This window comes from Oncorhynchus nerka, linkage group LG9b (assembly GCF_034236695.1).
Source record: "Oncorhynchus nerka isolate Pitt River linkage group LG9b, Oner_Uvic_2.0, whole genome shotgun sequence".
NCBI lineage: Eukaryota > Metazoa > Chordata > Actinopteri > Salmoniformes > Salmonidae > Oncorhynchus > Oncorhynchus nerka.
In genome coordinates, this window is record NC_088424.1 from 19,351,669 (window position 1) to 19,495,765 (window position 144,097).

Below are 144,097 nucleotides of genomic sequence, written 5' to 3' on the forward strand. Positions count from 1 at the left end.
ACACTAAGAGATCCCACCATGTCGAACGAACAAATTATCGGTCACCATTTATAAAATTGTACCGACACTTCGTGTTTCCATCACACTTGCCACATTTTTTTATGCTGCATGACTTTATTCGCATAAAAACTGTGGATGGAAACGTGGTTAGCGATTGACATAATAGAAAAACTGATGATGCACAACTAAATTTCGAAATTGCACCTTGTGTATTCTTCTATTCTAACGCTCAACAGTGTGCTTGTTTTTGTTCAAGGGCCCCTTAGAGGCGCGGGGCCGTAAGCGGTAGTGGCTAAGGCCAGCCCGGGTGATCAGTTGTATTTGTTTTAGTTTTTGTTCAGGTTCATACCTAGTTTGAATCAATGTGGTATCCCAAAAGACACACTGAAATACCCCTCAGCAAAAACTCTTCAATCATTTGAGATATTAACAGGTGACTTGCGCATGTGGAAAGCTAGGGTTTCCTGTGTGTGTGTGTGTGTGGTGGGGAGGGAGGGTGACAAGTCTTGTGTGAAAATGTAAAGTTCTTGCTCAGTTCTTCTTGATAGCAATAAGCCCACATAAGTCAAAATTATCCATTGTATGGATAGTTAATTTTAGTTACTTTCTATACAAATTATAAACCAGTACAGCATGAATGGAGACCATACACACATGTATTGTACATGCTTTTGTCCTGAATAGCGAGAGGTGGGGAAAGTAAACATGGTGCACAAAATACTTTGAGAAACCATACATACAGTATATGATAGTCAGGTCATTCCATATGATTTTTGGAACTGAATGCAAAAACATTCAGAAGCTAGAGGTGCTCAACTTGACCCATTTGAAAGTTTACAAAACAGGGTTGTCAAACTGTTTAATGATTTATTGAAAAAAAAAGTTTAATAAAAATTGCAATTTTCTTTTTGTTTTAATATCAATTATCTAAATACACTTCAACTCAGATTTGTCAAACATGTTGTAGCTTAGACCCTATTTTACATCATCTGAAATGTTTGTTGTGCCCACCATCGGTTGAGACATGGGCGTCATTTCAATCATAGATATAGAATTCATAGAACGTTTTCAAATAATTGACCCCTGCAATTTAGCTGGTACACCATAGACATTCAAATTACATTTAACCTCCAATTACTACCAGAAAGCTGGCCGAAAGCTGTCGAAGGTCAACTTGAATGGGAATGTATATTCTCCCTCACGACGCCAGGACAGCGGAGTCAATCACCACCTTCCGGAGACACCTGAAACCCCACCTCTTTAAGGAATACCTAGGATAGGATAAAGTAATCCCTCTCACCTCCCCCCCTTAAAATATTTAGATGCACTACTGTTCCACTGGATGTCATAAGGTGAATGCACCAATTTGTAAGTCGCTCTGGATAAGAGCGTCTGCTAAATGACTTAAATGTAAATGTAAATATTCTATTATCAATATTTCTATGTTTTCTATGGAGGATTGACAGAATAATTTATAACAATGGATATTCCCAATCAAATCTTAAAGTTTTAATTTCAACTTGATTCACATTTTAGTACATTTACAATGCATTCAGAAAGCAATCAGACCCCTTGACTTTTTCCACATTGTCACGTTACAGCCTTATTCTACACACAATAACCCATAATGAAAAAGCGAAAACAGGTTTAGAAATTTTAGCGGATTTATAAAAAATTAAAAACAGAAATGCCTTATTTACATAAGTATTCAGATACTTTGCTATGAGACTCGAAATTGAGCTCAGGTACATCCTCTTTCCACTGACCATCCTTGAGATGTCTCTACAACTTGATTGGAGTCCACCTGTGGTAAATTCAATTGACTGGACATGATTTGGAAAGGCACACACCTGTCTATACAAGGTCCCACAGTTGACAGTGCATGTCAGAGCAAAAAACCAAGCCATGAGGTCGAAGGAATTGTTAGAGACAGGATTGTGTTGAGGCACAAATCTGGGGAAGGGTAACAAAAAATGTCTGCAGCATTGAAAGTCCCCAAGAACAGAGTGGCTTCAGTCATTCGTAAATGGAAGAAGTTTGGGAACCCCAAGACTCAGCCTAGAGCTGTCCGCCCAGCCAAACTGAGCAACCGGGGGTGAAGGGCCCTGGTCAGGGAGGTGACCAAGAACCCAATGATCACTCTGACAGTGTGGAATGGTACTGCTCGACCTACAGAAGGCCTTTGATACAGTTAACCACTGTCTTCTAATCTCCAAACTGGAGGCACTGGAGTTAAGCAGTATCCCTCTAGGCTGGGTAAAGTCCTATTTAATCAGGAAGGGAGCAAGTAGTAGAGGTTAATGGTTCACTGTCTCAAGCAAAACCAATGAGTTCCGCAGGGGAGCGTGCTTGGGACTCTGCTGTTTTTATTGTATATTAACGATATGAAAGATGCGTGTTCTTGCAGTCTTTTCTTTATGGGGATGACTCTACACTTCTGGTGTCTCACAAAAGTAAAACTGTGTTGGAGAGCATACTTAGCACAGAGCTTACTAACATTAGCAAATGGCTTGGAGATAAGCTATATCTGCACTGAAGCAATTATTTTTGGATCCAGACCTAAATTGTGTAGGTCGTCTGAAATCAGAGGAGTTAGGGGGTGAGGTGCTGACTACTAAAACCTCTGTTAGCTACTTGGGATGTATCCTTGGAAGCTTGGGAGGTGTGAGCATGGCCAATAAGGTACTAGGGAAGGTTAATGCCAAGACTAACTTTTTTGGAAAATCCAAGCTGCTTGATAAGGACTCCATGAAAGTGCTAGCTACAGCCCTCATTCAATGCCATTTTGACTATGCTAGTACTTCCTGGTTTGGGGGCTTATCTAAATGTATGAAGGGGAAGCTCCAGATGTCCCAGAATAAGCTGATCAGGGTAGTATTGAAGGTGAGTCCACGTACTCACATAGGCAGGAGCTGCTTTCAGGAACTATACTGGCTGCCTGTTGAGGCTAGTGTGTCCCAGATTAGACTAGGTTTGGTTTACAGGAGTATTTATGGTCATGCGCACAGATATCTAAGTGATTACTTTCCTCGTGTTAGGGATGCACACAATCACAGCACCAGATCAGGTGTTGCTAATTTGTGCTTATACAGGTTCCGGAGTAATGCTGGGAAAGGTACTTCTTTGAATACCGGAGCCTCAGAAAGGAGTGAGTTGCCTCTGCCTATAAAAACAATGTCCTCTCTGGACAGCTTTAAAAATATGTTTGATGTCTTCTGTGCCCATATGAATAACCCCTATGACGAGATAGATGTTCTTCTATGTTTTTGTTTTATTATTTCACTGCCATGCTGTGTTTGATCTTGTCAAGCCATCTCGTCTCAAGAGGACCACAATGGAAATTAGTCTCAGACTCTGTTATCCTCAATGATTTTATACATGTGCATGTATGGCTTTTAAGTTTTATGTGTGCTTGTTTTTTTTAAATGGTTGAATTAATAAACTAAATGAGCCCCAGAGTTCCTCTGTGGAGATGGGAGAACCTTGCAGAAGGACAAACATCTCTGCAGCACTCCACCAATCAGGCCTCTATGTCAGAGTGGCCAGATGGAAGCCACTCACTCCTCAGTAAAAGACATATGACAGCCTGCTTGGAGTTCACCAAAAGTCACCTAAAGAACTCAGACCATGAAACAAGATTCTCCGGTCTGATGAAATCAAGATTTAACTCTTTGGCATGAATGCCAATTATCACACCTGAAGGAAACTTGACACCCTCCCTACGGTGAAGCATGGTGGAGGTAGCATCATGCAGCAGGAATGTTTTTCTGCGGCAAGGACTGGGAGACTAGTCAGGATCGAGGGAAAGATGAGAGTTGAGAGATCCTTGATGAAAACCTTCTCAAAACCAGTTTTTGCTTTGTCATTATGGGGAATTGAGTGTAGGGGAAATTGAGGGGAAACAACTATTTAAAATCAATTTTTAGAACAAGACTAACATAAAATGTAGAAAAAGTGAAGGGTTCTAAATACTTCCCGAATGCACTGTAGATAGTGTGGTCTCAATCAAATGGTCCATAGCCTAAATAGCCTATAGGCGCACTTGATATTGCGCTCCCAGCGGAGAATCAGAGATGAAGGTTAACTCATTCTAAAACTGAGAAATATAATTAATTTCCTCAATTACAAAGGACATGACCCTCCATGGACTACATTTAAAAAAAAAAAATACTAAAGCCTCCCTTGACTGATACCCATGATGTCAATGTCGACCCATGCCTAATGTTGGAAGATTAGTGTTTATAGAACTATAGGGAGAATAGTGTACAATAGTAGGCTATATACCTTCATACAATTGAAGTCGGAAGTTTACATAAATGAGTTTAAATGACTCCAACCTAAGTGTTTCAACCACTCCACACATTTCTTGTTAATTAACAAACTGTAGTTTTGGCAGGTCAGTTAGGACATTACTTGCAATGTTAACAGACAGATTATTTCATTTAAATCACAATTACAGTCGGTCAGAAGATTACATACACTAAGTTGACTGTGCCTTTAAACAGCTTGGAAAATTCCAGAAAATGTAATGGCTTTAGAAGCTTCTGATAGGCTAATTTACATAATTTGAGTGAATTGGAGGTGTACCTGTGGATGTATTTCAAGGCCTACCTCCAAACTCAGTGCCTCTCTGCTTGAGATCAGGGCAAAAATCAAAAGAAATCAACCAAGACCTCAGAAAAGAAATTGTAGACCTCCATAAGTCTGGCTCATCCTTGGGAGCAATTTCCAAACGCCTGAAGGTACCATGTTCATCTGTACAAACAATGGTACGCAAGTATGAACACCATGGGACCACGCAGCAGTCATACCGCTCACAAGGACCTTGTGAAGATGCTGGAGGAAACCGGTACTACAGTATCTATATCCCACAGTAAAACAAGCCCTATATCAACATAACCTGAAAGGCCGCTCAGCAAGGAAGAAGCCACTGCTCCAAAATTGCCATAAAAAAGCCAGACGACAGTTTGCAACTGCACATGGACAAAAGATCATACCTTTTGGAAAGATGGTCTGATGAAAAAAAATATAGAACCGTTTGGCCATAATGACCATTGTTATGTTTGGTGGAAAAAGGTGGAAGCTTGCAAGCCAAGAACACCATCCCAACCGTGAATCACAGGGGTAGCAGCATCACGTTGTGGGGGTGCTTTCCTGCAGGAGGGACTGGTGCACTTCACAAAATAGATGGCATCATGAGGGAGGAAAATGTGGATATATTGAAGAAACATCAAGAAATCAGGAAGTTAAAGCTTGGTCACAAATGGGTCTTCCAAATGGACAATGACCCCAAGCATACTTCCAATGTTTTGGCAAAATGGCGTAAGGACAACAAAGCCAAGGTATTGGAGTGGCCGTCAAAGCCCTGACCTCAATCCCATAGAAAATTTGTGGGCAGAATTGAAAAAGCACGTGCGAGCAAGGAGGCCTACAAACCTGACTCAGTTACACCAGCTCTGTCAGGAGAATTGGTCCAAAATTCACCCAACTTAGTGGGAAGCTTGTGGAAGGCTACCCGAAACGTTTGACCCAAGATAAAGAATTTAAAGGCAATTCTACCAAATACTAATTGAGTGTATGTTAACTTCTGACCCACTGGGAATGTGATGAAAGAAATCAAATCTGAAATAAATTCTCTACTATTATTCTGACATTTCACATTCTTAAAATAAAGTGGTGATCCTAACTGACCTAAGACAGGGAATTTTTACTAGGATTAAACGTCAGGAATTGGGGAAAACTGAGTTTAAATGTATTTGGCTAAGGTGTATGTAAACTTCCGACTTCAACTGTATATCGCTTGCACTAACTATGGAACTGTGCAATGACATGGCTAAGTACTGCATCATGCATTGGGTTCAAACTAACGGCTTGTTCTGCGCTGTACAATTTAAATTATGCATAATGGCACAGCATTTCATTACATTTACGGTGGGAACATTGTCCATTTGCTTCGGTTTGCTGCCATACTGTATGACTGGTTTCACGTCTCCAATGATAAGGTAAAATAAGTGTCATTTATATTGACTATTTCCTTATCCAAAATCATTACTCATTTACCTAGCTCTTATCAAGTTGTAATTTACAGCACAGAAAAAAAACAAGTAGATATCGGTTCCAAGTGGAAATTGCATGTTCGCTTCATCTTATTCACAGTTTCCACCAAGTAAAGGGATGCGGGATTACCTCAGGTGAATAGCATGCTATTCATGCTTGAATACATGTGCATGTGGCTAGGACCAGCCCAACTGACCAGTTGTATTGGTTTTTGTTCAGGAACATAACTAGTTTGAATCAATGTGGTCGTCCACACACTGAAATACCCCTCAGCAAAAACTCTTCAATCATTTGTTGTATTGATGAGAGAGACTAACAGGTGACTTGTGCATGTGGCAAGCTAACCTGAAACCACTGGGGTTTCCTGAGAGTGGTGGGGAGGGAGACAGAACCTTTTCACACAGGCTCTCTCAGATCCTCTTGATAGCATTGACAAAAATGATACAAAACACCAGTGATATTTGCCATTTAAATCTCTCAATGCTATACTATGTGCGGAATTGCGAGCTGTAGGAAAAATGGTACACAAAATATCATAATACTTTGAGAAACCATACTTTGAGTAGGCCTACGATAGTCAACAACAAAAAATACAGTTCAGTGAATAGATAGGGAGAACATGGTTTACTTTATTTCAAGACATAGCTGCTTCTACCGTTTCTGAATGTCTACAGAAAGACAAAAGACCTAGAACACAAGCCTATTTCTGAATGAACCCCCCTTCCCTCCCCATAACAAGTGAAGCATTCTGAATTCCAAATCCTCATGCAGTATCAGTGATTCTCTCCTAGGCAATGAACTTAAACTGGGACACAGTGCTTAATGTTGTTGGTTGGTCATTTTTCAGTGCCTGTAATGTCCCACAGGACTGTTGTAGTATGGAATGTTACACCTGCCCAAAGTGCAGGGTTCTCTTCCACACATCTTGCTGCGGTGAAACCAATGTATTAAGGATGGGGCAGAGATGAGTCCACATTAACAATGTAGTAAATGGCAGAATGCCCAGAGCAGGGCTTTTCCAACATTCTACCCGTTACTCCCTCTACCGCCCATCTAGACAGCAAGAACTGGTTAAGCTCAACACCACTGACAAACACCATTCATGATGATCCAACCACACATTTCAAATCAGAACCCCTTAGAATGAGCAGATAGAGGAGAGAAAACAGGGCCACAGTTCCACTCTTGGTTTGATGTGCTAAATAAGTTTTTTTTGTTTGTAAGCATTTCAGGACAAATTTGTCCCAAGGTTCAGTCTAGTTTAAATACAATTTTAATGCAACAGGAAAAGCACAGAAAATAGACACATTTAAAGTTGGCTTTAATAAAATGTTCTCTACGTGAAAATAAAAACACCCCCCCTCCCCATAAAAGATTCAGTCTTCGTATACCTTTTAAATACAAAATGCTTTATGCTGCCTAAACCATAAAGAGGGAACCACTGCATATAGTCATCAAATTTCTAATCTTATCCAACAGTGACCCCTAGACTCAACTGACAATTTAGAGCTATGCCTCAAAGACTGGCCCCTGCAGAACCTCTTGAGTCTGCTGATTGTCGCCCAGTGCTTCAGGGATTCCATTATTTGGGAGGAAACAGTCATTATCTGGCTACGGCGTTTGTCATGACATCAGAGGAACTTAGCCAATAACAGATTCACACTGGCGTACCCCCAAGTGACAGGAACTTAATACCCAAACAACTAGTTCAGTTAGTTACACAATAGCTATGTAAAAAGCTGACCTACGACTTTAGACAAGAAAACCATGCGAGCCAGTCTCCGGGGTATAATATGACGATTACCACTATCCTAGAGGATGAAGAAATTACTTTTGTGATAATAGTAGTGGTTGCAAAGAGGTTACCATAAATCAATCTTTCTCCCCTATTCTGAGCCATGTAGGGGAGTCAGGGACTTCTTCACCTGTCCTGCCCTCTGTCCCCCAGCCTTAGCCCAGCCCACTCTCTGTCCACCTGGCTCGGCTTGTGCCCCATATTGCTGAACCAGCAGCTTTGCTGGACCCGTTTGCTTGTTTCAATTACAATACAGTGCCAACCATGATAGTAATAAGAGTAAAAAAAAAACTTATCAGGCACAATGAGAGCCAATAAAGATGCTTAAAACTATTAAAAAGGCAGAACATGAACAAACAAAAACAACTACGCAGGTAAGCTAGAGTTACATAACACCTCAAAGAAAGTTGAGTGAAGGGAAAGAAGCAAGGGGAACGAGGAACATATAAATATAGACTTCCCCCATAAGCAGTAAACTATTGGACAGTTACCCAATATTTCATAAAGCTAAAACTGTTACGAACAAATCACAAAATACAGTATTTCTAATAATTGCAATCTATTAGAGCTAATAATACTATCCCTACATCTATGTTCTCATCCCTTTCTCCGTTTGTTGTTGAGCTAACATTGTGGTGAGCTTTTAAAGCATTCCCATCATCCTCAACTGACCTGGAGATGCACCTCCCTCCTTAGAAAACATTTACAGAAAGCAACAATCTGCAGTCCAATTAGCAAACTGGAAAATTCGCATCTACAGCATAACCTGCTTCGGTATTTTCAAACGATTCTGTGCAGAAAGACAGGCACGCTTTTACCCCCACATCTTACCATCTGCGGCAATATAGCTAGAACAACTCCATTCATTCATTCCCCAGCTACATAGTCCATCTTCATCCTGTTTCTTAGTCCAAGAAATACAATTTAGTCAAGAATTCAGTAAGATTTCAGTCTTTTTTCCCCACCACGTCTACCGTTTTAGGCCCACCTTGCCTTCCCAAAAACACCCTGCACCACCTTCATTCTCCTCTCTTGTACAGTAGGTAAGTCAAGACAGAGTAGTAGTAAATCCACACCAAAAGCAGCACAAGGAGCTTTCAGAGGAGACCAGATGCATGGAATCCAAGAGAAATGGACTGAAGGATGGTCATTTATTCCCACACTCTCCAGAGGAATTCAGGTGTTGAGCATGGTGACTGGCTGTCAGAGGTTCAGTTTCCCCCAACGTAAGAATCCTACAAATTGGACCCCGCAGTAGCTTCGTGCTCAGCAGCGAGGTGGAGTAGGTGGTGCTTGCACGCCCTCGTTGCCATGCGAGGCACAGAGAGAGCGCGAGAGAAGACTTGTACCGTTCCTCCTCGTCAGCCGAGGGGTGTTTTGAGCCTGTTGGGAAATCCTTTCACCTTCCCCAGCCTCCATATGCCGGTAATTCCGATTTGGAGCGTGTTTTTATTTTTTTACTTCATCACACAAGTGCTTCTGACTGCAGGCCCTTCAGTGTGGAGGGTTCATGGTGCCGTGGCCCCTCTGCTGCTTCTGCTTCTGCTGCATGAGGAGCTGCTCCAGAGCCGACGGCCCCGGCTGCATCATTGAGCTGGACCAGATGGACTGGGGAGAACAGCGATAGAAGAATATCGTATGACACATTATTCAACTAGTCTAGAGTAACTAACAGTAGCTAAACCTTACACATCTAAACTAGTACCAACTAGCTACAACAGTATTGTAATATTAGTGGCAATCAAAAGGGACATTGCATGCCATTCTGTTTGCGTGTATCGTATGGTACCTTCAGACTGTCAAGGAGCACAGTGGAGGAGTCTTCCATGGGCGACTCCTGGGCCGCCCAGGAGCTGCTGGGGGCGTTTCCCTGGTGCCAGCTGTTCTCGGGGGCTCGGTGATCTGTAGAGGATGACACAGCAGGTAGGTAGTCCAAACCAAACCCACTCACAGCTCCTGGACAAAAACAGAGGTTTTGATTATATAAAATACCATGACTCAACAATTACTTCAAAAAGTGTAGAAAAGTCCGTCATTATACAAAAGTGAAAATAAATCAATGCTAACATTAAAAATGACATTTAAATACTTCAGTGGGTGTAAGTGATTGAGGGGAGGGCTAGATATATATATATATATAAATAAGTTGACTGACCAGTCTTTTCCAACTTCCAGCGGTCGACCATCCTCCTGTCTCGGCTGTCGGGCGTTCCTATGGGGCCGAAGTTAGAGAAGGGGATGGAGCCGTGGTTGTGTGTGGGTGGGGAAGATGGTAAACTGCTTGGGTTGGAAGAGTGAGGAGACTGGCTTGCTGGTGTAGAGTGATCTGTTATGGAAATGGAAAAATATCAATACATATAAATTATTAAATGCTTTTCAATAGGATTATATTGAAATAGCGACGCTTTCAGATGCTAAGCGTGTGATTTAACATTAACAGGGGGGCTGTTGTGATGTTTATGGAGGCAAGTACCTGAGCTGGCGGGAAGGGACGGGGACCATGGAGTTCCTTCAAACAGGGAGTACAGAGAAGGTTCCTGGTGCAGCATGGGAGCATCAGGCTTGGGGTTGGGAGACATGTTTTTCCCATACGCCTGGCTGAAAATGCTGTTTTGATAGGAACTCTCCTAAACAAAAAAACATAGCTTTCAGTCATACCAAATGTCAGTCACTCGCCTTCGGTTTACAACATTAAAAATGTGGTATTTCAAACGCAACTGGGATTTAAGAGCAAACATCATTACAGAAGCTCTGTGAGACCTTAATCAAACCACTGCCTGCGAGATGCAGTCTACATTCTTTCCTGCACAAAGCAGTCAAAATAAGTCTGGCGGCAGGCCTTTGAAGAGCAGAGATTCTCCCATGCATGCATACTGACCTGAATTGGAAACCCAGATAAGGGCATGAGAGAAGACGACTGGCCCATCACCTCAGCACCACTCTCCATTCTGGACTAATTTGACAAATACAGGAGAAGATTGGGAAAACGTTATCAGATAGAATGTTGTGTTTAGTAATCGCCTTCTGATAAATGTCATTTATTCCATCAGCATATTTTCCTAGTCGACTCCTCGGGTGTTTGTATGTTTGCTATGAATACTGATAGGGATGGAATGTACGCAATATGTTGGATAATGTCTCATTTAATCCCAGTTACAGTATATGTTCAACCTGATCATGTACAACAACGTATCTTAGTGTACATTGTAGGCTTAGCCTACAACATTTTACAGGAGTCATGCAACAAACATTTAGCCTCATCTTCCAAAAGCACAATGACTGTTCTGACAAGTCAAACAAATATTGGGTTGACTTCTGTTAACATAGAAGAGGGAACAAAACCAACCAATTATATCAACACTAGCCTGGAAACCATATTTACATATAGTGCCCTCTTATACAAAGTATGAGCCTTATCTCCCTGCAACACAATTATTCTACTCACATCACATACTTTGTGAAGGTGAATCAGGGCCTGCATTCAGAAAGTGTCTCAGAGTAGGACGGCTGATCTAGGATCAGGTCCACCCCTGTCCATGTAATCTTACTCATAACTGATCAGCACACTTTCTGAATACGGTCCCTGATGTTTAAGGATTACGTTAAGCGAAGTAGACTACATACAAATAGGTTTCTTCCTGGAGCAGTGCTAAGAGGACTCGCCAAGGCCTGGTAGAAACCATGAGGCTTAGTAAAGACCAGCTCTTCCTCCTCAAAATTTGATAGACTTTTTAAAAGGTCTGGAGGCAGAAGAGGGGAGCTCTTGTTGTCCTAGTGAGAGAATGAAGCAAAAAGGAGGGGGGGAAAGAAACATAGGTAAGCCAGTAAGAAATAAGTTGGCAAAGGGATACTTTTTTCAAAGATAAAGCTCAAAGGTGGCAAAGAGGAGCCAGTAAAGGTAGTAAAAAGATAGGCCTAGCTTTCCAAAGATAGACAACGTTAAACCAAGCTCTGTCCTCAAGCTAGGTTACCAAAGGAATGATTGTGCCATATAAGCCCATACATTCCAATTTGAGTTGTTACAATCATAACAATATTTGAAACTAATATAGCAGTCTGGTGACTGATCATACAACCATATATTATTTCAACATTCAAATTCCTTCCTATACAATCAATCACCATGAAAATGAGCAAATGAGGCCAAAACAGAAGGTGGGAGGAGCATGCTCTAGTACCAAAATCAATGTGATGGCAGAGCATTATGTATTGCATAACATGGCTCCCAATTGGCTACTCTAACAACTAGTCTGCTCAGTCCAATAACAGATCATATAATCCTACATAGTGAACCTCCTCTATCATGGGTTCCAGACAGGAATGGTAGAATCTTAGACTTACAGCTGGACTTTCCATAGCCTACATACCGTTAGACTGACAGTATCTGCCACAAACCCCAGGACTTCAAACCACATTTTTATCCGTTTCTCTGAGGGAGGAAGCCACAGACCCAACGGACTCCCATCCAATTGGTTTGCTTAAATTTAGAGTTAAGTTACCTACACAAACATTCCAATAACATGTGACAATTAAATACCATCCATATCCAAACACGCTAAAGAAGTGTTAGGAAGAACAAGATAGAGAAAGAGTCCTAACTCCCCAATTCACATTGTTAGTTCTAGGTGGTTAATGACAGATAATATCAGCCTAGTATATAATCTATCTTGTGTTCTAGATCTATGGTTGAGGAGTTCAACCACTCACCTCAAAGGGAGGTCCTCTGGGTGCGTTGTCCTGGTCTGGGTGGAAGACCCCTGGGGGCAGCCGCTTGCCCATCCTCTCCCCCACCGTCTGTCTGTTATCCCCCATGCGGTAGGGAAGCTCCCAGTAAAAATCCTGCATTTTCACATCCGGGTACTTCATCTTCTTGTCCATGCTGTTCTGCTGCTGTGGCTGCATGGGCATTTGCCCAGCAGTTTGCACAGGGTGTTGCTCGAAAAGCTTCAGGGAGTCCTGGGGCGGCATGCCATAGTAGGGCTGCTTGACAGGCACCTGCATGGCCTGCATCTTCTGCATGGTGGGCTGCCCCCACATCTGGCCAGCCTGGTCAACCTGCATGTACTGCTGGTTAGGAGGAAAACAGGACATCTCTATAATAGACAAGCTCGTGCATTTCTTTGAAGTGCATTTATAAAATCACAACACACTTTACAGTAGAACAATAGCACTCCTGTAAATATCACATTTTCCTGAATGACACTATCTTTCCAGTCCAGAACTACTGTGATTTATAATTTACCTGATGCATCCCTGGATGGTGAGGTGGGCTTTTGCCCAGCTGTACTGGCTGCACAGGCTTAGTGGGTGACTGCTGCTGTTGTTGTTGTTGGGCCAGAGCCTGAAGCTGCACCGACTGCTGCATGGACTGCTGGGCCTGGGAGGGCTGCTGCTGGGGAGGACCCTGTTGGCCCTGGGGGGGCCCCTGGTTCATGGCCCCCGGCCCTGCTGGCCTCTGCTGGCTGTATGGAATGTGCGACGGTTTCCCAGCCTGGACCTGGTAGGTCCCATAAAAATAAAAAAAAGTTGTCATTCATTTTTTTGTGTGATTGTTTTTTTGGTTCCAAGCACTTTCATTTGCTTACATAAGAGGATATAGGACTGGTTTCCCAGACAAATTCAGCCTACAGATTCTCCAATGAAAATGCTTTTGAGTCCAGGATTAGGATTAATCTGTGCCTGGGAATCTTGCCCTTAGAATTGAGCAGAATCTCTCCCTTTACCTGCTGGGCGCAAGGCTGCTGAGGGTGGGAGACCGGCTGTAGGAATGGCCCGGAGACAGACATGCCTGTAGAGAAGGTGAAGCCAGGGTTCATGGAGAACGCCACAGGAGGAGGGATCACATAAGACGGAGAAGGGAAACCTGAAAAGTTCAACATCAAGTTAGTTTAATGAATTTAAATGGCAGAATACAATTGAACTGCAAACAGTTTACACATAAAATAGAGAGGGTTATTCGCTACTCTTAGATCTAAAAATCTTTTAAGTGTAAAACTGTTTAATCTAGGTATGTGATCACTGTGAAAGGTGGTGCTGGTACCTGGTCGGCTGGGCAGGGGAGGGAAGGCTCCCGGGTGGTGGATGGGGATGAACTGGGAGGAGCAGGTAGTCTGGGTCTGAGTGACTGGAGTCTTCCGGGCCTCAGACACGGGTGTCCTCATCTCCGGCTGGGCTTTCACCTGCACCGAGACACACAAACTATGGGTCAGTAGGTAGTAAAAACTCCAGTAAACATGTCTGCGTCCTAAATAGATCCCATAGGGCTCTGGTCAAAAGTAAAGCACGATATAGGGAATAGGGTGTCATTTGGGATGCATACATACAATCACAGAATAAATCCCACCTTTAGAAAGAAAAACAATTCATTCGTTCTACCTGTTTCCCTGCATCTGCAGCCTTCTCATGGCTGTTCTTCTTCACCTCACTCTTCCTCTTGCCATCCCTCTTCTGCTCTCCTTTTCCCAGCGCTCCGTTACCTTTGCCGAAGTCCCTCCGTTCCTTCCCTGCATCCTTATGGTGCTGGTTGCGGCTGGGCTCCCTGCTCTGCTCCTGGGGCTTGATGTTCTCCTTGAAAGTCACTACGGGTCTCTCGCCGATCTCCAACACACTGTTCTGGGTCTTGCCCATGGATAGGACTGACTTCAGACCCATGTTGCCCTCGTTGGGAGTCTGCTCTCCATTGGAGGACTCCTGGAGCACAGGGGCATCCTTCTCCTGGGGCTCTTCAATTGTCAGCTCCTCAATGTCAGTGATGAACAACAGCAGACTGTCGCTGAACTTGTACTGAATCAGCCTAGAATACACAGCCACAGGCATTGTCACATACTGTTGCATCTTGTAGGCTATTCAAGTAAGATGGAAACTACTGACATATTGGTGCATGTGGTAGTTTAGTTCATAATAGGTCTTTTCACACTGCATTGTTCTTAGTTTTGGGCTATCTTAGACCCAGGCTAAGACTGTCCCTGGCTAGCTTAACCTGTGTTTACACAAGCATTTGTTAAGAGGTGGGGAGTCGACTCCAAAATAATCAATTCCTTGCCCGTCGACTCCCATTTCTGGTTGTCAAGCGTCAAGCCACTAGGAATCGCCTCTTAAGATTCTGTATTATCTTCAATGGAGGAAACTAGTTGTCATAGTCTACTTCGAGAACAAACTCTCGCATCTTTCACAGAAAAGAAAGGGCGAGCGAGGGAGAGAGAGAAATGGGAGGGGCACAGCCAGGCCACCATGCAGACAGAACTGTGCATCGATAATCAAAAGATGTAGGCAATGTCTCGGGAAAGTTAACTAAAGTAGGCTGAGCTATTCTACACGCAACAGACCGAACACACACTAGCGTTTTGCATAGCAAGGAGAAAGAGCAGGCGAGCCAGCGAGGGAGAGAGGATCGGGGCAGGTAGACAGAGACGAAACCGTGCGTATATCTTGGTTATCTGCATCTCGCAATGTCTTGCCTAGCAAAGCATTGTAAATTAACCAAAAGTATATTAAAGTATACCAATTCCTACACATCACCTATATTCAAACAAAGTTGGCCTTTTATAGGCTAAGTTGATGAGCAATAGGGCAAGATCATACTCATGGCAGTCCTCTAGAACGCAAATGTGTTCTTCCTAGTAGGACTCCGCAATTTTATTTACTTTCTTATTTAACTAGGCAAGTCAGTTAAGAACACATTCTTATTTTCAATGACGGCCTAGGACCAGTGGGTTAACTGCCTTGTTCAGCGGCATAACGACAGATTTTGTCCTTGTCAGCTCAGGGATTCGATCTTGCAACCTTCCGGTTACTAGTCCAACGCTCTAACCTCTAGGCTACCTCCAGGCTACCTTCCGGGAAGAATGAGGTGGTGAGTGCGCATGCGTTTTGGGAGTCGAGCAAGAGTTCACTCGGTCGACTAACCACAGGAGTCAGAATCGACTCCAAAAATCATGGAGTCGTGCACCACTATTATTAACCCTGGGCTAAGCGTCAGCCATGGGCTGAAGAGTCACACTTGTATTCCAAAGCCATGGGCTTACGGACAAACATGTGACCAATGTTAATAAGCTTTATTTATTAAACACATTACTTCCTCATTATTTTGCTTCTAGCCAATCATTTCATGATAATCTGCCTGTCCGACCTCGGGAAATAATCTGTCACTTTTGACATGCGATATCGCCCATGTACAGCGAATGCTGTGCATGGATGAGACATCAACTTTTCTTATCCAAATCAAATCATGCAACAATATTATCATCATGGATAACTATATCCAATTAAATGTCAATAGAAAAGTTAGAATAAGAGATGAAAAGAGTGTTTGCTTTGCTGCCCTTCCAGCTGTAGAGTTCGACTGCCTTCAGTTGGCTAGCTAAGTGTAGTGGTGGGGAGTTGACATTCAACCCATCAACTCCCGGCGTCGACTCCCATTTCTGGGTGTCAAGCATCGATTCTGCTAGGAATCGACTGCTCGTCTCCAAACATTTTGTATTTTTGCAACGGAGGAAATTTTCCGTAGTCGGTTTTAGATCACCGTTCTAGGCAATAGATCGCAAAGCAGGGAATCCCAGCTAAACTTCTTGGAAATGGCCAGTTTATTTTCTCATTCATAAACAGTCAAGTGCAAATATGATTCAGCAGGAAGGACATCTACCATGGATCCCTAAAATAATTATTAGGATCACACTTCATCAATTTAAATATTATGGGGACACCTTCGGCAGCCAAGCACAAGTTACCAGTGTAGCATATTATATAGTCTAGACATGACGTTGAAATATATTCACGGCAACAATAAAAAAGTAAATTAAAGGTGAATAAATTAAGAATTACAAGGAGCAGTTTGGAAAAACTGATCCTGTGTGATTACTCCTCTGGAACAACACACGTTTGGATAATAATGACAAAATATCACTTAAATATTCTAGTTCCTACACATCACCTATATTCAAACAAAATAGGCTTTTTATAGGCTAAGTTGCTGAGCAATAGGGCAAGATCATACTCATGTCAGTCCTCCTGAATGCAAATGTCTTCCTAGTAGGACTCAAATAACGAGGTGGTGTGTACGCAGCCGTTTCAGCATGTTTTGGGAGTCAAACCACAGGAGGCGAAGTAGACTCCAAAAATCCTGCAGTTAGCCAGCCTGCATAGCAACCATTTTTGTTAGCCATAGTAACCAATGTTCTTTCACAATTTTCTTTTTTTTTAATTGACAGGTTTTTATCCACATGAGGATGAAATAGTATACATGTACTTATTAAAATACTGTGCAGAACGCATCACAGGCATATGCAAATTATATGAAAGTGCAGCTTTTGTGATTGGACAGTGAAAATTCTATACGTTGTTCTTGACCCCGTTTCACACTGGCTATTTTGGCACCATGTTTCTGGGGCTAGCCCCAAAAAGTCAGTGCTCACCCTGCTCCAGAGCAGGGCCAGCTAGCCCTGGGCTAAGGTTGGTGCTAGCTCATTTTAGAATGAGCAAGTGTGGACACTCACTTGGACTTGGGGCTAAAATCTTCCTTAGCCCAGGGCTAAGGGGCAGTGTGAAAATGCCTAATAAGTCAGTAGTGCGAAGGTAAAGAGAGACTGTTGCATCTTTGAAAAGCAGGCCATTATTCAAAGATAAAAACATTTTAGATTGGCGGTATGGATGTGGTAGTTCGTAATAAGTCTTTAAAACGGTGAGAGTTGAAGACTCACCCTGGTTGGTTGTCTGCCACCCATTTCCCTAGACTGATGAGCCTCTGGTGACGGGCACGGACTGGCAGACCCTCCTTGTCCACAGCAACGCCTTGGTGGCCTTTAGTGAAGTCAAGGATCCTGGGAAAGGGGTATACCAAAACAGACCAGGGTTAATACAAGAGAACATGGAACATGCTATGCACACAACCACACAGTCTATATGGAGGACAGGCTGAGACAAAAGGGTAAGTAATGCAAGTACCGTAGAGCTGGCCGGAGAGCCAGAAACCCCTGTAGTTCAAACTCCTCTGGAAGTGGAGTCACTGGAAAACAGATAAGGGACATTAGAGACAATCAACTAAATTAGAACTCTAACCAAGAATGAGTATCAAAGCAGAGATTTAAAATGGGCATTACCTGATGCACAGGAAACATCATCTTCCTTCGGTTGGAAACTGTTCAGAATGGACACCAGCCAAGGCCAAACACTGAGGTGAAATAAGAGCAAAATCTTTTAACTAAAACGCAGCTAATACAAAAACACAAGTATTCCTGCTATTGCTAAGATCTAAAAGAAAGGGTCCAAAAATGAGTAAACAATAGAATACGCTACAACACCAGAGAAGCAGAACGTATCAAACTAAAATATGACACCTGGAGGGCAAATGTTGACATAGAAAGTGAAAAACATACTACTGTCGTTTGTTCACAGCACTGTCCTGAAAAACAGTGGATCGCAGTTTGAGCCAGTCCAGAGACACCTTGATGGCCGGCAGTGGACATTCGCCCATGATCTCCTCTCCTCGGTTCTTATTCAGTAATGCTTGGCTACACATGATACCCAGAAATGACACTGAAAGGAAGAGGGCAATAAAATACCACCACAAGTAAATCCAATTCTGTCATTCTAATTCGACAAAGAGTGGTGACATCTGATAGACTATGAGGTTGAGAAAAGCGTTTGTGACAATCTGCTAGCTGGGCCTTGCAGTTAATACAATTACATCTAAGATGCAAGTTATCAAATCCATTGTCAGTACTTCCAGATTTTTAAACATAGAAACAAACTAAAAACTGCATAACCACGAACAGGCATGTCAACCACAAGGTGAATCGTCTCATGCATATTGAGAAACAATTTGAGTTGGGGACATACTGAAGAGGCCGAGAAGTTGGAACCAGCCGATTTGCTCATCGGAGCTGAAGCTCTGGTCATCTGCTTCGTTGCCAAAGTCCCTCAGATGGTGCAGCTCAAACAGGTTGATAATCGTGATGTGGACCAGCTGCTGGGAGCTGAAGGCTTTCTGTCGAATCAGCCTCTGCAAAAAAATAAAATAAACCATGTTTAAGCTATTTTAAATATATGGAATTGGGGTAGCTTCAGACACAGATTAAGCCAAGTCCTGGACTAAAAAGCTATTTCAGTGGAGAATCTCCATTGAGAAAGCTTTTCAGTCCAGTACAGGCTTAATCAGTGTCTGGGAAACCAGCCCATAGCTTGTTAAGTGCAGTAATGCAAAGACTTTCATAGATAAGTACATATCCAAGATGGCTCTATCCTTAGTTCACCGTCAAAGGATTTAAACTTTACTTTTAAGTTGAAATCTTTACCTGAAACTGCTCTTCCAGCTTCTCCCTCAGGTTGTTGAGCTTCTCCAAACTCTTGCTCAGGTAAACGTGACCGTGGAACTTGATGAAGGCCTTGATGAAATCTGACATACTCCACTTTGTTTTGACCTCATCGTGGCTGAAGATAAGACTGGGATTAAGCATGTATACAACAAGTTCAACTCCTCTCTCAAGTCCACACACTGTAAACTAGGGATGGACTTGAGTAATCGAGTATTTGAACGGACGTCAAAACTCGGTCTTTAACCAGAGAAAAAAAATACAAAACTATTTGGAATGTGCTGTGGCTGCCCAAATGTCTTGAAGACCACGTTAATTAGCTTTGACTTTAGTGTTACATTTGTGCATGTGCATTTGCGTGGCACAACAAAAACAAAGCACCACTCTCGCTAAATGCCCTTTTCCTCTCCATGTCTCTCACTCAATAGCGTTCCGACCGCTCCCTCTACACACGTGTGCAAAGTCCACGCACAAGCTCCAGTTAGTCCTACAGTAATAAATGCCTAAGAAAACGTCACGCACAAGCTAGATCTCTTGCCAAATGACAGTTTCAGAAATTCTAAATGGACTTGTTGATTAAAGTAGGGAAATATGTTCCAACAAGATGCAGTTTTGGAATAATTGTTCTGTCTGTTTTCTGCTTAGGCTACTTTGCTAACTGGCAGCGCCATTTAGAATTGGTTAGCCGAGGCTTTGTATATCAATGGAGTATATCAACTCCATTTCAAATGATGACTCTTAAGAAGTGTTCCAGACACGAGATGCGCATCACTACGCACTGGCAACTTTTTTCACTTGGAAAAATATTCTGTTATATTACATATGTATTTTTACTATAACAGGTGTGTCTTGACTGTGATAAGGGCTAAGAGCGTCTTGTCTGCTAAATTAACACAACAAGGTTATGCCATTCCACAGCCATCAGCTTCTACAAGCAAGCCACTAAGGTTAATGCAGCCATCAGCTCATCTTAGGTTTCATTACATACAGAGAAGAACTACTGAAATAAGATCAGCGCCAACTCACCATCAGTACGCGAATATGTGTTCTACAAGGGAAGCACACAGCATTCTTCTTGCCAATGTCCAGAGGTTGACGAAATCCGAGCAAGAGTAGCATTCCAGAGGGACATCAGAGACTGCAGCCAGAAACATGGCTTACTGGGAAGACGCTATCCGAGCTGCCAGCTCTTTCTCCACAAATCGCGCCCAGAAACAAACATCTTTCTGGTAAGAAGAGTGGCGGGAGCTGTAGGCCTTGTATGACTAACGAGACAATGGAGGAACTCAAATCCTTGTTTCACCTGATTTAAATTCCTCAAATCAAATGTAGACCGCATTATCTTCCAAGAGAATTCTCCTGGATATAATCACAGCCGTATATCCCCCCGAGACACATCGATGGCTCTGAACGAACTTTATTTAACTCTTTGCAAACTGGAAACCATTTATCTGGGAGGCTGCATAGCATTGTTGCGCAGTGTTTTTAACAAAGACTTTCTAGAAAACATAGATCCAAATTTTACCAGCATATTGCATCAACTACAGTTTATTGGAACTTGCGTCGAAGATGTAAACTGGCATTGCTTACTCTAACTTCCGTTAAGGCCCTTTTCTGAAACTTGAAAAAACGCCATTCCCAAACCAGAAACCGTGGATTGATGGCAGCATTGATGAAACTGAAACTCCACTGCTTTTAATCAGGGCAAGGTGTCTGGTAATATGTCCGAATTTTTGTGTGGCATATATTAATCAACCAGCTGGCCGGTGTGTTTACGGACATATTCAAAATCCCTTACCAGTCTGCTGTTCCCACATGCTTCAAGAACCATTGTTCCTGGTGTGTCTGTGACTGCCCAGAATGTCTCATGAAGAGTTAATTAGCTTTGACCCATTAAGTGGTCACAGACGATGCAATCTTGCACACTGCCCTAACCCACCTGGACATACTGGAATGCAAGCTCGGCATTCAATAAAGTACAAAGCATCCATTTAACCCTTCTCCAACCCCCAATAGCGTTCTGAGTACCACACGTGTGCACTCCAATTTGCTTACCGCCCAAATAGGTCCACAGACGATGCAATCTCAACCACACTGCACACTGCCCTAACCCACCTGGACAAGAGGAATACAGCTGTTCATCGACTCTCCATTCAATACCATAGTACCTCCCTGTCAAACTCGAGACCCTGGGTCTCGACCCCTGTGCAACTGGGTACTGGACTTCCCTGGCCACAGGTGGTGAGGGGTAGGCACAACATCTCCTCCCCGCTGATCCTCAACACGGGGCCCCACAAGGGTCAATCATCAAGTCCAACTCAATCATCAAGTTTGCGGACGACACAACAGTGGTAGGCTTGATTACCAACAACGACGAGACGGCCTACAGGGAGGAGGTGAGGGCTCCAGTGTAGGAAAATAACCTACACTCAATGTCAACAAAACTTTGTGGACCTACACCCCCTATCCACATCATCATAACATCACAGACAAACTGAATTGGTCCACTCACACTGACAAAGAAGGGCAATAGTTTCAACCTCAGGAGGCTTGAAGAATTGTTCTGCTGCACTTTGCAAACTTCTACAGATGCCATTCGAGAGCATCCTGGCGGGCTGTAATATATCAACTGCTCCGCCCTCAACCGTAAGGCTCTCCAGAAGTGTCTGCACATTACCTGCCCTCCAGGACACCTTCCTGATCATCATTACATCATAAACCACTGCCTGTTCACTTCATCCAGAAGGCGAGGTCAGTAAGGTGCCAAAGCTGGGACCGAGAGACTCAACACTGAAAAAAAAACAGTTGCCATTCAGCCATCAGACTTTAAACAGCAATCACTAACATTGAGGTTAATGCCACTTTACTAATGATTGTGTTCCATGATATAATATAACCAGTTGGTTTCAATGAACTAATCTTAAAAGGGTATGTTTTGCATGTCCCCAATCACATCTTCAAGATATGCTACTTCCTGCATTTGGAAAGTTACATATATTGAAAATGTGACTGACATCCAAAACATTTTGGGATTATTTCAACAATGGAATAATAAAACAAATACCAAATATTGTTTGTGGGTGGAGTTTCTTTAAAATGGCAATAGTTTTTTATTAAATATATATGGAAATGTAGCTATTAGGATTTATTTTCTGTAATGTTATGATAAATTAGGCATTGTTACACACTGTTGGAATATAGATAACTGCACCGAATATTTTCCAGTGCAGGCCTTGTATTCTAAAAATAGACTTATTTTCATTCGAGTGCTAGGAAAAACATTCTGTGAATACTCAAAACAGTCCCAATGCCCATCCCTACTGTAAACCAGCTGGCTGATAAACACCTGTTAAGGACATCACACTCATTAGTCCCTTCCCAAATGATGGTTGATAAAGGTGGGAAAATAAACACAGCTAAGCATAACACCTTTTGAAAAGAGTGGTTGAAATGAGGCTACAATAGAAACACTCAATGATACCTTTCAATGGCTTTAGTGAGAGCTTTCTGCAGGTTGGTGGAGGCGGCAGGGAAAGGGAACTTGACGGCGATGCTCCTGCAGTAGTAGAATATCGTTGTGAGGTGGTCCCCTTTAGAGGAGGCCAGGATGGCCAGCTGATTGTAAGGCTGACCTGTTGGAGGAGAAAGACATTGGAACATCAGTGAAATGATCAGGTTAACAAAAGATTTCATATGCTGAAATTATTTTCTTATCAGGTGAAATTTTGGAAGTTGCAAAGAAGTACATTGATGCTCTATGTACCAGTAAACAAATACTGTACATTAAAACCTTTAAGTACTTACCATTTGAGGGGACAAGTTGAGCTGCATGTCTGTAATAGGACTCTGCCTGGCTGGTTTGGTTGCGATATCGTGCTTGAAGGGGGGGAAAGGAGATAAGCAAAACTGCTCAAAGCACTGATTGGGAGCCTGATAAAATATTGACCTCAAAATGATCTGCCCAGTGAAATTATTTTGTAGTGTGAAAACTCACCAATGTCGCCAAGGTGGACAAGACAATGCTGGCAGATATAAGAGCAAGAGCTAGGTTGGGGTTTTACAATGGTGCTGGGGTTGGTCTGTTTATTGCTGATAATTCCAAGCTGAGATGATTTCACACGACACGGCAAATCCACGTTGAACACGGTACACAGCTCCTGTAGTAACTGTTAGAGGAAAGGGTCAAGTTACTAAGAGTTGACGGGTTTTGCTTCTGTCATTTCGACATTGAGATTAAAAAATGTCCAGCATCATTTGTATTCTGATTAACATACTTATGTCAATATGATGAACTGCTTACTTAATAAATTCTAGACATACAGTTGAAGTTGGAAGATTACATGCACCTAAGCGAAATACATTTAAACTCCGTTTTACAATTCATAACATTTAATCCTAGTAAAAATTCCCTGTTTTAGGTCAGTTAGGATCACCATTTTATTTTAAGAATGTGAAATGTCAGAATAATAGTAGAGAGAATTTATTTCAGATTTTATTTCTTTCATCACATTCCCAGTGGGTCAGAAGTTTACATACACTCAATTAGTATTTGGTAGCATTGCCTTTAAATTGTTTAACTTGAGTCAAACGTTGCGTGTAGCCTTCCACAAGCTTCCCACAATAAGTTGTGAATTTTGGCCCATTCCTCCCGACAGAGCTGGTGTAACTGAGTCAGGTTTGTAGGCCTCCTTGCTCGCACACGCTTTTTCAGTTCTACCCACACATTTTCTATGAGATTGAGGTCAGGGTTTGTGATGGCCACTCCAATACCTTGACATTGTTGTCCTTAAGCCATTTTGCCACAACTTTGGAAGTATGATTGGGGTCATTGTCCATTTGGAAGACCCATTTGCGACCAAGCTTTAACTTCCTGACTGATGTCTTGAGATGTTGCTCTAATATATCCACAATTTTCCTACCTCATGATGCTATCTATTTTGTGAAGTGCACCAGTCACTCCTGCAGCAAAGCACCCCCACAACATGACGCTAACATCCCAGTGTTTCACGGTTGGGATGGTGTTCTTCGGCTTGCAAGCCTCCCCCTTTTTCCTCCAAACATAACAATGGTCATTACGGCCAAACAGTTCTATTTTTGTTTCATCAGACTAGAGGACATTTCTCCATGTGCAGTTGCAAACCGTAGTCAGGCTTTTTAATGGAGGTTTTGGAGCAGTGGCTTCTTCCTTGCTGAGCGGCCTTTCAGGTTATTAGGACTCGTACTGTGGATATAGATACTTTTGTACCCGTTTCCACCAACATCTTCACAAGGTCCTTTGTTGTTGTTTTTGGGAATGATTTGCACTTTTCGCACCAAAGTACGTTCATCTCTAAGAGACAGAACGTGTCTCCTTCCTGAGCAGTATGATGGCTGCGTGGTCACATGGTGTTCATACTTGCATACTATTGTTTGTACAGATGAACGTGGTACCTTCAGGCGTTTGGAAATTTCTCCCAAGGATGAACCAGACTTGTGGAGGTCTACAAGTTCTTGGCTAATTTCTTTTGATTTTCTCATGATGTCAAGCAAAGAGGCACAGAGTTTGAAGGTAGGCCTTGAAATACATCCACAGGTACACTTCCTATTGACTCAAATTATGTCAATTAGCCTATCAGAAGCTTCTAAAACCATGACATCATTTTCTGGAATATTCCAAGCTGTTTAAAGGCACAGTCAACTTAGTATATGTAAACTTCTGACCCATTGGAATTGTGATACAGTGAGTTATGTGAAATAATCTCTGTAAACAATTGTTGGGAAAATGACTTGTGTCATGCACAAAGTAGATGTCCTAACAAACTATAGCTTTGGCAAGTCGGTTAACAAGAAGTGTGTGGTGTGGTTAAAAAAAAACAAGTTTTAAATGACTCCAACCTAAGTATGTAAACTTCCAACATCAACTGTATATCTGCAGAGCTGGCAAATAAGGTTCGGCCAAAAACCTAAGATTCTAGTTGCAACTTACTTGTGTGTAAAATCCACTAGCTGCCTCGAGAAACAAGGACAGATTGGCCTGCACCTCACTTCTATTGGGGTTGGCTCTGTTCTTGGCTTGACTCTGTAGTGTTGTTATTTGATTCTTAAAAGCATGATTCCAGCTGAAAAATGAGGTGAGAAAATCTAAGTAAACTTTCTTGTTTCAGAGTCAAACAGCTGATGATAATACATCTACTTCCAACAGTACAATAGTTGTATTGTGCTTAAGAAAAAATTGACTCACTTCACAGTTATTACCAGAGGTGGGACCAAGTCACTACTTTTCGAGTCACAAACAAGTCTTAAGTGGACCGGGTCAAGTCTCGAATCAAGTCCATGTCGAGCATTCTAACAGCAAGTCAAGTCACACGTTTTTTCAAGTCCTGTCAATAAAACAATCTTTGTCTACTGAGGCTACCAGACAGCCCTTTTCATAGTCTACAAAATATTTTGATCACGTAATAATTCATTTTAACAACAAATTCCAAATGGTTAAGTAAATAAGCAATTTCAAAACAAAAAGACCAGTACGCCTATGCTAGTAGTAATTGTTGCTCGATGACCCATTGCTGGAGAGCCTGCAAAGTAAACAGTTCACATTCTTGATTAACAAAACATTTTTGGAGCTGTATATTTGTGGCAATCTTCTCTCCCTACAATCTCATAATGCAGCTGCATCCAATGCTATAGCTGTACAGCAATCCAGTCGCTAGCTCCGTGATCCGCAAACTTTTTGACACCTCCCCCAGGTAGCCCCTATCATCATCATCAACAAGATCATAATTTCTCCAGAATGCAACATTCATCACATGATATTGAAGGCAGTGCAATGTTACAACTATCTTCAGACAGCCAGTAGCCACCAGGCTATAAGAAAATGATCAATGAAATTGGCAGGTAGCTTAGCGTCACTGTTCTGGCAAATAAGTGTCCGTAGTAGTTCTTATCTTTTACATAATGTTTATATAGATAATATACAACATAATCCTACTGGGTTTTATGGATTTGCGCTCACGCTGATGAATAGTCATTGGTCAACAAACCGACTTACAATTTTTGTTTCTGAAGATTGTATGTTTTTTTTAAACAATAATTTGTGCAATACTGTAGGCCTATGCTAGAAACCTGGTAAAAAAAAAAAAAAAAGGTATAAAATAAATAAAATGGTATGTACAGTGCATTTCGCAAAGTACTCAGACCCCGACTTTTTCCAAAGTTATGTTACAGCCTTCTTCTAAAAATGGATTAGATTTTTCCCCTTATCAATCTACACACAATACCCCATAATAACAAAGCAAAAACAAATTAATTAATTTTTGGAAATGTATAAATACGGAAATCACATTAATATAAGTATTCAAACCCTTTACTCAGTACTTCGTTGAAGCACCTTTGGCAGCGATTACAGCCTCGAGTCTTCTTGGGTTTGACACTACACGCTTGGCACACCTGCATTTGGGGAGTTACTCCCATTCTTCTCTGCAGATCCTCTCAAGCTCTGTCAAGTTGAATGGGGAGCGTTGCTGCACAGCTATTGTCAGGTCTCTCCAGAGATGTTTGATCGGGTTCAAGTCCGGGCTCTGGCTGGGCCACTCAAGGACATTCAGAGACTTGTCCTGAAGCCACTCCTGCAGTGTCTTGGCTGTGTGCTTAGGGTCGTAGTCTTGTTGGAAGTTGAACCGTTGCCCCCAGTCTGAGCGCTCTGGAGCAGGTTTTCGTGCTCTGTTCACCTTTCCCTCGATCCTGATGCTGCCACCACCATGCTTCACCGTAGGGGATGGTGCCAGGTTTCCTCCAGATGTGACGCTTGGCCTACTGCAGCTCTGATTGGTTATGGCGCACCGGTCTGCGTAGAGTACAGGCCCCGAGTCATGCCTGTCAAATCAATAGAATCCTTCTCCGATGTGTTCGGTCTACGACAAAATTGTCTTGCATAGTTATGCTTTGCATACTAAGTATTTCATAGTTTCTTTATGTTGCATTGAAAGTGGCTAATATTGCATTGATCCGATCACAATTCCAACAGTAAATGGAAATGCTGAGTGTTATCCGCAGGGGCTGATATTTCTTCTGCACAGCAGCCCCAGGTGAGCAGCGCGCAGTTTAGAGGGAACATTGGTCTCAAGTAAATGTTGTGTACCAAGTTATTTTATTTTCTATCAAATAGTCTCACGTCATTAGATTTGTGACTCGAGTCCAAGTCAAGTGACTTGAGTCCATACTTCTGGTTATTACTAAACTACTTTCTTTACAGTTGTCTTGCAATCTTACAAATGTAAAATCCAGTTAAGGTCATTCAACAACTTTCTTTTATTTAATTAGGCAAGTCAGGAAAAAATTCTTATTTACATTGATGGCCTACGCCAGCCAAACCCGGACAATGCCCTTTGGGACTCCAATCACAGCCGAATGTGATACAGCCTGGAATGTGATAACAACAACTAGAGTGATAACTATTGGACTAAAGAGTATGTTGATGTAAGGTAAATGACTCAATGAAACAGACGGCAAAACATTGTTTCCCATTATAAAATTAGGACCATCTTATTGTTACGAAGTGAGGCTAAGATCCCTAGACCTAGCAAGAGTAGCGATAGTAGTAGGCTGCCTAATAGGTTAAATTACATAACCAATTTATTAATGTAGACTGTGACTTACAGATCTTGCTCCACTTTCTTGTCCAAAGCATACTCCAGGTCAGTCACCAGCATCTTCTGGTACAAGTCCTGAAGAGCCTGCCTTGAAGTCCAGACCTCTGCTGCGCCAAGCTTAGAATCTAGTGGAAAGGAGGACATTATGGGCACTCCTCTCACTTATATTTTATACACTTCTGATGGATTAAATCACATTTTATTCATCACGTTCTTCATAAAAACAGGTGTGGACTAGTAGTGAAATGCTTATTTACACGTCCTTCCCAACAAGGCAGAGAAATAAAATAGAAAAGTAAAACACGTAACAATAGCTCCACAATGAATAACGCTAACTTGGCTATTTATTTAACCAGGTAGGCAAGTTGAGAACAAGTTCTCATTTACAATTGGGACCTGGCCAAGATAAAGCAAAGCAGTTCGACACATACAACGACACAGTTACACATGGAGAAAAACAAACATACAGTCAATAATACAGTAGAAACAAGTCTATATACAATGTGAGCAAATGAGGTGAGATAAGGGAGGTAAAAGGCAAAAAAAGGCCATGGTGACAAAGTAAATACAATATAGCAAGTAAAACACTGGAATGGATTTGCAGTGGAAGAATGTGCAAAGTAGAAATAAAAATAATGGGGTGCAAAGGAGCAAAATAAATAAATAAAATAAAAATACAGTAGGGAAAGAGGTAGTTGTTTGGGCTAAATTATAGGTGGGCTATGTACAGGTGCAGTAATCTGTGAGCTGCTCTGACAGCTGGTGCTTAAAGCTAGTGAGGGAGATAAGTGTTTCCAGTTTCAGAGATTTTTGTAGTCCGTTCTAGTCATTGGCAGCAGAGAACTGGAAGGAGAGGCGGCCAAAGGATAAATTGGTTTTGGGGGTGACTAGAGAGATATACCTGCTGGAGCGCGTGCTACAGGTGGGTGCTGCTATGGTGACCAGTGAGCGGACATAAGGGGGGACTTTACCTAGCATGGTCTTGTAGATGACATGGAGCCAGTGGGTTTGGTGACGAGTATGAAGCGAGGGCAAGTCAACGAGAGCATACAGGTCGCAACAGTGGGTAGTGCATGGGGCTTTGGTGACAAAACAGATGGCACTGTGATAGACTGCATCCAATTGATTGAGTAGGGTATTGGAGGATATTTTGTAAATGACATCGCCGAAGTCGAGGATCGGTAGGATGGTCAGTTTTACAAGGGTATGTTTGGCAGCATGAGTGAAGGATGCTTTGTTGCGAAATTGGAAGCCAATTCTAGATTTAACTTTGGATTGAAGATGTTTGATATGAGACTGGAAGGAGAGTTTACAGTCTAACCAGACACCTAGGTATTTGTAGTTGTCCACATATTCTAAGTCAGAAACGCCCAGAGTAGTGATGTTGGACGGGCGGGCAGGTAGCGATCGGTTGAAGAGCATGCATTTAGTTTTACTTGTATTTAAGAGCAATTGGAGGCCACGGAAAGAGAGTTGTATGGCATTGAAGCTCGTCTGGAGGGTTATTAACACAGTGTCCAAAGAAGGGCCAGAAGAATACAATGGTGGCTATGGCTATATAAAAGGGATACCAGTAAAAAGAACATGTGCAGGGGTACGAAGTATTTGAGGTAGACAGTATGTTCGCATAAATAGGAATAAAGTGACAGACAGTAAACAGTAGCAGCGCATGTGATGATTGAAAAAAAAAGTTAGCGCAAAAAGGGTCAATGCAGATAGTTAACTAAAAAGCTACCCCAACAAACTAAACTCAGCAAAAAAATAAACGTCCTCACAGTCAACTGCATTTATTTTCAGCAAACTTAACATGGTTAAATATTTCTATGAACATAAGATTCAACAACTGAGACAAACTGAACAAGTTACACAGACATGTGACTAACAGAAATGGAATAATGTGTCCCTGAACAAAAGGGGGGTCAAAATCAAAAGGTGTGGCCACCAGCTGCATTAAGTACTGCAGTGCATCTCCTCCTCATGGACTGCACCAGATTTGACAATTCTGGCTGTGAGATGTTACCCCATTCTTCCAAAGGCACCTGCAAGTTCCTGGACATTTCTGGGGGAGGGATGGCCCTAGCCCTCACCCTCTGATCCAACAGGTCCCAGACATGCTCAATGGGATTGAGATACGGGCTCTTCGCTGGCCATGGCAGAACACTGACATTCCTGTCTTGCAGGAAATCACACACAGAAAGAGCAGTATGGCTGGTGGCATTGTCATGCTGGAGGGTCTTGTCAGGATGAGCCTGCAGGAAGAGTACCACATGAGGGAGGAGGATGTCTTCCCTGTAGCACACAGCATTGAGATTGCCTGCAATGACAACAAGGTCAGTCCAATGATGTTGTGACACACCGCCCCAGACCATGACGGACCCACCACATCGATCCCACTCCAGAGTACAGGCCTCGGTGTAACACTCATTCCTTCGACGATATATGCAAATCCGACCATCACCCCTGGTGAGACAAAACCGCAACTCGTCAGTGAAGAGCACTTTTTGCCAGTCCTGTCTGGTCCAGCAACGGTGGGTTTGTGCCCATAGGCAATGTTGCTGCCGGTGATGTCTGGTGAGGACCTGCCTTACAACAAGCCCTCAGTCCAGCCTATTGTGGACAGTGAGCACTGATGGAGGGATTGCGCGTTCCTGGTGTAACTCGGGCAGTTGTTGTCGCCATCCTGTACCTGTCCCGCAGGTGTGATGTGCGGACGTACCGATCCTGTGCTGGTGTAGTTACACGTGGTCTGCCACTGCGAGGATGATCAGCTGTCCGTCCTGTCCCCTGTAGCGCTGTCTTAGGCGTCTCACAGTTCAGACATTGCAAATGTATTGCCCTGGTCACATCTGTAGTCCTCATGCCTCCTTGCAGCATGCCTAAGGCTTATTCACGCAGATGAGCAGGGACCCTGGGCATCTTTCTTTTGGTGTTTTTCAGAGTCAGTAGAAAGGCCTCTTTAGTGTCCTAAGCTTTCATAACTGTGATGTTAATTGCCTACCGACTGTAAGCGGTTAGTGTCTTAATGACCGTTCCACAGGTGCACGTTCAGTAATTGTTTATGGTTCACTGAACAAGCATGGGAAACAGTGTTTAAACCCTTTACAATGAATATCTGTGAAGTTATTTGGGTTTTTACAAATTATCTTTGAAAGACAGGGTCCTGAAAAAGGGACATTTCTTTTGCAGAGTTTATTTAGCAGTCTTATGGATGCAATCGCCCAACTTTGTGATAAAGTACAAATCTGAGGCCTGCACTAGAGCCTAACCTGCTAATGTAGAAAATACGCTGTAGGCTACAGTCAGAAACAGCAAAACGATTTTGACCATGGGTGCAGTTTTACTTTTTCCTAATTTAGATACAGTATATTTCTGCTTATAATTTCTGACATTTTGGTAAGCTGTTAGTCAACTTGTCTATAATTAGATACATGCAGCTTCTCTTCGGTCATATGTTGCTCAAGATTTCGAAAACTAAATAAACCCTTGCTAACTAGAAACTCAAATCAATAGAATTAATGCAGTTAACATCTGTAAAGTTCTCTCCATCATCTCTGCTTCTTCGCAGAGCAAAGACATTTAGGGACCGGGGACAAAATGCAATAACAAAAAACTACAATTCTGTGCAAAATCTGTTTGACCTTTTGTAAGGAACTAGAAAGCAGTGAAAATGAGACATGTTTCTGATAAGATTTCAGTTTGGCTTGGATGCATATTTCTTCTGATTGCAAAAAACGATCAGCTTTTGATGCTGATAAAGACAATATCTAATTGCATTTGCATTCTCTCAAGATGCTGAAAGAAACCATATTTCCACACAAGTCAAAATTGTGCCTACATATAGTATGATTTAGAACTTTACTAAAATAAATGCTTAATTCTGCAGGAGTTAAACCTTCAGTTTCCAATTAACCATCTGAACAGTAGGCAAGAGTTCCCTTGACGTGCCATATATCTATTTGAAGTCCCTGTTTTGTGACTGTCGAATTTGTATAGCACCTCACAACCATCACCGGCACTGCTATCATCCTCTTTTACCACTTCACCAAACATTACTTTTCTGGCCCTCTTCTCCATTTTCAACTCCCAATTTCACAGCTTTTCTCTGATTGAATTAAACTTAATACCAGGGACATTTCCTTTTTGCATCCGGGGCTGGAGTGTTACCAATGCAGTAAACAATCTGAAAAGAGTCTAATCACTAGAGTACAATGGAAATATTAACAGTATTGTATTTTCTTGGGCGGAAATAAATATAAACCTATCATATGGTGATATCTGGTACAGATAACCTTGTATGGTGATTTGGAACCAAACATTGTAGGCCTACAGTGTGATACGAGACTCTTTCAATGGTGATTTTGGACAATTTCAACTGAGATCGAGTGTGCATGTTCACCATAGAAGACATCACTGTGCAGTCTTCTTGGGAGAGCAAAGCAAACAGTCACACTCGGTGTGCAACAGCCCGGCCAAAGCAGAGCTCACATTGTATGTAAACATGTAAATCAGGAGACGATGACCCACTGGCATGGTGGAGAGAGAATGAGGGTCGCATTCCGCTCTTGGCCAACTTTACCGTCAAATACCTCTGCATCTGTGCAAAAAGTGTTCTGTGTGAACGTGTCTTCAATAGGCCTACAGCAGGCAATATTGTTACATTTACATTTACATTACATTTAAGTCATTTAGCAGACGCTCTTATCCAGAGCGACTTACAAATTGGTGCATTCACCTTATGACATCCAGTGGAACAGCCACTTTACAATAGTGCATCTAAATCTTTTAAGGGGTGGGGAGGGGGTGAGAAGGATTACTTTATCCTATCCTAGGTATTCCTTAAAGAGGTGGGGTTTCAGGTGTCTCCGGAAGGTGGTGATTGACCCGGAAGGTGGTGATTACCCCACTCCGCAGTCTATTAAAGCCAGAAAAGGTGAACATGCTTGTGTTCCTTGCCAGAAACCTTTAGGTAGGTTAATATATAAATGAAAATATTCAGAATGTTTCAGAAGGTGAGTGCTACGGGACAATAGTCAATTAGACAGGTTGCCTGAACATTCTTGGGCACAGGCAGTATGGTGATCAGCTTGAAACAGGTATTACAGACTGGGTCAGGAAGAGGTTTAAAATGTCCATGAAGACACTTGCCAGCTGGTCAGCTCATTCTCCAAGTATGTGTCCTGGTAATCCTTCTGGCCCTGCAGCCTTGTGAATGTTAACCTGTTTAAAAAGGTCTTACTCACGTCAGCTACGAAGAGCGTGATCCCACTCGTCCGTAACAGCTGGTGCACTCAGGCATGGTGTAGTGTTGCTTGCCTCGAAGCCTGCATAGAAGGCATTTAGCTCGTCTGGCAGAGCTGCGTCACTGGGCAGCTAGCGGCTCCCATGATTTTTCCCCATGATAGTTTGCAAGCCCTGCCACATTTGACGAGTGCCAGAGTTGGTGTAGAAGGATTCGATCTTAGTCCTGTATTGTCGCTTTGCCTGTTTGAGGGGACATAGCGGGATTTCTTATACGTGTCCGGGTTAGCGGCACGATCCTTGAAAGCGGCAGCTGTAGCCTTTAGCTCAGTGCGGATGTTGGCTTATGTATGTACGGTCAGTGTGGGGATGACTTATTGCACTTATTAATGAAACCGGTGACGGCTGGGGTAAACGCCGATGCCATCAGATGAGTTCCAATTGATTTGATTGTGCCTGTATTACTGCACCTTCTAAAAACAAAATTACAACGAGTGACTGTGTCTAGCACCCGTTCTCACTCTCTCCTCCCTGCTGCAGTGACATCACAGAACATCAACAGTTTTTATTGCACTGTCCGTGTTGCTAATGATGGAACATAATTAAAGCCATCTGTTACCGAAATCCCTAATTTGTTAAGGAATGACATTCCCTATTCCCTCAACCCTTGCACTCTTTACATGACACATCACATGCACGTCACCAATAGGGCCTGACCTATAGCATATAATAATCACATCAATAAATAGGTTATAACAAACTCCGAACACACATGAAAGCAAAATGTATGCAGAGGACGTAACAAATAAACTCAAAACGGGGGAACGTTTACTGGTTGCTTAGGAGGTAAAGGTGAAGTCTGATGTGTGGCATAAATTTGACAAATTGTGGAAAATACTGGAGATCAAGAAAGGAGCAAACGCTGCATGCATATTATGTGTGCCAAACCGGTGCTGTTAGACAACAATATAATTTTTGTCCGTTTGGAACAACGTAAACAAAATAAATTGGAATCATACCAGAGACATTTTTTAAGCCTTTATTACAACAAAGACTAAAAGCAGTCACATGCATTTGTGAATGCAATTCCCGCAATGGAACAGTTTATTTATTGTTTACGCTAATTATTCAAGTGTCGCTTTGTCATTTTATTTTAAAACTAAAATGCTTAGTTGCATTTCAAATCATGAATGACTCATATGCTGTGTGATGACGAACAAATTATTGATACAGTAACCTACATAACTATGAAGATATAGGCCTAAGTAAGTTACAGGCGCTCTTAGGCCTATAGCCTATAACCTTGATGGTGGTTATACAAGGCTGCTATACTAAGCCTATTAATGATAATGACATTACTTGTTTATTATTATAAACAATGAGGGTATCAAGAAAAAGGAGGGTTTAGTGTAAACACTAAATAATACAGCATAGCAAAGACTAAAAACAGGCAAATTTATGAAATTGTTTATCCCACCTGTAGTTGCGTGAGGCTTGGTGCTCACGGAATAAGTAGGCTACTAAAAAAACAACTCTTAAAAGACAACAGAAGCATGATCTGTCTTATTTCTGTAGATATATATGGATGACTTATGAAAGCCAGGCACATTTAACAGTTAGGCTATTGATTATAGACCTAAATAAGTTGGTGTTTCCCAGCTCCTCACTTTTCTTAGACAAATAAGGCAAGGGCTTTTTTCTCGTCTCTTAAGTCCACTGCTGCCTCTACAGCATTGGTCTCAACACCAATATACTGGTTAACTTATCTATTATGCACAAAGCAACATGGTCTAGGGAACGATAAGGCTGGATGTGGTGTTGGAGGAGGCACTCTCCTCTGATTTAAAATAAAATATACCAATGCCCCAGGGCAGTAATTGGGGACATTGCCCTGTGTATGGTGCAGTCTTTCGGATGGGACATTAAACAGGTGTCCTGACTCTATGTGGTCATTAAAGATCACATGGCACTTATCGTAAGAGTAGGGGTGTTAACCCGTGTCCTGGCTAAATTCCCAATCTGGCCCTCATACCAACATGGCCACCTAATCATTCCCAGGTCCAATAGGCTCATTCATCCCCTTGAACTATTCCCTGGGTCATCGCTGTAAATGAGAATGTTCTCAGTCAACTTACCTGGTAAAATATATATACGAACACATATTTTTTATATGATAAAGGAATATGCAGTGTCTGTCCCAGGTCTGGGGATTATCAACTTCCAAAACATTAAAGAAAAGGAAAAGCTTTCAAGATCAAAATTAATAAGAGACCATAATATCAGCAAAAACAATATCGTCCACAATGCATAGTGTCTAGTAATAAGGGGTCGTGGGTTAAAACAAAGAAGGAACCACAAAGGTGAGGTGTGAAACATACCTGTCATGTCAGCCTTCAGGGCCTCTGCCTGCCTGCTTGGGTATAAACAAACAGAAGAAGCTAAGTCAATCAATACAGACCCACACCCTACCTTTATGCATAGCATACACCATATGAAATTAAGACCAGTAGTAAACAAAGCACCGTATTGCACATTTAAAAATAACAAATCAAAACTAAAGGAGATTCAAGTGTGTCCGCTGCCACTGACTGCTCAATGTAATCAACACATGCAACAGGAGATTGTATTCTTTTGACATGCTGGAAAGAGATTTGCTGTAGTTTTTAGCCACTGAGTGCAAATGGTAACAGCACTATTTGCTCGGAAACATAAAAGGACAATTTATGAAATAGCCTACCTCTCACTATAGCGAATTCCATTGTGCCAATAGACGCAAACACAGCTTTACTGATTGCTACGCTTTCAAATGATACATTTTATATTTCGCAAAATAATCCAAATTGGCCATATATTGACGTTACTGTCGTTGTTAGCCTGATATCTTCCACCATGTAGCTCAATGATTGGACTACGAAAAAAATAATAGACAGGGCTCGCGCTACCAGTGTGGCAGGTGCAGTGTTTCTGTTGGTTTGCTTGCCAAAGCACGATTTGTTATGACATCCCAATATGAGCAACCAAATATTCTCTATTTCCCTCGGAAATAAAGTAGCTGCATATGTTCATCAAAACAGAAAAGTATTAGTTTCATTTCGTTAGACATGCACAGTGAAGTGTCAATCTAGCACGCTCGCGCTCAAACAGGCCTAACTGGAATGTATGTTTACCAAATGTCATCTTGCGACAGCCAACGATTGTGGCTACGTTAGCTATACCATGGACTAGAGAATGGGCATCTTTGGTTATATTTGGCTTGCTGCCTTTACTTGTTTGATTTAAATCTGTATGGTTAATCCAATTACACTCAGATGGTAAGGTAGCGTTTTACAAATGATAAGGCCCATTTAGCTAGCCATGTTTTGAATATTGTTAGCAAGTAACGTTAATGTGGACAGAACGGTTCACTGTAGTGACTTGCTGGAAACAGTAGCTTGCTTCCGAAAATCACGAATGGTCGAAACCTCAGAATGTGTTTGTTATCCAATTTAGCTAATGGTAGATATCCGGGCTCAGTCAGACCTACATTATAAACCAAACTAGAAAAGACATGGCCAGCACGGCAGGCTAACTAGCTAATGCTATCTACCAAAAAGGGCAGGGGCGCTGTGTAATCTAATGTTATGGTTAAACCAGTTTGACATTATTAGGCGAGTTAGTTAACGCGCTCAAGAACTAGCTAGTTATGTAGTTAACCAGTAAATTAATTATATACGTATTAATTTTGTTCACGACACATGACAAGCGTTAGCTTTTTATTTCGCTAGGAAAATGCCCACGGTGGTTACTATGGTTCGCAAACATGTTCATGTATCAAACTAGTTTAGCTAGTAATTTAAAGTTAGCTAGCCATCCAAGCGAACTAACGTTAACTGTATACAGTAGCCAGCGGTAACAAACAGCCATAGCTATCTACAGTTAGATACCTAGCTAAATAACTGGCCCTACTCAGTCACACTTTTCGAACATGCTTGGCTTCTTGTGCGTTGCTAGCTAACTAAGCTAGCATGCCAAATTACGGCGATAGCACAAATATGATTTGACGCGGTAGGTAAGAAACAACACCATTTAATTAATAAATAAATAAACAATTTCACATTCACCTTAAATATTGGCCGCATAGGTTCATCCTGCCCGATAAGGGACTTTAGACAACGATTGGTCCAGAAGCAAGAGCTACTCCCGGCGCCATATTGTTCGTCACTAGTAGAGCCACCGGCCCTGTGTACACACGAAGATAGAGGGTGCCATAGCAAAGATAGGGGATAAATTAAGATGTCCCACTCACGCGTTTTACCATAGAAAAAGTTATCACAGTTTGGGTCTGCTTACGTGGTGGCAGCTGTGTCTGATCTGCTTAGTTCATTGTCTCTATTTGAACCAGAGAACACAAGCGAGTGGGATGTCTCACTTTCTCATCCACACACTCTGATCTTCAATTAAGCAACGAGGTCCGAAGGGGCGTGGTAGATGGCGAATATACCACGGCTAAGGGCTGTTCTTACACATCAAGCAATGCGAAGTTCCTGGATACAGCAGTTCGCCATATACCACAAACCCCCGAGGTGCCTTATAGCTATTATAAACTGGTTTACCAACATCTTTAGAGCAGTAAAAATACATGTTTTGTCGTACCCCTGGTATACATTCTGATATACCACGGCTGTCAGCCAATCAGCATTCAGGGCTCGAACCACCCAGTTTATAATAATATATACAGTCTGACCTCATTGCTTTGGTCAGGTTAAGAATAATTATTCAATTATTTAAATTTGCTACTAGAATGGAATCACCCAGACAATGTACAGTTCCATTCCACAAGCTGAGCCCATTTTTTATGTATCACTGCATTAAAGATCCAGACCTCTTAGCAAATATAGCTATGCTCGTTTACAACAGGGAGTTTGCAATGCTGCACAATCCAACGCCAATACAAACAGGGCTACTTCCAACAAAGGCAGCGGGATTATCCCCCACCTTCGCCACTAGTGTAGCAATTAAGGGGCAAATAGAATTCGGAATAGCCAGAATTGGGTTTGAACCAGCTACACTGCTGTTATGAGCCAAGCACACCACCAGGGCGCCCAAGACCAGACCTCTTTACAGAGAAAACGGTAGCCTACGCTCACACACAGGGAGGCTAAACTGCGACTATGAGATCCAAAAGTATGATTTCAGTATATAACCAATTAACATAAACTCAATTAGTAATACAAATATTCTGACAAAAGCGGGGAGTATTTTAGAGTTCAGCACATTCAGTAGGTGGTGACACATCTCCTTCATCTAGACGTGTAGAAATAGGACACGGACAATAGAAACAGTGATAAAATTGGAAGAGCTCAGGCCAGAAAGTGCTGGTAATCTTGTCTGGTTTTTCTTGCAAATACTTTAAAAGTTTTATTACCAATATTTGTATATATTTTTCATTCTGATTTATTTGCCGCACGAAGTATATAATAAAAGCCAACGTATGTGGCCTATCTATTGTTTAAATTGCATTTCCTGTACTGTGAGTGCCTTTGATCCTGTGCCTTTAATACAGAGGGCAGTGACGCTCTGTATCCTGCGAGGAGACTGGGATACTGCCGCATCCAAATGAACCTTGCCTCTCTCTCTGCGGTCGCTAATAGCAAAACAAAGGAGAACAAATCGTTAGTTGCAGAAAAAAACGAATATCCAGTCATATCATGACGGAGAACACTAAAACGCACGTTATATTGCTGTCATGTGGAAGTTTTAACCCCATCACTAAAGGACACATTCATATGTTTGGTAAGCATTACCTACGCGCTCTTCTGTATATTTTAAAGATATGTTTTGTTCTCCAGATGTTGTGGGTAGGAGATATGTTTAAAAATGACAAGGCGTTTAGCAGTCTACAGCAGGTTAGCATGGAATTTAACCTATATATCAGCATTATAATTGCGTGGTGTTGTTGGGTTGGTGTTTTGCCATAGACCTTTATTGGTATTCGCTGTCCATGAGGGAGGTGCTGAAATGGGCTACGGCCTCAGTGACGGAAATGTGATTATGTCAGAATTAAGTTAATGGTGTAATCATTGTAATTTCAGTTGGGGGGTATTTATTTCACTCTCTGTTTCTGAACACCACGTATGAATGACATTAATTAACAACAGAACCATTAAATCTACAGGTTTATATTATCCTATACAGCTATATTGAGCGCACAGTATGTATCATTTCAGTGTAGCCCTACGTAGGTATATGCTGCATAGGCCGACCAGCCCTGAAACCGACAGCAAATGGACTTGAAAGAGCAGGCTAGGCTAGTTTGAGATTTAAATGTAGCATGTATACTATACGGATGTTGAGCCACTGGACACAAGGGGCCTATTCAGCATGTTTGAGCGTTGGTTGCCTGCTAGCAGATACTGCGTCACTCATAATGAATGAGAAATCGTATCTCAAATCACAATAGCATACAAAAAATGTAAAATAATGAGCTAAAACACAACAGTTATTCACAAATTAATGGAAATGCAGCAAAATGGCAAGAAAACACAGGCAAATCTATATCTCATGACTAAATATTTTCTCCTTTTTGACTTTATTGTTTTCCTGTACATCCCTTCTTTTTAATGTTCTTTTACTGCTGACATACAATTTGAATAGTTAATGAAGGCAAGCCATTGTTGTCTTTGCCTTAACTGTTGTCAGTTTTCAACTGACATTTAATCATTTAAATAACTGTGGACTATTTCATCATGGCTTAACACTTAGGAAAATATTATGGTTTTCTTGTTACCTGAAACATTACTGATTCTACACACAATTCAGTAATGGCACAATGCTACAATTAGGGAGATCACATTACAACAGTCATCCAAAAGCATCAGTATATTGATGAAAACAATCACAGTAGAACTAGTAAAGTATTGTATTTTATAATACACATAAGCTATCTTGCCCATCGATATATAGTAATGTCTATATGCTATAAAAAATGAATGCACCTCTAACGGAGGCAAACAATTCATATAAAAGTGAGTTAAAATTACTGCCATCCAAAATCAGGAATACAAAGGTGCACCATAGGCTAGTACCCTGAAAATGACTAAATCCTACGAGATAGTCATTCGAATAGAGTGAGTGAAATGACTATGCTGCAGCAGTAGTGAGTGAACCTGGAATATCATGAGGCAGAGGGAAAAATCATCAATTTTTCCATGACCTATTTTCCAAACCACCTCTCTGCATGCCTTGCAGTGGCTGTTATAGAAAAAATAAAGTACTCTAGCTGCACATGAGTGGAATGAAAACTCCCCCAGTGAGCCCTTCTGACTCATAAAGGGATTACGTGAAACAACAGAAAGCGAAGAAGCAGACAAATGCATGTATCATGGACTAACACTACAGAATATAAAAACATGTGGATGGTGTCAGATCATCATACATTTTCGATATTGATTCAGTTTCATCTATGTTGTAAGTCATTGGATTGCGATTCTTCTCTTGAGACGGTAATGGTGGGGGCATGTAGCTCATTAATACCTAATTCAAAGTTGCATATCTTCACTAGTGTCTATGTTCCAAATGGCACCCTATTCCATATATAGTGCACTACACTCTTAGCACCTTTTTTTCTATCTAGAATCTAAAAGGGTTCTTCGGCTGTCCCCATAGGAGAACCCTTTGAATTACCCTTGTTGTTTCCAGGTAGAACACTTTTGGGTTCCATGTAGAAACCTTTCCACAGAGTGGTCTACATGGACCCCAAAATGATTCTACCTGGAACCCTTTTTTTCTAAGAATGTACTTTCAAAAGTAATGCACTATATAGGGTGCCATTTGGAACTCATTCCTTTAGTTCATTATTTGCCTCACACCATCCACTTTGATGGACAACCCCAAACGATTCTATTTTTTTATTTTCTCATTAACACTCTCCTCAAATCATACACTAGTGTTCCCATGATCTTAACTTTATATCTCATACACAAAAAAAGGGTTATTTGGCTGTCCCCATAGCAGAACCATTTTGGGGTCCAGGTATAACCCTTTTGGCTTTCATGTAGAACCCTCTGTGTAAAGGGAACCACAATGGTTCTTCCTGGATCCAAAAAGGGTTCTTCAAAGGGTTCTCCTATGGGGACAGCCAAATTACCCTTTTCTAAATAGCACCTTCTTTTCTAAGAGTTTACCCTCTCTTCCTTAATAAATAATTCATTTTCTAATCATATTGATGTTTACGACTCTACATCTATAATGGCTCTGGTCAATTTACACAGGCACTGTACATCACACACTTTGAGCTGAGCTGATGACTTGCAACACCTAGGCTCCAGTAGGTTTCCACATTCCCATACAGGCTTGAAGAGGGCTGAAACAATGAGTTTCTCTATTGGTGGCATGCAGGCAGTAACTCCACAACAACAACAGAATGAATAGATGAATGCTTACCCTGTGGTCGAAACAAAAATTCCTCATCAATCAACTTCAAAAAGGCTGAGAAAGGCGTCTGGAATTCCTTGATCTGTTTCTTTGGAGATGAACTGTAAAAATTGTCATTTGCACGGATCCACTGGCGAGTCAGGGTTAATTTATTTTTGTACTGTAACTAAAGCAAAATATTCAGCAACACATCAGGTTAATTCACAATAGTGCCCTATGGAAAACAATTTATGAATGAATGAATGACAACACTGTTATAGACTGTTTATTATAAGCAGAAATTCAGTGACCAAACTTCTCATGACAGAAATGGAAACATTTAGCTGATGGCAGACAATAAGACATAGGTTAGCTGATTAAAACTGTAATGTTGTGCACACTATGAACTATAATAAGTATGTTGACAAGTATGTACTGCATCTGCTTCACAGAGAAAGCCAAAGAATACCTGCACAAAACAGGGAAGTTCATTGTGATTGGGGGCATCATCTCTCCTGTACATGACTCCTATGGCAAACCGGTACGAACTTCTTACAGTATATTCACAGACTGCTTTGTTTGGTATCTACGAAGTGGATTTGTTTGATTAACTAACCTCAACCAATTATCTGATATGAGTAACAGGAGTGCAATTTAGAGAAAATGAACTGGGGTTATTTTTTATGAATGAGTGATTGCTTTGGGTGGTCCTCCTGTGCAGGTATTGTTGCTGCATTCAGATTATATAAGCCACCTCTAATTCTATCGTCATCTATTCTCCCTAGCCATTTCTGGAATAAATTAAAAGCTTGTCCCAGTTTCTCTCTCTATAAGAAACAGAAAACATGAATAATACATGTAAGAGAAATGCTGTTTCAGTCAGATCATGAATCTTCTGCACATTTTTTTCATCATTGTGTCTCTAGCACGAATGAGGATTGGATTAGTATGTTATCATTGTTGTGGTTGCACAAATGATTGACATCAGCTATAGAATGTCATCTTCAGCCACTTTACACAAATATATGTTCCTCATAGATAAAACATGTAAAACCAGTCGATTACCATGCAGAGGCACACAATAGAGAGAATGAACACAATGCCTGCATCACAAATGGCACCTTATTCCCAAAATATTGCACTATATAGGGAATAGGGTGCGATTTGGGATACACACAACGAACACAATGTCAGCAGCTTATCGATCCCCTGTGTGTTCACAGGGTCTGGTCCCCAGCAGACATCGTCTCACCATGTGTCAACTGGCAGTCCAGTCCTCTGACTGGATCAGGTGAGTCAGTGGATATATCCGATCAGAACAACAAGACTGCGTCCAAATGGCACCCTATTCCCTACATTGTGCACTACTTTTGACCAGAACCCTATGGGCCCTAGACAAAAGTTGTGTACTAGGGAATAGGGTGCCATTTGGGATGCAGTCCAAGTGAATCTTGATTGGCAGTAAGTATCTTGAATGGCCTCTATTAGCCCCTTGAGACAGGATGTGTTTCTGGCAATGTCAGTGTGTGAGGTATTTAGCAGATGTGCAATATCATCAGTCCTATTATCCTGCTAATGAGAAGGATAGAGATCAGTGCCCGTATTCATAAAGCGTGAGTAGGAGTGCTGATCTAGGATCAGTTTGCCTTTTAGATTATGATGCATGGACAGGGGGGACCTGATCCTAAATCAGGACTTCTTCTCTGAGACGCTTTATGAATACAGGCCCAGGAGTACACAGCTGTTCATCTATTATGTGTCATTTTCCTGCAGAGTGGATCCCTGGGAGTGCTACCAGGACACATGGCAGACTACGTGCAGCGTGCTGGAGCATCATCGTGACCTCATGAAGGTAAGCCAGGCCATGGAATAATGAATGGCTACGGTTACTCAGACCACACTGTATTGCATGAGCTGTACATTTGGCACTGAAGGACAATATCAAGAGCAATTTGATCAAATATGTGGTAGTTCAGAGAGAAGAGAGTTCAAGGTAGCCTACACTAAATGCATCAGACTTAGCTACTGTGTATGGAATTTATTCCTAGATGTTGAATTAATGCGCGGCCCACTGGCTAGTTGACATGCATAGTGAAAGTATGTATAAGGACTAAGAGCAATTTGAACTGCTTTTATAAATGACCTGTACCTTTACTGTATGCTGGGATTTTTTAAACGGCAACTAAATATTACGTTATTTTCGAATATCTACTGTAGTATAAGCCTGGTATCAGCAGAAAAGCGTAAATCTGGTTTATGTGAATACATTGCATTCACTGGGGGAATTAGTGTCACAATATTGATGCCTAGAGTTAAACATCAGATAAATGATGCCTAAGTGAATACATTGCAGTTAATGGGGGGAAAATTAGTGTCATGGTATTGATGCCTCGGGATAAGCATCATATACACGATGCCTAAGTGAATACATTGCATTCAATGGGGGAAGATTAGTGTCACAATATTGAAGCCTCGAGATAAGCTTCATGGTCTTGATGCCTAAGTGAATACATTGCATTCAATGGGGGGGAAGATTAGTGTCACAATATTGAAGCCTCGAGATAAGCTTCATGGTCTTGATGCCTAAGTGAATACATTGCTTTCAATAAGATTGAAAGCAAGTAGTTGACACATAAGTCAATTGCGTTCATGTCTGTTGGTTTCCCTCCCTCCCTTTCTTTGCCTCCCTCTGCCTCATCTTTATCCCCTTTCCTTTTCTTCTCACCCCTCCCCCTTATTTCCCCCCTCCATCCACTCCCCTTCCCTCCCTCTCTCTCTTTTTGTCTTCTATCTCTCTCATTCTCCCTCATTCTCTCTCTCGCTTTCCTTTCAACTCTATCTATCTCTATTCTATAATCCCCCCTCTATATAGCAAGAAAGTTAGTGCTAAATTTGAAATGTGTAATTTGGTGAAAGACAGACAGACACACTCACAGACAGACAGACAGACACACTCACAGACAGACAGACAGACACTCACAGACAGACACTCACAGACAGACAGACATACTCACAGACAGACAGACAGACACTCACAGGCAGACACTCACAGACAGACAGACAGACAGACAGACAGACAGACAGACAGACAGACAGACAGACAGACAGACAGACAGACAGACAGACAGACAGACAGACAGACAGACAGACAGACAGACAGACAGACAGACAGACAGACAGACAAAGCTCCTCTAGTATTGCAAGAACATTGTGTCCAATGGAGGTCAAAATAATTTTGTGCCGATTTACTTCAAATTTCATATGCCGGGTCATAACAGTCGCCCGGTCACAAATGTGTACAATTCCTAGAGTTAAAGTGCTTTTGATTGACATTGTTAGAATGATTGAGGCTAGAAACACAATTCACATATGGGATAGTTCAGCAGACACTCCTGATGAACGCAAGCCTACACCTGACCATGTGAAATGAACTCTTCACAGTGAAAGCTTCGCCCCACAGAGAACACAGCTTTTTTCCATAGAAAAACATTATGTTCAGCCATTACATAACCATGATGCCCCCGTGGACTGTGATTGAGCTAGCTAACCATCCTTGCAGACAACCGATCGCGACCTTACAGGGATGCCTCGTGATGAGGTTCAGCTTCCTATGGCAACGGGAGTGGCTTAATTCATCCTCAAGATGGTCCTTTATACTCACCCTGTAGTTACACAAAAATACTGCATTCCGTCCTCTGTAAAACAGTCCGTTCTTAATGTCAAAGCTTGAAACTGGGGCATTTAAACTGGCGCAAGTGACCCCAGGAGGCCGCATATTGAATTTCAGCGTCCTGCTATTATAGGAAGTTACTAAATTGGGGAAAGGGGAAAGGGGATACCTAGTCAGTCCAACTGAATGTATTCAACTGAAATGTGTCTTCCGCATTTAACCCAACCCCTCTGAATCAGAGAGGTGCTGGGGGCTGCCTTAACCGACATCCACGTCTTCGGCACCCGGGGAACAGTGGGTTAACTGCCTTGCTCAGGGACAGAACAACTTTTTTGACCTTCATTGGACACAATGGTCTTGCAGTACCAGAGGGTCTATCTGCCTGTGAGTGTATAAGTCTGTCTGTCAGTCTGCCTGTCTTTTCCCAAATTACACATTTCTAATTTATCACCAACTTCTTTGCCTTGAATGCAATGTATTGACTTATGTGTCAATATCTATGTGTCAATATCTAGTCTGTGGAGGTGGGAGAGAGAAGAGAGAAAGAGAGAGAGAGGGGGATGAAAGAAGGGGGATGGAGAGAGAAGTTAAGGAGGTGGGATAAAGAAGAGGTAGAGAGATAAGGAGGCAAATAGAGAGAAAGAGTGGGAGGGAGGAAGAGAGAGAGAGGAGAGAGCGAGTCGGGGGAGAGAGAGAGTGAGAGAGAGAGAGAGAGAGAGAGAGAGAGAGAGAGAGGAGAGAAGGGAGAGAGAGAGAGAGAGAGGGGATGAACAGAGCGAGAGACAGAGGAAGACAAATAGAGGGATGGATGGAGCGATGGAGAGGGTTGGTGAATAGAGAGATAGAGTGATAGAGGGAGGGAGAGAAAGAGAACGAGAAGAAGGGAGGGGGAGAGAAGAGAGATGAAGAGGAGGGAGAGAAAGGTTGGGGGAGAGAGAGAGGGGGGGTTGGAGGGGTGAAAGAAGGGAGGGAGAGAGAGAAGAGGAGAGGGAATAAAGAGGAGGTAGAGAGCGAGAGTGAGCGAGAGTGAGAGAGAGTGCTTTGTTCGTAGGCATCAATATTGTGACACTAATCTTCCCCCAATTGAAAATAATGTATACACATACACGTCATGTTTCTTTGATGTGTATCTTTTTGCTACAAACCTACCAGATTGACACTTTTCAATTATATGATGTTGGTAGTATGTGACAAATCCAATTCTTCCGTCAGAATGTAGTCCATCTGTTTGTGCTGCTGACCTAAGCTGGCTCAAATGCAATTCTCTGGGACTGAACATGTCAATTCTGGTGTTTTCCTGTCCACAGAGAGTCACAGGGTGTATTCTATCCAATGTGAACACACCGTCCACAACTCCAGTGATCGGCCAACCACAGAATAAGACTCAGACTGCCATCTATCAGAACCACAACACAGTGAACAACAAGCCCACTGCCAGTGAGTGATGGTGTGCATACACAAACGTATTTGAGATAACATTTATGTCATTTCGATTAGGATGAGAATCTATGTCTAATATCTTGAAAATGTATGATTGATGGAAAAGAGGAAACGTTGTTATAGAAATGAATTGTCTGTTCTGTAAATAATTTTCAATGGATGTAATTTGCTGCTAGAAAATGTTGGATGTTTTCTTCCATATACCTAAACAGTTAAGCTGTGGGGGAAGATGAGTGAGAGCTTGGGTAAAATTTGCTGTGTTCGCCCCCACATGGACCGTTTCACCTTTGTAGGTAAGTAGGCTACACAAGCAACTTCCTGAAAAACATACATTTCTTAGCTCCCTCTGTAGATGCCTACTGGACCACTTTTGTTTGTATTGCTTTTCATCTTTTTAATGAATTTATCTTAACACTTTGTTCTAGCTAGCTATTTGTTTAGGTAGCTATCAAGTAAACACAATGTAAGTTCACAATGATTGATGAATTAAATTATAACCTTTTCTTGTATCTTTTTAATTTGATCTCAAAAGATGAAAATGCCAACCTTGGTACTGCAATGCGATATGAGGAAATTGGTGAGTTAACACTCTTTTTTATGTCTCCATAAGATTTATGTATTACCAATATTGCATACTGTTGCATTAGGTAATATTGCATAGGTAATATTGTATAGGTAATATTGCATACAGTCTGTATATTGTCAGAATACAAAAGCTTTTGCTTATGTCATTAGATTTTCACTCAACAACCCATAAGAACTTTCTTCATTATCAAATCATTGAACAGGAAGTTGTCTTATCCAACTCTTTGTTTATTGGGTGTCTAATTTCTGTCTTCGTCTCTATTGTCCAGAGTTGCGCATCTTGCTCCTATGTGGCAGTGATCTTCTGGAGTCATTCTGCATCCCTGGCCTATGGAAAGACAGTGATGTAAGCCCCTCGTCCTTTCTCTTCCCCATCCCCGTCTGTTGTGAGACTGTCATTCACGGAAGAATTATGTTCATACTTTGCATAGAATACATTCTTGCCTATTGGCATGCGCTAAAGTTGTATTAAAGCAGACATAGGCAGACCTGTAGAGGTCAAAGGAGACACTGCAAGACGAATAGTTTTAAATAAGGACGGCATTTGAATCTATCCAGTGTCCACTTAGAGGCATGAATGCAAATGATGTAATACCCGAATGAGCATAATGCTGCATCCAAGATACTTTACCAAAACTATTACAGTCACCCGTTTCATTAGCATTGCAAGGAAATACTGCAATGTGTCATACAAATGGTTTGCAGATGGAGGTGATTGTGGGAGACTTTGGGATTGTTGTTGTGCCTCGGGACGGAGTTGATACAGAAAGGATAATGAACCATTCCTCGGTGCTGCGCAAGTACAAGGTAATAACTACATTGTGAGCGTATGAGTCATGAGCTTGGTGAAAAGTAGGAAACCAATAAACTTGATAATGTAATCTGTAAGAAGCTTATTATGTTAATGTCTTAACATATAATCAACTCTGTACCATAGATAATTAGAAATGTTAATGTATTAATTGTATAATGTGTAAAAGATGCTCTCTTTGTAATTTCCAGGATAACATCACTGTCGTAAAAGATGATGCCAACCACCCTATGTCCATTGTCAGTTCAACCAAGAGCAGGTTAGTGTGAATTATAAGCTGGGTGGTTCGAGCTCTGAATGCTGATTGGCTGACCAAGGGCATGAGAAAACATGTATTTTACTGCTCTAATTACGTTGGTAACCAGTTTATAATAGCAATAAGGTACCTTGGGGGTTTGTGGTATATGGCCAATATACCACAGCTAAGGGCTACTGTATATCCAGGCACTCCGTGTTGCGTTGTGTTTAAGAACAGCCCTCAGCTGTGGTTTATTGGCGATATACCACACCTCCTCGGGCCTTATTGCTTAATTATAATGTATCTACCATCCTTTGGGCCTCCATTAGGAATATTTAAGAAATAATTATGGACTGTTCTATTATTGTCTATTTTTCACTGTGGACTCTCGAAAAGTTTGGTTATTTTTCACAAATATGGATGTCTCTTAATGTACCACTTTGGTTGCTGTTCAGCGTCTCTTGGGTGTAACCACAACATTTGCTAAACATTAGGGGGCAGTTTCCCAAACACAGATTCAGCCTAGTCGTAGACTAAAAAGCTATTTAAATGGAGATTCTCCATTAAGCTTGCTTTTTAGTCCAGGACTAGGCTTAGTCTGTGTCCAAGAAACCGCCCCTAGAAGATGAACTAAGCTGTTCCCGTAGAACATTAGAATCATTGTAATTCTATGGCTGTTCCCTTCCCTCAGACTGGCCCTGCAGCATGGTGACGGCCATGTAGTGGACTACCTGAACCAGCCAGTCATCGACTACATCCTACAGAGTCAGCTCTACATCAATGCTTCTGGATAGGAACTACTGCTTTGGCCTGTTGGCATATTGTCCCTGTCTGTCTTTCATGTGAAACGTATACTCCTCTTGAGCTACTGCTTTTCCATTTAAAGATATCCATATCCCTTCTTACTGTATCATGGTGACTCATCTGACCTGTGGATGTACAGCGAGGTGCCTGAGAGCTGTGTGTATGTGTGGACCACCTTCACAACTGACCTTGTGTAGGCTGCGCCGGCCGGGCGGGATAGAGAGGGGGGATGGGGTTTTGGGACGTGTCCCAAATAGCATAACCTTCCCTATTGTGCACTACATTTGACCCGGTCAACAATAGTGCACTTTATAGGGAATAGGGTGCCATTTGGGATGCGCACTTGGTGTCATTAAGAGAGGGTGCAGAGATGGTAACCTATTGAATTTGGGCCTTTGCTGTTGATTTCAAATCTGTATGTTTTTAGACTGCATGCTTAGAATGTTTCTGTTTTGGCATGAGTACTTACTCACTTTGTAGATAGATGTTGTGAAAGTGTTTGCAAAAAAACGAACATATAGTGGGTACCCACCTCTCACTTAATTTTCTGTTCACTCCAAGTCTACTTTATGTACAGTATCTGTATTAATGTACCTGCGACTGCACATCAATGCCTAAATGTTTGGTTTTCAGTGGGCATTGATGCAAGATGTACATCTGTTTGCACATGATTTGAACGTTCATTTATTTTTGTGTGCAAAGGATTTTTACACGTTTCTTCTGCTTGCCACCGAGAAAATGACCAGGCCTCCAAAAAACAAATGCAATGAACCTGTTTCTTACTGTGTGCTATGTAGCTAGATTCTTTTACATATAGAGGAAAAAACAACAGCACAAACTATAGAAGTGCATTTCATGTGCCCTGGGGATGAGTTCACAAATGCAAGTCTCTCACTCTCCTTGCACATAACACTCTGTCATAATAACATCAATCTGAAATAAATGTGTTCTAATGTTGTACTGCAAAGGACGTGGGGATATAGCCTTTGATCAGTAGTTTCTTACTGAAACTCCTCATGGTCAGGGCCAAGACACTTTTGACAGGGTATTTTAATGAACATTGTATGTAACCATTGATTTAGTCAGTCTTACTGCAAGGAAGGGTATAAATAGGTGGGCACATTTTGGTTTAATAAGTGTCTTTAATTGTGACCAAAGCATCTTGCATACGTATTTACAGTAGCTTTATGTGTGTCCATTTGGCTAAGATTATTAGGTTATTCAATTTTAATAGCCGATGAAGCAAAAGTCAAATGCATTCCACTATTTCCGGAAATCTCCTGGTTCATGATTTGAAAGAAATAGACATACAAGTGCTAGTTGTCCATGTAGTAATCAGGTTCTCCAGCCCTGTGGAGAACATAGAAGTCTGACTTGACGCAAGAATATCAATAGACGATTTTCAAGTCGTGTCGAAAGTCATATTTAATTGGATCTGGAATGGCCAGAAAACATTAAAACGGGCATATTTATAAAACAAACATGAGTTGGAGGGTTAAAATGATTTAATATTAAGGTATTAAACCTCTCACTTAAAGACTCCATTATATCAAAATTATATCTCTATCCAAAATGGTTTTTGAGTAGGCTACTAAGAGAGGCACATCCAATGTTCAAAAGCGGGCTCTTTGCCATTAAAACAAACCATTTGACAATCAAATCAAATGTTATTGGTCTCATACACATGGTTAGCAGATGTTAATGCGAGTGTAGCGAAATGCTTGTAAATGGAACCCTGTTTAAAGCCATACAGAATTGGTTACAATTCCAATTTCATCCTCCAGAAGATGCGTAACAAATATTACAGAAAATAATATGGCTAAACTCCAATGTACTGATAGAGGAAAGGAACATTGTTTTGGAGAAAATGTACAAGGAAGGTATCGTGTTTATGAATGACATTGTAAATAAGGACAGTCAAATGTTGTCACACAAGCAATTAACAAAGGTCTATGGAGATGTGGGCGCAATATAAAAGTATAACCAAATTGCAGCTCACACAAAAAAAATAGATGGAGCAATTACTCATAAGAGAAAAGGATAAATTAGTTTGTTTGCCGCCAATCAAAAACCATGCATGGCTTAAAATGACTAGTGTAAATCGTAAAATGTATATCCGTTTTATTTAAGCTTGAGAGGTTTGACAACTATACCGCATAGAATTCAAGATAGTTGGGAACAGATTTTTGATGTTTCAATATCACGGCATCGGGTTTATGAACTGATATATATAACAACACTTGACACGTGTTCTTTTCCATTTAAACTATTATATAAAATTCTTGGCACAAAAAGAATGTTCACTATAAGGGGCATTGAACAGTCAGCCTTGTGCAGACTGCAACCAAGAAATAGAATCAATAGATCATTTATTTTTGCGCTGTGCTTCGCTGGCTCGCTTTTGGAGTCAGGTCCAGGAGTGTTTGCTGAGTCATAATGTCTGTGTTCAGATGGACCTACAAACAGTACTGTTCAAAGATCTGATAGACCACAATCAATCAATGGGAAATATGATTATATGCTTAGCTGAAGTATTTCATTTGAGGGCAATCGTGGTAGAAATGGTACAAATAGAGAGGTTCAAGACTCTTAGTAAGACATCACAGTAAAATAGAAGGATGTATTGCAAAAGGAAATAGTCAAATGGTAGTGTACTGGGAAAGACGGGCTAGTCTGTGGAGATCTGAGGGGTGGAATATAGATCAGAAGGACTGGTTGATTTGAGAATGAACTTAGAGTCCAGTACAAACAGCAGGAGGCTATAGAAAGGATGCAAGTAATGTTATTTTATAGACTAATCTATCTGCTAGTTTCATAGCTGATTACAAAACATACTGTCAGTAGTACACTGTGTAAGATGCTCCAGACTCACAACACTGCTTCTTTATGTGTGCTCAAAATGTAATACTTTATGTACAAACTGAACTGGGTCCCAATATCCCTTCAAGTCGATGGTCTTTATTCATGCATCCCTTGAGTCTTTCTATCAAACATCTCTGCAGGATACGCCTTACATACACAGCATCAGTTACTTTGTGTTCTTCAAAGACTGGTTTAGATAAACTAGATGTAGTGGGAAATCTGATATGAAAAATAAGCATCGTCGTGGTCCTAGTTAATATGGACCGATTTTACTGTACTATAGTCTCAGAGAAGGTTTCATAGAACCTGCGGCTTTAATTCGAGCTGAGTGGGTTTAGATGACTTATAGATATAATATCAAGAGATGTTTGATTTTATTCTGTTCATTGATTTATTTGGATAGGAGTCCTGAAAATGATTTTTGGGGGAATCCTATGTAATATGCGCTGGGTTAGAAATGATTTGTATTTTCTCGTCTTCAACTGTGGACTGACACAATATAACATCTACTCTGAGTTTATTAATACCTCCATAATAAACCAAGTGTGTAACAATATATATATTATAGTTGCTTACATTGTTAGTAAGTCCCTCAGTTGAAGAGCAAAAGAAGGACACATGAAACACATTCATGTTAATTGACATTCATTCAATTGGTTTGTGTTGCATTAAGTGGCACCAGGTTTGTATTGTTAAGAAATGAATAAATATTGCAGTTTATTTTACAGAATACAACAGAAAATACATTGTTTTCAACACTTCCTAGATCACTGAAAATATTGCTTCTCTTGAGTCTGAAACTTCACAGAAAACATTTTTTTTGCAGACAGTTATAAATACATTTAGTTTAACACACATTTTTCTCACACGTAAAAACACGTAATACCATAACACATTCAGAGTTATTTTCCAAACAATTAGGCATCCCAAATGGAGCCCTTCTCCCTATATAGTGCACTACCTTTTGACCAGAGCCCTTTGGGCCCTTAAGCACTATATAGGAAATAGGGTGCCATTTGGGACGGATCATTAGATCTTTGAATAGGGGTGATTAAGGTTTCTCAATTGGTGGGGTGTTGAAGCAGCCCTTAGGGATGTTGGCGTGGATGTCCTCCAGGTTCCTGATGTCATCCAGGATCATATCAATATCTAGGTTGAGGCCAGACAACCTGGCCCTCTGGCCGGCCTCCTTCTCCTCCAGGTCCTGAAGCCGAGGCCGGAGCTGCTGGTTGACCTGGTCACGAGCACTGGAGATGGACTGCTCCAACTCACCGAGCCTCTCCTCGTCCACACTGCCTGGCTTACCTGTTAGGAAAGGAGAGGAGGGGGAAGGGTGGAGAGGAGAAGACCAATGGTCAGCACCAGCTTAAATCATAATGTCATAAATATGTGTTTTTATTACATTAATATGAAGATAGGACGGTGAGTGAAATTAGACAAAACACAAGTGGTTTTGTTTTGTTTGAGTTTGCTGATTGTAGTTGTTGGGGGAATTTACCGATCATGCTCAGGAGGTTATTGATGACCAGGAGTGTTTCTCCCACTGCATCTCTAGTGTGCTTGGCGTTGACGTAGGCACCCGTTCCTCCCATTAAAGCCTGAGGGAAAGAACATTGCAAAGCATTATAAATATTACAGACCTTTCATTTGGAAAAATGTATTTATTTTAAGAACCATTTGTGTGTGCTGGAGTTGTGTACTGGAGTGTTTCACATGAATCCGTTATATTGACACAGGTTTGTTAAGGTATAACATATCATATCTGAGGGCATCACACTAAAACGGACCTCTGCAGCTTTGTCTCTCAGTCCCTCAGCATTGGCCCTCTCCGCCGCCACTTTGGAAACAGTGGCTACCGCCTGGGTCTTCAGGTCCTGCACGTCCCCTTTCAGCTTGGTGGCGTCCTTCAGTAGATCAGCGGGAGCTACTGGTAAAGAGCCGGACATTCCCTGTGGACAACAAGAAACAGTCAAATGAGCTCATTTTGAAGTTTCCATGCGAGTATTTTGGTTGTGAATAGGTCATGTCTGGAATTGAATGGGCTCATGTGCATAAGTGACTCGAAACATTAACCTCATTGTTTTCCCAACAGACATTTTCCTTCTAGAGACTCAAGCTAAATGCACAAGCTGTGGATTAGCATATGAACCCCAGTTGGATATTCCCATTGAAAGGAAAGAGTCTGTTAGTTAGGGTACCTCCAGTCGAGAGACCACAGCTTCCAGCCTGCTGAATGTGCCCAGTGCATCATTGTAGTCATCAGACACACTGCCTATGATGAATAAGGTCTCTGAGTTGTTGCCAACAGCTTGCTGAATGGTGGCATTTATGCCAGGGAGTCTCTTTATGGCCTCGTCTGCCAAAGCCTTGTTCTTGCTGATCTGGCCGTCAAACCCTGTAGGATACAAGAGATTTAGACATAACCATCAGTCTTTTCTGGCAGGTTTATCTGTAGTGTATCAGTATCGAGATATCTTTTTTTGTTATACAGTTTTAAATATATTTGCTATGTTCTAGATACTACGCAATAAATATGTGCTTTTTAGATGAGAGAATCGCTGTATTCGGTGCAAAGGACACACAATAACATTTTATTGATTAACTTACACCTGCTGTAACTGCCTGTAGGGCTGTTGAACGTCATTATTGATTCAACTGAGAAATATATAGCTCAGATATAATTACAGTTACTGTGTGTCTGTGCCTTTCTAATATGTGGGCCGGCCTTGTCATATAATATGCTGGCAGTTTATTCATATTTCTACTGTGCTGTAGTTGGAATAAGACCTATTGAAATGTGAAAGTTATACCTCTGAGCATCTCCAGCGCATCATCCACCCCATCAATGTTGTCTGTGATGGCCTTCAGGGCCAGTTCTGTGTCAGCCTTCGCTGCATTCGCTCTAGCAAGGAGCTGGTAATATTCCTGTACGAGAGAAATACCAACAATCAACATCGTGCCAGTTATTACCATTTATAAGGGTTAGTGAAGTCATTAGCTAATTATACACTATTGAAGTACTTCAGTTGGATAATCTATCAGTGAATTTCACACATTGCAGGAAAGTATTTCTCAGAAACCTTTGAAGTTGGAATATGAGGTAAGATATACTACCAATCCTGCACAGAAAGTTTTCTGAAAGCTGATGAGTGAATAGTGAAAGGCCTCAAGTGTACCTGTTGAGCTGCCTTCCCCAGGGCCAGAAGGTCCTCTACTGCAGCCTTGTCCTCTTGGGTCTCCTCTTGTAGCGCCTGGTACTCTGTGAGGTTTTCCTCCACCTGTTCACTCAGGCCATCCAATTTAGCCGCCACACTGTCAATGTCCTTTTGCCAGAAAACAGGAGCTCATTCAGACTCAGCGCGTTGTGCAAGTGTAATTACATACGCACTAGATTCCTCACCAGTCAGGTTTTAATTAGATCTCCTCCCCCTCTTTGCATTTTTTGCTGACTCATGTCCTCGATTGTTAATTGCTTTGTTATGTTTACATGTAAATTAGCAAGCTTTACAAACATGCCATGCGACAGGTTCAGTTGCCAATGGTTAGACACAATGATTTCATAATGTTCATAGTGAACGGTGTTGAAATTGAATGCTTTTTTCAGCTCTCTAGGACACAAGCACATTGTGGGGGAATCCTTCTCTCCCTCATTTCCAGGACGGAGACACTGTATATCTGTCAATATTTGCCTATTATGATTTTTAAGATATCTCGGAAGACTCAGCCTCCAGTATTTATGCTGCAGTAGTTTATGTGTCGGGGGGCTAGGGTCAGTTTGTTATATCTGGAGTACTTCTCCTGTCCTATTCGCTGTCCTGTGTGAATCTAAGTGCGCGTTCTCAAATTTTCTGCTTCTCTCTTTCTTTCTCTCTCTCGGAGAACCTGAGCCCTAGGACCATGCCCCAGGACTACCTGACATGATGACTCCTTGCTGTCCCCAGTCCACCTGGCCATGCTGCTGCTCCAGTTTCATCTGACCTGAGCCCTAGGACCATGCCCCAGGACTACCTGACATGATGACTCCTTGCTGTCCCCAGTCCACCTGGCCATGCTGCTGCTCCAGTTTCAACTGTTCTGCCTTACTATTATTCGACCATGCTGGTCATTTATGAACATTTGAACATCTTGGCCATGTTCTGTTATAATCTCCACCCGGCACAGCCAGAAGAGGACTGGCCACCCCACATAGAGCCTGGTTCCTCTCTAGGTTTCTTCCTAGGTTTTGGCCTTTCTAGGGAGTTTTTCCTAGCCACCGTGCTTCTACACCTGCATTGCTTGCTGTTTGGGGTTTAAGGCTGGGTTTCTGTACAGCACTTTGAGATATCAGCTGATGTACGAAGGGCTATATAAATACATTTGATTTGATTTGATTTGATGTTGACCTGAGAGCAGTCACCAAATAGAGACCAGAGAAAAGAGCCTGCTGAGAGGCCTGTTCTGCTCAATACCTTGAGAGGACCAGGGATGTTCAGCTCCAGGGAGGCTATCTGCTCCAGGGTGTCAGCCGCCATCCTGCTCTCATCTTGGGCAGAGCTGCTTAGGCGAGTGGCCAGGCTCTCCATGGCCTTCACCTGGGCTGAGTTCTTATCATACCTGACCAGAGGAAAACCAAATATAACTAATATCAATATAACAACAACGGTTCATCGATGATGTTATTATGCAGAACATTACATGGCTGGTCTTAGAGGACATATCGTCTACTGTATTTTCACAGGAGATTGACATGAGTTTCTTACTTGGTTTTGAGGTCACCGATAAGCTCTCTGATCTTGTTTTCCCCTGTCATGATAGTTCTCATGAGTGCCAGGGACTTCTCTGACTCTGCAAGAGCACTGTTTGCTGTCTTCTCCACTGTCGCCGCTTTGCTCTGATGTCTAATTAATAGTTACAACATAGAGTCATCCTTAGCACGACAAGTCATTTTCTGACATGGGATTTTCCAGTCTGTATGAATGGGACATGGAGGGGTGCAGTACTCACTTTTCAGCCAGGCCTGTTGCTCTCTGAACCAGAGTAGAGAGGCTGTCTGTGTCCACTTCTGCATCACTTAAAGGGAATTCCTAACATCGGGGTGGAAGGTAAACACAAATGAAACAGATCACTAACACGCATACATTGACATATTCATATCTCCTTCCTCTCTCCTCATTTGATGACATCAGTGATAAAAAAGTAGAATACCACTGTACTATTATATAACTCACAGCTTGCTTGATGTTGAGTCTGGCCTCTTCTAGTTTGCGCCGCACATCATGAATGAGTGTCTGGATATCAGAGACCTGTCGTTGGTACCTCTGGTCCTGCAGCTTTATGTTGTTGATGGTGTTGGAGATCGCCTGGATGTCTCTGCCTTCACTCAGCTGGGTTGTACTGATGTCTGAGAGCCGGACCTGTAAGTCTTTCTCTGATTCTATTCAACAGAACAAAACAAGACAAGTCACCAACAGGAAATCTTTGCACTTCACATATAAACCTGAAAGCTTCACAAACTGAATGTGAGATGCATTCGGGTGTGACAGAGACACAGTGCATGGACGGTGCTTCACCATGTTTCAGAAGCCTGGTAACCATCCTGAATGGTATTGACATATGTTGACTAATTAGAAAATGACTGATCCTCTGATCCTTTAAGTATCAAGGATGTATAACTATTATAAAAGACTTACCTGAGAGTGTCTGTGCATTTCTCTGCAGGTCTGTGACTATGTCCTCTGCTGCTCTGATGGCTCTCTCCATCTGGGCGTCGTTCACTGGGAGACTGCCACTCTCCGTCCCCGTAAACAGAGTTTCTATCTCCCGCAGTTTACGAGTGTACCCCTCCACCTGTGACACATGACCCAATGGGATAGGAAAGCTTAAATAGAGCTTATGAAAGGTTATTCTCTGGTTATAGATGAAAAGATAGCTGGCTGGAGGCCAGCACTCACACAATATTTTGGTCTAGATTGGCGAGATTAATTAAAGGTTAACAAAAACCTTACCTCTGCAATACTTTACTGTAGGCCGACATAGTACATTCAGAATATGTAATTGGAGGCAAAGTGTGAGATGGGGAGCAGTAGATTCAAACCCTCAAAGGTATTCATTATGAAAGAGAAATAACTTCATAGGTTAACTGTTGTGTTTCAATACTTCAACTTCAACTCCTCCTTTCAATTCCTCCTCCCACACTACAGCCTGAGGGGAGGGAGCACCCCAAATGTCACCCTGTTCCCTATTTAGTGCACTACTTTTGACAAGGACCCTTGGGTTCTGGTGGACATTAGTGCACTATACAGTATATGGAATCGGGTGCCATTCATCTTAGTTCACAGGATGCGTAGGCAATACCAGAGAGAACACACCCCACACAAATATTTCATTTACCTGTCAAGTACTTTCCCCTCCCAGGTAGAGGCAGTATATTTACTGAGAAGACCTGATGAAGAAATGTTCTTGCAAAAATACTAATGCCAGATCACAACTTGTATGAAGACACTCTAAACCTCTTCCTCTCGTAACAAAATCCTTGTGCAGCTATTCTTTCGTTCTTTCCCACTAAGCTTTAAGGATGTGAAATCAGCGACAAGGTGAACACAGTGAAGCCAGAACAAATACCACAGCCAGTAGCCTTATTTCTGGTCCAGTTATTGTGTCCGCGTCTCAAAAGGAATCCTATTCCCTATACAGTATAGCCTAGTGTACTACTTTTGATCAAGGTCTGTATATAGGGAATAGAGTGCCATTTTGGGATGCATACTGTGCTGCCATTTAATAATTGGAGATGACATTTTGGACCTGAATGGAAAAAGAAGACATTGATCAAATAATCCCAGTGGATTTTTACCTTGGTCTTGACAGGGTTGAAGCAGGAGGGACACGCAGAACGCTGGCACTTCAGACCTTCAAAGCCTTCTCTGCAAGAACACTGGCCCTGGTCACCGCATTTGTTGTACAGAGAACCCTGGGAATTGCAGCCACAAGCTAGAACGCAAAAGGAAAAACAGTTGTTAAAATGTATATAAAATTGCAGACAATATTTGACTGTTAGAATCTAAAGGAGGAGCTATGTGCCTCGTGTCTACGAGCTGGATATGGGGAGCAAACAAGGTGCTGTCCGTACGTTTGCATGCCTCTGATGGCATGCTGTGGTGATATCCATCCAGACAGCTCTCACAGAAGAAGCCAGTGGTATGATTCAGACATTTCAGGCACTCCCCTGTCTGCGGGTCACAGCTACTGACACCGTTGCACTGGCAGCGCCGACAAGGCCTCTGGACGCCATTTTCCCCCAAGGGATTGCCATAGAAACCATCCTGGCAGGTGTCGCAAAGTGCGCCTATTGAGAGTGGGGAGGGAGGAAGAGGTACAATATGAAATATCAAATATGCAAATAGCTGACATTGAATGATGAATGCCCTAGTACTCTATCCCATCTAACAGCCATGGTCTGTGACTGTGTCCCAAATTACATCCTATTCCCTATATAGTGCACTACTTTGACGATTTGTGACAATGACTCACCAGTGGTGCCAGGTGGACAGAGGTCACACTTGACCTTCACGGTTCCTGGGCTCACAGAGCAGGCAGCTCCATTGGGACAGGGACATTTCAGACAGGACCGTGGCTGGGCAGGGTCATTATAATACCCCAGCTGGCAGGTCTGGCGACCAGGGGTCTCATCTGCAGAGTAGCAATCGCCTGTGGAATGGCACAACACAAAATCAGACACACACACACACACACTTTCAACAAGACATGATTTGTCCTGCATTACATTATTTTCATTTTATATGAACATTGTATTTCAAGCATTGATTTGAACTTCTATCCAGGGAATGGCATATTGCAAAAGGAGGTTTGTCCTGATGAAAATCAACCAAATCTCATCATTAATAGCGACAATACAAAATATATTAACACAAACATACAGTAACACTTGGACCAATTTAAAACGTCACCAACCTGTTTCAGAGTCACAGCTTCCTCCTCTACAGCTGCAGGGCTCACAGGAGCTGTATGGACCTTTGCTCGGGGAACTTCTCTTATACCCTGACGCACACCTCTCACAGAACTGTCCCTCGTATCCCACTGGGCAGTTACAGTTCTGGACCCAGGCAGCAGGGGTACCGGCCCCCTGACGTGCAGACTCCATACGTACATTGTCAAGGTAACCGCGCCCTGCAAAGGACAACAAGGTATTGAGCTTAATTGAGGGATTGACAAGAGATGAAGAGAAGGCAATGTGTTGAGGATGTGTACCAGTGTCATTTTTGACAATTGATTTAGAAAGATGACATAATAAAAATACAAATACTGAAATAAACTCGATATAAAACTGTTCCAAAGCACTTATTTTTACGACCAAGGAATGACTCTAAGGATCTGTTTATGCAAAACAGTAACCAAATCTCATAGTCTGAGTCATACAAAAATAAACACTTACCATTTTCCCCAAATGTCCCACGGATTTTGATGGCAGTCAGATTCTGGAGGAGTTTTTGAAACTGGAAAGATGACAGGAGGGGCCTCCATTTACTGCTCCGTTGCTCATCCAGTCTGAGAATGAAAGACACAGCATGCAATGTTTACACCACCATGTCCTTACTACTCTGGTTATTGCTGTAATTACATTGTAGCTATTGTAATTATTCATCGTTACACTGTATATTTTGCTTATCATGAATATGAGAATAAATATGGAAACATGTATTTTGATGGAAGCAAATACCAGTGGTGTTACTGTATTAGGCTACTATTATTGGTCACGATGGTGCAGTTTGTTGTGAGATAGGATTGGATTTGACCAATTAGAGATAAACTGCTTGGCAACCAGCCATTTCCCCTTAATTGTAACCCATTTGGATCAGAGAAGCAGATGACCCTCTGGCTTACTAGCTGTTATCAAGCTTTTACATTCAATCAGTGTGAGAAAAACATTGACCTCTTCACACTCACAATGTGAAATGGTCTATAATGTGTTTCTCAATTGTTATCTTTGGCATCCATCTCACTATTCACACCTGCATACTTATCTCCTGCAGATCAAATTATGTTTGTATCTGCCCTGAGATGGACTGCTTCCTATCAGTCGGTACACTTGGTACCTCCATAGCTGTGTGTTGTACACAACTTGACTTTTTTCCCACATTTTGAGTGTCACTGATCTACACATAATTGCCCATAATGTTAAAGTGGATCTTTGTTTTTTTGAAATGTTTATCAATTAATTTAAAAAAATGAACACCTGAAATGTCTTCAGTCAATAAGTATTCAGCACTTTTGTTATGGCCTAAATAAGTGCAGGAGTAAGAATAGGCTTAACAGGTCACATAATAAGATGCATGGACTCGGCTTGTGTGCGTTAATACTGTAGTGTTTAACATGCTTTTTAAATGACTACCTCATCTCTGTATCCCACACACACAATGAACTGTAACGTCCGTAAGTCAAGCAGTGAACTTCAAGCACAGATTCAACCACAAAGACCACTGACTTTTTCCTATGGTTTGCAAAGAAGGGCACCTAGTTGGATAAAACAAAAAAAAGCAGACGTTGAATATACCTTTGAGCATGATGCAGTTATTAACTTTACACTTTGGATGGTGTATCAATGCACACAGTCACTAAGCAGATACAGGTGTCCTTCCTAAATCAGTTGGCGGAGAGGAAGGAAGCCGCTCAGTGATTTCACCATGAGGTGATTTTTAAAAGAGTTACAGTTTAATAACTGTGATAGGAGAAAACTGAGAATGGATTAACAACATTGTAGTTACTCCACAATACTAATCTAATTGACAGAGTGAAAAGAAGGAAGCCTGAACAAAATTTTAATATTCCAAAACCTGCGTCCTGTTTGCAATAAGGTGCTAAAGTAATACTGCAAAAAATGTGGCAAAGAAATGAACTTTTTTGTCCTGAAAATAAAGCGTTATATTTGGGGCAAATCCAACACAACATATCACGAGTACCACTCTTCATATTTTCAAGAATGGTGGTGGCTGTATCATGTATTGGGTATGCTTGTCATCGGCAAGGGATAGAGAGTTTTTGTTTGATAAAAATAAACAGAAAAGAGCTAAGTACAGGCAAAATCCTAGAGGAAAATCCCAGACACTGGGAGACAAATTCACCTTTCAGCAGGACAATAACCTAAAACACAAGACCAAATATACACTGGAGTTGCTTGCCAAGATGACATTGAATGTTCCTGAGTGGCGTAGTTACCGTTTTGACTTAAATCAGCTTGAAAATCTATGGCAAGACTTGAAAATGGCTGTCTAGCAATGATCAACAACCAACTTGACAGAGCTTGACAATTTTTAAAAGAATAATGTGCAAATATTGTACAGTTCAGGTGTTAAATCTCTTAGAGACTTTCCCAGACTCACAGCTTTAATCGCTGCCAAAGGTGATTGTAACATGTATTGACTCAGGGGCTTGAATACTTATCTAATCAAGATATATTAGTGTTTAATTTTCCATTCCAACTTTGATATTACAGAGTATTTTGATTAGATCGTTGGGCAAAACAAATGATAATTCAATCCATTTTAAATCCCACTTTGTAACACAACAAAATGTGAAAAAAAGTGAAGGGATGGTGAATACTTTCTGAAGGAACTATTCATCTGTCTACTACAATGCTCTGCCTGATTCCCACCTGAATGTGTAGGTGATCTTCTGTCCACAGGGGACGATGGTCCTCAGGTCTCCCAGGGAAGCTGCCACTCTCAGCTCAGATCCCTCCAGCACCACATCGGCCGTGGACGGGTGGCGAACCCCTCGGTCCAGCCTCAGGGAGAAGGATATGTTCTGACCGTAGCTCAGCTCCTGGTTGCCCAGGTAAGAGTCTAGCCATCACAAAATAGAACAAGATCAAGATAATTTTAGAAACATAATAGATAGCTATTTGATTTAGAATTTTAAGACCCCTTGTCTTAAATATATATAAAAAATGTATCTTATTAAAAATGTTATTTGGCTTTACCGTTATTAGCACATACAAACGCATTGAATGACAGATTCACTACATGGAACATGGAACAGATTGTCCCCCCCCCCAATAATGAAAAGGAAGTTTATTCTGAAGTGTCTGTCCAATATCTGAGAGATATAAGAAAGATCAGGAAACATTTGTATTTATCCCTCTATTTTATTCCATAAATGTTTCCAACTGGTACTAGGGGAACTTCAGATGAGTCTTGTGAGGCCTGTGGGTTTCCGAGAGCAAACCAACCAACATGTACGTATTTGTGAGAATCATACCTTTCCACAGAGGGGTCATATTAGTGTGTAGGTTTTCAGACAGAAATTGGCAGATCGGCTGTACCGACTTCACACGAGTCCCAAGATGCTTGTGGGGGTTTTAGCAAAACCGAGAACACCATCGTGTTCATGGGAGTCTCATCTTTCCATACAGGGGTCATAATAGTTTTTAGGCAGAACCGTTCTAACGTTACAGATGATTTTGTGAGCAGACACATTTTTGGGATGTCTCATGGTCTGACAAACATAGCTCTAGCTCTGTCATCTTTCACCGCAGATGCAGAAGGCGGACATTGGTGGATGCGTTGAATTGAGACGCATGCAATGCAAAAAATATATATCTCTAGCTTAAATTGACAGAGGGGATTTTTGTATTATGCTAATTTGATTTCCGTGGGGGCGCAGACATCGACTCTAGGGGGTTATTATTGTGGAAGCATGTGATGTAACATATACACTACATGACCAAAACATCTAATTCCAAAATCATTAATATGGAGTTGGTCCCCCCTTAGCTGTTATAACAGCCTCTACTCTTCTGGGAAGGCTTTCCACTAGATGTTGGAACATTGCTGTGGGGACTTGCTTTCATTCAGCCACAAGAGCAAAAGTGAGGTTGGGCACTGATGTTAGGCGATTAGGTCTGGTTTGCAGTCGGCGCTCCAATTCATCCAAAAGGTGTTTGATGGGGTTGAGGACTCTGTGCAGGCCAGACAAGTTCTTCAACACCGATCTTGACAAACCATTTCTGTATGGACCTCGCTCTGTGCACGGGGGCAATGTCATGCTGAAACACGAATGGGCCTTCATCAAATTGTTGCCACAAAGTTGGAAGCACAGAAACGTCTAAAATGTAATTGGATGCTGTAGTGTTAAGATTTCCCTTCACTGGAAATAAGGGGCCTAGCCCAAACCATGAAAAACAGCCCGAGACTATTATTCCTCATCCACCAAACTTTACATTTGGCACTATGCATTGGGGCAGGTAGCGTTCTCCTGGCATGCGCCAAACCCAGATTTGTCCGTCGGACTGTCAGATGATGAAGTGGGATTCATCACTCCAGAGAACGCATTTCCACTGCTCCAGTGTCCAATGGTGGCGAGCACCACTCCAGCCGACGCTTGGCATCGCGCATGGTGATCTTAGGCTTGAGCGAGGCTGCCTGGCCATGGAAACCTATTTCATTAAGCAACCTGACGAACAGTTCTTGTGCTGACATTGCTTCCAGAGGCACTTTGCTTCCAGAGGCAGTTCAGAACTCGGCAGGGAGTGTTGCAACCGAGGACAGAAGATTTTTACGCGCTACTGGCTTCAGCGCATGGCGGTTCCTATTTGTGAGCTTGTGTTCTACCACTACGCAGCTGAGTTGTTGTTGCGCCTAGACTTTTCCACTTCACAATATCAGCACTTATAGTTGCTTAGGGTGGCTCTAGCATGGCAGAAATTTGCCTAATTGACTTGTTGGAAGGGTGGCATCCTATGACAGTGCCATGTTGAAAGTCACTGAGCTCTTTCAGTAATGTCATTCTACTGCCAATGTTTGTCTATGGAGATTAAATGGCTGTGTGCTCGATTCTATACACCTATCAGCAACAGGTGTGGCTGAAATAGCCGAATCCACTAATTTGAAGGGGTGTCCACATACTTTTGTATATAAACGAAAGGTAAAGTTTCTCCAAAAATAAGAGGGTACAGAAGTCAGGACTAAGAGCTGAAAGCAGGGAGCAGGAAAAGCAGCACTCACCAGGGGCATAGAGGTAAGCAGGCATGATGTCTTTGGAGATGACCTCAACGTCTTTGTGAGTGGGGGACCAGCGGAAGTGGACTTGGGATGGGGTCACACCATGAGCTGTGGCCGCTCGCCAACCCTCAGGCCCTGAAAAACAGAAGATTCACACACATTTAAATAACTTAAAATTAAATATATTTCAGGTGTTTATTTTATGTTCTGATCAAGAGTATGGGTGTTAACTTACCATTGTCGAATGTTGAGGTGATTGTGTGGACTGAGTAGCCCTTTGCTGGGGAGCACTGGGTCGAGTGTCCATAGCAAAAGCAAGGTAGAGATTGAGCGGTCACTGAGTTGTCAGTGAGCTGACCACTGCATAAGAAAAACATGAACACACATTTGAATTAGTCAATAATTAGTCCATCTTTATTCTAAAATTCAATAATGAAAGGCAAGGCAATACAGCAGTAGTCTTCTCAGTCCTTTCATTGTATGCCCCTATAATTCCATTCTTGTACTTACCAAACAGTACAATGTAAGGACATGTAAAATGTATGTTACCTGTTAGCACAGCCATTTGAGCTGATAGGTGTTCCATTGGGGCATCGGTCACATTTATCCCCTTGTGCTCCCACTCTACAGCTGCAATGTCCTCTACTGTCACAGTGTGATCCTACAGAACCTGGAAGAAACCACATAGACACAAAACATCAGGTCCCGTATTCATAAAGAGTCTCAGAGTAGGAGTGCCGAACTAGGATCTGTTCCATGTAATCTTACTCATTATGATCGAAAAGGCGAAACTGTTCCTAGATCAGCAGACACTTTTGAACATGGGCCCAGGTATTGTTATCATTCCATGTTCCCTCCTGTTCTGTTCACTCACCTATACGGCTGCAGTTACACGGCAGACACCTGTTTCCTGCCCTCTGGTGGTGGAACCCCTCCTTACACCTCTCACAATGCCTTCCCTCAGTGTTGTCTTGGCAGTCCACACAATGGAGGCCCCCAGAGTCAGGCAGGCAATAACGTGACTTTCCATTGCATTTACAGATGTCTGCTACAGGGGTGACATACACATTGTTCGGACATTTGTGAGCACTGTGTATAGAATCATAAAAACAATCATTTGAGAATATTTATCAGCCTGTGGGATAAGCAGTTTCCCCCTCAAGTCTCTTGAACACCGTGAAGAGTTAGCTATTGCACTTTGACAGTCACATAAAATGGGGAATTGTATTATTATGTAGGCCACCATCTTTATACAATCTAAGGAGGGGTTGGCAGTAGCACAGCCTCAGTCTTTTCTCACAGTGGTGTAAACTACTGTCAGAGGCCCAGATCTCATAAAACCTTATTCCCAAGTGATGAGAAATGAGAGATTCTCACAATAATATTAATTACTCCCACTGTGGCCAACACCATGTTTGCAATCAAGCAAATGTCTGTTTGTTTGAAACGGTAATGGTTTTTATCATCATAGCAAACCCATACTGCCACAAATATTTGACAACCATGTTCCCGAGCATAACCTATCCTGAGGATATCAAGTTCTCATTTCACACACTAAATGATAAGTTTGAGGAGTTCCTGTGGTAATGACAGGCTGCTGCATGTAGCTGTTTTTGTCGATTGGGTAATATAGAAAGGTACACAGAGCTCAGAACCTAAAGTCGTCATGCCCTAAGAGGAGATAGACTTTACCCATTACCACATGAGTCATTGCCTGCATCCCAAATGGCACCCTATTTCCTATTTAGTGCACTACTATTGGGCAGGGCCCATAGTAGTGCACAACATAGGGAATAGGATGCCTTTAGGGACAGAGTCATCAGCAATGCAGTGATTCAGTGCCTCCAGGTCGATATGGTTGCCCAGAGGATTAACAACACTCAGCTCAGCAGCTCCAGGACTTAATACCTATATCTGCCCCACCTTATCACCTCACCACAGAGCAAGTAACATCAGAAAGTGTTGATGATTTACTCTCTTCGCCGAGAGTACCACAAATAAACATATCCACTTTCACATAAAGATCTACTGTGAGACCTTCATAGACTATAGAGGCTCTGTAGTATTATCATGTTTCTTATAAACACAAACCCCTTTCTCCTAAATGCTTACCTGTATTACATATCATTAGAGGAAATGTGCCATTCTACTGCTATAGTTACAGAGGCAGAATATACAAATACAGGTATATAGGAATACAACAAATGCCAATTAGGTAGGCCAATTAGCTACAATAGTGTTTTGTAGGGTACCTCCTATCGTCTGAGTCTGAAAGAAGTCAAATCATTCTAAATGCATGTCCCCAACTCGAAAGCAACAACCTATAAGGATTTTTTTTTTTTTTACAATTCAATATTACATTATTCAAAGCCAGCAGAGAAGAAAGATAAAAAGGTAGTAAACACTCACATCCTCCATAGCTGTAGGTTCCTTGGACAGACAACCAGGTACAAAGAGAAAGTCCACACAGAAATATCCAACTGCTCTTCATGGTCGCAGAAAATCTAATAGGAATTAAGTACATCAATAGTCTCATGTAAGTAGAATCAACTAATGGGCTTATCAGGCCGGCTACACCTGATGCTTCTGCCCAAGACACCCAGGTGAGCTTCTTTTAACACCTCCCCTGTGGCAGGCTGTGACACGTCGGGCACAGTCTCTCAGCTGGAAGGTTACTCACTTGTGATTCAGAGCCAACACACTGGCCGGGCTCACTCTCTCACAGGAAATGGCTGGCTCTGTGTCGCTATTGTGGAAATTGTCAGGACGTGAATAAAGGGGAGCGTTGTTTGATGCAGCATGAAACAGACACAGTCACTCACTCAGGGTTTGTAAATCCATTTTTACGTCCGCTTTACAATTCAGTAGACACTCTGTAAGACAATGTCAGAATGTGAATCAACGCTTATAATGCTTTTGTGTATCCACGTTTTCAGCAAAAGCATAATTACTAATAATCTCAAACCAACATATCTGACATAGGTAATTGTTGCCAATTATTATGAAGGGTTTGGTATTGTTTTGCTGATGATTACAACTGAGTAGCCAAGAACATCCTGAGAAAGAACCTGTAAAAGCTGTTATATAACAAATTATAAACTGGGTAGCTTGGGTCCTGGATGCTGATAGAAAATTTCAGCCATGTGTATATCAGGCAATATACCACAGATATGACACAAAAATACTTGTTTACTGTTTTATTTAAGTTGATAACCTGTAGATAATAGCAATAAGGCACCTCTGGAGTTTGTGGTATATGGCCAATATACCACACCCCCTTGGGCCTTTTTGCTTAAATCTAACATGAGGCACCTACTACAAACCAACAGTTGAACCTGTACTTTCTTCAATAATGTGTTTAATGGTTTTCAATAAATGGCTCAACTTGATTGTTTTTTTTTAATCCAGGAAGTCCCATTGAGGTCAGAAAATCTATTTTATAACAGAGACGTGGGAACTGTTCAATCCAATGTCTATAATCTGCGAGGGTCTGTTTTATTTGGAAACTTGAATATGTTCCTGAGCAACAGCACTTTGGAGAGACAACATTCCCTTTAGTAATAATATCCTTTCCCATCTCGTCAAATGTCTGGCAGTTTATTTACCAATCCACAATGAGAATGATTCACCCACTTTGTGTCTGAGCATATGGACAGTATTGTTTGGCTTTGGTTGGGGAAAACTCTGTAAAACAATTACGCCTAATAACACGACAAAAAGGAACGAGTCAGTTACAGGTGAAAGAACTGAAAGACAAATTCAAAACTAATTTCACATCATACTGTATACAGTATTTAATCATATCTGTTCAATTTACAAGGGAACTTTTTTAGTCACCTGTTCATTCGATCTGATATTTTTCTTTTGCCTCCTTGGAAATAAGTTACACATGATTGAAATACTGTACAGATTCATTGAATGTATCTTTCATTGTTCTATAGCCACACCCTTGGTATCAGACGTGTGGCCAGACAAACAGCAATAGACACATCCATCAGCGATGAGTAGATTCCTGATAAGTGAAAAAAGGTGCCTAAGGGCTATGAGTTTACTACTGTTTGCAAATGGCTGCCACACCCTTATGTCATTGTCTGACACAGTGTATGCAAGTCATACACACACACACACACTCATACTCACACATAGACACAACCGCGCCCTAAAAGCCACACCATTCCCGACACGCACAGGCCCCTGCCAACACCACACCCTCAGCTCATAGACACACAAACACACAGAAGCTCTATGGCGGTGATTTGCTGTATGTACAAGAAAGCAGTTAGACATTTCTTATCTGTGCAGTGACACATTAAGACTGTGTCAATTCAATGATGTGAAATGCGCTAAACTGTGTCCAAAGACTTCAATACATTGACAGCGGCATTCATATAGACGATATTGCCATAGTCAATAACTAGAATGAATGTTGACTGAATTATTTGTCTTCCAAAATTTAACAAAAGACAGGACCTGTTCCTATAAAAGTCTATTTTAATTCTTAATTTCTTAACTAATTCATCAACATGCTTTTTGTAAGATAGCTTTTTATCAATTCAGATGCCCAGATATTCATAAGCAAGGACACGATCAATGAGGGCACAATCCAACGTGCATATGCACAAATAAGCAGATACTGATTTTCCAAATCACGTAAAAATGTAAGTACTATACCCATTTCAGTTCAACAAATAATGGAAAATTGAAGCTCTGACAGAGCCTGGTCAGCTGTGGGGCAATAGCATACACCACAGTGTCATCTGCATACAGGCGAAAGTATATATATATTTATTTAACAGATTAACAATATTGGTTTATGTAAATAGTGAAAAGAACTGGACCAAGAATCGATCCCTGTGGGACACCCTTTGTCATGTCCAGAAAACATGACTTAATACCATGAGTAAATACACACTGTGTTCTGTCCTTTAAATAATTTTTCAAACCAGCTACATGCAGCCTGGTGTAGGTCAATTGACGAAAGCATCTGAATAAATAATGAGTGATCCAAGGCTTTAGACAGGTCAATAAAAGGGCCGCACAATGTTTCTGCTTGTAACATGACTGGTGAACATTTAGAATACATTTCGTAGTTAGGATCTAAGTTAAGAATGGGATCTAAGTTAAGAATTTACGAAGGACTCAACCATTTTTGCTAGGCAAGAGTTTGAAAATGGGGCGATCATTATTTAATTCACACAGGTCACCACCTTTGTGAAACCTTTGTGAAGGGGTAGTATGTGAAGGGGGAGTATCTCTCCAGACCCTGGGGATGGTACCAGAAATAATTGAATCTGACATGCTTAAATAGCGGTCCCGGCTACTTGAGCCAACAGCTTTGCCAGTGACAGCCCAGTAACCTAGCTAGTCGGAACTACCCGGGGCTAGTCTGCTAACGTTATTTCCAGGATCCAGCTAACACAGTGCATTAACAGCAGCACAAACATCATTGTTCCAAACGAAAACACTTCAATTAAATGTGTCTTAAAAAGTATAAAACAGAGAAGCACTCTATCGCCACTTAATCTTTTTTGGGGATCATGAATGCAGCCGCTGAAAATAAGTGTTGCATCTCATTTTGAGAATACACTGGCATGTTTCACTGCACAGTTAAGAAACATTGTGGCATCTATAGGAATTCTTTCAAAGTTCATAGTTTTGTGCATAACAGTTGTTGAGATTTTGCATATTTCATTTCTTTTAATGTACTTTCAAGATGATCATTTAATCAATAATGCTTTATAAAACAGTGTTTCACAATCAATAGACAAGGCAGAAAATCCAACCATAACATAACTGGGTTGTTCTGCCAATTAAGTGTCTTTTCAGTGTAACTTAGTGAAAACAAACTTGAGTTCACATAATTTGAACATGGTCATAAAGAGCACATGTTCAACTTAGTAAAAAACAAGTTTCCCCATCTAAAGAGGTTAAATAAAAAATGACCATAATGCCTTTTAAGTTCAAAATAAAGTAACAGGGTTGACAACTTGATCTTAAATCAGCCATTCATTTTAAGCTTGTGTGCAACAAGGAGATGCAATTGAATGCAACATTCACCAAAAATACATTGTTTAACCATTTCTAGTGTCTATCTATGGGTAACAGGGTTGATGTGAAATGCCCGACCCACTCAGTTTTTCACAACAAAACATAAAACATGGCCAGATGAGTCGAACCTGCTCACCTGCTTTGACATTCAATGTTATATATAGATTCAAAAGGAATAGTTACACTATATTAAATCAAGAGTTAATTTCACATAAGTTTTTTTTTTTTTTTTTACCTTAAAATGAAAATAACTTATCACATTAAATTATCTTTAGAAATTACTTTGTTAAAGCAAAACAATAACTAGTGCTTTACAATGATGGTGAAAACTTGGAGAAGTTTTGGGGTTAAGTGGGTTAAAATCTGCCTAGAAGTCAGAGGGTGCACGGTGGGACAGGTCAAAACGCTGAACTACAGCACTTTAACAAGTTTTCATTCATAGAAAAAAATTCTGATGTATACAATTCTCCATGTAGACTATAGTAAAGCAAAGTTTATTTAATATAACAGGCTTTTAAAATGCAATATTTGTGCACATTGACATATGTATTTTTAAAGCACTCATTTCATGTGACGACCCAACTAATAAAACTGTCCTAAATGTCCCTAAATAACCTCCAGATAAAGCTACATGGTGGAGTAGACTGGAGTAGATTCATGAGAAACACTGTCACAGTGTTCTGTACATTGCATTTGCGGAAATGAGTCAGCATGACATTCAATACAATCACACAATCAACTGAAGAGTTCCCGTAATTATTTTTTATTACTTCAATGTTACGATTGAATTTACAGGCACTTGGGTAACAAGCTGGGTTCTCTCGGGTCCTTACAAATGAAATGTTTCAGTGACTAGGTGCCTTATATTGTATTGTACGACAGAACAGAAGATGCACTCCATAGCCAAAAGACCACAAACGGATTGTGCAACACATACATATCATCATCTACAGGAACAAAATAATACAAATACTTGAGACATTATAAATTAGAAATACTGTTTTAATACATCAAACAGTATGTGCTGCACATCCGTCCACAGCAGCGTGGTTACCTGGAGGAGTAATAGAGGGTAACAGATGGTTGACTGCAGAGGAGATCGTTTTAGTCCCCGCCACACCATCTATAAAATTAGGTAAAAAGTTAGATAAACAAAACTTTCAAACAGATAACATGATAGAAGGCTAAGTAAGGAAAGGAGTGAGTATTGGTGTATTGAAGATATGAGCGATGTTGAATGGGAACTGGGAAAGACTAATGGTTTCCAGGTTATAACCTATTCATTTGTATGGAGGCTGGCTGACTGATGTTCTGGCCCCGTTGACAAAATCCCTGCTGTTCTCCTGAAATGCAAGGACACCATGTAGTGAACGTGCGAAGAGACGAGTGTATGTCGGAAATGTAATGCAACGTGTGCAATACACGTGATGCCCTCGTTAGGGACTAAGTGATGTGAAGATGACAATCACATAGTAAGGCACAAAACACTAACAAAAAACAAAAAATTGGTTAACTAGCAACTTGTGACCAATCTTATTTTCTTGGAGACAAGCGTATAAATTCAGTCAAATGAAACGTTAGGCTTAGTGTAGACAAATGGCTTTAGGGCCATCCCTTACACACACACACACACACACACGTCCTGATCTTGTCAGTCAAAGGTTCTTGTTATAAAAGCATTCATCAATTAACTTGTGACCACCCACTGAGAAGTAAACAAATGAATAATGGCAGCGCTATGAGGCAACAACACTGAGCCATGTATACAAGCAAGCATATTATACCACAGAACTTATCATATATATTTATATATTATGTGGAGGTTTCAGTTGATTGTTTTTGTGATAGATACCTATATGAGGTGGCTGTTGGGTCTTGGGTTTAACAATCAGCCAACCCTGAATCATTTAAGCATATATTTACACAAATAACAGTTCCTCACTCTTCATCAGAATAAAAAAACATTCACACAAAAATATAACATTTGAAATCATTATTAGCACCAGTGTATCAGATAAAGTCTTGCTACGCAAATGTACAAAGTTGCATAGTGTAGAATGTTGCCTTGTAGTGTAGAATGTTGCCTTGTAGTGTAGAATGTTGCCTTGTAGTGTAGAATGTTGCCTTGTAGTGTAGAATGTTGCCTTGTAGTGTAGAATGTTGCCTTGTAGTGTAGAATGTTGCCTTGTAGTGTAGAATGTTGCCTTGTAGTGTAGAATGTTAATGTGTGATTTGCAGCAAACCTGTATTAAGCAGCAGTGTCGGGAGAAAAAAACCAAACTAAAATCATGATTTGTAGTGTTAAAATAAATTATTCAAATGATATTTAACCATGATGTTTCACTGGGCAGTAGAGGCCCGTCTCAACTGGCAAACTTATCAGAGACATTTTAAAAGACCCACAAGCTGGTTTCATTCCACAGCTTTTCAGTTGTGCATGTGGAGCAGAATAGTTGTGTTGAATACTGTAAAAATGTATAATAGTAACAGGAATACTTTCTCCATGCAAGACATGTAGCTTTGGGAGCGAATGGAGGCAAAGCAAACAGAAACTTAAGGATTCCTTCACGGTTTGTTTAAAAATAATAAATGGTTGATAACACAGAGGATGGTACATATGCATTGAAAGTTTCTCAATACCTTCAAGCAAAAAAAAATATACATTTCACAGACAAACCATTCCCAACATGCCCTTGGGTCTAAAATGATGGGTAAGGATAACTTGTTTGACACCATATCAGATTAAAAAAAGGTATATAATATGACACAGACGCATCTGGTTTAGGTTGTGATTCCTCCACGTCGTAGCGTAGGAACAGTCTGGAGGTGGTGCAGTCATGTGGGTTTTCTGGAGTGAGGTAAGCCACACCTCTCCTAACCTGCTGCACCTAAGGAGAATGGATACGCGGTTTTTAACGACCGCCCTTAGTTCATTTCAGGTTCTGCCGCTTATGCTCTTCCTTTCTTTAAAAACATCAAACTTGGCTTAAATTGGCTTCTTGCTTAAAAAAAGACAAACAAAAGACCAAAAAAAAGACAAACTGTTTTGGTAAAACGGTGGCATTCTGCCCGAGTGTTAGATGTGGGAAGGAGTGGTACAGACGGGATATGAGGAAGGGTACAGGGGTCGGGATATGAGTCGGGGGCGGAGATAGAGGGGGTTAAGCCCGCTCTATGGATGGGGTGTTGAAGCAGCCGTTGGGTAACGTGTTCTTGATGTCGTTGAGGTTGGCGATGTCAGACTGGATCTCCTTGATCTGCCTGTCGTAGTCGGTGATCATCTCCTCCTGGCTCTTGGCCACGTCGTTCAGCTCCGACAGCTTGCGGTCCAGGTCGCTGTTCGCCATCTTGTCTTTGGCCTGCTTCAGCGACCCCTCAATCAAGCCCAGCTTGCTCAGGTCCACCTTGTCAATGTTGCCTGAACCGGAAAAGAGGTGTAAGCTTCAGCTCAATGATGTAAGTACAGTCATTTTCACTTGTGCAAGTATAACCCTGAATGATGGAATATTGTTTGGTTACACACAATGCACAAGCCAGAAACAATAACAGAACAGAATCACAAGACAATTATATCCCTCTGTTTGTATTTTTATACCTACAGAAAAAACCCACTCACCCAGTGACTTCAGCAGGTCGTTGATGGTGTTGAGAACGGTCCTGACTGCACTCTTGGCTTTCCGAGCGTTGTCCTCAGCTTCCTTCGCATTGTCTGATGCCTGAAATACCAAAACAACATAGTTGACATGTCAGGGTCAGGATTCCAGACCACAACGAAGATCGCTGTAACTCAATAAACACTTGTGAGGTCCTTTAACCTTCAGTAGCTTGCTCATCCACTTCCACTTCCTATTGCGTATTGTTTAGTCTCATTGTCTCTAAACAACTTTAACAAGGACTATAAACATTTTGCAACTCCAGCTCTGTGTACACAAACACGCAGAGCACATGGGGCTGATTTCCAACCCAAAGAGATCTTCTAGGAATTCCTAAGTATTGGGTTCCTAAGATTCTGAGAATTTAATGATATCAGTGGATTTAAACAACAGAGCCCCAGATACAGAGCATGAGTCCCAAATTACACCATATTCCCCTATATAGTACACTACTTTTGACGAGAGCCCTATGGGCCCTGGTCAAAAGTAGTGCACAACACAGGGTGCCATTTGGGACGCACACAGACAGACACGCACCATGCTAGCCATCATCATGTCCTGGTCGGCCTCAGCCTTCTTCTTGGCCAGCTCTGCCTCTGCTGCACTTAGCTGGTCCATCATGTTATTGACCTCTCCATCCAGCTTCCTGGTGTCCTCAAAGGCCTTCTCTGCATCCGCCTTGGTCTTAGCAGAACCCTGTGGGGTCCACAGGCAGAGGGGGACAGAGAGGGATTAGTGATGTTGACAACTTGAAAGTAGGTATTACATTAATTATAGGTTTAATGGTTTATTACAGTATGTGAAACATCAGATGAAAGGGGGACAAAGAGGGGTTATTATTTTATGTGAAACATCACATTAAATTACCATAAAAACAAATCAACAAAACATTTAATCTACTGAGACACCATTTATATATACCAAGAGGCCACCATTGATTTTGGCCCTGTCATTTCAGGACTATAGCATATACGATGGTCATAATGTATCTAGTTATAATATAACACAAATATAATGTACCTTCTGCACAAGGCTGGCTATCTTCTCAGCCTCCTCCGCCTTGCTCTTGGCCTCCTTTGCGTCTGCGTCTGCGTTGCCTAGCGCCCCCTCAGCCTGCTTGGTCTTCTCATTGGCTGCAGCGATGGTGGCGTTGATCTCTGGGATTCTCTTCATGGCGTTCTCAGCTGCTGTCTTGTTGTCGTTCACCCTCTTGTCAAAGTCTGTGTTGACAATGGAGAAGGAAAATGAGAAGACCGATTGATTACATATCTAATATGTGATAAAGAAATACTGGTGACTCACTACTTTGCATTATACTATTATTATAGCATTCCCTTTAACATCCATCTGAGATCCTACATACTAGTCTGGATACGCTTTTCACTGTTACCATTCAGAATAAAATAAGCCCCTGATCTAACGTTAGTATGGGGTAGAGATGGACCCTTCTCTGGCCTCCCTACCAGTCCTGTTCCTACGTACCTCTCAGATTTCCCAGAATGTCTTGGGCCTCCTGGTAGGTGGACCTCCCCTTGTTGGCGGCCTCCTCAGCCAGCGCCTTGGCAGCATCAGCACGAGCCAGCAACTGATCTGCAGTCTGGACAGACAGACAGAGAGACAGACAGAGAGACACAGACAGACAGACACAGACAGAGAGACACAGAAAGACACAGACAGAGAGACACAGAAAGACACAGACAGAGAGACAGATATAGAGACAGACAGAGAAAAAACAGACACAGATGGGGGAATCAGTCATCCGTGAATTTAAACATTTTTCTGGGTGCTCCTAACTTTTCTTAGCTAGGAGCACCAGTGCTACCAATGAAACATGTTAATTTAGAGCCATGCATACTACTCAATTAATTGGAATAATTCTGGCATCATGGCTTGCTGATTTTCACTATACTTAGTGGCTGAACGAGTGAGGAGGCCCATAAATACTGTGGTAATTCGTCATTTATGCAACGTGGTCATTTTCAATTTCATGCCTCCTTTAATGAGGCACCCTAAAGCTAATCTTATACGGAGACACACTCCGGTTATAGACAAGAAAGAGAAAGTAAAAAAGGTAGTGTTGCAAAAATCTGGTAATGTTCCCAAACTTTCCAGGGGCCTCATTTATAAACGTTGCTTACGTACAAAACATGCAATCGCCAGTTTTCACGCAAAAGTTGACATTTATAAAAACCTGAACTTCACATGAGAATGTTAACTCCTCGCAAACCTTAAACTTCACGTACAATATCTAGTGGTTGAAGTATTGCATTGGAGGCAAGTAAGTAGGCATGTAAATAGGCATATTTTGTGCCTAGCGTGATGACACGCTATTGAAAACACGCTATTGAAAATAAAATTTAAAAAAATAAAATAAAAAACAGGAGCCATTTGCCGCTGTGTGTTTTATTTTGGGAATCTAGAATAATTAGACATAGGAATCTATTTCCTAATTATTTAATTTTCATAACAATTGCAGAAGAAATTCCTCACCTTTTCTGGCTGTGATGGGTTCGTATTCCCGGCCTACAACAAATGACCATATGAATCTCTCATTTAATTTGAGCCTAGTAAATAGATAGGCTATACGTATTTCAAGTTTTGCTGTATGTGATCCAATAGACAGTGTGGTTTATAATAGGCTACACGGTTGAATTTAACAGTTGAACAGACAGTTGACCTTTTACATTGAAAAATGTATGCTACTACTATAAGTAGACTACTGTAATTACACTGAAAATATAAACACAACATGTAAAGTGTTGGTCCCATGTTTCATGAGCTGAATCAAAAGAAAGATGGCAGAAATGTTCCATACACACAAAAAGCTTATTTCAAATGTTGTGCATAAATTTGTAGACATCCCTGATCGTGAGCATTTCTACACAAACTATCAGAAACCGTTTCCGATAAGCTCATCTTCGTGCTCGTAGTCCTCACCATTTTTTTTTATTTGAAACATTGTATCAACTATTAACTTGGGTCTGCCTGAAGCTAGTGAACATGCAACATTGTATAAAATATTCTGTTCCCTCAGAGTTGCCAGTGAGCTCGAGACAGACACAGCTGTAGGCTATTTGTGCAAGGGTTAAGAAGCAGCGCTTGACTTGGGCAGGAGATCACCGGAGCGGAGTACCGGCACCTCTAATGTTCTACTGCTTGAGCTCCTGTTCCTCTTATAGAATATTATCTTAAAAGTATTGTGGCGCTCCTACACCTAAATATAAACAGTACCAGCACCCAAAATGAGTACCAGACCCTATTTCAGTCCAAAGCAAGTACTGATAAGAAGTAACCAGGTTGGCCTATTTTATGACGTTTCCACTGGATCAGAGTGATTATTGAAAGGGAGAGAGCTGGATTTGTAATTTGTTATATATATTGAAGAACTATTCTTTTCTCAATGGATGGAAAAACAGACTTGTTTGATGTGAAGAAAACATTACCATGAGAAGCTCTACAGGTGTGTTTAATCCAATCAGAAAAACGATCAGATCCCCAAATGGGCACATTTATATGCTTACATCTGGCCAGGTAGACTATAGGCCTGTTCTATGCGTGCACATCCTTAGTCAACATTGACAGGAGAGCTCCAAATAAAATAAATAAATTGCTAAAACTCACAAATGGAATTAAATAAACCAAAAACGTGTTTCTCAAAAGTGTGGCATAGGTTGTGTACACCGCAAACAATGTGTCCACTCTGACAATGACAATGGAAAGACATGAATAAGAATATTGAATTCCATAACAAAAATGACCATCACCAAAGTAACAAACATTGTAGATTTGATAGGAATTAACAGTAAATGTACTACTGGTGATATAATGTAAATGGATATTGACATACACAAACAATTCACACGAAGAAGTTCTGAATATTCACAAACAGGCAGGACGGAGCACATTCTGGAGAGAAGTGCTACACAGAGCCCTGCGCATTGTAAAAAAATAAATAAAATGTCAGAGGCGCATGGTGATGCAGTACAGAGCTTGATTTGGCCTCTGCATGCTTCGCAATTGCATCACACCGTCCATATGGAGCCTCCGACCACATTGTCGGATCAAGCATACATTTTATTCTAAGCCTCCGCAATGGATGGAGATGGATGCACACACACACACACACACACACACACACACACACACACACACACACACACACGAGAGATTAGTCTCAAAACGGCCTGAAACAAAGAACTTTCTTCTGAAACTCATCAGTCTATTCTTGTTCTGAGAAATGAAGGCTATTCCATGCGAGAAACTGAAGTACAACGCTGTGTACTACTCCCTTCACAGAACAGTGCAAACTGGCACTAACCAGAATAGAAAGGGGAGTGGGAGGCCCCGGTGCACAACTGCGCAAGAAGACAAGTACATTAGAATGCCTAGTTTGACAAACAGACTCCTCACATGTCCTCAACTAGCAGCGTCATTAAAAAGTACCCGCAAAACACCCGTCTCAACGTCAACAGTGAAGAGGCAACTCTGGGATGCGGGCCTTCTAGGCAAAGTTCAAAAGAAAAAGATGAAGATTGATCTTTTGCCTGACACTTGACAGACAAATTTAAGTTTGAGGTGTACGGATCACAAAGAAGAACATTCATGAGATGCAGGAAAAAATGAAACGATGCTGGGGGAGCGCTTAATTGGAGCCAATTTCCTCCTACAACAGGACAATGAGCCAAAGCACAGCTCCAAAATATGCAATAACTATTTAGGGAAGAAGCAGTCAGCTGGTATTCTGTCTATAATGGAGTGGCCAACACAGTCACCGGATCTCAACCCTATTGAGCTGTTGTGGGAGCAGCTTGACCGTATGGTACGTCAGAAGTGGCCATCCAACTTGTGGGAGATGCTTCAGGAAGCATGGGGTGAAATCTCTTCAGATTACCTCAACAAATTGACAACCTGAATGCCAAAGGTCTGCAGGGCTGTAATTGCTGCAAATTGAGGATTCTTGACAAAATCAAAGTTTGGACACAATTATTTCAATTAAAAATCATTAATTATAACCTTGTCAACGTCTCGACTATATTTTCTACTCATTTTGCAACTCATTTCATGTAGGTTTTCATGCAAAACAAGGAGATTTATAAGTGACCCCAAGCTTTTGAACGGTAATATATATTATATATATGAAAATAGTACACTCAGAAGGTATTCAGACGTCTTGACTTTTTCCACATTGTTACGTTACAGAGATTTAATGACAAAGAGATTTAGACGTGCAAATTTATTTAAAAAAAACAAAACGGAAATACCTTATTTACGCAAGTATTCAGAACCTTTGCTATGAGATTCGAAATTGAGCTCAGGTGCACTCTGTTTCCATTGATGCTCCTTGAGATGCTCCTATCACTTGATTGGAGTCCACCTGTGGTAAATTCAATTGATTGGACATGATTTGAAAAAAGGCACAGCTGTCTACATAAGGCTCCACAGTTGACAGTGCATGTCAGAGCAAAAAACAAACCATGAGGGCAAAGACAGCATTACGTCGAGGCACAGATCTGCGGAAGGGTACCAAAACATTTCTGCCGCGTTGAAGGTCCCCAGGAACCCAGTGGCCTCCATCATTCTTAAATGGAAGAAGTTTGGAACCACCAAGACTCTTCCTAGAGTTGGTCGGCCAGCCAAACTGAGCAATTGGGGGAGAAGGGTCTTGGTCAGGGAGGTGACCAAGAACCCGATGGTCACTGACAGAGCTCCAGAGTTCCTCTGTGGAGATGGGAGAACCTTCCAGAAGGACAACCATCTCCGCAGCACTCCATCAATCAGGCCTTTATGGTAATGGCCAGGCAAAAGCCACTCCTCAGTAAAAGGCACATGACATCCCGCTTGGAGTTTGCTAAAGGCCACCTAAAGACTCTCAGAACCATGAGAAACAAGATTCTCTGGTCTGATGAAACCAAGATTGAACTATTTGTCTTGAATGCCAAGCTTCATGTCTGGAGGAAACCTGGCACCATCCCTACGGTGAAGCATGGTGGCGGTAGCGTCATGCTGCTGTTTTTCAGTGGCAGGGACTGGGAGACTAGTCAGGATCAAGGCATAGATGAACGGCGCGAAGTTCAGAGATCTTGATGAAAACTTGCTCCAGAGCGCTCAGGACCTCAGACAGGGGCGTGGGGTGACCTTTCAACAGGACAATTACCTTAAGCACACAGTCAAGCCAACGCAGGAGGGCTTCGGGACAAGTCTCTGAATGTTCTTGAGTGGCCCAGCCAGAGCCCGGACTTGAACCTGATCAAACATCTCTGGAGAGACCTGAAAATTGCTGTGCAGCGACGCTCCCCATCAAACCTCACAGAGCTTGAGGATCTGCAAATAAAAATGGAAGAAACTCCCAAATACATGTGTGCCAAGCTTGTAGCCTCATACCCAAGAAGTTCTGAATACTTTTGAAAATGTGATATTTCCGTTTTTTTGCTTTGTCATTATGGGGTATTGTGTGGAAATTGATGAGAAAAAAACGAAACAATTTAATATATTAAAATAAGGCTGCAACCTAACAAAATGTGGAAAGAGTCAAGGGGTCTGAAAACTTTCCGAATGCACTATATCTAGTTGTTACTGCTCGAATAAAACAATCTCGGTGACCTACAGCCTAACGATCAAACAATCGACTAATTGGGGTCCTACTAAACAAAATATATATTAGTCTTTTGCATAGAAGTGTGGGCAGTAGCATTTACTTAAATTGTTTTGAATATACAATCAATCTTGCAGAATGCGCAATGTACGGCATGCAGGGGGAACCAGCCATGTTGCAGACACCGATGTCGTGCTCCTGGACAAACTAAACAGCCTTTGCCCGCTTTGAGGATAACACAGCGCCGCTGACGTGGCCCGCTCCCAAGGACTGGGGGCTCTCCCTCACGTCGGCCACAGAGAACAAGACATTTAAGCGTGTTAACCCTCGCAAAGCTCCCGGCCCAGTCGGCATCCCTAGCCGTGTCCTCAGAGCATGTGCAGACCAGCTGGCTGGAGTATCTTCGGACATATTCAATCTCTCCCTATCCCAGTCCGCTGTTCCCACTTTCTTCAAGATGTCTACCATTGTTCCTTTACCCAAGAAAGCAAAGGTAACTGAACTAAATGACTATCGCCCTGTTGCACTCACTTCTGTCATCACGATGTGCATTGAGAGGCTAGTTAAGGATCATATCACCTCTACCTTAACTGACACCCTAGACCCACATCAATTTGCTTACCGCTCCAATTGATCCACAGACGATGAAATCGCCAATGCACTGCACACTGCCCTATCCCATCTGGACAAGAGGAATACCCATGTAAGTTCATTGACTATAGCTCAGCCTGCAACACCATAGTACCCTCCAAGCTCATCATTAAACTTGGGACCCTGGGTCAGAACTCCGCCCTGTGCAACTGAGTCCTGAACTTCCCGACGGGTCACCCCCAGGTGGTGAAGGTAGGAAACAACACCTCCACTTCGCTGATCCTCAACACAGGGGCTCCACAAGGGTGTGTACTCAGCCCCCTCCTGTACTCCCTTGTTAACCCTTGACTGCGTGGCACGCACGCCTCCAACTCAATCATAAAGTTGGCAGAAGACAACAGTAGTAGGCCTGATTACCAACAAAGACGAGACAGCTTACAGGAAGGAGGTGAGGGCCCTGGCAGAGTGTTAGCAGGAAAATAACCTCTCCCTCAAAAAAATGAAGGAGCTGATTGTGGACTTCAGGAAACAGCAGAGTGAGCACACCCCTATCCACATCGACATGACCGCAGTGGAGAAGGTGGATAACTTCAAGTTTCTCGGCGTACACACCACTGACAATCTGAAATGGTCCAACCACACAGACCGTGTGATGAAGGAGTCAGATTTTTTTTTGTCTTGACCCATAAGACAATCAAACTTTTACAGATGCACATTTGAAAGCATTCTGTCGGTCTGTATCACCGCCTGGTACGGCAATTGCACCACCCGCAACCGCAGGGCTCTCCAGAGGGTGGTGTGGAATGGTCAACGCATCACCGGGGGCACACTGCCTGCCATCCAGGACACCTAAAAGCACCAAATGTCACAGGAAGGCCGAAACGATCATCAAAGACATTAACCACGCGAGCCACAGCCTGTTCACCATGCTATCATCCAGAAGGCAAGGTCAGTACAGGTGCATCAAAGCTGGGACCGAGAGACTGTTAAATAGCCATCAACTAGCCGGCTACCACCCGGTTACTCGTCCCTGCACCTTGGAGGCTGCTGCTTTATATACATTTGAAGTCGGAGGTTTACAGACACCTTAGCCAAATACATTTTAACTCAATTCCTGACATTTAATCCTAGTAAAAATTCCCTGCCTTAGGTCAGTTAGGATCACCACTTCATTTTAAGAATAATAATAGTAGAGAGAATTATTTCTTTCAGATTTTATTTCTTTCATCACATTCCAAGTGGGTCAGAAGTTTACATACACTTGATTAGTATTTGGTAGCATTGACTTTAAATAGTTTAACTTGGGTCAAACATTGCGGGTAGCCTTCCAGAAGCTTCCCAATTTTGGCCCATTCCTCCCGACAGAGCTGGTGTAACTGAGTCAGGTTTGTAGGCCTCCTTGCTCGCACGCGCTTTTTCAGTTCTACCCACACATTTTCTATGAGATTGAAGTCAGGGTTTGTGATGGCCACTCCAATACCTTGACTTTGTTGTCCTTAAGCCATTTTGCCACAACTTTGGAAGTATGCTTGGGGTCATTGTCCATTTGGAAGACCCATTTGCGACCAAGCTTCAACTTCCTGACTGATGTCTTGAGATGTTGCTTCAATATATCCACATTATTTTCCTAACTCATGATGCCATCTATTTTGTGAAGTGCACCAGTCCCTCCTGCAGCAAAGCACCCCCACAACATGATGCTGCCACCCCTGCTTCACGGTTGGGATGGTGTTCTTCGGCTTGCAAGCCTCCCCCTTTTTCCTCCAAACATAACAATGGTCATTATGGCCAAACAGTTCTATTTTTGTTTCATCAGACCAGAGGACATTTCTCCAAAAAGTATGATCTTATTTCATCATGTGTAGTTGCAAACCATAGTCTGGCTTTTTATGGAGGTTTTGGAGCAGTGGCTTCTTCCTTGCTGAGCAGCCTTTCATGTTATATCGATATAGGACTCGTTTTACTGTGGATGTAGATATTTTTGTACATGTTTCCTCCGGCATCTTCACAAGGTCTTTAGCTGCTGTTCTGGGATTGATTTGCACCTTTCGCACCAAAGTACATTCATCTCTAGGAGACAGAACGCGTCTCCTTCCTGAGCGGTATGACGGCTGCATGGTCACATGGTGTTTATACTTGCGTACTATTGTTTGTACAAATGAACGTGGCACCTTCAGGTGTTTGGAAATTGCTCCCAAGGATGAACCAGACTTGGAGGTCTTGGCTGATTTCTTTTGATTTTCCCATGATATCAAGCAAAGAGGCACGGATTTGGAAAGTAGGCCTTGAAATACATCCACAGGTACACTTCCTATTGACTCAAATGATGTCAATTAGCCTATCAGAAGTTTCTAAAACCATGACATAATTGTCTGGAATTTTCCAAGCTGTTTAAAGGCACAGTCATCTTAGTGTATGTAAACTTCTGACCCACTGAAATTGTGATACAGTGAATTATAAGTTAAATAATCTGTCTGTAAACAATTAAAAATGACTTGTGTCATGCACTAAGTAGATGTCCTAACCGACTTGCCAAAACTATATAAACATATCCAGGTGTTAGAATGGCCAAGTCAAAGTCCAGACCTGAATCCAATCGAGAATCTGTGGAAAGAACTGAAAACTGCTGTTCACAAATGCTCTCCATCCAACCTCACTGAGCTCGAGCTGTTTTGCAAGGAGGAATGGGAAAAAAATTCAGTCTCTCGATGTGCAAAACTGATAAGAGACATACCCCAAGCGACTTACAGCTGTAATCGCAGCAAAAGGTGGCACTACAAAGTATTAACTTAAGGGGGCTGAATAATTTTGCACGCCCAATTTTTCCGTTTTTGATTTGTTAAAAAAGTTTGAAATATCCAATAAATGTCGTTCCACTTCATGATTGTGTCCCACTTGTTGTTGATTCTTCACAAAAAAATACAGTTTTATATCTTTATGTTTGAAGCCTGAAATGTGGCAAAAGGTCGCAAAGTTCAAGGGGGCCGAATACTTTCGCAAGGCACTGTATTCCTTTCATTAATGGCACATGCAGATATTTAGTGTGAAACTTGCACAATTGTTATGAGGCCCCTGATTTTGCAGATATCCTGGTTGGAAGATTCCTGGAATCTGGCTGGGAAAAGCAGGAAATCAGGGAATCCTCCAACTGGGATTTCTGGTAGCCTGAGAATTTGGGAAAGTTATCAACATTTTGTAACCCTAAGTAATGGTCTGTCCTACCTGCTGCTCAGTCTTTCCCTTCTCCAGCAGCTTGCGGACCTCAGTCTCCTTCCCTCTCAGGTCGTCCCTCAGGTCGTTGTACTCCTTCTCTGTCTTGTCAATCAGCTTGTCCAGGTCTGACGCCTCCTTCTTGATCTTGCTCGCTTCGCCCTGTAATCAGAAGTCAAGTTATCTTTCAAGACTTGGAAATGACTTCATTAATGTCCTGATGGCCATTTACATTTATGTCTTGTGATACACAAACCCTTTCAATGAATCTGAAGAGTATCCTGTCAATCATTCGAGACAGGGAACATATTCCAAAGGGTTGTTTCATCAATGAAGATACGCCTGATGATGCTGCCTACCTCCCAATTGACATCCTATTCCCTTTCTAGTGCGCTAATTTTGACCAGTAGTGCACTATTAAGGGAATAGGGTGCCATTCGGGATGCAGCACTGTCTCCCCCTAAAAGAGGAGTAGTCACTTCATGCAACTGACCTCCAGTGATTTGGTGTTGAAGGGTGGCAGGCTGGTCAGGTTAGCGTAGATCTTCAGGGCTTTGTTGCCTGCCTCATCTGCCTCAGCATGCACTTTGTTGGCCTGTTTCTCCAGGTTATTAGCCAGGTCCTTTGCTTCATTGTACCTAAGAGGGTGAACATGACAGTTTCAATTATTGACATGTTCTGGACAGAATAAATGTTCCTGAAATGGGATTTATTTCGATTGAGAAAATAAAGGAGGAATCATCACAGAAAAGTGCTGTTGCTGACAGTGACATACTTCCTGTTGAGCTCGTCAATGTCTTTGTTGGTCTTTCCCTCGCCATCTAGAGTCTTCATCAGAAGGTTGAGAGCCTTGGTGGATGTGTCGTTGGCATCCTTGGCGATCTTTTCGATTTGATCCGCATCCATTTTATGTCTACAGATGTAACAGGATGAGGCTTATTATTTCATCGACTACGTGACGGGGCTTCTTTCAGCTCAAGACAAATAAAATAAAAAGTGGTGATTGGGTTCACGCACCCTAAAATATACATTTTAGTTCTGGCCTACCAATTATATTGATTTAATTAAAGCAATTCATATATTTCATTTTTTTGCGTGTTCCCCATTTTTCAGCCAAGAATAGCACATCCCAGGCAATACATTTCAGAGAACAACAATTGTTTCATCATTGTAGCAGTTCTTACTTGTCGGCCAGATTGCGAGCCTCCTCTGCCAGAAGCGTCATGTTGTTAGGATCTGCAGTGTTTGAGGGTGTTTTGATGTCCTGGGCGAGAAAAATAATAAAGTACGAAATCAATGAACCCCCATTATTTATTTTTCATGCAGGAGGACTTGCTCATTGTGCTACGGGACCAAATATGAACCGGGGGTCTGTACAACAAAAATAGACAAATAACATGGTGCTCAAAGCATCGAGATCCTACCCTTCATAATATAATTATTTGTTATATACAATATTTGGCCAAATATGATCCGTTTTTAGAATGAAAGCTTTCATTTTCTTGTCATGTTGCTGTTGGATGCTAATGTCCATTCTATGGATTCTATATGTAATTATACAGCTCCAAGTATCTTACTGAACACCTGGAGCAATATAATTACATATAGAATCCCTAGAATGGACATTATTATACCAGCAACATGACACAAAAAAGATAACTTTCATTATAGAAACTGATCATACATGGTAGAACATTGGATGAATATTGTATAAAACAAATACATTTCTCAAAATTATCATTAGGGGATGACCGACCAGTTTGCTGATGGCGTCCTTGGCCTTATCCAGTTCCTCGCGGGCACGGTCGACCAGGTTCTCAGCGTCTCGGACCCGGTTGCGGGCCTTGTCGGTCTGGGTTCCCGTGTCGTCCACACCGTTCCTGATGTTCTGCAGACGGTTCCACTGAGTGGTCAGCGTGTTGTTCAGGTTTCCCAGGCGCTCCAGCAGGCCTTTGTCTACATCTGAAAATATAGATTGAGAAGTAAATAAAAGTACATTTCACAGTCCTCTCTGATCCAGCACCTGGGACAAGGTTTAATGGATACCACCCACTACATAACTGAAAACAGCATTCACAACTAACATTCCTGAATCATTTGATTTAACGCTACTGGGATAGAACCGCATTCTTTCAAGTTAATTATGCCGAATAGTTCTTTAAAAATTGACATAAGGGCCTTTCTTGTCTAATTCTAGTTGTTTCAAGCGAGACCTACTTTAAAATATATACATATATATTTTTAAATGGACATATTTAGAGTCCTGTACCTTTGCTGGTCTGAGCCTCCTCCAGCAGATCCATGATGGCTTTCTCTGCCTGCTTCAGACGGTCCTCAAAGGCCTTGTCACTGACAGCCTCCGACGTAGAGCCCAGGTTGTCAATCAAATTCTGCAGGTCATGCAGCTTCTGTCTCTGCTGGTTCACCTATGTAAGTGTAAAACCATAAGGGTTAGTGTGGTTGCCTATGCAGCTATACAGACATGTCAAGCACACAACTTAATTCAAACTTAATTCAATATATTTCTAAAATATTTGGACAAAGACAGTGAAGAGAGACAGGAAAGGAAGGAGGAGAGACGGTGTGCTAGAACTCAACTTTATTAACAAAAATAATTAACTGACGAAAACGACACCAAGAGTCTGTACCTTGTCTCTGATGAGAGAGTAACAAGCTGGACACTGCTGGCAGCCGGGAGTAGAGCGGTTGTAGAAGTAGTTCTCCTCACACATGTCACACCTGGCTCCCACAAAGCCTGGGCTGCACTCGCAGCGGCCATCGTCCTTACACTGGGTCGTGGAGGAGCCCTCTGGGTCGCAGTCGCACGCTGAAGTAGAGGACGAAGAGAAACAGATCAATTAAAAAGGCTCGTAAAACATGTGATTCCAGAGTGGAGGTTTGAAAAGCTACAATGACAAATACAGAGGGGAATCTTCAAGTTAGAATGATGTTCTCTTCCCATCAGACACAAACTCCACACGTGATATAGTAATGCACATCTGCACGCCATAATATGAAATGTTGCAAGAGTTTAATCACAATGGTCGAGGATAGAGAAAGGAGGAAAAGTATGGTAGCCATACGTTTGCAGCCAGACAATCCGAATCCAAAGAAGTTGACCTCGCAGCGTTCACAGCGCAGACCGGTGACGCCGGGCTGGCATTCACACTGACCGGAACTGATGTCACACTGACCATTGGTGGACCCAATAGGATTGCAGGTGCATCTGTCACGACAACAAAATAAAATCAAGGCATACTACAACTTAGCTATTGAAACATAGCCATGAACACAATCAAACATCTAAAGCTTCATATAACAGACCACAATTTCTAGTAAGATAATTATTAATTGTAATAATTATTAATGTTTATTGGTCTTTATTTTTGTATTGAATGTGACAAATCACAAACCAAAAAAAGATGATACATTTCTTTGGCTTTTCTACAAGGGAGTACCTTATTAATTACTCAGAAATGCTTCCACTAAAAGCTGGATATTAAGGTGTAAAAAGTGAAGGTCTACAGAGTGGGTACTGACCGTATGCAACCTGTTCCGCTCTGCAGGTTGAAGAAGCCAGGCTCACAGGCGCTGCAGTCCCTGTTGGTGACGTGGGCGAGACACGGGCACTGGCCTGTGACCTGTAGACAGGTGGTTTGTCTGTCCACTGTGCCGTACGGAGAGCAGGTGCAGGCTGGGGACAGGAGAGAAGAGAAACCCATGACTACCACTGCAAGCATCAGTCATCTCTGTATAGTATGTGGAACTCAACAGTACATAGGATAGAATGGAATAGAGAGAGACCCATTATCACCGATGAACACATCAGTCAGTATGTGGAACTCAACTGTACACACACACACACACAGGTCATTTTCTCATCTTACGTTTGCACTTGTCGTTGGGGTTGGTGGCCAGAGGGCTTCCATAGAAGCCCTCTTTGCAGCGGTCGCAGAAGAAGCCGTCTGTGTTGTAGATACACTTGAGGCACTCCCCGGTCTCTCGGTCACAGTTGCCCACAGCGTTGGGGTCGATGTTGTCGCTACACTTACATGCCCGACACACCCTCACCGGCCCGTTCTCACCCAGGGGGTCTCCGAAGAAACCGTCGTCACACAGCTCACAGCGCTTGCCTGAGGAAAGATGCAATTCATAGTTTGGATTACGTGATAATGAATATATTTGAATATCTAATAAAAGCTGCCATACATACAACTCCTGAATTGAGAAATAGGTACATACAATAAGCACAATTTGGAACATTCATCATGAAGTTTTATCCATTTACAAAGTTGAAGTTTGGTTTCTTTTACGGAATCAAAGTCTGTTAATAGAAAGAAAATGGTTCAGGCCACCTTTATGTCTGTATGGGAATATGGGGGATGTTATTTATATGCATGTTGCAGCATCCACACTTTAAACCCTTGGTTGCTGTATATTGTTGTGCCCCAAGGTTCATTACTGGCTCTGGTTTCAAAACTTACCACTATTCCTTATATCTAGAAGTAGTTTTGGGCCTCTTTAGCCGCCAGAAGAGAGCAAAAACATCCAATGTATTTGACATCTCTAAACTCTTATCGAATGACTCATTCTAAAACTAGGTTGATGAATTACATTACACTTCAGATCCCCCCCAGTTTCTACACAGATCGGAAAATGCACCTACCTACCTACCAACCTACCTACCTACGCTGCACCTTACATGTGAAACAATTTACACAAAACTATTAGAATGGATGTTCTCATGCCTCTTACACAATTCAAAAAATCTTTTAAATGTTAATTGTGATTTTTTTTTTCTTAATGAGTATGTCTTGTGTCTGTGTATTTATGCATATGTTGTTTTAAAAAAAAAAGGCTCTACTGCAAATGAGACTCAATTGATCCACAGTATAAATATATGATTTCATTTTATTTTTATAAAGTCTTGAATTGTGATAAATAGTAAATAATTCAACCAGTGTTTGACACTTTCAAAACTACCTACAGACAGTTGATTTGGTTCTAATCTATAAATCTGCAAAGTTTCCACCACAGATTATTTACATGGGTTTTTTGTTTTTTAATCACAATCTCTCTTTAAATATTACCTGTGGTTCCTGTGGGACAGTTGGTGCAGACAACCTCCTTGGTCTTGGGAACGACAGCACAAGTGGATCCTCCGGGGCAGGGGCAGGGCTTGCAGTCGCTGGAACTCCCCACAGTGGAGTCTCCATAGGAACCGTCTTCACACCTCTCACAACTGGGACCAGCTGTGTTGTGTTGGCAGTCACACATCCCTTCAAACAGACATCAGACACACACGTCATGTCTCTGATTAAGAGGGGTTGGGTTAAGCGCGGAAGACACACTTCGGGTGAATGCATTCCGTTACGCAACTGACTAGCTATCCCCTTTCCTTCCCCTAGCCACCACCAGGGGGGAGTCTAAGACCGATGAGCGTTTAAAGGGCCCACTATTTTATATCCAGACACCTTTTTATAGTAGATGAGGAGAGAGTAGGCTGCCCATTTTATTTAACCTTTATTTAACTAGGAAAGTCAGTTAAGATAAATTCTTATTTACAATGACATCCTATCAGTCATGTTTTAAACCAACCACAAATCTCTTTATAGCAGAGTGTTATTACTGGCTGATGTTGGTGTGATCTGTTACTCCATGTTCTGTTCCACTCTAAGATAACAAGGACTTTTAAATGTTGAACCATCCACTGTTCCAGACACATTTAGACATAGCAGATAGAACCCCAGGTGTACTGCATGGCCCCTGGCTGAGACATATACCCAACCAGTCATGTGATGATTGAAGACTCGTCTCCAGTCTCTACTCCTTGTTGTTTCCCTAAGGGCCCTGCTCTACAGTAGTGCACTATATAGGGAATTGGGCGGCATTAGGGTGTCAGCCACTCATTGTCATTTCCCTGACCTGTGTCGGGGTTGCACGTGTCACTGTGTCCGTTACAGTTGCAGGCGTCACAGGAACTGAAGGCCCCCAGGTCTGGTCTGTTCCTCCTGTATCCCAGGGTGCAGTTCTCACAATGCTGTCCCGTGTAGCCCTGAGGGCAGGTACATTTCTCTACCCAGCGGGCCGGGGTCCCGGGACCTCTCCTCGCCGTGATCAGCATTACATCGTCAAGGTAGCCAGCACCTGGGGAACGATGAGCATTGATTAGATGTCTGCATCATGTCTTGAGAAAGGCCACTAGGCCGAAATGTTGACATGGAATCAAAGACACAGACCACCAACATTCTTGTCTCCCAGCTTTCTATTTTCATTGCATTGATTAGGCTCAATTGGTAATGTCTAAAGTATTGAGCTAAGTGACTATTACTATGTTTTTGCCCTTAAGAGTTATCTTGATATTTGTTCGGAGAGGATCTGAAGACCTCAATAACAGGGGAAATCATCACCATGTAGAGTCTTTAGGGGAAATTAGAAAGATTCAGCCTTAACCTGAGCACTAATATTATGACTAGGTTGGAGTTTCAACATCCTCTCTGTGATTAGCTGAGAGATGTCCTCAGAACTGTTAAAAGCATATGAAATCCAAGCGTATCAGTTCGCTTGACCTAACTAACTCCCAAGCTTGTCATGGTCCAATCCTACACATACTACTGTAGGCTTGGGCCCATATTCATGAAGCGTCTCTAAGTAGGAGTGCTGATCTAGGATCCGTTTTCTGCCCTTTATGTACAGGGGAAACATGATCATAGAACTCCTACTCTGAGATCCTTTATGAATACAGGCCCTGAACCAGGATGTATGGTTTACATTGTGAAATGAGGTGAGGCGGGGCGGATGAGTGGATGCATACTTCTCTCGCTGTAGGTGCCACGGATCTTGATGGATGTCAGATTGTGCAGGAGCTTCTGGAACTCAGACTGAGGGAGGGTGGGCCTCCAGGGGTAGTCTGTGCTGTCGTGGAGCCTAACAGAAAAAAAGAGGGGCATTCACAACATCAGATAACAGACAAATTTATGCATTTGCTTTCTATGTGACAATATCAAAATTATGTTATTACCACAGATTAGACGGTAAAATGTCAACTTTCATTTTACAAATGATTTACTTTTGTTGTGCTGGTATTCTACAGTATACACATCTGTAGGTTATGGCTGCATGATTTCCACCAACCTGAACACAAATGTCTGCATGTTCTCCCCAGGATAGGCATTTCCCTGAGCAATGAGAGGCACAGCCACTCTGAGGCCAGCCCCCTCCAGAACCACATCTTCAGCAGAAAGGCGTGTGTCTCTCCTGTCCACCCGGAAGTTCAGGGTGAGGTTCTGGCCGTAGCTCAGCAGCTGATTGCCCAGGAACCTCTCTACAGTAACGAGATAAGAAAATACTTGTTAGGCTCACTCCAATGAAGTCTTCTTCACCACAATAGTTTAAAAATAAAAGTCCCTCTTTCTCAAGAAAAGTCTTTGAGTTAAGTGTCAGTCACACAATACCTGGAGCCACAAAGTACATGGGGAAGTAGTCCTCAGAGATGAGGGAAATCTCCTCTCCACCAGCAGACCACTGGACTGAAACACTGGAACCGTCACGCTGCTGGGCTGTCCACTGCTCATCATCTAGGAACAGGTTTCATGTATGTTACATTTCATTCTATCAAGGCATATCTTTACATCACAACAACCTCTGAATGATCCTAATCTAAACAGTGATATTTGCATACTTCCTGAATATTTATATAAACTTACTTCAGCTTCTTTTTTTATTAGTAAATAAGCCTGGTCTGAGCCCATAATGAAAAGGTGAAAAGGTGTGTATGGGCTCACCTTTGTCGAAGGTGGAGGAAACGGTGTCGATGCTGTAACCTTCAGCGCTGTCACACACAGAGGAGTGTTGGAAGCAGAAGCACAGAGTGCAACCCTGCGGGTTCTGGGGGTCCAGGTTGAAGTAGCCCAGCTTACACCTGAAATAAACCACATTAGCCTTTTAACATCAACTTACATAAAAAATTATATGAGCATGGGTAAGTCTATCTGCAAATATGAGATAAAGTCAACATATATATTTTTCAATTTTTTTTTATTTAACTAGGCAAGTCAGTTGAGAACAAATTCTTATTACAATGACGGCCTACCGGGGAACAGTGGGTTAACTGTCTTGTTCAGGGGCAGAACGACAGATTTTTACCTTGTCAGCTCTGGGATTCGATCTAGCATCCTTTCAGTTACTGGCCCAACGCTCTAATCACTAGGCTACCTGCCGTCCCATATACTGTAATAATTCATTTCATTATATGAAAACAAAGTTAACTGTATGAAACTGAGTTAAAATATGGCTTTAGGCTTGGAAATGTGAAAGTATTGACATACAGTTTGAGGCGTAGGCTATATTCTATAATGAGTCCCATATTGCATTTCAAGTAAAATGCGCTGACACCTTAAGCGAATGACAGCCTTTGGGAGAACAGCAATTTAGTAGACTGTGAAACTGCTGTCTTCAAAAAGGCAGACAGGCAAACGGTCTGTAATTTCAGCCACTTGTTGTGAGTGACCATGCAGCATCTGACAAACTGAATGCGTCCGAAATCGCACCCTATTCCCTATTTAGTGCACTACTTTTGACCAGGCCCCATTTAAGTAATAGGGTGCCATTTGGGATAAATCCATAGTGGGGGGATTATTCATACCATCTGTGGCCCAGCTGGGAGGCTGGGAGGAATGTTACACCCACCAGTGTCTGTGGAGCCGGGGGTTGTGGAGCCGGGGTTAGGTGGTGGCCATTGCACAAAGGCAGAGAGAAGAGTGTCTCAGGCAGTCAGCAGACAAGGTAGTGGTGACTGGCTGGGTGGCCGGACTTGGGAGAAGCCATAGAAGGCCTGGCTGCCAGTCGGTCTCAGTGGGGAGGAGTGAGCTAACTATGGGTTATTTTGTCTCCTTCGCTGCGAGGGGAGTCATACTGCCTGTCTAATTCCATTTTACACACATACAGAGCATTCTTTCATTGAGAGAGAGGTACTCTCCTGTGTGTGTGTGTATCTGTGTTTCTGTGTGTCAGGAGCTGCTTTTAAACCTCTGTGGTTTATCCTCAAAATGTCATAACAGAAGATGAGCTGAAATGCTGCCATGAATCTTTAACAGTTTCCCTTCCCAATGAACAATAGCGTAAACTGTGTTGCACTAGCTGAATGGAGCCAACTCATATTTCACTGCCAAAGTGACAGTCTTTCGTAACCCTGTTTCATTCTAAACCCATCAACATTCAACAATTCCCAGACAAAGACAATCCTAACTGAAAAGCCACCTTGTTATGTGTATTTTCGATATAAGGAAATCATGTTTATGTGTGTACTGTGCCTCTGTGTGTGTGTGTGTGTGTGTTACACTGTGTGTCTGTGTAATTAATCCCTGTGGCGGAGAGAGCGAGTGGGTCTGACACTGACCTGTCACAGTTGAAGCCCTCCACGTTGTCCTTGCACTGGCAACGGCCTGTCTGGACATCACACTCCTGTGTGCTTCCAGAAGGGTTACAGGAGCAGGGTCTGGAGAGAAGAGGGGTGGGGGAGGCGAAGGGAGAAGAACAGCCATTCACATAAACAGCATGGGTCTGATAACCACTATCTATTCTAAAGCAAGCCTGCTGCGAGCCTGTTTATCTAAAAGGACCATTGCTGGCCTGGCACACAACTACATCCCAAATGGCATCCTATTCCCTATATAGTGCACTATATAGGGAGAAGGATGCCATTTGGGATACACCCTAAGATTGACCGCCTCCATCTCACTCCCAAATAAACACGTGAAGAGCGAACAATAAATAAATAAGAACAAACCATCATAAAACGTTAAGATTGTTTGATTTGGAGCAATGCAAATATAAATATCACAAATAACAAGAGTTATTAGCTTGGTGTTTTATACCTGCAGCCTGCTTCGGTCAAGGTGTGGAAGCCAGGTTGGCAGCGGTCACACTTGTCCCCCATCACACCTGGTTTACAGCTGCAGCGCCCTGTGTTGTCACACTGAGTGGCCAGAGTGCCTGGCAGTAGAGAGAAAGAAGCACAGATCAACATCAGTTCATCATTTCAACACACATGTGAATGATCATTGTTAAACAGCCCAGACAATTCACACATGTGGACAATCTTGTTCGAATAGCCTGTAATGTGATCTGGTGGTGTCCATGTCGCAATTGTTTGGCGGTGGTTTTCAAGGGTAGCATATGTGGTTATAGAGGAATTATGTAACTTAACATACTGGTGACAACAGCTTTAACCTATTAAGACTTGCGTTTTGTCTCTCAATCCAATAAAATGTTAACCCACAGCACTACAAAACACAGACTGCCTTCAGACTGCATATTATTTTACCCAATAGAAAGCAGCATCGCATTTGTGGAAACCAAGACTGTTCTCAGGGCAGGCCTGGTTGTAGTTAGATATGTTCGAGTCGCATCTGGGACAATTTTTGCATTTTAGCCAACCCTAACCTAATTCTCCTAACCTGCCACATAACATGTTCCTAACCTGCCTTGCTAATTCTCCTAACCTGCTATGAAAAGTAGCATCTGTAGTCAAAACAAACAGACTTGCCCAGAGAACAGTCTTGGTTTCAATTAATGCAATAGAGCCAATATAAACTAAGTATTTAATGATACATTAAAACTTGTGGTTCGTTGCTCAATCCAATATAACGACAAGGGCAGTCACTTCACAACAAAGCCTGGCTTCATGCTGTACTTATCTTCTTACCCCGATAGAAACAGTAAGTCTGCGACCCAAATGGCACCCTAAGTCCCAAATAGTGAACTGTACGGCTCCTGTCAAAAGTAGTGCACTATATAGGGAATAGGGTACCAATTGGGAAGCAGCCCTCTTTTTACCCCAATAGAAACAGTAAATACGCAATGGTATGGTCCAGACACTCACCCACTGAGTTGCAGCTGCAGGGCAGGCAGCGGTTGCCAGATCGGTCTCTGTAGTGATTGTCCAGGCAGCGCTCGCAGTTAGGCCCGTCAGTGTTGTCGGCACAGTTGCGACAGTGTCCTCCATGGCCGGTGGCACGGTACAGCTCAGGGTCGAAGTAGCACTCTGCACTCTTGCCATTACAGTTGCACTCTGGGACCACCAGAAAAAGTAGATATTAGCTTATCCCATAAAAATGTATAGGACAATGTGTGGGTGGGATCAATGTATGTGTATACGGGGAGGGAGTAGTACAACTACAGACTAATGTGATTTTAAACCGCTGGATTTAAGAGTGGGAAAGATAAAAGCACATTTTCCATACCAGGCTTTGGTAAACTAGCCATTAGTTTATCCCATACAGTTTTAAGGACAATGCATGGATGGGTTCAATGTAGAGGTGCTTACTGTATATGGGGAAGGTGGTAGTAGAGCTAAATAGTAATCTGATTGAAAGCTAATTTTATACTGAACCTTCCCTGCAGTTAAGGGTAGGTCATTTCATTTGGCACATTTTCCATATCAGGCATACTTTTCCCTAAGTGGTCTGCTGGCAAAGTTAGGTTTTAGGAGACAGATTATGTGGCCTGGAGCAGATTGAGGCAGTGTGGGCGTGAGAAGTGTGGTGTGGACTGTTCTGAACAGGATTAGTCACACATTTGGGGTATGATATGAATGTCTGCCCGGCCTGGCCTGCACAGAAACAGGAAGGATCTCTTGCTATGGGACTTATGCAGACACTCATCTCTTGGGTTAAGTCCCAAAATACACCCTATTCTCTATGTAGTGCACTACTTTTGACCAGAGCCCATAGGGCTCTGGTCAAAAGTAGCACACTACATAGGGAATAGGGTGCCATTTGGGACAGCACTTACTCAGACACTCGTTAGGGTTATTGGCTGTAGCTCGCCTCCAGGGACGGTCGTTGTAGAACGGCTTGCACACATTGCAGTCATCACCCTCTGTGTTGTGCTTGCAGTTGCAAACCGGCTTGTCGAAACCGTTGTTTTTCACACACTCACTCGCATGGCCGTTGCACTTGCACCTGGAACAGCGGAGAACAGTCTGTTAGTCACCGTGAGAGTTATAATGCACAACTCAAACATCTGTGTCTCAGAGTAAGAGGATCAAGTCCCCGCTGTCTATGTCATCTTATTCATTATGATGTAAAAGGCTAAAACTGATCCTAGATCAGCACTCCTACTCAGAGACCTTTATGAACATGGTCCTTTGCACTGGTCTTAAGAGGACCTGACCATAAGCATTAAATGGGACTCAGTTATTGATTTTAATGGACGTGATTACTTGGTTAAGCAGTCTAATAGTCCAACCATACTGTATATCAATGGCACTTATTTTCAGTGTAATCATATGAGTCGAGGACCTGTCAGCACAGGATAGTAGCATGATTACAGTGTTTCCCCTATATTCATTCAGCAGCGGCGCCACACCAGTTTGGCTCAATTACCAAAATCTCGCACTATCCCTTTAAGATCAGAGTGCAAAGTTAAAATCTATATTGCTAGCAATCTGAGTGAGCAGTGGCACGAATGAGAGCACAGCCACTGCTTGCACCTCATCGTCTCCCTATAGGGAAAACACTGGATTATATTTACAGTAATCTACAAATAGGTGTTCATCCATCCATATTAGCATGACAGATAGCAGCAAACGTTGACTCCAACTTGCTATAAGTCACTTTACTACTGGTATAGAACAGGCTTCATTTTGATAAATCAATCATACTGTAAATATTCTACAAAATCAAATGTTATCTATCACATAACCTGAATACAACATGTGTAGGTAGACTTTACAGTGAAATGCTTGCTTACGAACAACAAAAGAGAGTTTAAAAAATAAAATACCCAAGAATGGAGCTACATACAGGGAGTACCAGTACCAGATCAATGTGGAGCTACATATAGGGAGTACCAGATCAATGTGGAGCTACATACAGGGAGAACCAGTACCAGATTCATGTGGAACTACATACAGGGAGTACCAGATCAATGTGGAGCTACATACAGGGAGTACCAGATCAATGTGCAGGGATACGAGGTACTAAGGGTAGATATGTAAATGACGGCAGGGTAAAGTGACTAAAGTGACAATAACAACAACCGTAAAATACAGAACTGCATAGCAGTAGCAAATGACAGAGTGCAAAAGTGTGTGTGTTTGTGTCAGTATGTGTGTGTGTGCGCACATATGTAATGTATGAATGTGTGAGGGAGTGATAGTGTAGTGTGTGTACATGGTGTGTATATAAAGTGTAGTGAGTGTTCGTAGGGTCAGTGCAGATAGTTCAGGTACCATTAATTGACTATTTAGCAGTCTGGTTATTAGTGATCTTATGGCTTGGAGGTAGAAGCTGTCTTAGAGCCTGTTGGTCCAAGAGCCAATATTCTGGTACCGTTTGCCAGACGGTAGCAGAGTGAACAGTCATGGCTTGGGTGGCTGGAGTGTTTGGCAATTTTTTGGGCATTCTGGACCATGTTAAGTCCTTAGTGATATGTACGCCATTCTGGACCATGTTAAGTCCTTAGTGATATGTACGCCATTCTGGACCATGTTAAGTCCTTAGTGATATGTACGCCATTCTGGACCATGTTAAGTCCTTAGTGATATGTACGCCATTCTGGACCATGTTAAGTCCTTAGTGATATGGACGCCATTCTGGAACATGTTAAGTCCTTAGTGATATGGACGCCATTCTGGACCATGTTAAGTCCTTAGTGATATGGACGCCAAGGAACTTCAAGCTCTCGACCCGCTCCACACCACCCTGTCGATGTGGATGAAGGAGTGCTCTCCCCCCTTTCTTCTATAGTACACAATCAGCTCCTTGGTCTTACTGACATTGAGGGAGAGGTTATTGTCCTGGCTATGTCTCTGACCTCCTCCCTGAGGCTGACTACCACCGTCATGTCGTCGGCAAACTTGGTGTTTGTGTGGTGCACGCAGTCGTGGGTGAACAAGGAGTACAGGAGGGGACTAAGCGCACACCCCTGAGAGGCCCCCGTGTTGACGGTCAGCGTGACGAAGATGTTGTTGCCTACCCTCACCACCTGGGGCCGACCATTCAGGAAGTCCAGGATCCAGTTGCAGAGGGAGGGGTTCAGTCCCAGGGTCCCTAGCTAGGTGATGAGCTTGGAGGGGACTATGGTGTTGAACGCTGAGCTGTGCATGCATCTCATAATAGTTATTTATTTTTTCCATTACTTGTTATTTTTGGACTTGTATTAGGCATTTAATTGGCAAAGTTATTATACTGCATCATTGAGGAGTTAGCAAGAAAGCATTTCACTGTGCCATATGCACGCGACCAATAAACATTTGATTTGATCAAAAAAACACCACTATTTGTAGCTTACATTATGTTTGACTCTCATTACTTTAAGTGTGTGTTGTTGGGAATCACGAATACATGTCATTCGATCCATCCTTGATCCATCCTCAAATACATCATTAGTCAAATCAATGTTGGCACAGGGAGAGTTTTATTTGCCATGATAACTCCATGGCGTTTACCCAATTCAGAAAGGCTCCACCTTCTCCACCCGAGACACTTCAACAGACCCCCTCCGAACAAGAGAAGCAATGCATGGCAGCCACCTTTGGGTATTGTTTCAGGTGTTACTTGGCAGCGAAGTGTGGAAAAAGTGACAACAGGAAGGAAGACACTATAGCACTAGGGGCCTATTGAGACTAATAGGCGGTTTGTTCATCTAGAAAAACAAAGCCAACCTCCCTCACGCTCTTTTCCATTTTGTAGTACGTGTAATATCAGTCAAATCCATTTCTTACTCATAATATATAGCTGGTGGATGTGATGACGTCGCTGACTGGTGGACAGTGAACTTGGTGCCCTGACAGGTAGAGAGTAGACCTACTACACCCAAGCTTGGCCCGGCATGGTCCTTGGACTCATCTCTGCCGTCATATTGGGGCCTGCCCCATTCCAGTCTCCGTGCACTATAATCCAGCACTCGCAGGCAGGAATGCAAAGAATGCGGCTGAGTAATGGAAATCTGCTCCATATTTCAAACAGATTGAGGTGAAAAGACACCGGCAAGGGGGCAGTTTAACACTTGTTTAATACGTCTCTGATCCCCTATTCTCTTCTGGCTTTTCAGTTCTGAATTTGGGAGGGATTGTTGTTTTTTTTTTATTCTCTGTTGAGCCACTGAGAATGAACCCACACAATGTAAAATGTGAAGTTGATCTGAAGTCAACAGATTACACTACTTTAGATGAATGATTCAACACCCAGGCAAAAACATCTTTGTTGTCAGCACCTGAGGTTTGATAATGAATGTTTTTTTCTTCAATCCAACAGAGCGATTCCTATTCTTGCAGTTATTCCAGGTCTTCATACCAAAAAGGTATAGAGTGAATACGCACTAGAGAAAACTGTGTGTGTGGTTAATAGACAGGCTCTGTCCACTATTGTTTTCACTATACATTTTACCTCTTGGCGATGTCATTCGAAAACATAATGTTAACTTTTACTGCTATGCGGATGACACACAGCTGTGCATTTCAATGAAACATGGTGAAGCCCCAAAATGGCCCTCGCTAGAAACCTGTGTTTCAGACATAAGGAAGTGGATGGCTGCAAACTTTTGACTTTTAAACTCGGACAAAACAGAGATGCTTGTTCTAGGTCCCAAGAAACAAAAGAGATCTTCTGTTGAATATGACAATTAATCTTGATGGTTGCACAGTCGTCTCAAATAAAACTGTGAAGGACCTCGGCGTTACTCTGGACCCTGATCTCTCTTTTGACAAACATATCAAGACTGTTTCAAGGACAGCTTTTTTCCATCTACGTAACATTGCAAAAATCAGAAACTTTCTGTCCAAAAATTATGCATAAAAAATAATCCATGCTTTTGTTACTTCTAGGTTAGACTACAGCAATGCTCTACTTTCCGGCTACCCGGATAAAGCACTAAAAAACTTCAATTAGTGCTAAATACGGCTGTTAGAATCCTGACTAGAACCTAAAAAATGATCATACTACTCCAGTGCTAGCCTCCCTACACTGGCTTCCTGTTAAGGTAAGGGCTGATTAAGGTTTTACTGCTAACCTACAAATCATTACATGGGCTTGCTCCTACCTATCTTTCTGATTTGGTTCTGCCGTACATACCTACGCGTACGCTACGTTCACAAAATGCAGGCCTCCTAATTGTCCCTAGAATTTCTAAGCAAACAGCTGGAGGCAGGGCTTTCTCCTATAGAGTTCCATTTTTATGTGAGAGACGCAGACTCGGTCTCAACCTTTAAGTCTTTACTGAAGACTCATCTCTTCAGTGGGTCATATGATTGAGTGTAGTCTGGCCCAGGAGTGTGAAGGTGAACAGAAAGGCTCTGGTGCAACGAACCGCCCTTGCTGTCTCTGCCTGGCCGGTTCCCCTCTCTCCACTGGAATTCTCTGCCTCTAACCCTATTACAGGGGCTGAGTCACTGGCTTACTGGTGCTCTTTCATGCTGTCCCTAGGAGGGATGCGTCACTTGAGTGGGTTGAGTTACTGATGTGATCTTCCTTTCTGGGTTGGCGCCCCCCCTTGGGTTGTGCCGTGGCGGAGATCTTTGTGGGCTATACTCGGCCTTGTCTCAGGATGGTAAGTTGGTGGTTGAAGATATCCCTCCAGTGGTGTGGGGGCTGTGCTTTGGCAAAATGGGTGGTGTTATATCCTTCCTGTTTGGCCCTGTTTGGGGGTATCATCGGATGGGGCCACAGTTTCCTGACCCCTCCTGTCTCAGACTCCAGTATTTATGCTGCAGTAGTTTGTGTGTCGGGGGGCTAGGGTCAGTTTGTTATATCTGGAGTACTTCTTCTGTCTTATCCGGTGTCCTGCGTGAATTTAAGTATGCTCTCTCTAATTCTCTCTTTCTCTCGGAGGACCTGAGCCCTAGGACCATGCCTCAGGACTACCTGGCATGATGACTCCTTGCTGTCCCCAGTCCACCTGGCTGTGCTGCTGCTCCAGTTTTAACTGTTCTGCCTGCGGCTATGGGATCCTGACCTGTTCACCGGACGTGCTACCTTGTCCCAGACCTGCTGTTTTCAACTCTCTAGAGACAGCAGGAGCGGTAGAGATACTCTTAATGATCGGCTATGAAAAGCCAACTGACAATTACTCCTGAGGTGCTGACTTGCTGCATCCTCGACAACTACTGTGATTATTATTATTTGACCATGCTGGTCATTTATGAACATTTGAACATCTTGGCCATATTCTGTTATAATCTCCACCCGGCCCAGACAGAAGAGGACTGGCCACCCCTCATAGCCTGGTTCCTCTCTAGGTTTCTTCCTAGGTTTTGGCCTTTCTATGGAGTTTTTCCTGGCCACCGTGCTTCTACACCTGCATTGCTTACTGTTTGGGGTTTTAGGCTGGGTTTCTGTACAGCACTTTGAGATATCCGCTGATGTACAATGGGCTATATAAATACATTTAATTTGGCCTCCTCCTTTAAAGGAATATAATATGATTTGTTGCTATTTTTACATTTATGTTATAATTTCTAGAAGAGACAAAAACAATGGCATTGGGTCAAATAAAAAAATGTGAAGAAGGGAAAAGCCAGGCAGTGGATGCTGACAACAGTTGTTGGAAGATAGCATAAAGCTGAGGGAATGGCTCTCACCTTCCTCCCACTGCAAAGTCTGAGACAGCGTAGTAATAGGACTTTAGGACCTTGGGATCATTGAAAACTTCATCTCCAAATGTGTTGAGCCTGTTCAGGGTCACTTTGATATCTGTGGCTGTCACCCATTCCTGAAAAGAAAAAGACAAAAATGGACAGTGTTAAAACACAGCCAGGTCAGACTCCACAAATGTGTGTGCCAGGCCTTGCCTGCTAAATATGTTTGGAGAGTTATTAATTTACAACTTTGCTTGACGGACAAGAAAAGGGAGAGAGGGTTGAAGATTCCAAAGTGAGTTGCACGATAGGTGTGTTTGACTTGAAACTAATTCTTATCCTGTTGAAAGTTTCTACTTGAAATGGGAGACTAAACCCTATCCCTGGTACTAGTGCAGCTGTTTAGAAGGGGAAAATAAATACAGCAAAACTAATCTAAACCAAACCTCAGAAATTCTTGTGGAATCAGACTGGTCCCAGAATCAGAACAACATATTGAAAGCCTTTTGTTTGCTTGCTTAAAATTACAGCAGCAGAGGACATATCTGGAGTGAGCACTGGAAGATCGCACAAGTAGTATTACCAAGAAAGTTGGAAACCATAGCATAACATCTGTAAAAAAATATAAAAAAATATATGTCTATCCTGTTCAACAAATGGCGGATTATAATAAATAGTCTGTTTTACATTTAACATTGTAACACAATGTTCTGAATATTTCTGAAGAGGAGTTGTAAACGCAGCCAAGTCAAGTGTGTATCATCTCGCTTGCACGTGCAAAATTATTTGCCAACAAACATTTTGCAGAATTATTGGGAGTCTAACTACTACCAGCAGACTAATTTAAAACATATTTCAGGATAGAGTTTTTGCTGATAACAGCTCCAATGTTTTGCCACTTATAGCCTAACTCTACTAGAAGAGTCTGACACATCCATAGGGCAGCCAGGAGTCAAAGCAGGTTCCGTCTGTCTCAGGCACGGGGCCAATGGCTCTCCTGGTCGACTACTTTATTGACTTCACTGGCACTATCTCATACATTTCCAAATGTATCCAGGCAGATATTTAAAGCTGGATGAAAAGATCATTTTTCCCCCCAGTTAATTATTTTGAGACTAGAGGTCGACCAATTATGATTTTTCAACGCCGATAGCGATACTGATTAATGGAGGACCAAAAGAAAGCAGATACCGATTAACCGGCGAATTTGTTTTATTTATTTGTAATAACGACAATTAAAACAATACTGAATGAACACTTATTTTAACTTAATATAATACATCAATAAAAATCCATTTAGCCTCAAACAAATAATGAAGCATGTTCAATTTGGTTTAAATAATGCAAAAACAAAGTGTTGGAGAAGAAAGTAAAAGTGCAATATGTGCCATGTAAAAAAGCTAACGTTTAAGTTCCTTGCTCAGAACATATGAAAGCTGGTGGTTCCTTTTAACATGAGACTTCAATATTCCAAGGTAAGAGGTTTAGGTTGTAAGAGGTTATAGCTTCCGTCCCTCTCCTCGCCCCTACCTGGGCTCGAACCAGGAACACATCAACAACAGCCACCCTCGAAGCAGCATTACCCATGCAGAGCAAGGGGAACAACCACTCCAAGTCTCAGAGCGAGTGACGTTTGAAACGCTATTAGCGCGCACCACGCTAACTAGCTAGCCATTTCACATCGGTTACACCAGCCTAATCCCGGGAGTTGATAGGCTAGAAGTCATAAACAGCGCAATGCTTGAAGCACAGGGAAGAGCTGCTGGCAGAACGCACAAAAGTGCTGTGTGAACGAATGCTTACGAGCCTGCTGCTGCCTACCATCGCTCAGACTGCTCTATAAACTTAGACTTAATTATATCATAATAACACATAGAAATACGAGCCTTTGGTCATTAATATGGTCGAATCCAGAAACTATCATTTCAAAAACAAAACGTTTATTCTTTCAGTGAAATACGGAACTGTTTGGTATTTTATCTAACGGGTGGCATCCATAAGTCTAAATATTGCTGTTAACATTGAAGGTTGTGCAATGTATGTCATAATTACGTAAAATTCTGGCAAATTAGTTCGCAATGAACTTGGCGGCCCAAACTGTTGCATATACCCTGACTCTGCGTGCAATGAACGCAAGAGAAATGACACAATTTCACCTGGTTAATATTGCCTGCTAGCAACTTACCTTGGATTCTTACTGCATTCGCGTAACAGGCAGGCTCCTTGTGGAGTGCAATGAGAGGCAGGTGGTTAGAGCGTTGGACTAGTTAACTGTAAGGTTGCAAGATTGGATCCCGGAGCTGACAAGGTAAAAATCTGTCGTTCTGCCACTGAACAGGCAGTTAACCCACTGTTCCTAGGCCGTCATTGAAAATAAGAATGTGTTCTTAACTGACTTGCCTAGTTAAATAAAAGTGTAAAAAAATAAATAATAATAATATTTGTTTAAATTGGCCAAATCGGTGTCCAAAAATACAGCCATTTCGATTATTCGGTCAACCTCTACTTGAGACACCTGTGGGCTATATTTTCTATTAACAGAGTGAGTCTGTGTGAAAAAGTTTTGGTTGATATTGTTGTACGAAAATGTTTGCTATCCCATATTAAAGAATCTTTAACAGTTATTCAAATATTACCTAGCGACTCCACTTAACAAATAAACTCTCCATGCAACGTAGCCCTGTGACACCTGAGAAAGGTATCCCTTCCAAAGAGTCCTGGGCTTTGGTATAAATATGTAAAGTATGTAAGTGTATAGTGCCAGAGCTAAATGTATTAATTTGTTCGAGGTAGAGTATTCAGTATGAAAAGTTTGGGTATTCCACACAGGTGAAAAATAGCAAGATCAATGACCCCAGCCACCCAAGCCATAGACTGTTCACTCTGCTACCGCACAGAAAGCGGTACCAGAGCACAAAGTCTGGGACCAAAAGGTTCCTGGACAGTTTCTACCCCTAAGCCATGAGACTGCTGAACGGTTAATCAAATGGCTACCCGGACTATTTGCATTGACCCTGTTTTGCACTGACTATGCACACTCACTGGACTCTACCCACACATCCTTACACTGACACTCCAACACCTACACGCCACTGCTACTCTGTTTATTATCTATCCTGATTGCCTAGTCACTTTACCCCTACCTACATGTTTCCTCAACTACCTCGTACCCCTGCACATTGACTAAGTACTGGTACTCCTTGTATATAGCCACATTATTACTATCAAAGTTGTTACTATTTAATTCCGCATTGTTGGGAAAGGGATCGTAAGTAAGCATTTCTTGGTAAACGTCTGTTGTAAAACTGTTGTATTCGGCACGGTGCATGCAACAAATAAAGTAGTTTATAACCTAATGGTTAGGCTATAAAATCTTACTGGAGTAATTTGGGTTTAAAGTCTGATGTAGGCTAGAAGACTCCCTGGGCTTCATCTGGAAACACACAAAATTCTCACTTGCTGAAAGCAATGCGCAACTAACATTTCCAGCTGTGCCTCTTCAGAGCCAAATTCAATCAGTACTGTAGTGGGAAATCTGGAGGCGTCACCTAGCAACCTGTTGCAACACTTGGCACTGGTCAGGCTCTCACACTTTCCCACCTGAACTAGTGTGCTACTCCCTTCCACTGGGCATGCCTGCCAACAGCACATATGTCCATGCCAAAATATCTCAAGTCTACGGGCCAACTTTACGTTACTATGTCCACCTGCTCTTCCACATCATTGATTTCTTCAACGCTACTGATATAAGATGTACTACTAACTCTGTGCCTCAGAGAGCCCTGGAAAAATAAAACAAAATATTAACAGCCACCCAGGGACACACAAGTATGGGCTATCACACATCTGGAGCTTGAACAAGAAGCATCACAAAGTTCCTATATCAAGATCTCTTGAACACTATAAAAACAGCCATTTTTTTACCTGTAGAACTGAGCTTGAACATACAGTATTAGAGACGATCACACAGTTATTTTATCAAGGTTTCTCAAATGCTATAAAACAGCTGAGTTTCTTTCTTTACCTGAAGAACTGGGCTGTTGTCAAAGTTGTAAGCACTGGGTCGGCCCTCGAGGGTGGAGAAGGCCACATTTCCTCCAGTCAGGGGTGAGATGTCGCTGAACTCGTCTGTGCAGAGGGCCTGCTGTTCGTCCTCTCCGGTGCGGATGAAGCCTCTGTTGAACTTCTGGTAGGTCTTCTCACAGGAACCACTGTAGTACTGGTAGGGCGTCCATGGTCCATCCTCACTTGTGCGCTTGTAGATGGCGAAGCTCTCTGGGCGGCTGGTGTGGAACTTGAGTCGCACGTAAGTGATGTCAAAAGCCTTGCCTGAAGAACCAAAAAGAAACATGAGATAACTGATACCAAAAGCTAAATCAGTCACTAAAAGTCACAGTTTATAACAAGTCTTTTCCAGATGCATTGTTGGTTTAAGGCAAGACAAAGGAGGATTTCCAAAGGTCTCCAGTGTCCTCCAGTAATACTAGAGGGCCTTTTCAAAAACCTATTTGGCATGTCTGAGCAGGCTAGGAGTTGTCGGGGGATGAACACCAAAATATACCTGCTAAGAGCTTGGAGAAATGTTATGGGGAGACATTTGTTTAAAGAAATGGCAATCTTTCAATATGGCTACAGGGGGTACAGTTTGCTTTAGCAAAGAAATTGCTCTCTAAACAGAGCTGCAAAAACAAACATATATACAAGGAACTATTGTGGCACAAATATAGGTGAAGACATGTAGCTCACAGATAATATAGATTTCTCAATCTGTTAATTTCCTTCCGAGTAAGTGTTTATGCATGATGTTGCAGTCACCATGACAATGAACTTCCTTACTTGAGGGACCTCTTAACCCAACAGGCTTTGTGGTTCAAGGTTTATCTGAAAGCAATATGTATTTTACTGCAGGGTGTGAGCTGGTTGTCGTGAACGCAATACGTTACATTGCAATTAAAATTAACTGTCAAAAATGCTATGTTCTGGAGTGCCTGCTTGGGCCCTGTGTGAGTCTCCTACTCAAACAGGACTGGTACAAATTTGACCTCAACTGGGCCGTGAGTCACTAAACTAGGTGTGGATTTCAACAGGTCTGCTTCAACACACAGAGAATTATTTTCGAATGAAATAAAAAACGTAATACAGTTATGTAGATTATTTGCGTTTAGATCCATTAGCTCATGTTCAATTTCTCCTTATAAATCTATCCAAGTAGAAAGAAGTTCAGCTTTACACTGAGAAAGATGCAAATTAAAACATGGGGGGAAAAAAATCTCAAATCAAAGTGCAACAGGCATGAATAACTTCAAGCTCAACCAATTTACAACTAATTTATCTACTTTTTCCACTAGTCACTTCCATTACAATGCACAGGCATGACACCAAAATAACTGAATGTGAAATTCTGTGAACAAGCACATCTTAAGAGGGTTGGAGCAGCAGGGAAATCATACTGGGAACAGACTATCATTGACATCTAATTTCTAAAACCTCCCCACATCCTCGCAAACAAGACAAACAGCATCTGTTGGCGCAGCAATGAAGTGGCACGCATAGGGGCAAACAACAAAGGGCCCCTCGTCAACCCAACATAGAGGAGCCCACTCAGTGGAGACAAAGGAAGCCTCAACACTGAATACAGGTGGTCAGGCAGTCAATAGAGATTTGTAGTCTAGTTCACAGGCAAGGCAAGGCTAGTCCTGAAGATAATGAACGAAGGGCCATGAAAATACGCCCTTTGAATCTGTCATTTCAGTAATGTAATAACCATCAATACTGAGCAGGAAGGAATAGCTGACAATTCAGTCTTCACAATTTTTTTTGTCTAATTGTAGTTAAATATTGCATGTCTTTAATGCAATTACAGTTATGATAGAGCTGATGCACTTAAAATGGCCAATAATACTCAATGTAAAAGTTGACTAAACACCATTTTCAGTTGTTAGAATCCCATTTATGTCTCAACTAATCCGAAGGAGACTTCGACAGGAGAGTAGCTTTATTTGAAATTCATGAATGGCAGTGTGCCATGGATTTACCAAGTTTTCTGGCCCAGAGCTGTCTTGCATAAAACCAAGAGGAATTCCGCCTTTCCTTACAGAACAATCAGTGTATTGAGCAGCAAAATAATAGTACAGTCAGAGAACGCAAACAAAGGGCAGGCTGTGGGGACCCCTTGTGTTCCTCCACAAGAAAGTATTAAACAAAAGGCTTAAAAAGACGCAAGATAAAGACGAAGGTACAAGCCGGTTAACTGTGGGGTCGTTTTTACACATTAGCAACAGTGGGGGTCGGCTAGGGTGGGGAGTTGTCAGATTTACAATCTACAAAACTCCTTCCACATCAGCCACCATGACACATGATGAGCTGTACTGTACACAAGAATTAGTCTGAAAGAAATCTCCAGAACTCTGATGCTGTAGCCTAATACTCAATTAACTGGTATTGGTTAACCCGGGCTTAAACCCTACCATTGTTAGACACTAAACCTCATGAAACACTTTTCAGGACACCCACCTTAGTAAGGCTTTACATTATAAGCCACTCTTGTGAGTTACAGCAGAGAACTAAAGGAGGGGACTTCAGCCATGTGTGCACCTGTCCACTCCTCAAACATGTTCTAGTTGAGTGAGGCTGTGACATGGTGGTGGTGATTGGGGGAGGGGAGGTTGAGAGGGAACTGGCTGGAATGTGCTTCCGCTCGGCAGAGTGACGCCAGCGAAGTGGAGGGCTGACGAGAACCAGAGAAAGACTTGAGGGAGAACACAGTTTGGGGAAATAGTCTGTGTTGGGAGGCAAATATTTATTGTTGAAATGTGAGAGAAAGCTTGTGACTGTTCCTAAAAGTGGATCGTCTGATCAGCAATTATCTTCAAAAGTTCTGCAGAAGAACAACAAATGAGGCATTGATTGAATCTGAGAATTCCTACCTGTCTTTAGTGGCTTACAATTGTTTAACGGCAAGAACTGAACGTTCATCCACCTCTGGCCTGCTCGCCTCCCTACCACTGAGGAAGTACAGTTCCCGCTCAGCCCAGTCAAAACTGTTCGCTGCTCTGGCCCCCCAATGGTGGAACAAACTCCCTCACGACGCCAGGACAGCGGAGTCAATCACCACCTTCCGGAGACACCTGAAACCCCACCTCTTTATGGAATACCTAGGATAGGATAAAGTAATCCTTCTCACCCCCCCCCCCCCTTAAAAGACCTAGATGCACTATTGTAAAGTGGCTGTTCCACTGGATGTCATAAGGTGAAAGCACCAATTTGTAAGTCGCTCTGGATAGGAGCGTCTGCTAAATGACTTAAATGTAAATGCAAACAAGGACTTTTTAAAACATACTTTGAAGATTAAATGTAATATTCAGCGACTCGTGTATTTACAAGTAAATTCTACGCGTACAAATGCAGCTTATATAACATCTATTCCGACGATCAAAGATGCATTCGGCTGTTTTAGGAGTAAGAGTGAAATCCACATTTACATTCCCAAACATTCTGACAAGCCACACTGTGGTTTCCTAGGGTCTCTAACATGTCATTAGAACACGATGTGTGTCACCACAGCAAGCTTGGACATGCATTTCTAGTTAAATTTGATAGGCCTACCCGTTGAACACAAAACAAGAACCCAATGAAAAGACCAACGTTTTTCAACCAACAGATTCAGGACATTTATGTACTACCAAGGGGGATATTCCAGGGGGTGAGCAGGGGGTCTTTGAAAAGGTAGTAAATTCATATCATAGCATGAAGTCGCTGTCAAAACGTTCAAATATCTTTGCCGAGCTCATGGCCAGTTAATCACATAGGCAATTTCTATGCTCAAAAGCAGTGAACGGTCGAAGAAGAAAATATTGCTTTTCCCAAAGACAATCTCATAAATCTATTTTAGCACAGAAAAGTCTCATAAATCTATTTTAGCACAGTAGAGATCCTTCCTTGAGAACATTACAGTCAAGGGAGGAAGACTCCCACACCATTAATTCATAATCTAGCCTACGTGAGTGCCCAATCAGCCAACAGACAGAACTTTTTGTCCTTGGCCATAGCAATGTATTACACAGAATTCATAATATAAAGTATGCGGTTAAAGGCTAGTCATTTAAAAAGTAGCCGTGATATGGTGGCTTCCCACCCCTTGAGACGAGGCACGTTATTTTCACGTCAAATTCCTTTGAATGTATTGTAGACATCCTTGGGTTAAATAAAAGGTGGTATGTTTTGCTGTTGGCTATTTGATGAAGGGTCTTTCAACACACCTCTGTTGCCCCAGAGGAAAGGTGGTGAAACTGATTATTAGTGATTGGGTTTGGGATAAGGTTTAACTGATATCCCACAAAGGGCATCAACAAACAAAGCTGATGGCTTCAGGCTGAGTGTTTTAGCAACCAGAGCGAGGCTGTACGAGAAAAATGGTACCTAAAGTCGGTGTCTTCCTGGGAGAAAAGGCTCAGTCCCACCAAATCTCTTAATCTCTGCATACGTCGTTACCTCTCCAACTCATCCTGGGGAGCAAATATGGGGTTGGTGGTTTTCACCCTTTTGTCTGGCTGATAACTCTGATTATTCAAGCCATCATATCTTATGAAAGGCCTAATTATTCCATAAAATCATTAGAAAACCCCCCCATTAGTTCAGCCAAATTAGTAGAAATAGCTGAGACATAAAATCTTGTCAATAGGATTCGCTCCATGTACATTGTTGAGGGGAAAACAGCAAAATAAGACATTTAAAAGACATACATTTTCAAGTGATCTCTGGGTTGATATCCTCTCGAGGTGTCACATAGAAACTTTCCCCTCTACATGCTAATTTTAAGGTGTGTTCTTATTTGCACCTTTTAGAGGATTTGCTGGGATGTTTTGCCTCTTGCTTGCATTCCTTCCATCCCCTTACACCCAGTAGAGCACAGCCCGGGGGTGAGCAGCAGGAAATATCTAGGTGGTGGGGGATTACGGGTTGTTGTGGGGTGTGGGTTAATTCCAGGGGAAGGCCTCGAGCCACAGCATGGTCCAATTAAATTTCCTCCCATGACCTCATCGCATTCTTTACATAGGAGATGAACAATGACCACTTTGACTTTCAACATGTGGGCATGTCCACTTCACCCCCCCCCCCCCCCCACACACAATTTTCTCCATCTGCTCAGGAGATATGTAGAACATCTGTTTAACGCAACACTCCCACGGGCTGAACCAATACACGAACAGACTTTGGGATAGGATACAGCAATGACCATAAACTCACTGCGATCAATTCGCTTCAGGGCTTAATCCAATAGACCTCGCTAATATGATCACAGGATCATAGGGCTAATTGTAGGGTTTAATTGTAACCTATAGGGCTAATTCATTAATATCAAATATCCATTGCTTGTGTGCTGACACAACAAGTAGCCTACGCCTCAAGTGTATACCCAACCCCCTGTCAATGTAAGCAAATCAAATCAAATTTTATTTGTCACATACACATGGTTAGCAGATGTTAGTGCGAGTGTAGCGAAATGCTTGTGCTTCTAGTTCCGACAATGCAGTAATAACCAACAAGTAATCTAACTAACAATTCCAAAACTACTGTCTTATACACAGTGTAAGGGGATAAAGAATATGTACATAAGGATATATGAATGAGTGATGGTACAGGGCAGCATACAGTAGATGGTATCGAGTACAGTATATACATATGAGATGAGTATGTAGACAAAGTAAACAAAGTGGCATAGTTAAAGTGGCTAGTGATACATGTATTACATACGGATGCAGTCGATGATATAGAGTACAGTATATACGTATGCATATGAGATGAATAATGTAGGGTAAGTAACATTATATAAGGTAGCATTGTTTAAAGTGGCTAGTGATATATTTACATAATTTCCCATCAATTCCCATTATTAAAGTGGCTGGAGTTGGGTCAGCGTCAATGTCAGTGTCAGTGTGTTGGCAGCAGCCACTCAATGTTAGTAGCATGAGCTGCATGAGAGATGACCGTGTGCTTCTGAATTCCACAGCAGAAAAGAAAAGGCCAAACAGCATTAGGGACATTTTCCTTTTCTCTAACAGGTGCCATGTTGGGTCAGAGTCTGACAAGTAAAACCTACCAGGATAAAAAAGGAACAAATGGAACTTTTTATTTGGAAAGGGTGGGGGAGGGAAACATTACAATTGAGGAATCTGAGGAATGTGCCCAAGTTCATCATCTGAAGAGCAGATAACACGTTACGAACTGCCTCAATGAAAACTGTCAGAAGGGTGAAAAGATCTCCCCCGCCCCCCCCTCACCCGGCTGATCGCTAAAATAAACTGTTTCCGGCAGGTCCAGTGATTCACTGGGGGCCCCATCCCTGTCAGAAAGAGGTGCTTTCCCAACATTTTAAGAAACATCACAATGATGCCAATAGGCTGACAGCTCTTTATTTCCACCAAACAGTGGAATCATTGCCACTGGTGATACAACTGTTGTACCTTGTACCTCAATTCAAATATTTTTGACAGTTGGAATCCAAGGGACAACAGGCTTTAACCATTTTGAAAATGACTGACAAACATGAAAAGGTTGCCATGCTCACATCTTTCAAACACAGTCTGATGCAGAAGAAACCAGGTTGGCCTAAAGCAAGCCAGGGCTGTTTTGTGAGATCCCGTGAGCCGCATGGCGTGGGGGCACTAAGGTATAAATAAAAAAACTGGAGACTGCATCCAAGATAACCGACCGTAATTTTTTTACATAATCTACTCAGATTGGCATACGTCGATTCATGGACCGTCTATATCCGGGTTGCATCTGGTTTACACGGCCCAACTTCACATGGACACTAGCACTCAGCGCACACAGGGAGCAGCGACTACTTCATCACATCATCCAAAAACATGGCAGATATTGGATGAACAGAACATTTTAAGATCTTCAGCTGTGAGTTATAAAATAAAAATCAGCCCCAGCGACAATTATTTAAATAATTAAATGGATGTTTTGTGCACGCAGGTGATGACTAAAGTGTCTAATTAGGAATTTTCTAATTTGAGTCCAGGCTCTGTCGCAGCCGGCCGCGACCGGGAAACCCACGGGGTGGAGCACAATTGGCCCAGCATCGTCCGGGTTAGGGGAGGGTTTGGCTGGCAGGGATGTATACTGTTTATATACTGTATTCTATTCTACTGTAGTTTAGTCAATGCCACGCCGACATTGCTCGTCCTAATTGTTCTATATTTTACTTTTAGATGTCTGTATTGTTGTGAATTGTTAGACACTACTACCGCAATAACATCTGCTAAATATGTGTATGTGACCAATAAAATTTGATTTGGAATTGGCGTCAGTTAAACTGCAGTACCCAAGCAAGGCTGTAGGAGCAGTCAAAACTGCTTCTAGACCGGAACCCTGCCCCTTGAGTGGGAGTGATGTCCCGATTCAACTTTGAGTGAAGTGTAGTGCCTTTTCAGCACATTAATTGGCCCGCCAAACAAAGTGAATCAAGTTGCTGACTTGCTGGCAAGTGGTACCCAACATTCCAATAAAGCTCTGCGACCCATGACTGGGAAGTTGATCAAAACAATACTAGGAAGGAAGCAAATGTAAGTGGGTGATGTAGTGATGTCCACTCCGTAGGGTTATATAGCTCACCTTACCACTAGTTGCTCCATTTAAGTTCCACTCCCCCACCAGGGACACTTGAAAACGAGGGGGAGGGACAATGGCCAGTATTGGGGCGGAGCCTTGGCTGGTATTAGGAACATGTATTACAGTAAAACCTGTAATACTGTTGACAGACATTCATATTCTTGTAAATATATAAGCACGTTTCAATGTGTTCCATACTCACATGACTTGGGCTACATGTTTGCATTTCTAGTTACATTTGATAAGCCTACTTGTTAAACAAAACAAAAAACAGCTCAATGAAAAACAATATAGCCTAGTTCTAGCCTAAATCAATTGAATAGCAATCTTTAAGGACAAATCTAGGCCTATTTCTACTTATAAGCAATTCTTCACATGATAGTGGAATGCTGTTCCTATCAATTCAATCTCCTCCCCTGCTTTAGCAGCAAACACAGCAGCCTGCAGGCACAGATTGGTGGTGAGGAGATTAAAATCGAAGCACATCCTCACACGACGGAGGTAGTCTAATCGTGGTGGACCATTGTTGAGAATACTGAACAACAGTGTAGTATCCCGGGGGGGTGGGCTGATGGGAGGTTCTCTGAGGTAGCATCACAAATGGCACCCTATTCCCTAAATAGTGCACCCTATTCCCTATATAGTCCCTATGGCCCTGGTCAGAAGTAATGCACTATATCAGGAATAGGGTGCTATTTGGGACACCATGGAGTCTCCAATTAAGGAGGGCAGAGGAGGACAAGCAGGAAGTGACCAAGGGAGGGTGGGAGGTAATGATTGCTTTAAATGGATAAAGACACTGCCCCATCATTCATTCAGGACTTGGGGGGGGGGTCTCATCTCCTTAGTCACCAGTGTGAAAAGAAAACGACTAGTGGTGTTGGCAAGGCTGTGATTGTCCCACTAGCGACTGTCCCTTGACTAAGGAATAATGTGGGGTTGGTTACATCATGGGAAGATTGAGGTAATCCTCAAGTTTTGGTAATACATGGGGGGAGCAAGCAGACTCGTGTTTAACATAAAATATGTCCATCTGCCTTGATCAAACTAGATTAAAACCAGAAACAAAGTGCTGTAGGCTTTTCTGTTACGTATTACCGAAAAAAACACAGTTACAATAAAAAATGATTAACAAGTTTTATTTTGTCCTCGATGTAGGCCTAGATCCATGGGGGTCACAAAACAGAGACTCTTTGGCTAAGCTTTAATTGCTCAGGCCACCTAAGATGAAGCCACCCAGCCAATAGGTGTTACAACACATGGATGACAGGAACAAACAAAAGTGTCCCCCTTTGCCCACCATGCCTAAATGAAATCGAGACAAAAGATCTCAAAAAGGACACAGCGGGGACAATTTGCTCACAGTGTTGCTTCACCGCCCTCCCAGGCTTTTCTCTGAATACTGTAGTTGGGGACAAGTCCTCAAACAATTTCTGTGGCTTTATGAAAAACTACCATGGAATAGGCAATTTACAGAACAACAAATGTATCTAGACTCAGAACAACACATGTATTACATCTGTAGGTCTAACTAATGCCTTAGGGAAAACTAAGGTTAACAAAAAAATGACTGATTGAGTATGAGTAATGTATCTAATTTTATAGCACCACATTGAATTGGCCACCTACAGGGGTCTGATGAATACTCACTCGCCGTCTGTAAATCTCTTTGGTTTGCTAACTTGCTAGCTATAGGTGACTATCTTGCAAGATCAAGCCTCCTGGTTACAGCAGAGACAATCAATACCCTCCTGGATCAAGTGTGAGCAGCCTTTTGAGATAGTTGTGTAACTTTATGAGCTGGGTTGTCTGTCTTTGCATTTAGTTTATGTTCCCTTGTTAGCATTTAGCAAGCATCCGATATGGGAATTCGCTAGTACTTTGTTGGCATTTGTTAGCATAAAGTCATAGTGCACCTTTTGTGCACTCCCGGTAATATCGTATACCCCTGTATGGTACAGGAACGGTATGAAGGTATCTGGATACTGCCCAACCCTAGTTGTAATAATACTGTGAAAATGATAAATGCTCTTTTAGTGTAAGAGCTACTTGAAAAGTCCACCTGAAATTTCAGCCTGTTTTGGATGGAGATTTGGCCTTCCATGGTGACATCATCATTCAGTAAATTAGTCAATAGACCAATAAAAAGTTCCAAACCTCTCTGCCAATAACAGCTTATTTTCAGTTTTCCCCTCCCCACCCAGACCACTCCCAGACAGTCCTAGCAAAATTCTTGCTTGAGAAATTGCCCTTTGCTAAGAGGCTTTTGATCATTTTAATTGAAAACAAATCACCGTAAGGTACTTAATTGTTACCCAGGAATTAAATTTGCTACTGAGATTACAACGGCTGCATTGGACCTTAAAAAAACCAGATGACACAGACATTTGAAAGACATCCATTTCTAAAAAAGAAAGCCAAACAAGTAATAACATTGGGCTTTTCTGCACCATATAACAACACACATGCTGGTGGTATACAGTGAGACTGCCTGAGGATTTGTAAGTTACTATGGGGTTCATTTTGGCCCTCTTGAAACATTTGGATTGTCAAAGCTTACAAAAGAAAACCTGCTTGTACTATACTATGCAAGTGTGAAAATGTGTGTAAGTGGGAAAGGTTATGCTAGTGCTTTGTTTCCTTGTTCAAATTAAAATCACAATTGATAAGATGTTATCTTTAAACTGGGTAGGCGACATGTGAAGCTGAGCATAATGAATGTTAAATAATTAAGAAGTATGCCAAAGCGTAAATGGAAAAACATTCAATACTTTTTTAAAACAAACCAACTGATAAGGCACATCTGGCAGCAAAGTTGCCTTTGCAGTTTTCTTTAAGTTGCTCACGTAAGGGCAGACTGGGGGCAAGTGATACGTTTGAGATATTGATTTCCGCTTCTACTCTACAAGCAGAGAATTTACGCACAATGAAGAAGTCTACATAAAATAATGCCTCTACGTTTCTGTGGTGGGATTTTGGCTATAGGCTACTTTGAAGCAAGATAAGACATGCCTCATAATATGAAGTAAAACATCCAGGGTTCAAACAATTAAGGAACAGGAAAAATATAATGATTCTAATGATAGGTCTAACAGTAGTCTTCTGGTAGATGGAAAGGCTCTCAAAAACCTTCTCTATTAAACTCACCTATGTCGAAGTCAGTCAAAAGATAACAGTTTTACAGTATTTAAAACAGTTTTCCCAGACGCATGCTTTAACATGCATGTCAGACATGTAACAGCTGCATATACAGTTACTGAAGTCAGGCCAAACCTCATGTCCGGGCCTCCTCCGCAAATAGCATACTACGCACTGCCTCTGGGTGGGAGTTGTAGCAGGAAATCCTCTCTGCTTTATCCAGGCCTGTCGTTCCAGGCCTGCTGTTCTCAATAAAACATTTACACCGATAAAGGTGTCAAACTACATCCACCTGGCCTAATATTAACCGTACAAAAACACGGATTCAATCATTAACTGTATGGGGCTGTATGGGTTTTGTAGGCTTAAATTACTCAAAAGGGAAGAATATATATATTTGAAAAGGGAGTAATGGAATGAATGTCCTTTGTTGGAATGGCTTGTTCTCCGATAGAAAAAGAAAACTGTCACACAGGGCTGGGCGGTATACTGTATTTAACGATATACCGATATTGATGCACGGCCCGGTTTGGGTTTTTACCTTACCTTTTATAACGGTATTTGAATGTTTTATTAAATGTGATACGCCGTGAGTAACGTCCATTTTTATAGTTTCCTACACTACTTGAGTCATCTCTATAGGTCCCTCTCCATGCCTCTTAACACAGACCTAGCCCCGCCCCCTGTCACTCAAGTAGCGAGTTTTGTTGTTCCTTGACCACTAGACACTTGCGTTCAGTCTGCATGGTCAATGCTGAACACGCAACAACATTGATGACAAAAATGCTGTTTTCACTTTGCTTCTTAATATAAATCCACTAGCATTTTAAAATTACACAATTAGTTTGTCTTACATCTGCAAACAGCTAGTTTGTCTCTTCTTAGCAAGTTGGCTGCTAATGCTAATTGCGTCCTAGCTAATAAATGTACTGAGTCAGAGAAAACGTAATTACAGTACCAGTCAAAAGTTTGGACACCCCTACTCATTCAAGGGTTATTATTATATGAATTTGTACTATTTTCTACATTGTAGAATAATAGTGAAGACATCAAAACTTTGAAATAACACATGGAATCATGTCACAAAAAAGTGTTAAACAAATCAAAATATATTTTAGATTCTTCAAAGTAGCCACCCTTTCCCTTGATGATGCCTATACACACTCTTGGCATTCTCTCAACCAGCTTCATAAGGAATGCTTTTCCTAAAGACTTCAAGGATAATTGTGTAGTTTAGAGTGTGTAGTCTTAGAGTGATTATCTTAATTTACCGAGGTTAGCTAGCCAGCTATTTGTCGTCCTTAACGTAGGAGTCACTCCTAGCTAGCCAACAGCTAGCCAACGTCTACTGAATAGAACTTTCGCATTCCGGTCGCATTCCGCTTCGCTCCACAGGTAGTATCACATTTTCATTTCATTTCATTACAGTCCCAACGGTGTGATTTGTTTGATCGTAGCTAGCTACATAGCTAGCTACATAGCCGTCTTTGTTTCAAAGATAATTGTGTAGTCTAGAGCGATTTTCTAGGTTAGCTAGCCAGCTATTGTCGTTCTTTTAACGCAACGTAACGTAATCAACACTGCTAGCTAGCCAGCTAGCCCCCGAATAGCAGCATTGTAGAAACTTTACACTCAACGGAACGACTTGATTAGTGTAGTGTCAACAACGCAGCCACTGCCAGCTAGCCTACAAAGTCAACAACGCAGCCACTGCCAGCTAGCCTACCTCAGCAGTACTGTATCATTTTAATCATTTTAGTCAATTAGATTCTTGCTACGTATGCTTAACTTTCTGAACATTCGAGACGTGTAGTCCACTTGTCATTCCAATCTCCTTTGCATTAGCGTAGCCTCTTCTCTAGCCTGTCAACTATGTGTCTGTCTATCCCTGTTCTCTCCTCTCTGCACAGACAGTACAAACGCTCCACACCGCGTGGCCGCGGCCACCCTAATCTGGTGGTCCCAGCGCGCACGACCCACGTGGAGTTCCAGGTCTCCGGTAGCCTCTGGAACTGCCGATCTGCGGCCAACAAGGCAGAGTTCATCTCAGCCTATGCCTCCCTCCAGTCCCTCGACTTCTTGGCACTGACGGAAACATGGATCACCACAGACAACACCGCTACTCCTAATGCTCTCTCTTCGTCCGCCCACGTGTTCTCGCACACCCCGAGAGCTTCTGGTCAGCGGGGTGGTGGCACCGGGATCCTCATCTCTCCCAAGTGGTCATTCTCTCTTTCTCCCCTTACCCATCTGTCTATCGCCTCCTTTGAATTCCATGCTGTCACAGTTACCAGCCCTTTCAAGCTTAACATCCTTATCATTTATCGCCCTCCAGGTTCCCTCGGAGAGTTCATCAATGAGCTTGATGCCTTGATAAGCTCCTTTCCTGAGGACGGCTCACCTCTCACAGTTCTGGCCGACTTTAACCTCCCCACGTCTACCTTTGACTCATTCCTCTCTGCCTCCTTCTTTCCACTCCTCTCCTCTTTGACCTCACCCTCTCACCTTCCCCCTACTCACAAGGCAGGCAATACGCTCGACCTCATCTTTACTAGATGCTGTTCTTCCACTAACCTCATTGCAACTCCCCTCCAAGTCTCCGACCACTACCTTGTATCCTTTTCCCTCTCGCTCTCATCCAACACTTCCCACACTGCCCCTACTCGGATGGTATCGCGCCGTCCCAACCTTCACTCTCTCTCCCCCGCTACTCTCTCCTCTTCCATCCTATCATCTCTTCCCTCTGCTCAAACCTTCTCCAACCTATCTCCTGATTCTGCCTCCTCAACCCTCCTCTCCTCCCTTTCTGCATCCTTTGACTCTCTATGTCCCCTATCCTCCAGGCCGGCTCGGTCCTCCCCTCCCGCTCCGTGGCTCGACGACTCATTGCGAGCTCACAGAACAGGGCTCCGGGCAGCCGAGCGGAAATGGAGGAAAACTCGCCTCCCTGCGGACCTGGCATCCTTTCACTCCCTCCTCTCTACATTTTCCTCCTCTGTCTCTGCTGCTAAAGCCACTTTCTACCACTCTAAATTCCAAGCATCTGCCTCTAACCCTAGGAAGCTCTTTGCCACCTTCTCCTCCCTCCTGAATCCTCCTCCCCTCCCCCTCCTCCCTCTCTGCAGATGACTTCGTCAACCATTTTGAAAAGAAGGTCGACGACATCCGATCCTCGTTTGCTAAGTCAAACGACACCGCTGGTTCTGCTCACACCCTGCCTACCCTGTGCTCTGACCTCTTTCTCCCCTCTCTCTCTCCAGATGACATCTGGCTCATCAACTCATCCCTGACCGTCTTGTCTTCAAGAGAGCGGAGTTGCACCCCTTCTGAAAAAACCTACACTCGATCCGATGTCAACAACTAAGACAACCTGCCCGCTTGACCCTATCCCCTCCTTCTCTCAGTCTCCAGACCATTTCTCTGTATCACGGTGACCTTCTCCCTCTACCTCACCTATCGGCTCATCAACTCATCCTCCTGACCGTTGGGCATCTCCGGCGCGGCCCATGCTTGGTTGCGTCCTACCTGACAGGTCGCTCCTACCAGGTCCCTCCCCACTGGTCTTCAAGAGGCTCTGTCAGGTCTCTCCTATCATTGCTATGCAGACGACACACAATTAATCTTCTCCTTTCCCCTCTGATGACCAGGTGGCGAATCGCATCTCTGCATGTCTGGCAGACATATCAGTGTGGATGATGGATCACCACCTCAAGCTGAACCTCGGCAAGACGGACTGCTCTTCCTCCCGGGGAAGGACTGCGAGAGTTGCACCCTTCTGAAAAAACCTACACTCGATCCCTCCGATGTCAACAACTACAGACCAGTATCCCTTCTTTCTTTTCTCTCCAAAACTCTTGAACGTGCCGTCCTTGGCCAGCTCTCCCGCTATCTCTCTCAGAATGACCTTCTTCTCTGATCCAAATCAGTCAGGTTTCAAGACTAGTCATTCAACTGAGACTGCTCTTCTCTGTGAGGGGAACGGAGGCACCTCCAGGCTCTGCTAAAAACAAGGGCACTATCCACCTCTGGCTCTCCTCTGCTCTCATCAAAACTTCTAGACAAACTCCTCATCAATCACCACCTTCCGGCACCTGAAACCCCACCTCTTTAAGATGTTGTTTCCACTTTGATCTTAATATAAATCCACAAGCTTCTATAATTACAATATTAGTTTGTGTTTCTTACATCTGCAAACAGCTACACTACCGTTCAAAAGTTTGGGGTCACTTAGAAATGTCCTTGTTTTGAAAGAAAAGCAAATTGTGTACTACTCCCTTCACAGAACAGCACAAACTGGCTCTGACCAGAATAGAAAGAAATGTCCTTGTTTTGAAAGAAAAGCAAATGGGAACAGCAGGCCCCGCTGCACAACTGAGCAAGAGGACAAGTACATTAGAGTGTCTAGTTTGAGAAACAGACACCTCACAAGTCCTCAACTGGCAGCTTCATTAAACAGTACCCAGCAAAACACCAGTCTCAATGTCAACAGTGAAGAGGCGACTCCGGGATGCTTTCATATTCTAGGCAGAGTTGCAAAGAAAAAGCCATATCTCAGACTGGCCAATAAAACTAAAAGATTAAGACGAGCAAAAGCACACAGACACTGGATATAGGAACTCTGCCTAGAAGGCCAGAATTCCGGAGTCGCCTCTTCACTGTTGAAGTTGAGACCGGTGTTTTGCGGGGTACTGTTTAATGAAGCTGCCAGTTGAGGACTTGTGAGGCGTCTGCTTCTTAAACTAGACACTCTAATGTACTTGTCTGATGAAAATATGCTGTCTTTATCAAACTGATGTTTTTGCATTTTGGGGGGGGTGTTCTCTCTTTTTTAAAGATTATGAAACCAGGGATGGGCATGAGTAACTTAGGCTTTCTCCAAAATGAACAACAAAAGGTTGGAGGTCTTCTGTATTATCTCCCATCAACTATACAATTAACACATACAGCTTGAAAAGATGTCTTGAGCAAAGGAACTACAAAAGGGAACAAGTATTACGTTTCTAACTGGACTAGCTATGTATAAATCATTTCACATCTGACACCTGACCCATAATTATCCCTTTTCTCCCCTTTGCCAAGTGCCTTGAAAGAAGAATTCACGTTTACCTTGCTTTTCCCCCAACCACAAGGGGATCATCACTCAGAACAGGCTAAAATTACCCTGCAAGAGTCTGCATGCCTGTGTAATACATCTCTTTCACAGACACACACTGTCTATAATAATAGAAAATCCTCTCCCTTAGGCATTTAATCATTTCCTGGGCACAGACAAAATCAAAATTTCTCAAAGGACCTGGCCCCCCCATGCAGTTCGAGTGCACTTCCTATTTGATTTTTCGGAGGTCAGTGGGTTGGAAGAGAGTCTTAGGAATGGAATTGCGAATAGATTTAGATGTCAAAATGTACATGACATCGTTGCCTTACCTTACCTTTCGTTGTGTCTGGCAACGTGACATTTACTCTTCAGCTCCTAACTTACCGTTAAAAAAACAGCTACAAAAAACAGCCACAAAGCAATGACAATTATATATCTATATATTTAAAAAAAACTTCATCTAAAACATATTACACTATTAAACAAGGCAATTGAGATAGGAATTAACTGAAATTTGTTAGTCACACACACTATAGCTCCAGCCTTGGGTCAATAGGTGGAATTTTGTAATTACTGGATCTCTATGGCAAGACGCATCATTCACCCAAGTTTCGTCACACTACCGTTCAGTGTTGGGTTATTTAGAAATGTCTTTGTTTTTGAAAGAAAATAACATTTTTTTGCCCATTAAAATAACATCAAATTGATCAGAAATACAATGTAGACATTGTTAATGTTGTAAATGACTATTGTTGCTGGAAACGGCAGATTTTTTTATGGAATATCTACATAGGTGTACAGAGGCCCAAAATCAGCAACCATCACTCCTGTGTTCCAATGACACATTGTGTTAGCTAATCCAAGTTTATAATTTTACAAGGCTAATTGATCATTAGAAAACCCTTTTCAATTATGTTAGCACAGCTGAAAACTGTTGTTCTGATTAAAGAAGCAATAAAACTGGCCTTCTAGACTAGTTGAGTATATGGAGCATCAGCTTTTGTGGGTTCGATTACAGGCTCAAAATGGCCAGAAACGAATAGATTTCGTTAGTGTACGAACGAACGGATGGAGACAGATCCACAGTCCCCTCACAGATTTCATCATGGGGGAAAATAAGGCAACCAATCTAGAGGTCGACCGATTAATCGGCACTTCTCATGCGTTCTGTGCAACAGAGTCAGGGTATATGTAGCCGTTTGGGCCGCCTGGCTCGTTGCGAACTGTGTGAAGACTATTTCTTCCTAACAAAGACAGCCAACTTCGCCAAACGGGGGTTGATTTAACAAAAGCGCATTTGCGAAAAAAAAGCACAATCGTTGCACGAATGTACCTTAACATAAACATCAATGCCTTTCTTAAAATCAATACACAGAAATATACATTTTTAAACCTGCATATTTAGTTAAAAGAAATGTTAGCAGGCAATATTAAACTAGGGAACTTGTGTCACTTCTCTTGCGTTCATTGCACGGGGTATCAGGGTATATGCAACAGTTTGGGCCGCCTGGCTCGTTGAACTAATTTGCCAGAATTTTACGTAATTATGACATAACATTGAAGGTTGTGCAATATAACAGCAATATTTAGACTTATGGATGCCAACCGTTAGATAAAATACAGAACGGTTCCGTATTTCACTGAAAGAATAAACGCTTTGTTTTCAAAATGATAGTTTCCAGACTTGACCATATTAATGACCCAATGCTTGTATTTCTGTGTTTTATTATATTATAATTAAGTCTATGATTTGATAGAGCAGTCTGATCGCTGGTAGGCAACAGCAGGCTCGTAAGCATTCATTCAAACAGCACTTTACTGCGTTTGCCAGCAGCTCTTTTATGACTTCAAGCCTATCAACTCCCGAGAATAGGCTGGCAATACTAAAGTACCTATTAGAACATCCAATAGTCAAAGGCATGTGAAATACAAATTATATAAAGAGAAATAGTCCTATAATAACTACAACCTAAAACTTTTTACCTGGGAATATTGAAGACTCACATTAAAAGGAGCAAGGAACTTAAACATGAGCTTTTTTACATGACACATATTGCACTTTTACTTTCTTCTCCAACACTTTGTTTTTGCATTATTTAAACCAAATTGAACAGGTTTCATTTTTTATCTGAGACTAAATTGATTTTATTGATGTATTATATTAAGTTAAAGTTTTTTAAAAAGTGCTCATTGTTCATTCAGTATTGTTGTAATTGTCATTATTACAATATATAACAAAATCGGCATCGGCTTTTTTTGGTCCTCCAACAATCGGTATTGGCGTTGAAAAATCATAATCGGTCGACCTCTAAACCAAACCATATTACACTTTTGAATAATGCAACGATTCACAAGCAGACAATTCAAGGGTCTATTTTCTCGTTCATAGCTACACCCATTCAATTTAGCTTGCAAGACAATAACACAGCAGGCTACTGCTAGCTAGTAACATTATGAAACATGAACGTTTATCTCACTCACTTGAATATAAAAGTATATTAAAGTTATCAATGTCATTCATAGTATAGTACAGAGCTTGTTAAACAAAATGATGTCTGCATTCTCCTTAGCTACATCATAATAGCTAGCTACTAGTTAGCTGAATGCTGGCATTAGCTAACGTTAGCTGAACCATAGGTAGATGGCTCTTCGGGCTACATTACAGGAAAATGTCTATTCAAAAAGTCAGCTTTTACAAAAACATTGCTCTGCTATAAACTATTTTTACTGTAGGAGCATCGGGCTCAACCACACAATTCAAAAGTACACTGCCCTGCTTGGAGGGGGGCAACTGATGGGAGAGTGTTGTGTGCTACATGAAAGTTTGTAAGTTTATATTACAGTATAAGGTCTAGCCGAGAGTATTTTATCTACATCTCTAGGCAAGCTCTTGTAGTGAGAATAAGCTCTAAACCAAGTTTATCAAGTTTATTTATCACAGCCTTAGGTTATGGCAGGGCGGAAGTAGATAGAATGTGAACTGACACGGCTGTCTTTAGAAAAGGCGACAAGAGCACCGTCACTTAGCCAGGCCACCAACATATGGTAAATCATATTGACAACTGCTGATCTGATTACACATAAGATTAGGCTTTATGTCAATGCCTGGAAACACTGGCACACCCAGTTGCTCTCTCTAGGACCAGGGTTGGTGAGTGACCACTGGTCTAGGATATATACATCAATATTGATGTTCTCTCAAACATTTATTTAAGCCACAGGACATGTTTTGGATCCTGGGGTAAAGATTTCACCCTTGCTGATAGAAATTGCGATCTACCAGCTTCAACTCCAGTTGCCAAAAATCTGAAGGCCCACCCCTGGAGATAACACACCTTAGGGGTAGTAGCCAAGCAAAGGTTTAAAATAAATATTAATGTTGGCGCAAAGATGTCAATTTCATCCAGTAAGGCATCCCATCCCAGGTTCTTTTCAACAGAACTCCACCAAGAAAGAGGTACCGGTATGCTTGTTTAAAAACCCTGCAATATACAAAAAGTTTATCCAGCCATCTAAACAGAAAAGAGAAACAACTTAATTTCAGATACAAGACAAAAGTACTGTTCAAAGGCATCATCTCCCTGATACAGGGTTTCCCAAACTCTTTGTCAGAGGTCACAAGAAGAAAACACGAAAAAATATTGCGTTAAACCAGTAGACCTGCATACTTTTCTACACGTTATCAAGTATATGATATTTTATGACCAGTTAACTATTGTTTATAGAAGCTTTTAGAACTTTCAAAGCTAATGACTTAACAGCAAGCCTGGGCATGTTATATCAATACTGTTTTTCCTGAGAAATAAATTGTGCGATTTGGTGCAAAACGATTCGATGCACTAACATCTGTTGAATAAACACATTCATTTCCCATTCTAAATACAAATCTGCTGCTGATGGAGCTCAGGAGCTAGGCCTCTCTGAGATGGATCTGTCTGAGCTAGTTTGAATTCGTGAAGGTATGAACTCTAGCTATTAGATTTAAATGGCTGCAATAGCACAAAGTGAATAAAAGGATTGTACTCAAAGTACAACTGAGTGGGCCTTCTCATGCACTCACGGGATAAAAAAGATTGACAGTTAATTGCAGTGGCCTTTCCCATGCTAAATATGGTCTATGAACCAGAGTTTCTGTTCGGGAAAACGTGGCGCATGACAACGTGACCAGGAAGATATTACATTTACCGGCCATTTGAGAGATTTACCGGACCCATTTGCATTGGGTGCGTAACTCATTAGGGAGTCCACCCACAGTGCTCAGAATGACAACAATCACATTTAGATTATGGTAATTCATCTTAACAGAATATGCAACTCCTGTAATGAAGCACCCAATAAAACGTTGTTTTCAAACATTTGCCAAAACACAATTTGTGGGAAAACACCATTCTATTCTAAACAGCACACCTGATGTGATAGGTTCCATACGTGACAGAGATTACATTTTCACTTAGAAACTTAGAAAGAGGGGGAATCTAAAGAAGGGTGGGTTGCTAATATTACTAGGATTGTGCCTTTGGCTTCAGGACAAAGAAGGTTGATATAGAAAACCTAAAAACATGAGAAATGGCAAATGAGGTAGTCTATATAAAATAATTGTCTCCACGTTTCTAAGGTCGGATTTTTCCTAGGCTACTTTCAAGTAAAGATTTTCAGGTTTTAAAACAATTCAGTATATGTTTTCAAAATGCATACGGCCTTCAGCTCACATTGCAAAGTGGTGGGTGGTGTGCTGATCGTCAACGGTAGGCAGGCTATGCACTTGAATGGCAGAAGGGAGATGCACTTCAATTACCAGTTGATTAAAAAAAAAAGAGGCTTGTTCATTTTTTATTGTGGCCATCAAAATTGTTTTTTTAACACCCGATTGCGTTTAGAATTGTTGCACAATGACTGGGCTTATAAAAGCACATTTCATTCCAGCAGCAAGGGTGGAAGGAGCTGCAGTAGCAGCGCTGTTGAACAAATTATATTCCACTCAAAATAGGCTCTGTAGGCTGTGTGCGTGTGATAAATACGATACATGACGACTAAACAAAATACACATGCGGCAATTTAATTCCACAAATTTTAGCAAATTAACCTATAGACCGATAAGCATGATGGTCAAATATATTTCCATCAACTGATATTTTATTCAATGAATAAAACACTTTTTCCCAATGGGATTGTTTTTTGTCTCCTGTTCAATTTGGCTGCCAAATATTTGATTTATCAGCATTTGATTTTAATCATTCAATTACCAACTAACGGAAACCCTGCTGTGAACAAATAAGTGGACAGCTTCTGAGAATAAAACAAGGCTAACCAGATAACAGTGCATCACACCCAATCACATTTGACAAATAAGCATTTGGTCATCTAATACTAATCAGAAGATGCCCAAAAAATATATTTAGATAACTCGGAAGTTGCTTTTGCTATTCCACATGTAAAAATGGTTTGGGGACTAATACAGTTGACAATCAATCAATCCATGATAATTGGTTGGGAGAGGCTAAAACAGAGGTCAGAGAAAAGCTCCCGCATTAGGTATTCAGTTGTTTGCCGAACAATGTCAGGCTTGAGGGCGTAGATCTTCCAAATCCTATCATTCTTGGGGTGCCATTCTCATAGATTTCTCAGGAGATGGTGCCAGTACTAAGTACACCGTTAAGATTTAAGGCTCCAGAGTCAAAATACCTTGGCATGTAACAGGCAAATGACTTGGTAAAAGGCAATGAAGAAGATAATTAAAAACCAATTTTGGACTGACCAATGTAAACTTTTTATATCACAAAATTTAGATCTGAAATCTTTTGGACATCAAAGCAAACCTACTTAAGTCAGAAAAGGATACTCATACGATATATGATGAGATATACAAAACCTATCCAACTGACAACATTGGAACCAAGACCTAAAAATAACTGATATTGACACAAGATGGAGTGTTGGTACATAACTAACAAAAACACACACTTAATCCAGTATAACCTAATGTACAAAATATATTACACAAGAGACAAAATGAACAAATTCTACAGCTCAGCAGACCGAGTCATGTCTTAAGTGTAAATCAAAAAATGACTTAATAATTAATGCCTTCTGGGAGTGCTACAAAGCCAAATGTTATGGCGGAGTTAGCTAACTTTATATCAGAAGTTTTGCAATGTAAGTTCACTTTTAATCCATCTATCTGCATATTTCAAGACATGGCATATGAGGGTGCGGTGGGATACCAAATGGGTTGGACCATTCCATCCTCGTCAATGGGCTCCGGGCAGCCGAGCGGAAATGGAGGAAAACTCGCCTCCCTGCGGACCTGGCATCCTTTCACTCCCTCCTCTCTACATTTTCCTCTTCTGTCGCTGCTGCTAAAGCCACTTTCTACCACTCTAAATTCCAAGCATCTGCCTCTAACCCTAGGAAGCTCTTTGCCACCTTCTCCTCCCTCCTGAATCCCCCCCCCCCCCCCCTCCTCCCTCTCTGCAGATGACTTCGTCAACCATTTTGAAAAGAAGGTCGACGACATCCGATCCTCGTTTGCTAAGTCAAACGACACCGCTGGTTCTGCTCACACTGCCCTACCCTGTGCTCTGACCTCTTTCTCCCCTCTCTCTCCAGATGACATCTCGCGTCTTGTGACGGCCGGCCGCTCAACAACCTGCCCGCTTGACCCTATCCCCTCCTCTCTTCTCCAGACCATTTCCGGAGACCTTCTCCCTTACCTCACCTCGCTCATCAACTCATCCCTGACCGCTGGCTACGTCCCTTCCGTCTTCAAGAGAGCGAGAGTTGCACCCCTTCTGAAAAAACCTACACTCGATCCCTCCGATGTCAACAACTACAGACCAGTATCCCTTCTTTCTTTTCTCTCCAAAACCCTTGAACGTGCCGTCCTTGGCCAGCTCTCCCGCTATCTCTCTCAGAATGACCTTCTTGATCCAAATCAGTCAGGTTTCAAGACTAGTCATTCAACTGAGACTGCTCTTCTCTGTATCACGGAGGCGCTCCGCACTGCTAAAGCTAACTCTCTCTCCTCTGCTCTCATCCTTCTAGACCTATCGGCTGCCTTCGATACTGTGAACCATCAGATCCTCCTCTCCACCCTCTCCGAGTTGGGCATCTCCGGCGCGGCCCACGCTTGGATTGCGTCCTACCTGACAGGTCGCTCCTACCAGGTGGCGTGGCGAGAATCTGTCTCCTCACCACGTGCTCTCACCACTGGTGTCCCCCAGGGCTCTGTTCTAGGCCCTCTCCTATTCTCGCTATACACCAAGTCACTTGGCTCTGTCATAACCTCACATGGTCTCTCCTATCATTGCTATGCAGACGACACACAATTAATCTTCTCCTTTCCCCCTTCTGATGACCAGGTGGCGAATCGCATCTCTGCATGTCTGGCAGACATATCAGTGTGGATGACGGATCACCACCTCAAGCTGAACCGCGGCAAGACGGAGCTGCTCTTCCTCCCGGGGAAGGACTGCCCGTTCCATGATCTCGCCATCACGGTTGACAACTCCACTGTGTCCTCCTCCCAGAGCGCTAAGAACCTTGGCGTGATCCTGGACAACACCCTGTCGTTCTCAACTAACATCAAGGCGGTGGCCCGTTCCTGTAGGTTCATGCTCTACAACATCCGCAGAGTACGACCCTGCCTCACACAGGAAGCGGCGCAGGTCCTAATCCAGGCACTTGTCATCTCCCGTCTGGATTACTGCAACTCGCTGTTGGCTGGGCTCCCTGCCTGTGCCATTAAACCCCTACAACTCATCCAGAACGCCGCAGCCCGTCTGGTGTTCAACCTTCCCAAGTTCTCTCACGTCACCCCGCTCCTCCGCTCCCTCCACTGGCTTCCAGTTGAAGCTCGCATCCGCTACAAGACCATGGTGCTTGCCTACGGAGCTGTGAGGGGAACGGCACCTCAGTACCTCCAGGCTCTGATCAGGCCCTACACCCAAACAAGGGCACTGCGTTCATCCACCTCTGGCCTGCTCGCCTCCCTACCACTGAGGAAGTACAGTTCCCGCTCAGCCCAGTCAAAACTGTTCGCTGCTCTGGCCCCCCAATGGTGGAACAAACTCCCTCACGACGCCAGGACAGCGGAGTCAATCACCACCTTCCGGAGACACCTGAAACCCCACCTCTTTAAGGAATACCTAGGATAGGATAAAGTAATCCTTCTCACCCCCCCCCCCCTAAAAGATTTAGATGCACTATTGTAAAGTGGCTGTTCCACTGGATGTCATAAGGTGAACGCACCAATTTGTAAGTCGCTCTGGATAAGAGCGTCTGCTAAATGACTTAAATGTAAATGTTGTGGAGGGACTGGCGTGGGGTGAAAGTGGATGGCTTTTAACCACTTCTTTGGATTCCTCATGTCTTACACATTGTCTGAAAAATGTTTGGTCCAAATCAGATGTTAGGTACTATAATTATTGGATATTAAATTCATCCAATTAATTAAAATGCCCAATTTGGGTGCAATCAATTAGCCTAATATCTCAAGAGATGTATTGTATTGCAACAAAATAATGTTTCCGGAATGTTTCTAACTACAGAAAACAACTTCAGCACAATCAGATGGTGGGTGTCATGGCTCACTGAAATTATATGGAATGACCCAAGTACAAGTTCTTGTTGGGGTAGTGGAGAAATTAAATATCATGGGCCAGCAGGACAGCGTCCTTATCTCTCATAAGGAGTGGAACATCCAGCCCTTCCTGAAGCAGTGTGCAGAGAGGGAACTCAAACCAAAGCATTTTGCTGTTTCAGCGGAAACTCAGCCCTCTGCATTTCAACAGAATAAAAATATTTTGAGAAGAGGGGTTATCTCCTATCCCGATGTCTACTTTGCCTAGCCTTGGAGGGGGGGTGGGGGGCAGCATGTGACAGTGCAGCAAGAGGTGGTGCTTTGATTTGGCAGTGCTAAGGACTGCCTCTAAACCTACCACTGGCTTTTTAATTAGCTCAGAGCAGCAAGAATGTTAAGTTTCAACTTCAAAGTAAACACTGATGAATGGACAGCAAACATAGGCTGTAGTTAAGCTTTTTAGGGATCCCCATCACAGGATGAATCTTGAGAATGTAAGGTCTCCAAAAAGAAAAGGTTTTGTCTTCAGGGGTGTGCATGAGAGACTTTTCCTATAAGATGGAAAGACAGGCAGGTAAATTAAAGTAACAAAGAGATCCAGGAGAGAAAGGGAGAAGGATTGGAGGGATAGAGGGGACGATATGGTCAGACGGGTAGGAATGACCAAACAAAAAGGCTAATCCAGCAAATGAAAAACCCCTCCCCCTTGTAAAAAAATATATTTTTGTGAGGTTGTAGGACTTTAGGAGGGGAAGGTGGGGAGCGGTCACCCATGCTTCAGATCTAAAGATAGGACTGTCATCGTCAGACTCTGGAAGGCCTTTGATAGAGAGAAGGTTTATTCAAAGAGTTCCAGGTTTAAACTGCCACTGGCAGAATACCTGATATGGCTACATTTGTTGCTTTAATAATGTGTCCTTGGAAAAATTATTCCTGGTTGTCAAATATTTAAAATAACTCAAGTTAGCCTGAGCAGTGATTTGCACACCAAGGGTGGTCATCAAGTCAAATACAAGTGCATCGAACAGAAATCAAATAAGCCTAAAATCAAAGTTACATTTACTAATATTCAGGAACAGTTCAATTACTTGCACAAACAACATAGTAATACAAAGCTAAAGCAAAGGCTAAGGAAGTCACAAATGCAGACTCCATGGTGTATGCCTACCTGAACCGTAGTCACTGTTCTGGCAGGCTACCACCTGGTACTCTACCCTGCACCTCAGAGACTGCTGCCTTATGACGATAGTCATTGAACAGTTTGATTTTTTTTTATTCCCCTTTATTTAACTCGGCAAGTCAGTTAAGAACAAATTCTTATTTTCAACGACGGCCTAGGAACAGTGGGTCAAACTGCCTTGTTCGGGGGCAGAACAATAGATTTTCACCTTGTCAGCTCCGGGATTCGATCTTGCAAACTTTCGGTTACTAGTCCAACGCTCTAACCGGTAGGCTACATGCCACTGTTTACATACTGCTTCACACACTCAAAATGTACAGTATATACTGTATTATAGTCATGGCTCATCCTAAAAAAAAATGTTTATATTTAAAAGTTTGTAGATTGTGTGTACTTTTTTTATTGCTAGGTATTACTGCAGTGTTGGAGCTAGAAACACAAGCATTTCAATGCACCTGTGATAACATCTGCAAATCAGTGTGCGCAGCCAATAAACTTCTATTATAACATGATATTTAAGCTCAGTTTTAGGAAAGAGGCACACAATTTTGCCTAATGGACAGACAGAATTTACACTACTGCTACTGTGTTTATCATATATCCTAATGCCTAGTCACCTTACCCCTATACATATCTACCTCCATCACCAGTATGCTTGCACATTGTAAATATTGTATTGGAACTGACCCTGTATATAGCTTCTTACTTTCCCAAATTCTTCTTATTTCTCGTGTGTTTTTGTTCTACCGTATGTTATATTTTTGTGCTACATTCATATCGATAACTGTATTGTTGGGTTTGGAGCTGGCAAAAAAGGCATTTCAGTGTACGAGACAAAACTTGAAACGCCTACACTTGAATTTTTGAAGACTGTCTAATTCATGTGAAATGAACTAGGAACTGAGACCGGAGTGTGGCTAAATGTAAGTTCTCAGTCACTGAAGTCAGGTGGTCCGCTGTACAAAGGCGGGAATGTCACAACAACGTGAAGAAATGGCCTTGTTGTTCCACAGGAAGAGCTCATGTTTGGCCAGGCAGGCAGACAAAGGAAGTTGCAGCAGGGAATCAGATTTTTGTACGCCGGAAATTCAAGTGACCTTTGGTGAACTGGACTCGAATACAGTACAACCAAATCATAATAAAAGAGTCTAAATAAATGTGTTATTATCGTTCAAATACACTACTCTTCTCTGGGATAAATCTAGGCAGCTTGATAAACGGCACACACAAAGCCTTTTCCTGTCTAATATAGTCACAAGATGGCGCCGGAAGAAATGGCCGCCATTTTACGGGTGCCTAAACAATTGTGCTATTTTCTCATGTTATTTGTTACTTACTTTGTAAATAATGTTTCTACCACCGTATCTTACGGCACAAAAAGTGAGCTTCTGGATATCAGGACAGCGATCACTCACCTCGGATTAGACAAAGATTTTTCCTTGAACAAGCAGGACGCACACAATGTACTTCAGACACCCGACAAGGCCAAAATCCCAGACATTGGCAAGAGAAAGAAGCAGGTATAGAGGACACAGGGCGGGGTGCCTTGTAAGGATACGCCAACGGCGAGTGGGAAATCTGCACTCACTATCAGTATTACTTGCCAACGTACAATCATTGGACAATAAATTAGATGAGGTACGATCAAGAAAATACTACCAACGGGACATCAAAAACTGTAATATCTTATGTTTCACTGAATCGTGGTTGAATGACGAAATTAAAGCAGTTAGCACCAGTGGCTCAGTCTATAAAAAAATGGTCAGATGAAGCAGATGCTAAACTACAGGACTGTTTCGCTAGCACAGAATGGAATATGTTCCGGGATTCTTCCGATGGCATTGAGGAGTACACCACATCAGTCTCCGGCTTCATCAATAAGTGCATCGAGGACGTCGTTCCCACAGTGACTGTACGTACATTCCCCAACCAGAAGCCATGGACTACAGGCAACATTCGCACTGAGCTAAAGCGTAGAGCTGCTGCTTTCAAGGTGCGGGACTCGGAAGCTTATAAAAAATCCCGCTATGCCCTCCAACGAACCATCAGAGGCAAAGCACCAATACAGGACTAAGATTAAATTGTACTACATCGGCTCTGACGCTTGTCAGATGTGGCAGGGCCTGCAAAGTATTACAAACTACAAAGGGAAGCACAGATGCGAGCTGCCCAGTGACACAAGCCAAACAGACGAGCTAAACCACTTCTATGCTCACTTCAAGGCAAGCAACACTGAAGTATGCATGAGAGCATCAGCTGTTCCAGACGATTGTGTGATCACGCTCTCTGTAGCCGACGTGAGTAAGACCTTTAAACAGGTAAACATTCACAAGGCCACAGGGCCAGATGGATTACCAGGACATGAGTTCCGGGCATGTGCTGACCAACAGGCTGGGATCTTCACTGACATTTTTAACATGTCCCTGACTGAGTCTGTAATACCAACATGTTTCAAGCAGACCACCACACTGCCCTTTCCGACCTTGACAAAAGGAACACCTACGTGAGAATGCTATTCATTGATTACAGCTCAGCGTTCAACACCATAGTGCCCTCAAAGCTCATCACCAAGCTAAGGATCCTGGGACTAAACACCTCCCTCTGCAACTTCCTGACCGGCCGCCCCCAAGTGGTGAGGGTAGGTAGCAACAAATCTGCCACGCTGATCTTCAACACTGGAGCCCCTGAGGGGTGCGTGCTAAGTCCCCTCCTATACTCCATGTTCACCCACAACAGCATGGCCAGGCACGACTCCAACACCATCATTAAGTTTGCAGATGACAACAGTGGTAGGCCTGATCAACAACAACGACAAGACAGCCTATATGGAGGTCAGAGACCTGGCCATGTGGTGCCAGAATAACAACCTATCCCTCAACATAATCAAGACAAATGAGATGATTGTGAACTACAGGAAAAGGAGGACCGAGCATGCCCCCACTCTCATCGGCGGGGCTGTAGTGCAGCAGGTTGAGAGCTTCAAGTTCCTTGGTGTCCACATCTCCAACCAACTATCATGGTCCAAACACACCAAGACAGTCGTGAAGATGGCACGACAAAGCCTAGTCCCCCTCAGGACACTAAAAAGATTTGGCATGGGTTCTCAGATCCAAAAAAGGTTCTACCGCTGCAACATCGAGAGCATCACTGCCTGGCACGGCAACTGCTCGGCCTCCAACCGCAAGACACTACAGATGGTAGTGCTTATGGCCCAGTACATCACTGGGGCTAAGCTGCCTGCCATCCAGGACCTCTATACCAGGTGGTGTTAGAGGAAGGCCACCCCAGTCATAGACTGTTCTCTCTGCTATCGCATGTCAAGCAGTACCGGAGCGCCAAGTGTAGGACCAAAAGGCTTCTCAACAGCTTTTACCCCCAAACCATAAGACTCCTGAACAGGTGATCAAATGGCTACCCGGACTATTTGCATTGTGTCCCGCCACTCCCCACGCCAACCCTCTTATGCTGCTGCTACACTTTGTTTATCATCTATACATATTCACTTTAACTATACCTACATTTACATATTATCTCAAATAGCCCAACTAACCGGTGCCCAACGAACATTGATTCTGTACCGGTACCACCTGTATATAGCCTCGCTACTGTTATTTTACTTATCAATTGTTTACCTAATACCTATTTTTTACTTTATGTCACTGTTGGTTAGGGCCTGTAAGTAAGCATTTCACTGTATTCGGAGCACGTGACAAATAAACTTTGATTTGATACACAAAATATCAACTCGACACCTGTTGTAAATACCTAACATCTATGATTAAAAACAAACCAAAAAATAGTAACATTACATACATCACTAAAAGTGCCTATTCACTGTTACTTTGAGAACAACAGTTACAGTAAAAGCAACTATCACTATTATTTCCAATGTTAGATGTAAAAAAAAAATAAAAAAATGTAAAAAATATATATTTTATGGGTGTATTCAACATCCTCTCTATAAACATGTGTCCTGTGTCTGAAAAAAAATGTCTGGGTGAGTCCCTAAAGTCCAATAGGACAGGTTTCTTCAAATTTCAAAACATTCTCCCCCACGATAAAATCGGGAAAGGGACTGTGGATTTGTTTCTGTTCGGTCGTCAAATGTGATCTCAGACAGTTCTGGGCTTATTTTGACGAAACTTGGGTGAATGATGAGTCTTGCCAGAGAGATCCTGCATTTACAAAATAACAGATTGGCCCAAAGCAGGAGCTATTTTAATGAACTGAAATATGTTGGTCAGACGTAATCTCAATTGGCCCAAGGGGGGGACCCTGCATCATTCGTGGGTGGACAAACTGTTTACTGTTGCCTTGTTTTATAAGTCACAATAGAATATAGGCCTACTGAAAACTGTATACAGAGGGGAAATGGGTAACAGTGAGTGCAATCCTTTCAACTCTTCAAATTCACCTCATGGTCCATCTTATTGCAAAACAACATTCAACTGATTAAAACAAACCTGTGCACATACACCCACAGAGCTTCATTACTGGGATATGTACAGTAGATTGGGTTTCGGAGCTTATTGGCTCTTTGCTACTTAATCATTTGCATCCTTTGTTAAATGTATCTACGCCTTTTCTAATCCTAAATGTTATTCAGACACAGACGTTTGTGATCATCAGAAAAACCTAGAGCAGAGATCATCAACTACACTGCATGAAGAACATATATAATATTTCACTAAAATAATCATTTCAAACCTTGCTTACATTTGTATACAATCACATATCTCTATTATGCGTGGGAATACTTTGGAACATATTTCCAAAAATAAAATCATTTGGAGCTGATTTGCTGGTGTTTTCAAAGTTTATTTTTGTTAATTGTTTTTTTTGGTCAGAAAACATGGGGGGGTCAAATAAAAAAAAATGACCCGTGGGATGCCAATTGAGGAACCCTGACCTAGGGCGTTAGAAATAAAAGGTTCCCACACTGAGATCATTCCTTCACCGGCAAAACAATAGGTTCTAACCAGGATGACGTCTCGTCCCCACTGCACTTTCAGATTGGTATAATTTGCAACAGCTGGCCTATCTTGACTGTCTTTCATAGCGTTTGGGAAAGCCTATAAAAGAACATGACTAGAGTCCACAGGGACCAGAGAAATACTCCTCCTGGCTTTCCCACACTGCTGTGCACCATCTCATCTCTGGGACAGACGAACAGCTTCCTGTGTGCTAGTGACCAAAGCTATAGCCATTAACCCCCTCCCAGATCACAGGAGAATCCAAGAACAGGATTCACATACTGAGAAAGACATATATTACATTTGAATATATATATATATCCCTTTGTTTTGTTAATGTGAAAAACTCTCCAACATAACTTTTCATATCCTGATACTGAATGCTTTCAGATGGATGTAGGCCTACACAGGACAGAACATACAAAGAGTTGAAGCACAACTTCAGTAGCAAAAGATTTGGTCAGTACCTGTACATTGAAAGCAATCTTGTAACGGTACAGCATTAACCTATGAAGAACACAAGAATGTATGCCTTTTTTTTTTTTTAAACGTGCCACAATCAAACCAAAGTCACTATCTTAGGTCAATAAGGTACTTTATGATTGTTATGTGGACAATAGGCAGAACTATTCATATCCTGCAGGTGTTCACTACACGTCCATAAGAGTACAGCATTGTTAAAAGATTGTTCAGTTTGCTTGTTTGTTTCACTTTACTACCTCTTTCACTTTACTGCCTCTTGGAATAATAGTTGTAACCAACCTTGGCAACCATGTGTGCACTGTTAATAGCCTAAGCAGGGTGAGTACATGCTATTTAGGAAAATGCTTCCCATTTAAGGACCTTAAGAAATGCCTTTTAAAAACGTACATTTGAAACAACAACCTCAAGGGGACGTCTCCCTCATTGTTCACATTCTTTATAGACACTGACATTTCAGGGGATAGATGAAGAAAATTCCACTCAAATTGGCACATCATAAATATTAATCTCTTTAACATTTAGGGTAAACTGGGGAACAGAATTTGTTAAAATGAACACTCCTGAACATGCAAATCAGAAATGTGAGACCAGCCTCCTTATTTCTATGGCGTCATCATAATGTATTTGAGGGCTAGGCATTCAAGAGTGGAGGACACTACTAGAAAGCATGTCTAGTTCAATTTGAACATCTGCCTATTTGCTACATAACAGATCGCAACATCTTTTCTCCTTTTTATACTGAACAAAAATATAAATTCAGCAATTTAAGATTTTACTGAGTTACAGTTCATACAAGGAAATCAGTCAATTGAAATAAGTTTCATTAGTCCATAATCTATGGATTTCACATGACTGGGAGTACATTTATGCATCAGTTGGTCACAGATACCTTAAAAAGGGTAGGGGCATGGATCAGAAAACCAGTCAGTGTCTGGTGTGACCATCACTTGCCTCATGCAGTGTGACACATCTCCTTCACAGGCTGTCGATTGTGGCCTGTGGAATGTGGTCCCACTCCTCTTTAATGGCTGTGCTGGATATTGGCGGGAACTGAAACACGCTGTCGTACACGTCGATCCAGAGCATCACAAACATGCTCAATGGGTGACATGTCTGGTGAGTATGCAGGTTATGGAAGAACTGGGACATTTTCAGCTTCCAGAAATTGCGTACAGATCCTTGCATTATCATGCTGAAACATGAGGTGACGGCAGCAGATGACTGACATGACAATGGGCCTCAGGGTCTCATCACGTTATATCTGTGCATTCATATTGCAATTGATAAAATGCAATTGTATTCGTTGTCTGTAATTTATGTTGGCCCATACTATAATCCCATGGGGCATTCTGTTCATAACTTTAACATCAGCAAAAGGCTCACCCACACGCTATACACGTGGTCCGCGGTTGTGAGGCCGGTTGGACATACTGCCAAATTCTTTAAAAACAACAGCGGCCTATGGTAGAGAAATTAACATTAAATTATCTGGCAACAGCTCGTGGACATTCAATCAGCATGCTAATTGCACGCTGCCTCAAACCTTGAGACATCTGTAGCATTGTTTTGTGTAGCCTTGTGCTGTGTGACAAACTGCACATTTTAGAGTGGCCATATACTGACCCAAGCACAAAGTACACCTGGGTCATGATCGTGCTTTTTAATCAGTTTCTTGATATGCCACACCTGTCAGGTGGATGGATTATCTTGGCAAAGGAGAAAAGCTCATTAACAGGGATGTAAACAAATTAGTTCACAATATTTTAGAGAAATAATATTTTTGTTCATATGGAAAATTTCAGTGATCTTTTATTTTAGCTCATGAAACATGGGAGCAAAACTTTACATGTTGCGCTTATATTTTTGTTCAGTATACCTTCTGCTCTCGTACTTCTTTCCTAATTCTACCTCTACCTGCTACCAGCCCCACATCTTCAAGCTCTAGTTAAATGTCTGGTGTGTTATCAAGTCGGTACATGCCTTCTTCCTGCCCAGACTAGCCCTTCAAAGGCATATAGACATGCAAGTCATCAAAGCCTTGAATAGATCAAAACAAAAGCTTAAATCTTAACAAAAATCTGGTAATTTAACCTGTGCTTTTATCTTAAGTGACTTACCATTAACACAGATACAGTGGGGCAAAAAAGTATTTAGTCAGCCACCAATTGTGCAAGTTCTCCCACTTAAAAAGATGAGGCCTGTAATTGTCATCATAGCTACACTTCAATTATGGCAGACAAAATTAGAAAAGAAATCCAGAAAAATCACATTGTAGGATTTTTAAGGAATTTATTTGCAAATTATGGTAAAAAAATAAGTATTTGGTCAATAACAAAAGTTTCTCAATACTTTGTTTTTTCACTCAAAATCTCACGATACATGGCCCCATTCATTCTTTCCTTTACACAGATCAGTCGTCCTGGTCCCTTTGCAGAAAAACAGCCCCAAAGCATGATGTTTCCACCCCCATGCTTCACAGTACGTATGGTGTTCTTTGGATGCAACTCAGCATTCTTTGTCCTCCAAACACGACGAGTTGAGTTTTTACCAAAAGGTTCTATTTTGGTTTCATCTGACCATATGACATTCTCCCAATCTTCTTCTGGATCACCCAAATGCTCTCTAGCAAACTTCAGACGGGCCTGGACATGTACTGGCTTAAGCAGGGGGACACGTCTGGCACTGCAGGATTTGAGTCCCTGGCGGCGTAGTGTGTTACTGATGGTAGGCTTTGTTACTTTGGTCCCAGTTCTCTGCAGGTCATTCACTAGGTCCCCCTGTGTGGTTCTGGGATTTTTGCTCACCGTTCTTGTGATAATTTTGACCCCACGGGGTGAGATCTTACGTGGAGCCCCAGATCGAGGGAGATTATCAGTGGTCTTGTACGTCTTCCATTTCCTAATAATTGCTCCCACAGTTGATTTCTTCAAACCAAGCTGCTTACCTATTGCAGACTCAGTCTTCCCAGCCTGGTGCAGGTCTACAATTTTGTTTCTGGTGTCCTTTGACAGCTCATTGGTCTTGGCCATAGTGGAGTTTGGAGTGTGACTGTTTGAGGTTGTGGACAGGTGTCTTTTATACTGATAAGTTCAAACAGGTGCCATTAATACAGGTAACGAGTGGAGGACAGAGGAGCCTCTTAAAGAAGAAGTTACAGGTCTGTGAGAGCCAGAAATCTTGCTTGTTTGTGGGTGACCAAATACTTATTTTCCACCATAATTTGCAAATAAATTCATTAAAAATCCTACAATGTGATTTTCTGGATTTTTTTTCTAATTTTGTCTGTCATAGTTTAAGTGTACCTATGATGAAAATTACAGGCCTCTCATGTTTTTAAGTGGGAGAACTTGCACAATTCGTGGCTGACAAAATACTTTTTTGCCCCACTGTACATTCAGCCTATGTGGAAATTAAACCACAAACTGCTTGAAGTTGCTGGTATTGTGGTTGAACCAATTGAGCCACCTGGACCAATTATTCTCTGGAGAACAAGATCAAACGCATGCCTACACAAGCATAATTGTGAATTAAAATATTTTTTTGACTTCAAGTCAACTAGCTACAACCAAACTTGGAGTGAAGTCAATGTTTCCTTCAAACAAAGGTTGGCAAACAAAATGTAAACAGAGGGCTGCCTAACTTAAAAAGAGGAAGACAGGCCAGCCACCTCTGCCATTGTGGCTTTGAGTGGCTGACAAGCAGAATAGATGCAAGAGCATTCTTTCCCATTCCCTCAGAATCACCTCCTCCACAATATGGTTTTGCTTGGTTGGCAGAAATTCAGTGATTTGCGTAATGTGAACAATCTAATCAGTAAACTCATGACTATAGAGTGATAATGGGAAACAAGCAGAGGTCACTTCATGCCAAGAGTGCCAGCCTTGAGGGCTCTTGTGAGGTAATGTATTAATAGGACTAAGTCAAAAATAAAATTATATTAAAAGCTCAATGTTGCCAACAAATCAATGCAGGAAATATGTTGAGAGAATATGATTGTACAGAAATTTCTCACTTTTTCCCCCCCACATACTGCTTCACGTTTATTAATATCAACAATTTAATACGCTTGAAAGGCATGTTAGATAACAGTAGTGTCCTTGACATTTCTAGCAAGCATACTAATAATATATCAGTAAAACAGTATTAACAATCCTTAAATGTTAGGGCTCATTGAACCAGGAGTTTAGGTAATGTCAATAGGAATTGTAATCTTGAGTGCTTCTTCACAAAGGGAACAGTGACATTTTACAGAGCTTAATCTAATCTCTCTCTTTGTGCATCAAATAGATACTACTATCACACGGAACAGAGCAAAAAAAAATGTGTTTAAAACAAATTCAAATACTACTGGACATAAAAGTCTAAAAACACCAGCAAATCAACTCCAAGGGATTAGAATTTTGAAAATCTGTTTCAAAGTATCCCCACATAAGAGAGAGATGTGTGATTGTATACAAACAGAAGCAATGTTTGAAATGATGTTTTAGTTTAACATTATATCCGTTTAGGATTCATGTGGACAATTTTCACTCTAAAAATGATTTGTAATTGACCATCCACAAAAAAAATTGCGGCTGAATCTAGTTGTTAATCTCTGGCCTTGTGGTGTATTTATACTGAAGTGTATTGTGCTTGGACTGTGGAACGTGTCGTCCGACAAAACAATACGTTGTTTCAAAACTCTTTTTTTTTTTTTTAAAGTTAAGAATAATTATAATTAACTAGACAACGTGCAGTTTACACCAACTTTGTGTCCACTTATAGAATAGGCGACTACAGCCTCCACCAGTTGATCAAAGTTTGCTACCTTCGGTTACAAAGACCCTACAACGAGACTCATGACTAAACCGCTCAGGAATGTCTGTAACTATTTAAAAACAGTAGTGTTGGGTTTACAGACAAAAACATTACTCATAAATATCTTATGTAAAGTTTATCTTCTGAAAAAATCTCTGGAAAAGCCTTCGAAATATTCCCTTTCCAATCATAAACCCGAATCAGTTTTTTTTCTCTCTCAGTACATTGGCTTGAAACGATAAATGGGTCTTCTCCACAACATGATGTGACCCACACTCAAACTTATGTCTGGCTTCATCGTGCATTCACCTGGCATGCATTACAAAATCCCTACAATACTCATTATACACAGATAGAGCTAGAGAAACACCCCATCTTCTAAGGCTAGAACTTTTAGCTGTGAAACTAACTTTTGGCGCGGCAGTTTGCGTAAATCACGTTGTACAAAAGCAGAACTAACTATCAGAAATATATTCCTCTGTCGAAATGTAAGGCACCGAGAGCATGATCACTATTTAAAAAATTCTGAACGTACAAAAGGACAGGCAAATATCTATTTTATGAATAAATGAGTAACTTTCATAACTGTCTCATGCCTACCACAAAAAAAAAACTAAGTAGTCAGAGTGATTGCCAGGCGTTATTTGAAACATTGTTACAAATCTCAGCTCGTCAGCTAGGATTTGTTTTCAAATTGCAACTTCATAACATAAACTCTATTATGTTCGTGGTTTATGATTGACAGTGACTTTCGAAATCAATCTTTTCTCAGACTTAAATCCCCACCACCTAATCGGTATGCAGATGAGATGGTGAATTGTGCTGTTATGGTAGCTAAAAAACATGATGCATTTTTTCATGTGTTTTAAACTTAATCAAACAACACTTACCAAGATGAAGAGTTAGATTGATTGAGTTTGGATACTGGATGCCCGCTAACATAGTCTGACTTTGCCACCAGGTGGTGTCCTGTTGATTGTTGTAATCGGTGAGGTACACAGCACTGTGATGTTGTCTCTGATCCCTGGCATCGCAGATGTGGCACGACTTGGTGACCCCCGTAACGCCGGTTTGTACACAGTATTCTTCTGGGGGAGAGCCACAAGTATTGGTAGCTACCACAGTGACATTGAAAGCAGCGTTGACAAACTCTGGCATGCATCGCTGAGGCCGACTCGAATCATCAGTGCATTCATCCATAGCACTGTGGCTACATATAGCCAAACAGGTCAATGAAAACACAACTTGAATAAACCAACGCATTATCTGCCCGTGTAAAGCAAAAGTTCAAAACTTTAGCTACAGCTACACGAATCCCTCTACACCTTCGAACTTTTATATTTATAAAACAAGTAAAACCATGCGTTAAACTCTTTCAATATCTTGTCTTTTACAAATGAGTTTTTTTTTCCGAATTCTCCTCCTTGCACTCGCGCACCCTTCTTTCTGTTTCCCAGACTCCCACGGTTTCAGTGCTTTGTGTCCACCGCCATAGAGAAACTTCAGAAGGAAAAAAACTATATCCGACTACACCCTAGCAGCTACTGCGCAAGTCACGAAAAAAACAAACTTACATTGACTTCCGTATGGAGGATGCTTTGATGAGGTACGAATGGATGCGGCCCAGAGGATGGACAGAAGTGGGCGTAACACCATACAATTAATATAGACACCCCTCTATTTTAGTTTTGCACCCTTGACTGTGGTAATAGTCTGTCAGAAACGCAAAGCCGAACAGGAAGAGTA

General features: G+C 42.0%; 4 protein-coding genes across 11 annotated transcripts; 1 reads left to right on the top strand and 3 right to left on the bottom strand.

Moving 5' to 3' along the window:
* Positions 1-6,666: 6,666 nt before the first annotated feature.
* Positions 6,667-37,428, bottom strand: LOC115114401 (nonsense-mediated mRNA decay factor SMG7-like). 8 transcript variants are annotated; one of them, XM_029642592.2, is made up of 25 exons: positions 37,353-37,428; positions 37,124-37,241; positions 35,402-35,433; positions 27,793-27,910; positions 25,124-25,256; positions 23,153-23,324; positions 22,963-23,034; positions 22,640-22,790; positions 19,141-19,276; positions 18,686-18,848; positions 18,223-18,382; positions 17,947-18,017; positions 17,792-17,852; positions 17,548-17,667; positions 14,228-14,645; positions 13,893-14,031; positions 13,576-13,715; positions 13,095-13,349; positions 12,560-12,919; positions 11,477-11,623; positions 10,731-10,805; positions 10,326-10,479; positions 10,008-10,178; positions 9,642-9,805; positions 6,667-9,460 (listed from the first exon to the last, which is right to left on the bottom strand). In XM_029642592.2, the coding sequence occupies exons 2-25, from the start codon at positions 37,147-37,149 to the stop codon at positions 9,347-9,349; spliced, it is 3,552 nt and encodes a 1,183-aa protein (XP_029498452.1). In that variant the 5' UTR covers positions 37,150-37,241; positions 37,353-37,428; the 3' UTR covers positions 6,667-9,346. The 8 variants fall into 8 exon arrangements, with proteins under 8 accessions (XP_029498452.1, XP_064869485.1, XP_029498450.1 ...); XM_065013413.1 differs by having other exon boundaries at positions 12,560-12,916; positions 35,402-35,436; XM_029642590.2 differs by having other exon boundaries at positions 35,402-35,436.
* An 18-nt stretch (positions 37,429-37,446) lies between these two features.
* On the top strand, positions 37,447-52,408 carry LOC115114403 (nicotinamide/nicotinic acid mononucleotide adenylyltransferase 2). Its single transcript, XM_029642594.2, has 11 exons — positions 37,447-38,795; positions 41,867-41,955; positions 42,638-42,705; positions 43,188-43,266; positions 46,392-46,521; positions 46,737-46,817; positions 47,057-47,101; positions 47,379-47,455; positions 47,815-47,916; positions 48,112-48,179; positions 48,850-52,408. Exons 1-11 carry the CDS (start codon positions 38,711-38,713, stop codon positions 48,950-48,952), a joined length of 927 nt encoding a protein of 308 aa, XP_029498454.1. The 5' UTR covers positions 37,447-38,710; the 3' UTR covers positions 48,953-52,408.
* An 86-nt stretch (positions 52,409-52,494) lies between these two features.
* On the bottom strand, positions 52,495-67,519 carry LOC115114402 (laminin subunit gamma-2-like). Its single transcript, XM_029642593.2, has 22 exons — positions 67,226-67,519; positions 65,691-65,864; positions 65,366-65,486; positions 65,052-65,176; positions 64,820-64,951; positions 62,470-62,659; positions 60,253-60,365; positions 59,772-59,987; positions 59,331-59,507; positions 58,930-59,145; positions 58,654-58,790; positions 57,494-57,650; positions 57,032-57,237; positions 56,808-56,887; positions 56,564-56,701; positions 56,273-56,417; positions 55,001-55,147; positions 54,635-54,749; positions 54,023-54,219; positions 53,612-53,773; positions 53,323-53,422; positions 52,495-53,129 (listed from the first exon to the last, which is right to left on the bottom strand). Exons 1-22 carry the CDS (start codon positions 67,350-67,352, stop codon positions 52,876-52,878), a joined length of 3,429 nt encoding a protein of 1,142 aa, XP_029498453.2. The 5' UTR covers positions 67,353-67,519; the 3' UTR covers positions 52,495-52,875.
* Positions 67,520-71,611: 4,092 nt separating this feature from the next.
* Positions 71,612-143,858, bottom strand: LOC115114404 (laminin subunit gamma-1-like). The gene is made up of 28 exons (XM_029642595.2): positions 143,242-143,858; positions 106,513-106,817; positions 102,492-102,622; positions 96,704-96,873; positions 95,793-95,981; positions 94,786-94,903; positions 94,308-94,406; positions 92,695-92,831; positions 92,365-92,487; positions 92,045-92,234; positions 91,725-91,837; positions 90,836-91,057; positions 90,001-90,189; positions 88,798-89,043; positions 88,451-88,604; positions 87,994-88,136; positions 87,559-87,737; positions 87,180-87,336; positions 86,667-86,872; positions 86,095-86,174; positions 85,686-85,823; positions 85,404-85,548; positions 84,923-85,072; positions 76,000-76,114; positions 75,538-75,737; positions 75,055-75,213; positions 74,481-74,580; positions 71,612-74,282 (listed from the first exon to the last, which is right to left on the bottom strand). The coding sequence occupies exons 1-28, from the start codon at positions 143,612-143,614 to the stop codon at positions 74,026-74,028; spliced, it is 4,788 nt and encodes a 1,595-aa protein (XP_029498455.1). The 5' UTR covers positions 143,615-143,858; the 3' UTR covers positions 71,612-74,025.
* Positions 143,859-144,097: the final 239 nt, after the last annotated feature.

What these genes read in the sequence shown, in the direction of transcription:
- LOC115114402 (XM_029642593.2), bottom strand. Translation starts at nt 67,352, where the DNA reads ATGAGACTATTGATGTACTTAATTCCTATTAGATTTTCTGCGACCATG. An exon ending in CACCTCAACATTCGACAATG is followed by an intron (nt 64,952 to 65,051) that starts GTAAGTTAACAC and finishes TCTGTTTTTCAG; the next exon opens with GGCCTGAGGGTTGGCGAGCG. An exon ending in CTGTGGTCTCTCGACTGGAG is followed by an intron (nt 53,774 to 54,022) that starts GTACCCTAACTA and finishes TGTTGTCCACAG; the next exon opens with GGAATGTCCGGCTCTTTACC.
- LOC115114404 (XM_029642595.2), bottom strand. Translation starts at nt 143,614, where the DNA reads ATGCGTTGGTTTATTCAAGTTGTGTTTTCATTGACCTGTTTGGCTATA. An exon ending in GAGGGCTTCAACTGTGACAG is followed by an intron (nt 92,832 to 94,307) that starts GTCAGTGTCAGA and finishes GGTTTATTTCAG; the next exon opens with GTGTAAGCTGGGCTACTTCA. An exon ending in CCCCAACGACAAGTGCAAAC is followed by an intron (nt 88,605 to 88,797) that starts GTAAGATGAGAA and finishes TCCTGTCCCCAG; the next exon opens with CCTGCACCTGCTCTCCGTAC.
- LOC115114403 (XM_029642594.2), top strand. Translation starts at nt 38,711, where the DNA reads ATGACGGAGAACACTAAAACGCACGTTATATTGCTGTCATGTGGAAGT. An exon ending in GGACCGTTTCACCTTTGTAG is followed by an intron (nt 46,818 to 47,056) that starts GTAAGTAGGCTA and finishes TGATCTCAAAAG; the next exon opens with ATGAAAATGCCAACCTTGGT. An exon ending in GTCAGTTCAACCAAGAGCAG is followed by an intron (nt 48,180 to 48,849) that starts GTTAGTGTGAAT and finishes CCCTTCCCTCAG; the next exon opens with ACTGGCCCTGCAGCATGGTG.
- LOC115114401 (XM_029642586.2), bottom strand. Translation starts at nt 37,149, where the DNA reads ATGAACCTATGCGGCCAATATTTAAG. An exon ending in AAGAAAGTGGAGCAAGATCT is followed by an intron (nt 25,257 to 27,792) that starts GTAAGTCACAGT and finishes CTCATTTTTCAG; the next exon opens with CTGGAATCATGCTTTTAAGA. An exon ending in CTGCAGATGCAGGGAAACAG is followed by an intron (nt 14,032 to 14,227) that starts GTAGAACGAATG and finishes GTCTCGGTGCAG; the next exon opens with GTGAAAGCCCAGCCGGAGAT.